The sequence below is a fragment of the Carcharhinus amblyrhynchos genome, chromosome 25, assembly GCF_965287045.1.
Source record: "Carcharhinus amblyrhynchos chromosome 25, sCarAmb.v2.hapA, whole genome shotgun sequence".
NCBI lineage: Eukaryota > Metazoa > Chordata > Chondrichthyes > Carcharhiniformes > Carcharhinidae > Carcharhinus > Carcharhinus amblyrhynchos.
In genome coordinates, this window is record NC_137348.1 from 23,305,513 (window position 1) to 23,446,860 (window position 141,348).

Here is a 141,348-nt window from a genome sequence, read left to right on the forward strand (position 1 = left end):
CTTCTCATGTTTAAAGGAAGTCAGTTTTTTTTCACAGTTTGGAACCATCTTTGATTTTGTGAGATAGAATAAGTTCTTCAATCAGCTTTTCCAAATATACAGTTCTAAATTTTTAATGTTAGTTGAATGTGTTTTGTTATATTTAGCAGACCACTTTCAAAAATTGATTTTATACGTATTTTGTATTAACTTTCTGTAATTGCTGTAACCTTTAAGTTTTGCAAAACTGTTCTGTACTTTTAGTTAAATTGTACTAAGTAATCAAGGCAGCATAGTGGCAGAGGTTAGCACTGCTGCCTCTCAGCTCCAGGGATTGGAGTTCAATCCTGGCCTCAGACAAATGTGTGGAATTTGCACATTTTCCCCATGTTTGTGTGGGTTTTCTCTGGGTGCTCGAATTTCCTCCCACACTCCAAAGGGTTAGGTGGATAGACCACGTCAATTTTTCCCTTGGTGTCAGAGGATTAGCAGAATAAATACGTGAGGTTATGGGAATAATGCCTGGGTGGGATTGTTGTTGGTGCAGTCTCGATGGTCACATGGCCTCCTTGTAGGGACTCTATACCAAGCACTGAGTGATACAGCAAATACATACTATAGCAATGCAGTTCTCTCAGCAAAAACAGATTGAAAAAAAAGTGTCCTGTTTAATAAAGTTCTACAGGACATAGGAATACCGATAGATCAATTAGACATCCGGACCAACGCTAGACATCACTTCAAATAAAAGCAGGCATCAAAATCATTCTCACTAGTCTCTATTAGTGCTTTGTAAATTTATTTTTAATGTTATAAACAACTTTTCCACTCTACTCTTTGTTTTAGAAGTAAAATATCTAAATTTGAAGTAACCAAAAGGGAGAAGTATCCTCAACCTTCAAACAACCTGTACAAAACATCAATAAAAAGCAAAATATCGCAGACGAAAATACATTTCGAACAAGGGTCATCCAGACTCGAAATGTTGGCTCTATTCTTTATTCATTGATGCTGTCATAGCTGCTGAGATTTTCCAGCATTTTGTTTTTGTACAAAATAAAGTCGCTGATCGGGGTCCAATTTAATAGCAACTGAATGAAGTCTGAGAGCAGGAGTTCAAGATATTAATCATGGTGGGGGATGGGGGTGGGGTGATGGCATATTTTCCCCATTCTGAACAAATGGGCAAGGGAGATGTCATGAAACAATTTTACTTCAAAAAGTAGCATCGAATAAACTTTGAGATGGATGGTCCCATAGGTAATTGACACCTTATTGGGCTATTCAGGAAACAATGGAAAAAAAAAAGTCAAATGATAATCAGCCTCAAGGAACAAATTAGAAACTGATCCTGTCCATTGTCTGCATAGGTTTCCTCCCACAGTCCAAAGATGTGCAGGTTAGGTGGATTGGCCATGCTAAATTGTCCTAGCATCCCAAATTATGTAGGTTAGATGGATTTGAGATTATGGGGATCGGGTAGGGGTACGTGGGCCTTGAGATGTTGAGTAAGGGACTGAATGGTCTCCTTTTGCACTGTAGAAATTCTACGAGCTTCTGGTCATTCCTGTCTCATTCTGACCGAAGATTCTACAACAAATTCATCAAGGCCGCTTGGGCATTACAAAATGTAGAGCAAGAGGCAGTGTGGTGGCTGGAAATATCAAGAGCAATTGAAGAGATTATTTAAAACTGCCAAATGTACTTGCTGTTCAAATTAGTCTAATGGGAGCCCCTCATCCCCACACAGTTACCTACCAGGCCATGAGAAAGTTTGAAAATGGATCTATTATATGCAACAGCAAGTCCTTCCTCATCATTGTTGATTATTTCTCCCAGTGGATCAAAGTGAAGAATTTATACACAACAAATTTGCTCATTGGATTGTTGAGAGAAATCTTTGTGATCCACAACATTGAGCCAGGTGGTGTCTGACTATGGGCTGCAATTTGCTGACACTTCATTAACTGTGTCACGAATTATGAATTTCAACTTTCTAGGTGACAGTGAACAGTGATAGTGGAGATGGCTTCTCAAGTGCATAAGAACCACCGTAAAGGCTGCGAGGATGCTGTTAACCAGATCAACCAAGAGCTCCATTGCTCTTATGTTTACCTTTCCACGTCCTCTTACTTTGACTGGGATGATGTTGCTCTGTGTCACTTTGGTGAGTTCTTCAAGGAGCAATCACATGAGAAATTGGAGCACAGAGAAATTTCCAGAATAATTGTGGAAGCCGAATCATCCCAGAGGACAAGAAAGATACTTCTATTGACAGTCTAATAGTGAGCTGAAAAAGGCTGTCTGCACTATTAAAACTCTGAAAGAAAATTATACCTTTCCAACAGCACTTTCAAGTTATAGATTGGTCCTATCAGAACTTCACACTTAAAATTCCCATGCTGCCAAAGAAATTAATCCCATGGTTGGCAGTTGGAGACTATTAGAAGATTCAGGACCAAGAACAGTTCTGCAGACAAGCAATGAGCTTCTACTTACAAATTAGGAGATATCGTACAAGTAACTTGCCATGCTAAACAGAGGTGACAAAGTTTGGACAGGGATCTTGACAGAGGTGTCACTGATCATCATTCCTCAGGACAATAACAGTCTTCCTTACTACCTATCCAGAGGGCACAAATCAGATGGAAGAGCAGTCTTCTCCTCATTCTTTGTGGCAAACCTTCTTTCACACATTTGAGAAACCCAAATAATTACAACACCAAGTGTGACAACTTCAGACCAACAAAGTCAGCCCAAAGTGATTGAGACTACCATTCCTCCAAACACAAAGGGAGATCTGGAAGATTGCCAGACCGTTTGAATCTGTAAAGTCAGAGACTTGGGGACGGGGGGGATAGCATGTAAATATTATTGCAAATACATTTGGGTAAAGACTCAGGGGAGGTGTAGTGTTAGAATGTCTGGGACTGTAAGGATTAATGTGATTCTGCGGAAAAAGTACCACCCATATTATGACGCAGAGTCATGTGGAAGTAATAGACTGTAGTAGTGGGTCTGGTAGAGATTGACACAACAATAGCACCTAGTCAGAATGTATCCTATATATAACTGTGTTACTAATGAACAACTTCTATTCAACCGTATCAGTCTCTAGAGGAGACAACCACACAACAGTAGGTATAAAGTTTGCAAATACTGTGTACAAGACCTGCAACTCAATGTTAGCAATGTGCAATATTTTAAAACTTCAGTAACATTGTCTTACAAATATAAATCAGTGTTGCATCAAGCAAATAGCCAAAATAATTTGATTTGTCACATATGTTAACAGTGAAAAGTATTATTTCTTGCGTGCTATACGGACAAAACATACCATTCATAGAGAAGAAAACCAGAGTGTGCAGAATGTAATGTTAGTCATAGCTAGAACGTAGACAAAGATCAACTCAATGCAAAGTAAGTCCATTCAAAAGTTTGACAGCAGCAGGGAAGAAGCTGTTCTCAAATCAGTTGCTACACCTCAGATTTTTGTATCTTTTTCCTGAAGGGAGAAGGTGGAACAGAGAATGTCCAGGGTATGTGGGGTCTTTAATTACGCTGGCTGCTTTGCCAAGGTAGTGGAAGTGTAGACAGAGTCATGGATGGGAGGTTGGTTTGCATGACAAATTGGGCTACATTCATGACCTTTTGTAGTTCCTTGCAGTCTTGGGCAGAGCAGGAGCCACACCAAGCTGTGGTACCAGCAGAAAGAACGCTTTCTATAACGCATCTGTAAAAGTTGGAGAGAGTTGTAGCTGACATGCCAAATTTTCTTAGTCTTCTGAGAAAGGGGAGGCGTTGGTGGGCTTTCTTAACTATGGTACTGGCATGAGGGGACCAGGACAGGTTGTTGGTAATCTGGACACCTAAAAACTTGACGCTCTCAACCCTTTCTACTTTGTCACCATTGATGTAGAGAGGGGCATACTCTCCTTTATGCTTCCTGATGACAATTTCCTTTGTTTTGTTGATATTGAGGGAGAGATTATTGTTGCCGCATCAGTTCATCAGAATCTCTATCTCACTCTGTACTCTGTCTCGTCATTGTTTGAAATCTGACCACTACAATGGTGTTGTCAGCAAATCTGAAAATTGAATTGGAGGGGAGTTTGGCCACACAGTCATAGGTATATAAGGACTATAGTAGGGGGCTGAGAACACAGCATTGTGGAGCACTGGTGTTGGGGATGATCGTAGAGGTGGTGTGTTGCCTATCCTTACTGATTGTGGTCTGTAGGTTAGGAAGTCTAGGATCCAGTTGCAGAGGGAGAAGCCAAGCCCCAGGTCAGAGTTTGGAGATGAGTTTAGTAGGAATAATAAGTGTTGAAGGCTGAGACGTAGTCAATCAATAAATAGGAGTCTGCCATAGGCGTCCTTGTTATCTAGATGTTCCAGGGTCGAGTGCATGACCAGGGAAATGGTGTCTGTCTATGGCCACAAACAGGTCCACAGCAAACTGTGTTGGATCCAGGTAGTTGGGGAGGCTGGAATTGATTTGAGCCACGAGTAGCCTTTCAAAATGCTTCATAATGATGGATGTCAGAGCCACTGGCCGACAGTCATTAAGGCAAACTGCTTGATTTTTCTTAGGAACTCAGTGGTAAAGAGTGTGAATAACCCCGGCAGCTGATCCACACAAGGTCAGATCTAATGACCCAGAACAAAGAAATCCTTGTTTCACAGATACTGTCAGATCTGCTGAGTTTCTCCAACATTTTCTGTTTTTGTTTTGGATTCCAGCATTGGCAGTATTTTGCATTTAAGGAATGCTGATAGTATTTTAGAACAATAGAAAAGTTGATTACAGATAAATGGTAAAATTTTTGATAAGGAAACAGGATAATTTCTAGTGTACAGCAGAATATTTATGTCCAGCAGCAACACTACAGAAGATCTATCAACTTTAGATATACAGACTTCTCTGTAAATCTCCATCTGTACAAGATTCAAACAGAACTAAGATTCTTGAAGTTATCAACAGCAATGTATAATTTCAGTACGGCAACTAGAGTTCAAATAGATAAAAGGTAGCTAGATTATAATAGTAATTTCAAACTGACTGCAGCTGTTCGATCTATGCTTTTCTTGTAGGGAATACAATCACTAAAATTTCTAATATTGAAAAATAAAAAGGTCTATCTGTAGAGGAGCATTTAGCTTCAAAGTAAATAAAATGCAGGGAAGCACGGCTGAACCCAGGATCAATGAAAAATAACTGCTTGCATAATTGACCATTACCTATTTACATAACTAATGAGAACATAAATGTCATATTTACACATCGCCAGCTTCTTGCCTTGAAGCCAGGCAGATATGCTTGGAATCAAAAAGTGTGACCATGTAAGAATGTTGTTATTGGTTTTAGGTGTATTCTTATGGTAAACTATGTTCGTGACCAATTAAAATCCTATTTTATTCATTTTCTTACAGTAATGCACAGTATTTAGTGGAGTACAGCAGTTAAAGGGAAACAAAAAGCAACAGAAAAACTGACAGGCAATCTGGTTGCATTGTAATACTGCATTGTATTTTTAAAAGGTTCACTTTAGAAATCCTCAATGTTCCTTCAATTTTAAACTTGACATGAAGTAATATGAATAGAGGTGGAAAAAGTAATTTACCCAATCTGGCATACAAATACCAGATATAACATCATACCGTAGACAGCTTACTGAAGTTGATATGTATAGAAAACAGAATCATCTTAAATATGTGCAAGATGAACTGGACAGTGTTAAAGTTATTAATAAATAAAAAGTGGCTGGAATTTGAGTGGTAGGGTAGATGTTTTTAGGTTCACGTACCACAAAAATAGGATTTGGGAAAAATTAAAATACATTTAGAGAAGCTTAATACATGGACAATCTAGGAGTGAGTGAGTGAGTGAATGTCTTACCAACAAATGCATTCTTTGGTCTGAAATATGAATGACAAACTCAAATCATACTTTGACTAATGGACCGAAACGAAAACACCATGATCTAAAGCTAAGAAAGGTTACCCAAAGCTTGTCCCTTCGATCCAGTATCCAGCTGAATTATTAATATCTCTTATGTTGGATATTTGATAATTGTTTCCAACCAATAAATGGTATGTTATGTGAATATCAAAAGTGTTCCCAATTCAAATTTCTTCATGAAAACGTTTAGATACCAATAATATTGGAACATCCATCCTATTCCATTTTCTCAACACCCATTGCCCATCAATAAAATGAGTCATAAGGTTGCAAAGTTATTATATAAAATGTCCAGGCTGCACCAGAAAACTCAAGGTTTTAAAGCTTAAAAAAAAGTGAGCAGCAAGAGCTTTACATTGTTCTTCCCATTGTGGTTAAGCTTCTCCTTTGAAGATCACACCAATAAACAGTTCATTGAAGAGCAAATGATAACTTTCAACATGACTAGTCACCAAGTATCTTAGCAACGTTAATAACATTCTGCTAACATCAAAATCATTGTCAATAGCATGCAGTATTGCCACTTATTTCAAGTGCACTTTCTTTCCCAACTGCTATTTTCCTCACTGTTTTCTTATTAATTTCTTCCACCTCGTTCAGATCCTGATCTCCTGCCTGAGTTGTCAAGTTACATGGAAGTATGGTACCAATCTAATGATTAAAATCATGCCCATTTATCATGAGTCAGCATTTAACTGGAGTAGTAGGTATATTTCCTTATTTGAGCAATTTAAATTGCGAAAAAAACCTTCATAATTATATCCATGTATTTATCCACATACTATGCAACCTTCATAAAACATACACAAAAATGTGGCACTTACTGAGATCCAAATAACTTATATGGCAAAAATATTCAAGAGACTCAAACTACAACCAAATTATGGACTGAACAGCCTTCAGCACACCAACATTTTTTTTATAACTGAAACAGAGGACATATGTCATTGCAAGCTGGCACTATGGCTTGTGAAAGCAACGTCCTTTGTGGAATTGGAAACTTTTTACCCAGCACCCAGAGTGGCTAAGAAACTGCTTTCTCTCTGGGATCATTCCTCTGCCACTCGGGATGGTAGGTAAAGAATGCTATATCCCGTTTTTATTTTCTTCATATTGTACATATGACCATTTTGAAACTAAGGGCAGCAGTAAAAGACAGCCTGATGACTGACTCCAAGGTATCCATAATTTAAATGTTTCCCATTTAACATTCAACATTGTAACATTGAAATGCATTACAAAATTGTGTGGGGCTCCTTAATGGCTTAGAGTTATCATTTACAAATAAAAATATACAAATTAGAAAAGAAAAAGCAACAAGATGATTCAAGCAACATGCATAAACAACTTGAATTGTTGTGGCTTTTGAATTGTTATTCTACGTGGCTATTATATATGGTTAGGATATCCAGTCACCAATTGTTAGACGGTCATCTATAAATGGCTGCTCATTTTAAAAAGGAGCCTTCAACATAAAATGAAGAACTACATATACTTGTATTTAGAAAAGGTTTATTTTAAATGAATTGGACTCTGGAGTTGCATTGACCATTGTTCAAAACGTTAGACAATGTTTCAATATCCCAAACACATTAACATATATACCATTTCCCAACCAAACTAAATTGCCAAAGCCCTTTTCACAAAATGCTTGCGTTCCTGCAGGAAGGATTAGCAGAGGATAAAACTTTTAATTGACAAATAACTTTATTGTTATGCATGCAAATACATTTCAAGTACTGCAAACTGTCCCAATCATCTTTTCAAACACCAAAATTCATGATACTCTATTCTAGTGTACAGCCCAAGCTATTAGCTCAATTCAGTGCTACAGCAAATGAGGTTTTGTACACAGAGAATTCAATCTTTGCTATTCAGTATCACAAAACTAATCCATTACAGACCTAAATTGGCCTAGCATTCATATTTCATCCTACTCCTAAAACAAAAAGGTAACAGATTACCAACAATTTGGAAGTCAAATTGAAATTAACAAATGGAATAGAATTTATTCCCTATTTAATTAACAGAGCACTTTTTAAAAAAAAATTATACATTTTAAATATAAGCCAAGTAGGTATAGTAAAAATGACCATTAAATCCATCTTATTGATGGTGCCTCCTTTATACATGACGGATGTGTACCATCTTTAATTTCATTTACATTTCAATCGAACAATAGATTTGCAAAGAAAATGTCTAATACAGACGTAAAATATTCACACTTGAGCTCCACAATCTGTTGTACAATTGACAAAACAGGCCTCTTTTCCCAACTTTTCCAACTAAGCAATTTTCATAAAGATTTTAAATTTTGCAGCAAGAAAACACTTTTTTTCATAACTTTCAGGGAAAAGAATACGCAAAACGGCATAAATGCAGACAGCAAATGCTGCAAGCTAACCACAATGCTTCAAGTGGCTGTACAGTGGGCATGTAGTACAAATAAGAACCACATTTGTGTTGTATCACAACTACAGTATAATGTACTTTTCTTTTGCCCAGCTAAGGAACTGCATGCATTTCCATGCCTTTGATTAACCGAGGCCTTTGTTGGATGGGTTTATGGGCTATGTGCAGGTGATTAAATTCTGAAATGATGCATCTTGGGCCCATGCAGAGTTAACTGCACAGAAGTAGATTCCATTTAAATAGCTTTAAAAAAAAATGAAGGTTGTTTTCAAAATATGATACGTTATCATAGTTAACGTGCATCAGTTGTAAAAAAAAAGCAACCAGTTTCCCCAATTCCCCTCCAGCAGAGCACAACCAAGTTTTTATTTTAAAGAATGCAATTTTAAAAATAAAAAGATACATACACAAGATTAATTTATGTAATATATATCCACCCTCAGAAAGCACTGAAGATGTTATCTGTAGTTTTGTAGCACAGAGGGCAGTCATTTCCCCGAGGGCTGCAATCTATTTTCGGAGGGTTATTCAGATACGCCTGGGCTCCCAAAATATCTTGGTCATATTCAAGTAGCATACAAAAAGTCCTCAAGATTAATATACTTAAAAGTTAAATGTTTACTTTCCTGGATTCAAGCATCAATAAATAGATCTCTAAGTATATAGTAGGCATTTTCTTTTTTTAAAAAGGGGTGGGGGTTGGGGGAGTTACTTCTGAAACACAGTTGGAAAGTTGATGGAGCCTCTTGGGGTTTGTAAATTGATTCAGCAGAACCATTTTCTACCACTAGAGGGAGAAAGCAAGTATATACAATTCACTGAGACCCCAGAGTGGCAAATAATAAGTACTGCAAGAAGGACCAATATGCCAATTTTGAAATATTCTATATTCCAGTTTGATGTCTGATCCAAAGCTTGGTCATTTTTGCACTGTAGGATGTAAACCAATACGTCTCACGCAAGGATAACAAAATTTCAACAACCCCTATTCCTGTACTTAAGTCTGTCAGTGATTATGAGCTTGACTCTTACATTTGCTTCTTCTGTTGCCAGCAAAAGCACTGGACACTTGAGTTAAAAGTTATGATTCATGAAAAATAGACTGATGAGCTCAATTCGGCATTCACCTATTATGGCAACAGAGCAACTGCCATTTATAATTAACATATTCATAAGCAATAATCAGTACTGCGTGAAACTCTTGTGATTACTAAATATTTGAATTATGGAGACTTTTGAGGTCTTCCAGTTTATTAATAATGCAACTGGACAGCAGAACTAAAACTGTAAATTTTAGATGGAAGCGACAGCACATTTCACTTGAAAACATTATGTACTTTTACATAAAATTTACATTAAATATTGTTCCTATGCTACTTATTTTAATGACTAACACCACCTGCCTAAAGCTTTGGTGCATGTTTTGGTTTTTGAATCTATATTGTTAAGAGCAGCTTTGGTTGAAAATTAAGTTACTGCAATAGACGAGTTTGTAAAATGGTCTTCAGTCAGTTTAGCTTTAGATTGCTTACTATTGGCCGTCATGCCAGTATCCAGATTTAAAAAAAAATTAATGTGTACAAGTTCAAAGATATGGACTAAAGACCGTGTAAACACACAAAGACTGATAACTTCAGACTACAATAGGTGCATAGATCCCAGTAACTATAAGCTTCGGTATATGATACTGAGTAGGAGACCCACAAGAATTTAAATGTACAATATCACTCCTTCATTACAAAAACCTATATAAATCCTATTATAAATAGGAAGAGATTTCATGATACTGCCTAATGCAATTATAAACATCAAGCAGCAAACTGTCTCATCACTCTGTGCAAATATCCTCCAGGAAAAAAATGTTCAACCCTCAGGGAAGTGCACAAAACTGTTTTAAAAATTCTGACACTTTGTTGTGGTAATGTGTATCACTTTAACAACTCAGACGACCAATTACATGATCTTGCAGAAGTTGTTTACAAGCAGAACACCTCCTTTGCAGCTACCTGGTGAAAGTCGTGCTTGGTTTAAAATATCCCAGTACGATTTTCAGAACAATCAACTTCACAGAAGTCATCAAAACATAAAAACACAAAATGCAAATTAATAGGACAGTAAAAGATAGAGACTGCAGGGCGCTGTTAAATTGAGGCTAATAGCAAATGGCATATCTACATAACTGAAATTATGTTCATGTAGCAGCAGCTTTTTTCAAACAAAAAGGGAATTACTAATACACAGCTCTATTATTTAATTTTCAATGGTTTGATCCAAAACACACATTATAAAATTAACAAGGTAAATACAGTCTAGGAATCAACAGAATTGTATAAAACAATGAAGGCTGAGACAATTAAACTTTTAATCAGATCTTTTATAAACAGATGCTGTTACTGCTCCTTTGACTGCCGGTCTGACCTATGTAAACAAAGCCATTTATTTAACTCTCCAAGGGGTCAGAAATTTACTTTACAACAAGCTCATTTGGAGAGCGAAGAGAAGCCAGAAAGCTTCCTGCCTCTATCTCAGGTGTGGAAAATTGTAAAAAAGTTAGTTAAAACAAACATAATAATAATAACTTCTTAAGTATCACAACTGCAGATTTTTGTAAACAAATTTAAATACTTTTACTGTCAATGCCCAGCTATAATATAATAAATCTATCAGTCTCCCAGAACCCACCGAATTTATGTGCAATGGCAAACTTCAATTATGCCTTGGATTAACTAGAACACATTACCATGATTATTAGCAATAGTATTTTGTTCAAATAAAACTACTGATATTCTTGGCATAAGTTACTCTAAGTTTGATCAAATTGAAAATGGTTGTTTTAAACTGAACTGTGAAACATGACTTTGGATTGCTCATAAATTTATTACAGAACCTCTGGGCTTTTACTGCAATATATAATGTTCATCCATTATGAAGCAAATACAGAGAGGCCATTAGAAATTCTTAGACTAGAGAAAGTAAAGAAGAAACCAGTGGAACTGGCTTATCATTCAGTGCAAACACCACACAATGCATGAGTTCCAAAATACAGTTTTCGCTGTACTTTTTTTGCTGCCATTACATTTGCCATATATAAATAGGCTTTTTCATTCTAAAAAGATGAGAAAAATCTTGAAATATCCAACTATTTCAAACACAACTATGATCAACATCAAAAACTTGGCAGCACTATGTAAACCAATTGGATTAGCAATTAATATAAATTAGCATTATTGTAAATTCCAATGAAAATCTTTACAAGAACACAAAAAAAGCCAAGGATGAGACAAGTTTTTTTTTACATTGTGTTTAAAATGGAGCTATTTGAAATTTTTGTCTTTGGTGTATCTTTTGGGGTAGAAGGCAGTAAGTCCCTTTCTTACTATTCTGTTTATGGTCACTAATCTCATTACCATCTGTTTAAGTACAGCAATGTAGGTAGTGAAGCTGGGTTCCCTGATGCTATACATCCCACCAAGAGCAGAATGTAGCAAATTACATTTCTATTGTAACAGCACCAAAACTGACCAAAATGCTTCTAAATGAAACAGATTAACTGATTTAACGCAGCTGCTGCTTTACCTGTGATTACTGGAACAAAAGAAGTGAAAGCATATTGCCACATTAACCAAAGGCAAAATATGCGAATGCTGGAGATCTGAAATTGAAAATGCTGGAAACAGCAATAGGTCAGGCAGCATCTGTGCAGAGAAAAACAAGAGTGGATATTTCAAGTAGTGACCATTCAGATCATCTGTTTCTTTCTCTAAAAGGTGTTGCCTGACCTGCTGATTATTTCCAGAATTTTCCATTTATATGTCACATTAACCACTGGTTAATCTTGCAGGATACTTTCATCTTTGTTCTGAGGCACACCTGGGCAGATAATGTTTCAGCAATTCCATCTTGTTTGTATATTTGTTTAAAAAGGCTGAACCAGGGATATTTCTCAATTGTTCAATTTATAACTGGAAGCTGTTGGAAACTGTATTTTGAAACTCAAATTATGCATTTAAATAAAAAAAGTGAAAAGTATGCTCCTTCCACCATTTAACAAAACACGTTTCCTGTAAAAGTGCAACAATGCCATAAACTAAAATCTTACCATAACAGCTCGAAAATACCGTTTTCCAAGCCATTATCTTCTTACAATTTTGTGTGAATTGTACACAAAAATATATAAAAGAAACAGAAGAGGAGGTAAAGTCATAGTTAGCTTTCACCAGGTGTGTTGCTGCAAGGCTCTGCTGGTCAACAACTGAGTTGTTTACGTTCTACATTAGCCATTGTGAATAAAAATGGCTAAGTTACTGCACTGGCTCACAACAGACTCATAAAAGGCTGCTTTAAAGCATTAAGTAGAATGATGTCCAAATTCCAAGGTTCACTGGAATTTGAATTAGTTATCCAACTAAAGTTAATTTTATTTGTCAAAATGGTTAATGCAGGAGGGCTTTTGTAGTATCAAAAAAGTCCACAGGAATTTGATGCCCCCATATTGTTCTTTAAAAAAAATACATAATATAACATACACACACATAAACACAAATTCATGTGTTACATATATTATATTATATAATATAGAAAGCAAACTTAATTGCTTTTGGATGTTGGTATAAACACAAAACACTTCAGCTCCCATTAGCTAGAGCCTCGCCATTAGTTGCAGGTTTCATGTCGTTCTTATCTTCTGATAGCTTGACTGCAGATGTTTTCGGGGCCAAATTATTGATACAGAAGGAAGCGGTCACTGATGGGCAAGTGACAAAGCCATCTGAGGTGGTGGTGGGCTGGTTAAAGCCAGAAGTTACAGGTATCATCTTCTGTTCCTCTCTGACAGAAAAAGGGAATACATGAAATAGCTAGTTAAGACAGTAAAACTGATTGTCCGTGTACTTCATTAAAGGTATTTGACCCAGTATATTTTTTCCAATCCCCCGGTTTGAGGCATCTCAGTACAGGGGCCTCCATTTGACACCTGACAAACAAATGACTTAAACTGGGCCTTTGCTAATGCTGACCTGCAAAACTGGGGACTAGGAAATGGATTCAAGCTGCTCAATCTGCAAGTTTCATCTTCCTTGATAGAATGCGGTCTCTATACCTTCCACAAAAAAAAAGACTGGGAGTACTCTTGAGGGCACCAGAGGAAACCATTCATGGCAGTGTTTCAATCAAACTCTTTTAATGGTATCATAAGTACATAATTCATGTAGCAGTAAAACAGACATCTGCATTATTGTCAAAATAATGCTCAAATAGGGCGGCACAGTGGCAAGTGCTGCTGCCTCACAGCTCCAGGGACCTGGGTTCGATTCCCGACTTGGGTCAGTGTGGAGTTTGCACATTCTCCCCATGTCTGCATGGGTTTCCTCTGGGTGCTCTGGTTTCCTCCCACAGTCCAAAGATGTGTGGTGCTTTGGCCATGCTGAATTGCCCCTCAGGTATCCCAGGATGTGTAGGTTACAGGGGTTTAGTGGAGTAAATATGTGGGTTACGGGGATAGAACCTAGGTGGGATTGGTGTTGGTGCAGACCTGATGGGCCAAATGGCCTCCTTCTGCACCAACTGCAGAGTTTGTGATCCTGTGATAGTTTTCCATATATTCTTAACATTTCCTATTGAATCAGCTGATCTAAATGTATTAGTCCCATTGTCATGTGAGCAGTACAGATAAATGCCAATTTAAATTAAAAAGGTAGTAGTAGTAAATACTAAATGCGAAGTGATTTTCTGCAGACAGCCAGATAAATCATTAGAAATTTGTTCAGTTCAGCATTTGGTGTCTGCCTTAGCTCAGTGATAAAACTAACATGCACACGTTGAATAGTCCTAATCTTTTCAGAACCATTCCTTGTTCTTATATTGTCCTTAAAGCTGTTCCATATCCTCAACTGATTTACTGACATTCTCAGTTGCAGCAACATTTGTAAAAATGGACACAAAACAGTTACTATTTTGCCATGTTTAATTATACTCTCTCCTTCATCCCAAAACAGTTCGGTGCTCATTAATTATTTTTTGCTATTCACATGCTAAGGCAACCTTACTATTTCCCTCCACGTTAGCTACCAACTTTTCTTATTCCTTTCGAATTTTTCTATTTCCCTTTAATACCGCTAATATAATTTTCTATTCACAATTTTTGGTACAGCAAGCCACAACTTTATTATGCCTCCATTTTAAGTTTGTTTCAAATATATTTGCCTATTGAACTCTGATATCTCTCCCTTTTGACATACCCTGTCATTTTAAGAATTTACATTGTTGATCAGTTTGTTAACATTTCCACCCAGGTAACATAGGCCAAATCTTTTTACTGTACTAAATTTTGCTCTTTTCTTGTCCAACATCCTTAGCTTTAACCGTTCATCATCCTTTTCAATATTGACATTAAAAATAGTTACCTTGTGAGTTACTATTTCACAGTTGTCTTCTGCCTGTTACATCAGTTATTAATTCTGCTAAATTAAGTTAAAGTTAGACAAATGTTTCTTTCCTTTCTAGTCTACGATATAGGAGTTCTGAGGGCATTCCAAAGTAGTACACTACTTTGACTACATGCATTACCTTTATTTTAGTTGAGTTTGAGATAATGAAAATAATTAAATTGCGCAACCCTGTTGTTCTTACAGATTTCCTTCCAATTTCACCTCCCAAACAAGTTTTACAAATTCAAATGTCAAAATACATTTAGGCAAAATCAATATCAAGATATAACTATATAACTTTGTGATTCTTACGTGATAGCAATTTGTTCAGCAATCCTGCGGCCCTGCTCCTCTCGTTCTTGACCTTGGTGCTTATGGTGATGTCCATTTTCAGACAATATGTCACTGGGCAGGTCACTTTGGGAGCCAATTCCCAAATGCCGATCCAGGACATCCTGTGCAAATAAACAAATATTGTTTTGAGCCTGGTCCCATATCCAATATAATTTAAGAAGCTTCATAAATAATATGATCTAATATATAAATATTATAACATATTCCAACTAATTCAGCTGTTTGCTCCAATCTCCTTCACTTAGCCATGCTACCTTGCAGAATATGATTTTCTGAAATCTGAAGGTCTTGATAGTTTCTACCAATCAGTCCCTCATGAATTATTGCTTCAACCTCATCTCACTTACATGGTGGGTTCTTAACTTGCCTGACACAAGGTGACCAGAAGATAAATGAAAGTTCCAAACAACTTCCACATGAGCCAAGATGGCTAAGCTTACTCCTGTAAAGTATCTTGCACCAGGCACTACTGGATTTCAGGTCAACTCAATGATGAAACTGAGCAGTTTATTTCTATTCTCTCACCGCACCCCCCCCCCCCCCCCCCACCCCCGCCAATTCCTTGTTTATTTTCCACCACTAGATCTCAAACTGTATACAGCTCATGAATCCTTGTTTGTCAAAAGACTTCCAGAACTGCTGTTTCATCATCCATGATGTGATAGGAGGAATGTGTAAGTCAAGTGCTTCAAATCTAAATTTAAATCACTGGTGAACCTTGTGCAAGGTTCAAGGCTACATGATTTCCTCGTTTCTCGCAAATGAATTAGTTAATAATAGATTGAAACAATCAGAATTTGAAATACCAAGGATAATGGATGATTTAATTCAAAACATGAAATTTCATGGGTTACCATAATGAAGATGTGTGTAAATAGAGCATTAAGATTGTTCTTTATGTACAAGGCTGGTCTTCTTCAGTCTTCAAATTACAACTATTCAACATATCAGAATCCCATTTCATTTGCACAGCATAGTATTGGGTATTAAGCTCCCACAGTGCATATACACATATGTACAGTATTGCATTCCTCATTTAATTTTGAATGAAAATTATCATTGTTTCATATAGTACACTGAAACTGATTAGATTTAATGCCTATATTCCAGTGCAAGACATTGAAAAATAAGTTGAGCCATAACATACATTGCAAAAACTATATCAGTATTGTTGAATAGATCTTGTTGAGGGGTCATAGGTATGTCTATGCAACACTTACAACATGTGCAATTGTATACGCAAGCAGATCTAAATGCAGCTTTTGCATTCAGAACTTCTGAGCTGTATTTTTGAGTTCAGACTGATTGCTGCAAGTACTGACTCATACAAAAAATGCTCTCCAGCCAACAACCCTTTGAATGCTGCTTGCTCTTTAAATGACATGCTCTATCAGAACTGTTACCAGTGGCTGGACTTGCATTTTCCTGCTGTTCTGGAGTGGCTGTTCCAACTGGTTGAGCTGACCGTGATAACATGGGTACTGGATTTTGCAGGATGCTGTGATCCCCATCAATTCCTGCATCAATTTAATGCTGAGAGCAATGCTAATTACTTTAAGTTGAAACTTATTCCCCTATCCTAGGGGGAAGCCTTCCTGAAGAGATCCCAGCCAAATTGGATGGTCCATATTTCTGTAGTCCCAGCTGCACCAGGCAGGAGTGGTGACCATTGCCAAGACTACTATCCCAAGTCCCAGGATATCACCTGAGCCTGGCTGATAACCCCTGAGTGAGGGTTTGGTTTGGGAGGCCAGGAAGGGAATGCCTCCAAATGAATCCCGAGGACCTGCAGAGAGGAATTGCACCTGCACCATGCCCACCCCCGCCTAAGTCTAAGAATAATGTCGGATTGCTGAACTGTGGTCAGACACACCAAGCTCCAATGGAAATGCAGATATGATCTATAATCCACCCAGATGTTTGTCACACTGTGAGATAACTGATTTCAATGGAACATTGCCATTCTTGATGTTTATTTAGGGAATGACGATCACCAATAAGAGACACTCTAACCATCATCACCTCTTGACATTCAACAGTATTACCATCACTAAATCCCCCACCGTCAACACTTCTGAAGTCACCATTGACCAGAAACTTAACTGGACTTGCCACAAATACAGTGGCTTTAGAGAGCAGGTCAGAGGCTAGGAATACCGTGGCAAGTAACTCACCAAAGCCTGTCCACCAACTACAAAAGTACAAGTCAGGAACGTGATGAAATACCTTCCACTTGCCTGGGTGCAGCTCCAACAACACTCAACAGGCTTGACACCATCCAGGAAAAAACAGCTCACTTGATTGGCATCACATTCGTAAACATCCACACTCTCCACCACCAACGCTCAAGACGCACTGCAGCAATTCACCAAAGATCCTTAGACAGTGCCTTCCATCTAGAAGGACAAGGGCAGCAAATACATAGGAACACCACCAACGCAAATTCTTCTCAAAAGCAATTCACCATCCTGGACGTGGAAATATATCGCTGGGTCAAAATCCTGAAATTCCTTCCCTAACAGCATTGTGCGTCAACCCACAGCCACGTGGGCTGCAGAATTTCAAGAAGGCAGCTCACCATCACTTTTTCAAGGGCAATTAGGGATGGACAATAAATGCTGGCCAACCAGCAACACCCATGTCCAATAAACGAATACAAAAAAAAAATCAGGGAATTATTATGTAGTGTGACGCCCTTTAAGGGGATGAATACTGTGACTTCACCAGGGCTCCCACAACCTGTTGGCAGTTGTGGATTGGAAACTTTACAATGCATACCTAAAATAAACCTCTGACTGTTTCTATTAAATTTTGTGTAGGTCTCCCTGAATGAAACTGATCTCTACAACATTTCACATCAAGGTTTCCAATCTCCAGATTTGAAAAACTTGTCTTGGAATTCTCTCCAAACATTGTTCACGCTCAGATGGCTTCAACAAGAATATACCTCCAGGGTTTCAATCTTGCCATCCAAGATAGTACCCCCCCCAGGATCTCAGAATATACTTAAACTTCACTTTCCAAGCTTTGGTCTAGCCAAAAGAACACCAGTGCTTCAAAAAGGCCTGTTGTAATGAGTCAGCAAAGCTCTGCTGCCTCAAGTCTTCAGGACTTCTCTCAAGCCTGCTTTGCTTCGTGGCACAGTGGCATAGTGGTTAGCACTGCTGCCTCAACTCCAGGGACCTAGGTTCAAATCTGGCCTTGGGTGACTGTGTGGAGTTTGGATGTTCTTCCAGTTTTTGCATAGGTTTCCTCCAGGTTCCTCCCACTGTCCAAAGGTGTATAGGTCAGGTGGATTAGTCACAGTAAATGCACAAGGTTACAGATGGAGGGGAGGGCCTTGGTAGGACGCTCTTTTGGAGAATCAGTGCAGCCTGGATGGTCCAGATGGCCTCTTTCTGCACTCCCCGCAGCTTTCTTTACCTTGGAGCCTTTTTTTCTGCTCACATCTTTTATCTTGACTCAGCAGATCTCTGGTACATTTCTCTTCTACCAACCCCCCCAAAACCCACCTCCCTCCCTGTGTCCTGCTCGTGGGACCCTTTCCTCAGTAATGGCAGTCCAGTTTCTGGCACATGACCTTCTTTTCATGCCACTTCACTATTTCTTCAGCGCAGGGCCAGTTCCCAGAATGTAAAAATATGCATGTGTGCCTCTTTCCTGGCCAGCACATGTGAAAGGCATGAACTGGAGATTCTGGCCTCCAAGCACCCGGTCTCAGATTTTGATTTAAAATGAAATATCCGGTTTCCAACATAATCACGTACATGCATGGAAATTAAACTGCTATTCCAGTTGATAAAAAGTCATCAAATTTGGTCAAGATAAAATATATCTGGTCATAAAAGGTACAATATTTCAAACTTGTGGGAACAAGGGAAAACTACTTTAACATCCAAAATGGAGGTCAGATGAGGCAAACAAAATATCTTCTGTTCCAAGACAATAAAAATATTTATTAAAGGAATCAGGGTTTCCCAACGTGGCTGTGTTGAAGATTAACCCAATTAATGCAGAGTATTCACATCTTTCAAGTTTTTTAATTAACCTGCTAGCAAGGAGAACAGACACAGTGAACTTCACTATGGTATTCTGTCGATCCATACAGATACTTAGAGTTAATTACAGCAAATGAGAAACTTTCTAATCCTCAATTTGCATACAAAGTCCACCAATCATAGCATAGCTTTTTGCCCTTTCTTATCCAATAGCAAGCTGTCAACATATCTTGTTATTTGGTAATTGTCATGGTAACTTGTTCTTTGTTTTCATCCTAGCCTGGAATGCAGCGTTTATGAAACTGACACAAGATTAGATTAGTCTCTTATCTTGAGCAAGTGTTGGCCTCACTGAAGGCCGAGTAGGCTAATAATCATTTTCCATTACTCAAAGTTGTTTTTCATACTTAATTTCCACAGCTGTTTCATAAAAGAAGCTAAGTCTCAGTAGGAATAGAGCAAATGGCCATGGTTTTGTAGAAAGTCCATTAAATTCCAGTTGGTGCTTTCCACTCACCAACTACAAAGTCAAAACAGCCCCATGAGAAATGGATGAGCATTTAAAATAATATGTGTATTACCATACCTCTAATCCCTCATCTAGATCAGCATCAGTATCCAAGGCAGAAAGCTCCAGTTCTATATCACGATCAGGCCTTGCATCTGCAGAAACCTCTGAAAATTGCCTCTATTGGGGAACAAATAATCAAGTTTTTGGTTTTGAATTAATTAAAATGCCTGCATGGAAGCAACAGGATAACTAAGAACAAAGTGTAAAAATAAACCAATACACAAAACATACTGTGTTTAAAGAATAAACCTTCATTGTGTACTGGCATGCAGTTGGAATATTAGCACAATGAAAGAAACCATTATATTATGGAACTCTTGGAGGTATCTTACACAACAGCATCGCTCAATGTGTCAATCATTAGTCACATGGAGTTCATTCAATAAGTGAGACACAATACAGTACAAAACTAAAAGAGGCTTACACAAGTACAAAAGGAGGTTGGGAGAGCTATCAAACGCAATAGGTTATTAAGGAAATAGGAAGATCTGTAAAGGGAATAAGGAAAAAAATCTGCAAGTGGCATCTAAAAAGTATGAACATATTAGGAAAGAAACTGTGGCAATATGGAGCTGCAGTTTTTCCACACTGCCCATGAGTCAGATGAATGAATAATTTTATATCCAATTAGTGTAGATGGGGGTACGATGAAGGGATACAGAAAGACTACGTGAGCAGTTAACAGGAGTTCAATGCTTTGAAGAATGAGGTCATCCACTTCGGATCCAAGAAAGATCAGAGCATCCAGCCTCAATAGAGAGAAAGTAGGAATGGTGGGGCTTATGCACAAAAATCATCAAAAAGATAGCAGACAGACAAAAGCAAACCAAAAGAGTTAACAAAATGTTGGCTTTTATCTCAAGGGCGCTAGAGTATGAAAGGTAAAGAAGTTACACTGTAGAACCACGGTTAGATCCTATCTTCAGTACTATTTTCAGTTCTGGGCGCCACACTTCAGAAGAAGACACTGTTCTTGAAAAGGGTACAATGCAGACTTACAAAGAATGATACTTGGCCCAAAGGATGAAACTATGAGGATGAGTTTGCAAATCCTTGTGTAGAGTTGAATTAGAGGTGAACTAATTGAATTGATTAAAGTGACAAGCATTTCAGAGAGGGTAGGTAGGTTCTTTTCCTCAAGTGGTGAAGAATAAACATACAAATTGGGAGCAGGAGATGGTCATTTGGCTTTTTGAGCCTGTCCTGCCATTCAATAAGGTCATGTTTGATTTGACTGTGGCCTCAGTGCAACTCTCCTGCCTTAAACACTTTGATTCCCTTGTTAGTAAAGTATCTATCTACCACTGCCTTAATAATATTCAATTAATCAGCCTTTACTACTTTCACAGGAAATGTGTCTCACATGCTCAACCCTCAAGAGAAAAGAATTCTCTTCATCTCTTCCTTAAAAGGGAGATCCCCATTTTTAAATAGTGTCTCCTAGTTCTGTGCTGTGTCATGAAGAGAAACCTCCTTTCAGCATCCACTTGGTCAAGTCCTCTCAGGATCTTGTACTTCAGTATCACCTTTCATTCTTCTAAACTCCAATGGATAAAGGTCCACCTGTTCACCCTTTCCTCATCAAGAGGACTTCCTCATTCCAGGAATCAGTTGAGTGAATCGTTTCTGAACGACTAAGCAATTATGTCCTTTTGTAAGCAAGGAGACCAAAATTGTACATAGTGGGACCACATCTGGCTCGCTAACAATCTGTACAACTAGAGCAAAACCAAAAACCCACTTTTATATTCCATGTTTCCTGCAATAAACAACAACATTCCATTTACCTTCCTAAACGCTTAATGTGCCTGCATACTGTCTTTGATGATTCATGTACTAGGACACCCAGATGCCTCTTTACCTGAAGAGTTCTGCAATCTCTCTCCATTTAAATAATATGCTGTTTTTTTATTGTTCCTGCCCAAGTACTTAAGTTCCCATTTTCCCTCATTATTGTCCATCTGCTAAACTTTTCCCTTTGCAGTTGCTTTGTGTCCTTTTTACAATTTATTTCTCAACCTAACTTTGTGTCATCAGCAAATTTAGCAATTATACATTCAATCCCTTCACTCAAATTATTGGTATGAATTGGTAGAGGTCATGGGTTTGCAAGGTGCTCGCAAAAGGAGCCTTGATGAGTTGCTGCAGTGCACCCTGTAGATAATACACACTGCTACCAGTGTGTCGGTGCTGGTGGGATGAATGTTGAAGGTGGTGGATGGGTGCCATTCAAGTGGGCTACTTTATCCTGCATGGTGTTGAGCTTCTCATTTTGCTGGGGTTGCATTCATATGGGCAAGTGGAAAATACTCCATCACATGCCTGGTTTGTGCCTTGCAGATTGACAAGGTTTTGGGCAATCAGGCGGTGAATTACTCTCTGCAGAATTTTCAGTCCCAGTCCTGCTCTCATAGCCACAGTATTTATGTTCTGGCCCAGTACAGTTTCTGTAAATTTCAGGATCTCAATCACCAAGTCCTCACCTGTTGCAGTTCAATTTGCAACTGATCTCCACCATTAGAATGTTTCCTATGACCAGACAGATCAATCACTCGCAATCTGTCCCTGAAAGAACAAATTAGCAATTATTAATATAATCCTTGATAATACTAATTAGCTGCTGAATGCACCATATATTGGTGAAGCAATGGGTTATGAACATGAAATGTCAAAGCATGACATTCTGGACCAACACTAAATAAAAAGTGATTTTCCATTGCAGAATCACAATAAGGCTTTCAAAATTCTTGTTGACTAAAATGTCAAAAGAGGTCTGATAATGGGTAGTTGGCCCAGCTTCAAAAGAAAATGTGAAAAATATATAAAAAAAACTTTAAAACATAAAATCGAGTTTGAGTCTGCATTGTAGATTAGAATGGATAGTGATTGTCATGTCCTACCACACGAGGTGTACGAATGAATGTTTTCAATAAAGTGTAAAGAATATTTGAAACACAACATTTAAAAAATTCATATATTTAAATATCCTATGATTCTTCAAAAATTGGATACAGAGGTGGATAAATTCACATGTTCAACTGTCATTTACACATTACTCAGCATCTTCATTTGTGAAAGATAACATTGCAGAGGGATCAACACATTATTTTTTGGAAGAGCAAAAAAGTTATATAGACATTTGGTAGTAGAGAGTATTACTGGAAAGAAAACATTTGCTGTTGATGCTTTTTGTCTTGCACTCATCAGGACATCTGCAAGAACACCAATTTTCAAAGGGAACAACAAAGGGTGTTGAATGGTTGGCAAGTGGACTCTGCTAGTGGTGTTGCATGGGGAATGCACTAGAGAACAGTTGTCCCTGACACTTCTGTTTGATTGAAAAAAGTGCAATGTTTGGACATATTGAGGGAATTCCACCCCTCCAAAACATTCAGAGTGTAATAATGGCAAGAAAATGGAGTTTTTCACACTGGTCCTTTTGGCAAGCTCCACACTGCAGCGCCAGTTGTGGATCGGAATTTTGGTTTCTCACGCTACCTTCCCAGTTCGCCATGCTGATCAATGAGCGTGGTGAGCTATTAAGATTGCACCCATTATTTCTGCAGTGGACAGGGCCCTGCGCAAATGAGCTACAATACAAGTTCACTGACTATCCACACTTGGGATTATTTGGCAAGTACTGTCCAATCACAAAATCCATTCCATTTGGTGCGTTTTGAAAGTATTGGCTAGATGAGTACAGTTAGTCCCCTCCCAACTGCAATCAGCAAAGGAAGTCCATTGATATGATCCACCTGACATTAGGAGATAAAACCTACATTCCTAGCATCACACTAACCCTGAAATTCAAATACCAATTACTCATTTGTGTGGTAGGAAGAATGTCTATTTTGGCTTGATGGCAACATTCTGTTAGTGGAGAATATATTGCTGCTACTGTGCAGTCATATGATTATGGCTAATTTCACCTATTGGCATAATTTGAGACATTTTACCCTTTCAGGATAATCTGATGTAAAATTGAGCACTTTTCAGGGCCAAAAGTGGCAGCCTTAAGCTCATTCAGGAATTTGCATGATATACAACAATAAATAGTTTGATTGGAGTAGACATTATCCTACAGGATAGTTTTGATGCCCTATCTCAGCTCACTGTCTCTTGTACGCTAAATCTCTATTAAGGGGCCAGAAAGATTTAAATTTTAATTAAGATTTAGTTTATTTTTAAATGAATTTTGCTGTTGCAGTTTTGCAAAACTATGCAAGATTTATATATAGATATTTTCTGCTAAATGGGAAAGTGCTTAACAGATCCTTTTAAACAAAAAGGTGCTCAGTGTCATGGACATGCAAAACAGGAAAAATTACTTCAAATGGAAATTTATGGATTATGCTGGAGACTCTAGTTTCATACTAGAAAAGTTTTGAAACCAGACATCCAGAATTCGTACCTTTCCTTAAAAAGTAATATGTTATAATATTGTCACCGAATGTTTTATTTTGTCCTTGAGAAAGATTTTTTAAAAAATCTATTTCAATATATTTTTCCATTTGAGGCCATCACATCTTAAAATAGTTTGATTTGTTCATAGGTCAAGATTCAACAGAGACAGAGATATAGGCCAGGAACCACAATATGATTAGAGATTGTTAATACCAATGACATTTTGTTATTACCTGTTTGGGTACTGGCCAGTGGAAGAATTTGATCCATACGAAAGGGCATGGGAACTCCAACTACTGGAATCTGCGTGGCTTACATGTGGACTATAGTCTGTGGAAAACATTCATTTTCACTAATTTGAACTGTTACAGAATTCTTCATCAGAGGGCAAATAATTTGAACAATGAACTAGTACACTGTCACCAGATTTTGTGCATTCATATCCAATGCAGAATTTCCAGAACACGTTTATCTCTTTTAACCTCACTCCATCTTAAGGAGGAAGTTTCCAAAAAGATAGTGACATGTGATGCAAATATACAAGTAACAATGCATTATTTGTATTTAAATCTTACATTATATGGTTTGGCATCCAAGAATATCATAACTGTGTGTGGGGTAGATGAGTTTATTCATCCAGACACTATTTGACTTTAAAAACTAAACTGCATATAAATTACTATCACCTCCAAAAACAAAGATGCGAGTGTTAAAAAAGATGAACATTTTAAATTAGGTTAGATAAAACCCAGAGAAGGGATAATCAAAAATATTTTTAGAAATCTTTAGTAATTATTTGTGCTGCATGGGGTTGATATTCCAGTAACAAAAGAACTGACATTCAACTAGAGTGTAACAATATTACTACTTTAGCACAGAATAGGAGTTGAAAATTTAAGAAACTAGCCAACACAGGGATAATCAGAATCCCAGAGTCTGCTCTTAGTCCTAACTAAAAGTTAGGTTTATAAAACACTGTTGTCCTCAAACAACTGATCAAAGGCAAATGGAGACATATACAACAGTTCAGAGACAAGTACGAGCAATACAAAGAATGTTGCCATTTTTACTTTGGTGTCATATTTCCCCTTTCATTTAGGCAGTGGTATAGTGATGTCACTGGACTAATAATAGAGGTCCAGGCTAAAGCTCTGGGGACACGGTTTCAAATACCATCATGACAGCTGATGGAATTTAAATTCAATTAATAAAGCTAGTCTCAGTAATGATCGCCATGACAATCACCACTTTAAAAAAATCATTTAAATTTACTAATGCCTTTTATAGGAGGAAATCTGCCATCCTTACTTGGCCTAGCTTACATACGACTCCAATCCGCAGCAATGTGGTTGACTATTAACTACCTACCCTCTGCAATGACCAATCAGTTCAAGTGCTATAAGGGTGGGCAATAAATACTGGCCCAGCCAAGGATTCTACTTAAAAAGAAATCTACCCTAATTAGAAATTTTTAATAGTTTTTATTTGAAAACCTAATGAATATACCCAATTGTACAAAACAATGACTGCCCTTACTCATAGGGAATACAGAAATTGGAACAAACCTGTTACACTAATTGGCTTTGTAGCACTTCCTTGGGAAGCTGTAGCCTGGACTGGGTCTGTGTTGTGATAACCTGTGCGGGCAGACCGAGAAATTGCACCCCACTTAGAGATGATCGGTCCGTCACCGAATGGAATAATGGGATCTTCATCTTTTCCTCTTCTTTGAGAGTCAAACAGATTTAGCCTTCGTTTCACATTAAGGTCCTGGGAACAAACAAGAATGTTGTGAAAATTAAACATTTAAATAGTCAACTTTAACGTTTCAACCACACAGGTTTTTGAAAAAAATCTTTCAATTTTAAACTTTTGATACATAATCAATATTTTAAATCCTCTCACTGTGGATAAAACTTGGAAACATTTAATTTTTATCCCCCTTCTTCAGTAAGATTTATATCAAAAGATTCCTGAGGGAATTAACCACCATTAAAAACAGAATTTGGATATTAAGGCAAAACAAATGCTAGAAATAAATTCATGTGTATGTGTATTGACTGGACACCCAAATGTTAGGTGCTGTTTCCCAGCCTCTCAGCTCAAGCCTAAGACACATTAGAAAGAATACAATCCACATAAAAATGTCAGCTATGAAAGTGGGTAGCTAACACTGTTAATCATGAGTGAGAAAGTTATGGGTTCAAATCTCACTCCAGAGACGGGGCACAGTCGTATAGATTGACACTCCAGTGCATCACTGAGAAATCACTGAACTATCAGAGGTGCCATTTTTCAGATGAAGCATTAAACCATGGACACACTTGCTGTCAAGTGGATGGTACTCTCTGAAGAGGAGTGTCATCCTCAGTATGTTGGCCAACATCTATCCGTCAAGCAACACCACACAAAAAAAAAAACAATGACTGACTCTGCTCTTTCAGATTACAGCAATGTGGTAAATCTGTGCACAGCAAGCTTCCTCAATGACTCCATTACAAAAGTACAACGGAATGTGCCAAGATTCTGAAAGGTGCCGTAGAAATACAAGTCTTTTCTTCTCCTAAATTTTAAGATTGCTGTTTTGGGTAGATGTACCATTTGATGTGATACTGCAGAATGCATTCAACATGATCCCAATTATTTGATTTTAGTCACAGAGATCATGAGAATAATGCATTTAGTTTAATGGTGCTCGAATGACCAAGGGCAAGAGAGAAGAACGTTAACTGCTCCCTCCGCCCCTTCCCCCAACCTCAATCAACTGTTTTTGAGCAGGTCAGTGCTGAGCCATCTTCTTTAACTGTTGGAATCCATTTTGTGTGGATATGCTTATAGTATATGGAGTATTTGACCCAGCAAAAGTGTTCCAAATCAGGATGGTGTATGGATTAGAGGAACTTGTAGATGATGTTTCCATACATCTGCTGTCCTTGTCCTTCCAGGAGGGTTGTGGAGGCAGGTTTAAAAGATGTTGTTAAAGGAGCCTTGATGAGTTGCTTCAGTGCGTCTTGTAGATAGTATAACATTGCTGTCACTGTGCGCAGTTGGTGAGGGAGTAAAAAAAAAGTTTTAAAGGTTGAGGATGGTAGCCGATTAAGTAAGCTCCTTTACCCAGGATGGACCTGTTGAACTTTTAAAATATAGTTAAGGCTACATTTGTCCTGTCAAATGCAGCATTTTCCATCACACTCCTAATTTGGAGAAGGTCATCCTGACTCGAAATTTTGACACAATTCTCTCTCCACAGATGCTGTCAGCCTGCTGAGATTTTCCAGCATTTTTGGTTTTTGTTTCAGATTCCAGCATCCAGTATTTTGCTTTTAGCCCATTGACTTCAGTTTTGTTAGGACTTCTTGGTATCACACTAATCAGTATTTACAAGTAGACAAGGAGTGTAAATTAATTCATGGGTTAGGTTATTCAAAATTTATAAAGCCATTTGCCCTGATTTTTCTCAAAAAAATTTGGATGACATTTTTTGAAATGACAGCCATTTACAATCTATATTAATGACTTGTATACAGGGAGGGACAGCTCTGTAACCAAATTTGCAGATGACAAAAATAGGGACAGTAATGAGGAATGCAATGAGGAAATAAGAATCTACAAATGGATACAGATTGGTTAGGAGAGTGGGCCAAAATGTGACAGATGGAGTTTAAAAGTGGATAAGTGTGAACTCATGCATTTTGGTCGTGCAACAGGAAAGCAACTTATTATCTAAATGGAGAGAGACTTTGGGGTGCTGCGGTGCAGAGGGATCTAGGTATCCTTGTTCATCAGTCATAGAAAACTAGCATGCAGGTACAGCAGATAATAAAGAAAGCAAATAGAATATTGGCATTTATAGCTAAAGGAATAGAATATAAAAAAGGTAAGGAAGTACTATTGCAACTATACAAGTTATTGGTGAAACTGCACTTAGAATACTGTGCAGTTTTGGTCCCCTTATTTGAGGAAAGATATAGTGGCATTGGGGGTTCACAGATTGATTTTAGTGATGAGGAGTTTGACATATGAAGATCAATTGAACAGTTTAGGCCTATAGTCTCTGGAATTGAGGGGAGAATGAGGGGAGATTAAATTGAGGTATACAAGATGACAAAAAAGGTAGGGATAAAGTAGACGTGGAGCTTTCTCTTGTGGGGCATTCTAGGACAAGAGGTCATGGTCTTAGGATAAGGAGTAGCAAATTTAAGGAACTACTTCTTCCAAAAGGGTTCTATGGCAAATCTGTGAAATTCGCAACACCAAAGTGCGGTGGATGTTGGAATAATGAGTAGATTTGAGGAGTTAGACAAATTTTTAATTGGTAATGGGAAGAAGGCAAGAAAATGGGGATAAAGGAGATTACAGCTATGATCAAATGGTGGAGCAGACACAATGGGCTGAATGGCCTAATTCTGCTCCTATATCTTATGAACTAAGGGATTATAACCAAGTTTGGAGGGCAAAATTGCACGAGATCAATAATTCCAAAAATGAATCACCTGAAAGAGGATAGATGCTGGCATATCATTTGGTGCACTGAGTTCTGCTGCTCTGAGGGCCAAGAGAAAGAAGAAAAATCCACTTTATGCCATCAAATTACTTGTGCCAGATCTTAGTGCCATGATATTGTATTTCCTCAAACTCCTAAACTATAAAATCAATCTTTATGAAAATATCCAGTCATTACCATTTTCTCATGCCCTTTCTCTGCAGTACTGAATTGATAAGCCTACTGTACTCACACTTCTTGTGGTGACTCATGCTCAGTTATTTGGTCACTTATGCTACTTTATTTTCCTAAGAAGCAAAATTTCATTCATCTTCCTATAACTGGAAACCTAACAAATTCTCAGGTTGCTTCAAAATCTCACCCTAAAGTATTTACTGTTTTTGTGACAATTACACTTAATTTTTTAAAATGACTTGAAACTAAAGAGAAATTCTTGAGCTGTTGCAGGTACAATGGGTCAGTTGGCCTTCTATATGTTAATTTCTATGGTTCTATGAAACTGTCCATGTCTGCGATGTTTCATAAAGTGAATTAATGAATCACCCATAAATAGATCATCGAGTGAAAGATTAACCCAGTCAAAAAGCAAAATGGACTAGTTCCCAGGCAACATACTTGCTTCTCAGCTGCAGATTGTAGAATTAATAAAAACTCTCAAATTCATAGAACATGCTCAGATTGGTAGCCTTGTACTGGATGAAAACGCATCAAGTGCGCAGATTCCAAAAATAAGTTCACCAGCATTCAAATACTCTTTCTGTGGTGGCAGGTCAAGCAAAAAAAATTCAGCTTTCAAATGCATCACACACTATTTTCAGGACCTGGCAATAATGTAAATGAAATCTTAACTAGTCATCAGTTTCAATAGTGAATGCTGAAATCGGCCTAATGTTGACAATATATTTTCTTAGAAGTGACAGAAGGCATGATTTAAGAAAAGGGGAAGCACACATGTTGAAAAACAGGCTCAAGTATTTTCAGTACAAAACAGAGCACATCTTGATTCACCTCCAGCTGAAAACCAGCAGGAGCATTTTTACCGACCTGAAAAATAGTGTCAACACCAACAGATGCTATGACATGCTTATCCCACCCTGCACCAATCTCATTTTCCAAACCAATTTCTCTGAAAGTCCCAGAGCTAACGTACATCACCTCTGGTGTAAACAAAATTTTCAAAAGATCATTTAATGACCAATGAAAGCCTCAACCATTTTAAAAGGTAATTTGCAGTACAATTCTTTTTCGGAGTCAATCACTTTAACACACTGTCATAAATCACAATATTTGTTTTAATAATTAAAATGTTATTTCCTACTGTTACGCCGTTACCTAATGTTACGCCGTTGTTTAAGAAGGGTGCCAGGCAAAAGGCGGGGAATTATAGGCCAGTTAGTTTAACGTCTGTGGTAGGTAAAATGTTAGGATCCGTCATTAAGGAGGAAATTGCGAGGCATCTTGAAGGGAATTGCTTGATAGGGCGGACGCAACACGGTTTCATTAAAGGGAAGTCGTGTCTGACAGATTTACTGGAGTTCTACGAGGATGTGTCTAGGGCAGTGGATAGAGGAGAGCCGGTGGATGTGGTCTTTCTGGATTTTCAGAAGGCGTTTGACAAGGTACCTCACAAGAGGTTATTGCAGAAGGTCAGGGGACATGGAGTTGGGGGTAGGGTGTTAGCGTGGATAGAGGATTGGTTGTCAAATAGGAGGCAGAGAGTGGGGGTCAATGGGTGCTATTCGGATTGGCGGTTGGTGACTAGTGGGGTGCCCCAGGGGTCGGTGCTGGGGCCTCAGCTATTTACCATTTATATAGATGATCTGGAGGAGGGAACCGAGTGCAGGGTGTCGAAATTTGCTGATGACACCAAGATTGGGGGAAAGGCAAATTGTGTGGAGGGTGTGGAGAGTCTGCAGAAGGATCTAGATAAGCTGGGCGAATGGGCCAGGAAATGGCAAATGGAATTTAATGTTGGCAAGTGTGAGGTGGTCCACTTTGGTAGGAAGAATGGTAGGAAGGACTATTACTTACGTGGCGAAAAACTGCAGCAGGCGACGGTGCAGAGGGACCTCAGGGTCCTTGTGCATGAGTCGCAAAAACCCAGCTTGCAGGTGCAGCAGGTGGTCAGGAAGGCGAATGGGATGCTGGCCTTCATAGCGAGGGGGATTGAATATAAAAGTAGGGAGGTCTTGCTGCAGCTGTATAGGGCATTGGTGAGGCCGCAGCTGGAGTACTGTGTGCAGTTTTGGGCGCCGCACCTGCGCAAGGATATTTTGGCCCTGGAGGGAGTGCAGAGGAGGTTTACTAGGCTGATACCGGAGTTGAGGGGATTGAGCTATGAGGAGAGGCTGAATAAACTAGGCTTGTACTCGTTAGAGTTTAGAAGAATGAGGGGAGATCTCATTGAGACGTATAAGATGATGAATGGGATGGATAGGATAGAGGTGGAGAGACTCTTCCTGCTCAAAAAAGACAGTAGGACTAGGGGGCACAGCCTCAAGATAAAGGGGAGGCGGTTTAGAACGGAGTTGAGGAGGAACTTCTTCACTCAAAGGGTGGTGAATCTCTGGAATTCTCTGCCCGTTGAAGTGGTGGAGGCTGCCTCGCTAAATATTTTTAAGAAGCGGGTTGATGGGTTCTTGATAAGAGAGGGGATTAAGGGTTATGGGGAGAGGGCGGGAAAGTGGAACTGAGTCACAACAGATCAGCCATGATCTTATTGAATGGCGGGGCAGGCTCGAAGGGCTAGATGGCCTACTCCTGCTCCTATTTCTTATGTTCTTACTAAGGTAAAAATGGGCATTTATATTATTAAATTGTACATCGTTATTTGTTGTTGTAAGTACATTGTGATTTTAAATCCAATAATAACATGTGCATAACTATCTTTTACCAGCATAACACTTTGATTTTTCTCCTCCAAAGCATTATTGCAGAAGCCAACTATGCTATCCCAGAATCTAATCTGGTAGAGAGGTGACATTAGGATATTCCAGCATGTGTCCATGCACCAATGCCAATCTTGGCAATGTGTTTACCTGTTACCCATCATGAAGTTATTTGCATTGCTTTTAAATGGAGATTGTTTGGTGACTCTGTACAGTTTTGAAAAGACGAATATTTTACCAGTAAAATCATATGCACCTTTATTGAAGTATACAAACCTTTCAGTGACAAATTCTTTCCAAAGATCAAAAGACAATGGATCTCAAATTATGATTCTTGGTCAGACCCCAGGATTTCAGAGTTTTTAAACAAACAAAAATAAACTTTACAAATTCAGAAACAGAAAATAAAAATTTACAACTATCTCATGCCCTATAATTCAGGGCAAGTACGGCGAATATATGAATTAACAGGTAAACTGTGAGCGCTATGTGAAATTGTATGAATGAAGTAATGGCATGATGGGAAAATTGATCAATTATTTGGCACAAAATAAGGAAAGCTGATCAAGCTATTCCAAAATGCCAGACCCCTGTAAGACCTGATAAAGCTGACTCCGCATAGCCTAGGGTTGTACGAGTAAGACAAACTGAGGTCAGAGATGACGAAGTCATCGACCTACTTTTGTTCTATTAAAAAGGGACAAGATAAAGGCATAAAACGATGAGGCAAAGAGTTCTAGGAGGTCAGAAAGTTGTACCATTATTTATGGCATTGCTTATGATGCTACTATTGATCAAATTCCTGAATAAGCTCTGGTCACGCAAACTGATAATGATTATGTAGAAATACTGAACTGATTCTTTATGTTAGCGCGGACTTAAGGAATTAGCAAGTCGTAACGACTGCTCTCCAAACTCAAGTTACTGCCAGTACTGCATACAGTCTTTCGTAAATAAAGACTAGTTATTTTGTCAGAATTAAATTTTGTTGAGTCCGTCACAGTCAAGAAACAGGAAAATTTCCACTTCAACAGGTACACTACACAATAGATGACAGATACAGTCAAAACAGATTCCATGGATTGCTCAACAATCCATCTAGACATCTGCCATATTGTGAGCCAACCAATATCATTGAAACTTTGGCTTTGTCATGAGGGTTTCCAATTTCCACATTTAAAGATCTCGCCTTGGAATTCTCTTCAAAAGTCACTCCAAGTCAGATGTCTTCAATCAGAATTTCAATCTTGCGTTCCAAGATCATTTTCTTTGGATTTTACTTTGTATTCAACCTTGTATTCAAGCCTCATTTTCTACACACAATCTCAGATCTTTGACCATGCCAAGTAGGACACCACTGCTCCAAAAAAAAAAGTGTACCCTTTGCCCCAGTGGCCTGTAGAGCTAAGTCAACAGCCTTTGGTTGTCTTCTCAGATCTTCAGGATCCTCTCATGCCCACTTTGCTTAGTTTGCTCCCTGCAGCACCTTCTTGAATTTGCAGTCTATTATTTTCAAGTTCACTTAGAGAAACTATTTCTGTCACTTGGCTTTTCTCCATTGTCTGGGGCCACCTTTGGGACCTGTCCTGTCCCTCCTCTCTGGATTAGGACCTTCTTCCTGCCTTTGAGACACCCACAAGGCAGTGGCACTCTCTGTCAGGTCATCTGACCTGCACAGTGCTTTTTTCCTTTTGTGCAGGTACTCTGGTCCAGTCCCAAGCCTGAAGAATGTAAGAACACCCAATAGCACGTGTAGTCATTTCCTGGTCTAGTGCGTCAGAAACTAGACCCGACCGACAAACTAAAAAACAATTTGAGTGTCTTAAAGTGAAAAGCACGGCTGCAAACAATTCTCAGAAACTTCAAATATCTTTGCTTGTAGGTATAAGCATACAAATTCTACTCTGTTACATGTGAAATAAGATTTAGGGAGAAATACATTTGGACAATTGCATACATCAGTAAAAGTCATGTTATACAATTTTATTTGTATTGGATTTAAAACTGCAGTATAATACCAAAAAACAAAAATAACAGCCTGTTATCCTTTTAAACGTGGTTTAAATGAAATAAAAACACTTTTTAAACATGCCAGCTTTTGTGTTTATTTTGAAAACCAAGCCAGACAGGAAAAATAGATAATAGAATTTAAAGGGTGAAAATAAAGAACATTTTACTAGCTCCAAAATTTATCTTTAATTCTCATACTACAGAATATTTGCACTGAAGTGATTAGTTTGAAATTAAGTGCATTATTGCTTTTGCATACCACACTAACAATGCTAAGTGAATGCTTTAACTTGCAGCTATACAATGTACAATATGATGCACAGTTATGAGAAGTGCATACTTTGACAAAGAGGTCAATGTGTCTTACCATTATCTCCACACTGGTGGTTGCCATGATGTCTTTTGGATCAGACTCCATTGCGCTAATGCAAGAGCTGATGGTTCCACAGGACCATGGAGAATAGTGGGATATGCTGTCATCCTCAAATTTAGTGCCTATGTACAAATCACTAGTATTCTCAGAGAACTGCTGAAAGATAAACAAATGGATTTTGTTATCAAGTTGTAACTTCATTGAAATTCATTCAGTAAACACGTGTTCCAAGGGGCCACATGCATTCCAAACAGATAAAATATTAGCAAGTAGTGTTAGGAGAGGGGAGATATGAGAAAGATTTCTTTCTGTACTTTGAAATTATAAACAGATTGGCACATAGAACACAAGAAATTTTAATGGTACCTTTCCAGAATCAGTCATTAAAATGAGAAGCATAGCAATGTCATATTTCACATAGTGGCAACTAAAACAAAATGGGGAAACAAATCCACTGTGATCAGAGTACATCTCAAGTAGTGCTACTGTTAACATGTCATAAACAAACATACAATATGACAATTGAAGGAAACCTGATCTTGGAATACATGATGTTCATCTTATTTCTGGTTATAACATCAAACACATAGCAACACATATGTAGCAAGCAGGCCATAATGTTGAATAGATTCACAACAGATGAAGCAAATACTAAATATATACTTAGAGAAAGCAAAGGGAAGCCTGATATAATATCTTAAAATAACTTTCTTCTTGAACTTCCATACTACTTATAAATATGCATACACCTGGAAAGTGAAAATTTTATAACATCAGGTTTTTCAAGACTCCCAACTCAGATTACTTTCAAAAAGCTTGCAACAAACCCATTGAAATCAGGTTGGAATTTTGTAAAAACAATACTAACTTACTAAAAATTACTAACAACAAATAAAAGTTTGAGTAAGATAAGCTTGAAGGGCTTCTACGTGAAATGCTTGGTGAAACCCATCTCTGATGAAATGCTATTTAACAAGGGCTTCTAATGGATGCACAGGATATAAAAGAAACCACGTTGGTACATAGCATGCTAATTTTTACTGTACTCTGAAAGAGGTAGTTAACAAAAGCATATTTCACTGATAAATACTTGAGTATTCAGTAGGCATGGAGTCCACAGACATTGTCCCAAAATATTACCAATTGTCTTACCATGTATCCACCAGTTCAGAATATTACAACAAACCTGAACATTTGCTCATCCAACATCCATACTTGCATACTTCTATGGAGATAAAGACCAGGAACCCTGCATCTCAATTTTTTCCATCCTCCATAATGCAGTTATATTTCAGGCAATTACAACACTTGCATCACTCCCCTTGATAAGAATGGCACATATTCCAAAGATATAGCCACAAAATCTGTCTTTATGGCATAGTGGACAGAGCAACTTCGTACTGAATCATTAGAATCAGGGACCCTTTTAAATTATGGAAAAAAATATGGATCTATAAACTCATTAATTTCCTAAAGGCTTTATAGGCTATATAATGCTGATGTTACAAGTGGAAAGATAATTACTGTATTCTGTACTTTTATACTCGCGCTTGAACTCTATTTGATTGCATACCTCTGAGCTGAAGTCTACATTGAACAAAGGGGAAGGAGGAGCAGAGGGCTGGGTGGCTGTGGACAGAGCAGAAGAGACTAATGGCGGTTTCTGAGAGGAATAGTGCGTCCATTGATCTGGTTTCCGTCTCAACAGGTCGTCAAAGCCTGGTTGCTGTATTCGGCTGTATGCATCCTATGAATTAGACAGGAATGACAACTGAACAATCAAATTCTTAATTTCAAAATTCTAAACATTAGCTGGTATTGAATCATTGATCAGAAGCTGCAGTTTATAAAACCAAATAAAAATATAAAGTATGTAATTCCCCCTCCTGGGGGATGGTGGTGGTGGTGGTGGTGGGGAGGTCCTCCCATCTTGCTGCTCTAATTTTTTAGTGCAGCGGGCCAGGAGATCCTTGCGATGGCGATTTGCAGGGTTTGCGAATATTTGGGGGAAGGAGGGAGGTCAGTGATTGGGGTGGGTGGGGAAAGAGAGGGATTGGGAAAGGGGTGCAGAGGCCCAGCAATGCAGGGATACTGCGCATGTGCCGATCTTGGCGCTGACAGATCGGCACACATGCAGTGGCCCACTTAGTGCTATGAGTCGGCCTCTTCAGTGGAAATAGGCCCCATCCACTGGCTTTTAAATATGACATTCACACTGGTGCACTCTGCAGCGCACAGCGTGTAGGAGATTCTTCTCTGAACTCCCATTGGAAGTAAAACAGCATGAGTTACTCCAGTTTTCATGTAAAATCAACACTTAAGAATATTTTTGGGAGCATTTTGGCTCTGGTCTTTATCCCTCATTTGGTATTTACACATTCACACATACTTTTGAGTAATTGATTGGAGGCTGCAGTTTTTTTACTCAAAAGAAATGCAAAATATTTCAATCCCCCTTCAAAATGGATAAATGCAGTGCAACATATTGAGCCACAAGGTCTGAAAAAGGTTCCAGGTTCAATCTACTAGATTCCTTGCAAAAGTGATTGTTTTAATCACTATAAATGACTGTTAAAGAAATCTATACTTCGCTTATGTAGATTGTTAGTTTATCTTACTGCATAGTTGTAACTTCAGGTCTGACGCACTACATAATCACACATGACTCAATATGATTTAACTGTGTTGTGATATACAAATTGCAAAATGGCAAGCTTTCTTTCTGTGGAGATAAAGTTCATTAACTATTTATTTATAAGCTACAAGTCCACTTCACTTTTTAAAAATCAAAACAGTGTGGTTAATCACGGCCACAATTAGTACTTAACTCAAGAACTAAAGGCAGTTGTGCCAGATTTAAAGATGGAAATAATTGGACTAAATTTCTATCTGGAACATCCAAGGTAGGCCATATTGCTGTGGAAATAGTTTATACAGAGAAGTCCCCTTTAGTTTGGGTTTATCTATGCATTTTCTCACAGTAACTATGAAACAGGTTGGAAGATTGAAAGAAGGAAGTTGTATTTTTGTTGGCAGCCAGAACAAGGAGCGACATTGAGGTTGTTAGGTTGTTTCTGATCTGGGGACATCAAAACAGGAATTACGAGTGGGCCCCATGTTAGGGATGAAAAGTTCAATTTCATGAGGAATTAAAATTGTCAAATCTGCCTGGTAAAGCTAGTGGAAGAGTTTATGTGGAAACTTTTATAGCTCGCACTCTCTCACTCTTGAAGTGGCACACTGGGAAACTGAGGCGAGTCAAGATGAACTCCTAAGACCTGTGGACATACCTTGTTTTGGTTGTAGGAGAAGAAGGCACTCAAGATCCTGTAACTTATAGGGGAACACTTTGGTGGAATTAAAAGAGAATGCCAAATAGCCCATTGTGTTTATGAAATGTGTAGGCTGGAATTTGCTGGCCACTTGCGTCCCACTGCAATTGAGAACAGAGAATTTGGCCCTCAGCCAAATCTCTGTTCACTGCAGTGGGACCACAGAATCCCACTGGTGTGAATGGTAGGAAAATTATGATCATAATACTAAGTGAATACTTGCTTTATTAAACTTCCTACTGTACAAGAGTTATTGTTTATAACGCGAAATCCTGTGGTGCACTTCTCAGCATCAAAAACTGGGGTGTTAATGGTCTCCCTTGAGATCATAAAACACAGTGGGACAGAGTAAAGAATAAATTAATTGCTTTACATAGCACTAGTCGTGTCCTCAAAGAAAGAAAGAACTTTACAGTGATGCAATTACTTTTTGAAGTATAATTGCTATTGTTTTTGGATAAATACAATTAAGTTTGATTTGATTTATTGTCACATGTATTAACATTCAGTGAAAAGTATTGTTTATTGCATGCTATGCAGACAAAACATACCAGTCACAGAGAAGGAAATGAGAGAGTGCAGAATGTAGTGTCACAGTCATAAGCTAGGGTGTAGAGAAAGATCCACTTAATGCAAGTCCATTCAAAAGTCTGACACAGCAGGGAAGAAGCTGTTTTTGAGTCGGTTGGTACATGACCTCAGACTTGTATCTTTTTCCTGAAGGAAGGAGGTGGAAGAGAGAATGTCCACGGTGTGTGGGGTCCTTAATTATGCTGGCTGCTTCGCCGAGGCAGCAGGAAATGGTGGACAAAGTCAATGGATGGGAGGCTGGTTTGCATGATGGATTGGGCTACATTCACAACCTTTTGTAGTCCTTTGCCATCTTGGGCAGAGCAAGAGCCATACTAAGCTGATAGCAAAGTGAAGCAATGAAATTGTTGACCAGTTAATCAATTTTACTGATACTGGTGTGGTATAAACGTTGATTTGGACAATTTGGGAAATCTCTGGTGGTAAACAGAAGGGGGGAAAAAAGTGAGAAAAATAAGCTAAAAAGGGAATTAAATCAAGTGCTTCAAAAGATCAGAGATGAACATCAACCTTGACACTATCAAAATCCTAAAGAAATTCTACATTGTTAATAGCAAGATTACATTATAAAGAATATATATCATTGATTGGCAGGAAGTGAAAAATGTAATCAAGCAACAGAAAAGCAATGCTCTAATGTTCGACTTTACCCTCTGCATGGTGACATTTCTTTGTTCATTTGCTGGTTGTCCAGCCATAGAATAATACCCATCAAGTGAGCTGTATCTTTCCCGTGGTGGCGGATGGTAGGCAGCTGAAGGTACCATATCCATTGGAGGTAAAGAATTACTCCGCACAACATCATCTCGTGGATACATCTGTGGCCTCCACATGCGCCTGCTATCATAGACTGGTGCATACATTCCAGAATGCACTGTTGGGACTGAACCATACTGTTGGGGAGGTGCTGATGAGTAAGGAGAAGATGCTAGACGATCCCGAGGTGGATATGCATTGTAGTGGTCAGTGTATGGCACAGTAGGTGGAAGTGGTGACTCTGGCATACTGTTGGGCCGTACATAGCGAGGAAGGCAAGGAGACACACCAGAAGGTAGACCAGGATGTGGGGGATAATACCCTCCTGCATAAAATTCAAAAGAATATAGAAAATAAATTTATTTAATAACCTGAAACGTAAATAAACCTCATGTTAGAAATTAAAGTCTTGCAGAAAGCTCCCAGCTTACCCATTCTCACAAACTGCTTGAGTACATTCTGATTAAGTTGAAAGTTCAATACAGTATTATGCTACATGTTTACAACTTACATAATGCCTTTAGTAAATGTCCTAAGGCACATCACAGGAGCACTGCGGAACACTGAACCATATAAGTAGATGTTATGTTAGATGACTGAAGTTTAGACAAAGAGGAAGGTTTTAAAAAGTGTCCCAAGGAGGACAATGAAGTTACGAGGCAAAGATATTTAGGGAAGCTGAGGGTTTATGCAAATGAAAGCGCAGTCACAAATAGTGGAACAATTAAAATGGGGATGGTCAAGAAACTAGACCCGGAGCACAGATACAAGAGGGTTGGAAGAGATTACAGAGATAGAAGTGAAGAAAGATATTAAGTGCACTTTCTTTGTGAACAGGGCACTGAAGACTATTAAGGAAAGCATGGTTAAATACTTGAAGCAAAGGAAAATTAAGAACTAGAAGGAGGGAGAAAGGCTGCAGGATTTGTTTTGGCATGCTCTGGCAAAGAGTCACCTCAGCTTAGATGCATTGAATGGCTTATGCTTGCACAGTAAAAATTATTTCTCATTTTAATTGCAACTTACCTGGCTGATGATAAGCAGTCAGTTCATATGTAACTGGTGTCCTGGGGTCCTGATAATATACGTCAGGCTGCTGGGGTGGGTACACTGACACTCTTGACACAGATTTTGAAGAGGGTAATGAACTTGCATCTGGTCCAATGTGTGATGACATTACAGCTGGAGTAGAGAGCACTTGGTTCAGAATCGTCTTGGGAGGTGAACCAATTTTACTGGGGGAAAAAATGTAGACCTTTGATAGCAAAATGCAATTTCATTTAGTTAGTCTTGAAAAAAAAAGTGTAACATACCCTTTGCAAAACTTTATTTACTCAATTAAATTTTTTAAAAAAGGTTTTTCTCCCCCCTCATCATGTTCCAAGTGATTCCACGAAATTACTTTGAAAGATAACAGGGAAGTATTCTAGTCAAAGATAGAAATAGTATAATGAAGATATCTCATCGACCTGGCTGCTAAGATCTTGTACATACATGCCAACGTAGAAACTCTCCTGTTCCCAGAATATTTTTAACTTTGTAGGTATGCAATTCAGCCTTTCAAACGAGAAATTTTTTGTTCTGGAAGGCTTCAAATATTTTTAGTTGCATGGATTTCATGGATCCAGTTCCTTTGTTAGGAACCCAATCCAATTGCAACATGTGAATTAATGAAATCTCTTGTAATGCTTGCATTGAACAATCCAAACTGGCATTGCATTTTACATTCACAAAAAACACGAGTGGCTCCATGTCACTTTTGTTCCTTCCTTGGGCCGTATAGCAGCTAGAACGGCTAACCATAAATTATTTTTAATTTTCATGATCTCAGGAGGGATAAAACAAAATCTCAGAACTTGGTTAAACTAAAGGTATGTGCTGAAACATTAAGTAACCTTTTTCCCTTCTGAATGCTGATTATACTGCTCCACAATTAAACCACAAAATTGTTGCCCATAGCAACAAGCAGCCATTGAATATATTAACATATCTTGGTCTGCAACCCTGAGTCGTAATCCATTTAAAACACATGAGCACACAGTTCTGACAGTCTGCTAGCCAACTTTTCAATTGATCTGATACAAAAAAAGGATGAAATTGATACACATGAAACACCAACATCTGATTTAAACAGATGATGAGGATGAATGCTAGTTTGAAACAAATCTGAGCTACCAAAGTATAGCCAAAAGTGATCAGAAGAGAGTCTAGCATAACAAAATTGCAGGCAACTGAAGTTTTACAAAAGGAAAAGATATATCTTACTTTTCTGGTGGTGAACCAGATAGTGATCCAGGTGTGCTCAGACAGTTTTGTCCAATTTTCTTAGCGTTTTCTAAAGCAGCTGAGGTATCTGCACAGCGTGGTATTAGTTGTGGGGTACTACTTTCTGGACTAATGATCCCATTTGGCGTCTGCACCATTTTCACAGTGGTTTCAGTGGATCCTGTCACAGAGACATTTCCTGCAGAAGTTGTGACTATATTAGTGATTCCAACTTTGTTCTGAAGAGCTTGGGGCAGAGGGAAGGGCCTGACAGTAGCATTAATCTTCTTATTCCGCATCCGATACCTGTTATCAAAGATACAAATAACTTTTTTATTGCATTGTGCGACCAATACAGTAGAACATTTTAAACACCAGCTGTGTCCAAGTGATCAACTGTCAAAAAATTTGACTAGGTAAGAATCTCAAGTTGAACATGTACACCACATCCATTGTGCTGTGACCTTGGAAATAATTCACAAAAATAGCAAAGTTAATAGAAGGAGAAAATGCTGAAAATGTCCAGCAGTCTGGCAACTTCTGCTCTGAGCGAACCAGAGTTTATGGGGGGAATTCTCCTATGTCCAGACTGGCCGGTTCAATGGCAGAGAGGGGAGGAAGAATTCAGAGGGAGGCCCAAAAACAATGGCATGAATTTCCCATGGGATCTTCCAGTGGTGCCCACCCTGGCAGATCTGGAGGCTGGCATGAAACTTATTTGCATCCCACTAATAGGATGCCTCGGGGTCCTTGTGCATGAGTCGCAAAAACCCAGCCTGCAGGTGCAGCAGGTGGTCAGGAAGGCTAATGGGATGCTGGCCTTCATAGCGAGGGGGATTGAATATAAAGTAGGGAGGTCTTGCTGCGGCTGTATAGGGCATTGGTGAGGCCGCAGCTGGAGTACTGTGTGCAGTTTTGGGCGCCGTACTTACACAAAGATATTTTGGCCTTGGAGGGAGTGCAGAGGACGTTTACTAGGCTGATGCCAGAGTTGAAGGGGTTGAGCTATGAGGAGAGGCTGAATAAACTAGGCTTGTACTCGTTAGAGTTTAGAAGAATGAGGGGAGATCTCATTGAGACATATAAGATGATGAATGGGATGGATAGGATAGGATAGAGGTGGAGAGACTCTTCCTGCTCAGAAAGGACAGTAGGACTAGGGGGCACAGCCTCAAGATAAAGTGGGGGGCGGTTTAGAACAGAGTTGAGGAAGAACTTCTTCACTCAAAGGGTGGTGAATCTCTGGAATTCTCTGCCTGTTGAAGTGGTGGAGGCTACCTCGCTAAATATTTTTAAGATGCGGGTTGATGGGTTTTTGATAAGAGAGGGGATTAAGGGTTATGGGGAGAGGGCAGGAATGTGGAACTGAGCCACGACAGATCAGCCATGATCTTATTGAATGGCAGGGCAGGCTCGAAGGGCTAGATGGCCTACTCCTGCTCCGATTTCTTATGTTCTTAATTCTCCACAGCAACAGCAGGATAACACTGGTGTGAAACACTTCAAAAGAGTGTCGTGCAAATGTTAGATTCACTGAGCAATGTTAGGGGCTACCTATGGAGTTCATGATGAAGACAGTGATGTTGTGTGCCTTTTCAGTATGACACCTGGTAGGACAGCAGACTATGCACCATCAGGCCTGCCCCGCCATGGAAGATGGTGCAAAACCCCAGTTGCATAATTAAGTTGGGGGGCGGAAGATTTGACTTTTTTTCCCCACCTGCCTCTGTGGCAGGAAACACGCCACATTCTCATCACCACCACCAGATTTAGTCCCAGGATGGGAGGATTCCACCCAATGTTTCGGGTCCATTACCTTTCACAGTTCCAAAGGCACTACACAAGTGCAAAACTATCATTATATTATTCTGAAATGTTGACAGTCATAAGAGATGTCTTAATTGACAAAACTATTTTTAAGGTATACAACTTGTGCAAAACTGATGATTTAAAATTTATAATAGCATTTTTACTACAATTCAAAATGTGAACAATGACTCAAAGAACTCTTAAAATGCATCTTACTTTTTATTAGTAAGTTAGAAAAGTTTTAAAGATTTTCCAAAACCTAGTGACACATGGGACTTCATTACACAGTTCCAAATTAGTCCAGAATCTCATTTATGTCAGCAATAAAATTCCCAATTTCCTTCAGCATGGACAAAAAAAAAAGTGGCTGGCGCAGGAAGTGTCCTTATGTAGAACCCACAGCATTTTTCCACATTTGGGAATTGCATCTTGGAGCTACAGTAAATCCATTCAGCTATTCTAGGTTTAACCTGAAAATATGTGATACAATTAAACCCAAAATGGATCAAAAGTAGAAAATTGCTGCATTTCACAGCACCAACATTTTTCACCCATATGGGATAATTGTATTACCGATGTGAAAAAATAGACTTATTTTCCACAATGGTAATTCAAAGACCTAATTTGAAAGACACAAGTAATTAGAAGTACATACTTCTCCAACTCTTCTTGGGAGTGAGCAAAGGTACAATTAGCTCCACGAGGGCAACCTCCTTGTTGTCGAAGATCTCGGCACATGCTGGTTTTATATTTGCTGTTTGGCTGTGGCTGAAAGTAACAATGAATGAAGTACTTATGATGTTGCTAGTCTAGTTTTTGCTTTATTTTTATGAATTACAATGAACCATTATTAGTGGCAACTAATCATTCTAGTTCAACACTGACCAACTGATTATGCATTCAAAAATATTTGTGAAATAATGGAAAGTACAATATACAGTGTACTCATTAAAATAGCAAGTTACAGCAATTTATAAGAAAGCCAAGAGCAGAAGATCAACTGTTCATTGAAATTTATTTTCAACAGAACTGAGGACAGAGTGAATGGAAAATACTTTGAGCATATTTTCTTCAAACCAGTTCAAAAGCAAAGTGTAATAATTCTGCACATGCCTTGAAACTTGTTTTGAACAAGTAATTTTACAATCTGTTAGATCTGGTTATATTTACTTTATTTTGACTCATCAACTGCAGAAGCAAGAAACTCTACTTAAAAAACACATAGAAGTAGGTCTTACTTGTGGTGCTTCGTGACCTTTTTTACTGAAGTTCTGGATGAAATCCACAAGGCCGTGAACTACAGTCCTTACAGCTACCATTGCATTCTCTAGTTGTTCCCATGTTGGAGGTGCTGCATCTTAAAAGAAAAGGCACAAATAATACTTTTTCTCTCTGCAACTTAAAAAAAATTCATACAACCTATTAAAGATTTATAAGTTCTGAAATTGCACTGTTGCTTTAGATCTCTTGGACTGTTTACGAATTGCAAAATGTATTTTTCTCTTCCAAATTTCATTCCATTTTCTCCCCTAATCTCTTCTGAATGTACAACTCACATGTAGATGGTTCCATCTGTGAGAAACAACTTTCCGTGGTACCTCATCCAAATGGTGATAACTTTTTGATTACTCTAGTGTGGAATCATCGTAGTCAAATCTATTTCTATCCTAACGCACAAATTTCCAGCAGGAATTTTTGAATAATGATCATGAATCTTAACCCATCCCAGATGTAGATCAATTTTAGAATCTCGATTGCTGCTTTAGCAGAAGACAATAGAAAAGACTCAAGAGTCATTTATAGCATGTCACTGAGCTAACTGGCTCAAGGACATATCACATGGTGCTCTTTCCAATGAAGCCACTGAGATCCTGTTAAAACAAATATGTTCTAAAAGGATAATATTAATATAGATAAACTACAACATACCATCCCATGAAAATTGCAAAGTGTCATTTAAGAATTTGGAACCAAACAAACAATCTAAAACATTAAAATGTATGGCTTAAACAACACAGTAATGAGTACAATGTCCTACTAACAGTTACTTGGAAGAACTAAATTTACTCAATAAAATATCCCAATCACATTCAAGGGAGAAATGCATACACAACATATTCCCATTTAGATGTGACTGACTTCTAGTTTAGGAATAGGAAGTCAAATATACCTGGGTTAGGATCTATATTAGCCAGAAGTTCAAGATGGGTTCGGAGTCGGTTTAGATTAGCTGGATCTGTTGTCCGTTGTAGGACAATAGTCAATTCCTGTACACTCTTTGCAAAAGATTCTGGGGATTGGAGCTAAATACAGAAACAGAGGTAAAGAACATCTTAAAATAAACAATTGAAACAGGATTTCTGTAACCTAAAGTGATCTGTTGCACAGTTAATTTTGTGGCAAAGATTTTGCTGAGACTGTATGAAAATTTAACATTACTACCAAATGTGATAAAGGAAAGTCTGACATGAAATTTCAAATCTGTCGATAGGAAAAACAACCGAAGTTCAAAGTGAGTCTTTAGCCCCAAATTGAATGTACTTTGTCACTGTATGAATTCTTTCTAAATTGAAAGCAAAATATTGTAAATGCTAGATCACAGAAATCATAAAAACCCTACAATAAGTGCAGAAGGAAGCCATTTGGCCCATCGAGTCTGCACCAACAATCCTACCTAGGCCCTGTCCCTGTAACCCCACATATTAACCCCGTTAATCTACACATTCTGGGACACTAAGGGGCAATTTAGCATGGTGAATGCTAACCTAACCTGCACATCTTTGGACCGTGGGAGAAAACTGAGCACCCGGAGGAAACCCATGCAGACACAGGGGAGAATGTGCAAACTCCATACAGACAGTGACCCAAGCCAGGAATCAAACCCAGGTTCCTGGAGCTGCGAAGCAGCAATGTTAACCACTATGCCATTGTGCTGCTCCTATCTGAAGTAAAAAGAGAAAATGCTGGAAAATCTCAGCACATCTGACAGCATCTGTGGAGAGAAAAAAAAAGTTAATGCTTCAGATGGAATTTTTTTTGTCCTGCCCGCCTTGGGAGTTGTAGCAGGTGGACCATGTAAAAGGTCACTTGACCTTGGTGGGATTTTTTGGTCTTGGGGCAGCTGGAAAATCCTGCTCTTGGAGTCTGTATAACTAAAGTCTGCTGAGTTCTTCCAGAATTTTCTGTTTTTATTTCATTCTGAATTGGTTAGTTCAAAATCAGTTTGGTCATAAATTCAACATGCACCATGTAGTGAATACACGTAACGCGAGGGAAAATGTGCTTCTGCAGACTGTGAGAATATTTAACAAAACTATTTTTTTGTGGGGGAGGGGGAGTTTGTTTTTCCTCCATTTAAAAGGCATGCAAATGATGCTTATGTTAGAAATGCATAATCTTCAACCAACTTCTGCTTTGATATGGAATAAAGTACAAACACATTTTCTAAAAACATTCTCCATCTTTGGCCACTATTGCAATCATACATCAAGATCCTTGATAATTTGCATGGAAACAAACAGAAAATAGTAGGAGTAGGCAATTGAGCCTTTCAGCCTGCTCCCATATTCATTTTGATCAAAATCAATATCCTGATCCCCCCATATCCCTTGATCTCCTTAGCTCCAAGAGCTATATTTAATTTCTTCTTGAAATCACTATTAAGACCCCAAAAATCTTCTGCAGAATGTAAAGTCAAACTATGCATCTGATAACTACTAACTGATGCAGAGATCACTCGACTCTTTGGCTACAATATAACAGAACTGGGGGGCATTTATTTACTGCTGTACCACATGTGGAGCAGCTACACTCCAAAAGATAATTGGGTTTGAAAGTGAAGCTTTCAACCATTTAAGATGCAGAACTACTAATAATCATGACCAAGTTATCTAAGAAATCTGACACGCAATAATTTAAACAGTTAGAAATAACACCATAATATACTTCTTTAATTCAATAATAATACAAGATTTAAGATAGGAATGAAATAAATCTGGCTTCTAATGAACATTTTATTCACAAACAAAACTTTTCACATCTTAGAATGGCTAGTAAAACGTGTGTTTTGTGGTTCTGTTCTGAAGAAAATACATATTGGAGTTCTAAATTCCACTGGTAAAATATAGTATCCTTCATGTCTTCTACAACACACCTTATCAATGATGGACTGCATATGTGATTTATGTGCCAAGTCGCCATACAGAAGAGAAGACCACTGCTCAGGGGAAATTCGAAGTCCAGCCTCCATGGCAATATGAACAATCTGTGCATCATGCTCCCTGCGCAAAGCTTCATAAGTACGAAACTCTTCTTTCAGTTGCATCAGAGAAGAGTCTTCATCCCTTTTAGTAACCTATAGAAAAGCAGCCACACAGTAGGACATAGAAAGATTTATGGCACCGAAGGAAGTCAGTCATTCTCCCTTGCCATTTTCATATACATAGCCTCTATGAGGCTTAAATGTGGGAAGATAGGGCAGCTGAAGCTTAATGTGGGTAAGTAAGCAGTCAACTGCTTTGGTCTCCAGACAAAGAGTATTTTCTAAATGGCAGGTAGTTAGGGGCTAAGGGCCTATCAATAAGTGGAGAGATTTAGAAGTCCAGGTATGGAAATTAAAAGCTAGTGGGCAAGTTCAATAAAGAAAATTAAAAGGTTTAGTGGGACATAGGTCTTTATATCAAGAGGTTGAACTACAGTGGACATAGTTGTTGTCCTTTCACTACTCAGCACTATTAACAAGCTCCGAGTGTCTATTTAGATTACTGCATTTCCAGAAAGAGATATTGACCATTGAGCAGATTCAACAGTACAGTATTGGGGCTAGAACAGTTAAGTTAGGAGGAGGACAAATTGCATAAACTAAGCTTGAATTTCCTTGAATACAGAGGGAAGGGGTAATCTAAATGAAGTATTCAAGATGATGAAAGGATTGGATGAGGTATAGTGAGAGAAATTATTTCCTCTGCTGAGCGAGTCCTAACAAAGAAGCATAACCTTATAATTACAGCGAGAAAGACCCATCGGTAGCTCATGCAGAAAGTTAAAAGATGACATTAGATTAAAAGAAGGGGCTTACAATATTGTAAAGCAAGTTAACAAGTTGTGCATTGGGGAGGGTTTTGGAACCAAAGGACCACCAAAAAGTTGGAAAAAAAAGAGGAAAGTAGAATGAGAGTGGCTTGCCAGAAATATAAAAACAGATTGCAAGGGCTTTTAAGTATTTAAAAGGAAGGAGCATGGCTAGAGTAAGTATTGATCTCTTGGAAGCAGAAACAGAAGAATTAAAATGGCGAATGAGGAAATGGTAGAGGCATTGAACAAATGTGTGTCTGTCTACACAATAGCTGACAAGTAGAGGGTTACCTAGGGGCTAAAAAAAGTGAGGAAATTGAGGTAATTAATATTAGCAAGAAAAACCTATCACAAAAACTGAGGGACTAAATGATAGTTGCAGAGATGGTGGATGCGATAGCTAGGATTTCCCAGAATTCTATATATTTGGAAATAGTCCCCTCAATTGGAAGTTCGCAAATATAACATCACTTTTCAAGAAAGGAGGGAGAGAGAAAATGGTGAACTATTGGCCGGTTAACCTAACATCAATCACTGGAAAAATGCTGGAATTTCTTAAGGAATGCCAATGATACACTCAAAAGTACAATGATTAGAACAAATCAACATGGTTTTACAAAAAGGAAATCCTGTTTGACAAATTTATTAGAGATTCTAGGATATAATTAGGGTAGTTAGGGGAACCCGTAGATTTAGCATATCACAACTTCCAAAAGGAATTTGATAAGGTGCCACACGAAGAGGTTAAATGGGCAAGACAAAGTTCATGGATGTGGGGGTAAGATATTAGCATAGGTAGAGAATTGGTTAATGGGTGGGAAACAGTAGGCACGAACGGGTCAGTTCTTGGGCTTTAATTAGTCACAATCTACATTAATAACTTAAGTGATATGAGGGAGTAACATATCTACTGTTGCTGATAATACAAAGCTAGGTGGAAAGATAAGCTGTGGGAAGGACAGTGGCTGCAAAGAGATACAGGCAGGTTAAGGTAATGGGCAACAAGGTGACAGATGTGAAATTTTAAATTTGGTCACAAGGACAGAAAAGAATATTTTTAAAAAGGCATGAAACTTGTAAACGTTGATATAGAGAGACTTATTTGTATAAGAAGCACACAATATTGGCACATAGGTATAGCCAGCAATTAAGGCATGTTGGCCTTTACTCCGGGGGACTGGAATACAGGAACATAGATGGCTTGCTACAATTGTGCAGGGTTTTGGTGACACTGTATCTAGGATAGCATGTGCAGTTTTGGTCTCCAATTTTAAGGAAGGATATATTTGCATTTGGAAGGTTCCGTAAATTGGCCCCTTTGATGAGCAAATTGTCCTATGATCAGAGGCTGAGTAAAGTGGGCCTATATTTTCTACCATTTAAATGGATGATAAGCAACTTCATTGAAGCATACAAGATTCTGGAGGGACACGATTACAGCAGATGCTGACAGATTGGGCATACAACATATTAGTATACATTTCAGGCTGAGATTGTTAGATTTTTGATCTCTTAAGGAATCAAGGGATATGGGAAGCTGACAGAAACTTGACGTTGAAACCCAAAGATCAACCATGACTATGTTAAATGGTGGTGCAGTTGCAGTAAGCCAAGTGGTCTACTCCTGCTCCTACTTATAACATACTTGTGTAGAGCTATGTCCAGTTAGGGGCAGAGTTAGAAAACTTTTCACACAGTAGTGGAAATTTGCAATTCTCACCTTCAAGGCAAGTCAATTGAAAATTTTAAAATCAAGATTATTTTTGGTTAGACATTAAAGTATATTTATTAGTCACAAGTAGGCTTACATTAACACTGCAATGAAGTTACTGTGAAAAGGACACAGATCAGAACGGTGAATTGCAAGTGCTTGGAGGGGCTAAGTCGCCTATTTCTGTTCCTCATGTTTCCTCCCAAAAATGTATTAACAATGTAACTACCTACAGAATGTTTTTAAGAATAGCAAATTGGCTATTGTAACACTGTAATTCTATTTAAATAACGACCTGTCATTGTAGGATAAAATCTCTGCCGGTTGAACTGAATACCAATTTGAGACCACACAATACGATACTACACATTTTTGCAACAAATTAGTCAGTTTTCAAATGGTCGATTTTATTGCTAGTGACAGTGGTGGCACTTGATTTAATACCAAACAGGAAAAACAAGCTTCAAAATGGTTTAAAAACTGTGGAAAAAAATTCATACAAAAATAAGAAAATCACAATCCAAAGGTTAGGTTGATTGGCCATGCTAAATTGACCAGAGTGTTGGAGCTGGAGTACTGTGTGCAGTTTTGGGCGCCGCACCTGCGCAAGGATATTTTGGCCCTGGAGAGAGTGCAGAGGAGGTTTACTAGGCTGATACCGGAGTTGAGGGGGTTGAGCTATGAGGAGAGGCTGAATAAACTAGGCTTGTACTCGTTAGAGTTTAGAAGAATGAGGGGAGATCTCATTGAGACGTATAAGATGATGAATGGGATGGATAGGATAGAGGTGGAAAGACTCTTCCCGCTCAAAAAAGACAGTAGGACTAGGGGGCACAGCCTCAAGATAAAGGGGGGGCGGTTCAGAACGGAGTTGAGGAGGAACTTCTTCACTCAAAGGGTGGTGAATCTCTGGAATTCTCTGCCCGTTGAAGTGGTGGAGGCTGCCTCGCTAAATATTTTTAAGAAGCGGGTTGATGGGTTTTTGATAAGAGAGGGGATTAAGGGTTATGGGGAGAGGGCGGGAAAGTGGAACTGAGCCACGACAGATCAGCCATGATCTTATTGAATGGCGGGGCAGGCTCGAAGGGCCAGATGGCCTACTCCTGCTCCTATTTCTTATGTTCTTATGTTCTTATGAGATAAGCAGGGTAAATATGTGGGGTTGTGGGAATAGGGCCTGAGTGGGATGTGGTCAGCACAGACTTGATGGGCCGAACAGCCCTTTCTGTAGTGTTCTATGAAAATAACAATAAATGCAGAAATTTATTTTTCTTCAATTTCATGTTTCTTCACATGTATCACTTTTAATGCTAATACAATAAACCGTGTTCAAATAATTACTGTGTGTCCTGAAGTTTATACAGAACTTTTAATAATAACGGATGATTGGAGTTCCATAATACTAAGAACGTTATTCTCAGCTCTCATTTCTCAAACAGTAAATTCACAAGCTAAAGTGCCATTAGTTGAGGTAGAAGGAAGATACTGTTTCACCAGCAGGGGGTTTAAAAAAAATCAGACAGATCATCATTACAGGATGTTCCTCAGCGACTTCTAGTGGCCAATTCAAATGCAACATTAGCAAAGGTGCACAGTAGGTTGCCTATGATCCTTATCCTGCAATGTCACTGTATAAAGTGAAGATTGAAACAGATTTTAAGAAAGGACAAAGGTTAGAGAATGATAGTGCTTAGCAAAAAACAGTAAAAATTAAAATTTTTAAACTTGGCACATTAGAAAGTCAGGAGAAAGAACTATCCAGATTGCTAATGTAATTCAAGTTAAACACAATCTCACTTGAAATAATGATTTTTTTTTTCCCCTCAAAAGTAAATTACTTTGGCTTACTGGAGAAAACCTGAAACATGGAAAATATAAAATGTTGTACCTTAAAACATGAAGCACGGTACAAGAGTTGTACCACATGACCAATACTAGTTTTAGATGCCTGAGGAAACCGTGGTTCAAGCCTCTGAACAACAAAGAGAACCAGTACTTTCCTAGAGAGTGCTGACCCATCTTCCAATGCAAGTAAGACCAGTTTAAGAGCTTCTTCCTGCATAGCTGACAAAGAAGAATGGAAAACACAAGCAGTATAATTCAAATGTGTAAAAATTCTAAAAAGTATTTGTTGCGTAGATGTCCAAGGGACACACAGCAAAGGTGGGAAAATTGAGTTAAAGTACAGATCCACCTTGATCTAACTGAATGGCAGCACAGTGTCAAATAGCTGACTCCTGTTCCTATATATTTATTTAGATTATGCAATTAATATGGTCAAGTATGTTTGGTGAGGTAATTTATAATGCCCATCCTGCAAATGAAGTGGCCTGTAATTTGCTATCAAAACAACATGAGGCTAATGGCACTCACTGTTAACATATGAAAATGCTACAGCAATGTTAGGCAATGGAAGGTATGTCATTAAAAATGGGGAAATGCAAAAACTGCTTCCCAAGCTGTTAACGTACTGCCATTAGCTTTGCAAAAACAGCATTGAAATGTACTGAAAAGCATGAAGTCACTGCATTGGATGGTAGATATGAACTACACTCACCATGGAAAGTTAGAGCTACTATGAAGTAACACAATGAATCAGTTTTGGAGCATATTTAGTTAAAAACTGAACCATCAGAAGTGCTTTAATCATTAATTATAGCCAATCAGCATCTCTATTACATGCATACTCTCATTCTCTTAGGTTTTAAATTGTTAAATATTTAAAAATTTTGCACTTCTGAAGTATTAGGTTATTTTTTTGCGCTCAAGTCTGAGAGATTTGAACTCAAAGACTTCTAACACAGGGCAAAGGTTGCTATCAACTGAGCCACAGCTGACACCAACACCTACATATAGCTTCAGTTACAACACAAACTAAAAGGTTACAATATATTAGTTGAGGAATTGCTTTTCATTATAAACGGCAGCGGTGATAAGATATTCAATAAACAATATCCACTTTGATAAGAAAGTTATTTATTTCTCACCACTTACCTGGTCCCAAAAACTGACAGCCTCGGGCCCTGACTGCTGCCCATAAGTTGGCTGACAGCTGCTGGGGATTCTGATGCTGCAGAATGAGCTCTGTAACCGTCCTTTCTCCTAGTGATCTTGCTGCCCGCATTGCCCGAACACGACCTTCCTCCTCTACCAACTGACAGTTAACCAAAGTAACCAGTTTCCTCTGCATTGGCCGACTCAGTGCACTTTGATTTAAACTTGCAACACCTGAGCAAAAAGTTAAATTACCAAATCACTTAGAAAATTGATGCAACTCATACATGATCTTTGGATACCGAACTTTATTTGAAACTTCAATATACAATAATTTACTGATTTAAAAAAAGTATGCCAGACACTAATACTTAAGTAATTACACTGCAGCGCTGCATGTCTCTGAAACCGAGTGATAGACTGAAACTTCAGGATTTCCACACTAATGTGTATTATGAAATCACAGGTCAATTTCTGAGGGGCAAAGATGATGAACACTGACAGTTCACCGTCAACCACCACCACACCCTCTAAAAGTCAGCCTTTGACTTTCACTGAAATTTGCATTAAAATCCACAACAAGTACATTTGTTTAATTTTAATAAAAAATATAATGTAAGCTGGTATCTGTTTTGCTAAAAGCACACAAATAGTACATCAAGAAACATTTGAAGTTAACCACATGATTACGTTCACAAAACAATATATGAATAATATCAAACCTGGGAATCTCAGTTAGAAAGATCTTGATATTATGCATATTACAAGGAGGATACTGAAGGGTCTTGATAGAATGGATGCTGAAAGGATGTTTTTCCTTTTGGGAAGGGCCAGGCCTAGGAGACAAGTTTCAAAATAATGTGTCTCCCACTTAAGATTAAAAAAATTTTTTTAGAGGGTCAGGGGTCAGTGGAATTCCTCCCCAGAGAGTGGTAGAGGCCGAGTCATTAAATATTCTTAAGGCAGAGGTAGATTGATTCCTTTGCAGTCAAGAATTTAAGGATATCAGGGAGTAGGCAGGATAGTGGCACCGAGGCCACAATCAGATAAGGTTCTAATGGCAGAACTGACTTAAGGTGCTAAAATGACCCACAGCTGCTCCTAATTCCTTTATTTTAAAGATGTCTGTAGAACGGTTATCATATATGGCAACAACTGGTGTATAGAGCGTAATAGCTCCAGAAGTTTCCTAAATGAAAATAAAAGGTGCTGGGGAAAAGCCCTCAATTTTTGATTCTTATTCCTTTCAGTTAGCTAAGAGTAGATCAATTATAAAAATGAGTGACTGTTAAATTGTGGAGATGTTGCGCCTGGGTCATTACTACAAACACTAGCTCTTCACTGAACACCAATCTTTCCTGCAAAAACCATGCTAACAGGAATATGTAAATTAAAAAAAAATGAATGGATGAAACTACAACAGAACACACATCTCAGCCACCCCTATCGTGAGAACAAGTATCTCCTTACCCATCCCACCCAATTCCAAGTAAAATCAGATCGCCTCTCTCTGCCAAATTTTCAATGCACTTTGCAACAGGAAGTTATGAAGCACTCATCAATTTTGATATTAACTTCATTTGCTTCTTCCTTCCACAGCTTGCTGTTCTACGGCTCAATCCTCATATTCCCATTGATCTCAATGATCTCATCCTTCTACACTTTTACCTCTTTTGTTCCTGCTTTCATGCTCCTCCATATATCCTTCCCCACCTCGAGTTTGCTTCTTCTTTCTTACTACCCCTCTACACTCTACTACATTGGTTCCAAAAAAATGACCTTTTATCATTGCAAGACTTGATAATTTTTAAATTGCCCTTTCCTTGACAAGTTAATATATCAAAATTAATGAGTGCTTCATAATTTCCTGTTCCAAAGTGCATTGAAAATTTGGGGTCAAGTTCAGTGTATGGCCTGCAACTGTCAATATGGTAGAGAGCTGCAGTAAAATATTTTGCTTTGGAGCTAATGTTATGTGCCAGGCTGATATTATGCAGAGAAAATCCAATCAGATACCTGTCTATTTGAGGAGAAAAGGGAATCAAAAAGGTCAAAAAAAAACTAAGTAATGTATAACAAGAAGTAAGAGTCTTTAAAATATTAACTCTATTTATATAAATTAGTTTACAGTAATATAAAAAAGTTCAAATCAGATGAGAAAAAGAATTTTATTATTCCTTTACAATGTTTAAAAATCAGAACCAAAAAAAGGTATTGCTCAATTGATGAAAACTGTGATTGCATTGCATGTACACCTCATGACCCAAAACTTTGGTTCCAAGATCCCATTGTCTATCCATGATGAACACAGGTTCTTGAATTGTGGCAAATTGCAGCACAATACACCATATGGTCAAACATATTTAAAGTTCATTGTAATGAGTTAAGAGGCTTGTTATTTTCCAGCAGATTGTTTTTCCTCTTGTCTCAGCCTCTCCACCCCACCTCCCTCTCCAACTGAGAATCTCTCAGACACGAAAGAATTTTCTAAGCCCAATAAAAGACATATTTTGCCAACTAGCCCTCATTACTTTTTACTGTTCCCTCCCCACTTTTACTCCATTTGTATTTCTCCCCTCCCAATCTCTATTGCTTTCCCATCCCACTCTAATTATTCTCTTTACTCTTTAACATTACTCAGGATCAATACTGCTTTTGTTGTGACATAAAATCAATAAATAAGCGGAAATAAAGTGGTAATTGGAAAATGATTGGATTATGAGTCTGCCCAGGCTGGGGGTTAAAACCAAGTTAACCAAAATATCCTGAAGTAATTTTAATTGCTTTGTATGATTGCAGAGAATTAAACATTCACAGAAGTTTTTTTTAAATTCTTTAAACTTGGTTGTTGATTAATCTGGGAATCTGCATTGTGATCATACAATGGATGAATGGATTCTGAGTTTATGTAGATTAATCCAACAAGTACATTTACAGTCATGTAAAGTTACAAAATGCATGCTGAGAAAGGAAATACTAGTTTTTACATTTGTTGTTGTAAATGCTATACTGTGATACATACCCTTTCCTCCACTAAGAGGTTTCAAGTAGAGTGCCAGCTCCTCTACACACTTCTTTGCAACCTCATAATGTTTATTTTCAGTCAAGTTACTCAGGTTCACAGTCTGCTGGTCTGGGACCTAAATACAGTCAAAATATTTACATGTTGGAAAATTCAATAGAACAGAACATTTCAATGTCAAAGATACAAAAATGGTATTTTTTAGCAAGCATATCAAACGGAATATTGGAAATTACCCTACATGCTGAAGATCAATAAGAACAACAAAATGGTGTGAATGCAGATACAACAGCAACTAAATAATGTTTGGATGGCAGAATAATGTTCATGCAAATTACTGCAAGAGCATAACGAGTTTGACATATTGCAATAGGATTGAGATGGACATCATTAGAAAGTGAGAATTGATATCAGCTGGAAAAGATCCACATGGATGACTACAGCTGGACAAGTTATTTGAAGAGTGGAATAAGGATAACAACTCAGACGAGCAGAACAGAGTGAAGAGTGAGTTCTTGCATTTAAGAACATAAGAACATAAGAAATTTAAGGCTCAACTGTTTATGGTGATTGATTTGACAGGTGATATTAAAACAATACCATTGGCATTATGGAAGAACAAAAAAACTTGCAGATGAACCAGTTTTACCAAGTACATATTTGTTAAAATAATGTCATATTTAGTAGCTAATGATTATGACTTGCTTTAATTCTTGTTGATTTATTTAGATTTTGCTGGACAAGAACATTAGTGAACATCTGATCAGGACAATCAGGATTTTTGCCTACCAACAAGTGAAAAAAAACCTGGTGGTCAAACTCAACTTTTTCCTCAACAATATTGAGAAATTGGGATGTTAGTCCAATTTATGAATAATAGTGATGAAAGAAGTAATAGTTGGTCACAAGAGAAGCTGCAGATACAGTAGGTTATAATTTTATTTAGCTGCCCTTTGAGCCATCTTTGATGCAAATAAGGATTCTCACCTGTGAAGCAATTTTTTTTCTAGTTACACAAATTAGCAATTCTGCTCCAGATGCTGCTAATCCGCATCAACATTAGAAATCAAAATTAGCTTTGAACAAAGCGGTTATATCATATCGATACTGTCATTTCACATTTCTCTTGCAATAATCAGCCAGGGAAATCCTATCATTAAACTTTCAACATGAGCATGAATTTTCAAACTGGTGTCATTACTTTGACCTTTATGCTTGTAAGGATGATTCAATATCACAGAACATTTACACTTATGAACATTTATATCCATCCATGATGCAATCTACAGGAATGCTATTCCTGTTCACTAAGTCTGAGGTGAATTAATAATTAGATCACAGCAAAGATTTACTTGTACATTTGTTGAAGGTTGAGTTAATCAGATCAGCAATTCATATTTAGGTAGTAAGCTGGTACTTTAAAAAGATATGATTTTGGAATTTAAGCACAGTTAGTTAAGCATCTACTGATATAAACATCTGTTCTAAAGATGTAATTATAGCATAATAAAACTTGCCTTTTATACAGCTTAAGTGAAACTTACCTGTGCACCGACTAACTGCAGAAGTGCAAAATTCACAGGAAGAACGTCGATGTCTGTGTTGATGGCAGTCTGGTCAAAGGGACACGCCTTGCGGTGTAGTTTGTTCAGGCAGGTTTTACAGACAGTATGCCCACAGCCCAAACTGATGGGTTTGTGCACGTTCTCATCAAATTCATTGTAGCAGATGGGACAGGAGAGGAATTCTGTCCACTGCGATGCTTGCACAGGCATTCTGAATGTTGGTCTGGGTTCTGTTTCAATGCTAATGGTTGACTAGCATAACGCTATTGTACTGTCAGAGATTTAGACAGCTGGAAATAAAAAAAATTACAAGTATTTATTTAACCATTACAAAACTATGAATACTCTCCACTCTTTTCCTCCCCTACCCACCCCAACAATTGCAAAGATTTGCATAATACAAGGATTAAGAAGGCTTCCCCCTTTAACCTCAAACTACCAGAATGCACACAACTTCTTGTATAATAATATGATCCTAGTGGTAATATTGGGTCATTAAGACTTCTGTAGGGAACACAAAGATCCATTAATGTTTGGCCCACTTTATTTCCCATTGTGAATCAATGATATGTTCAGGATAGACACCATCACCCATTCCACAAGTTTCTGATAAAGCATAAATTAACTGATCATTAGTATGAGAAAATCCTTCCGCAATTTGAACTCAGCATTAATGAAAACCTCAGCATTTTTTGTTTTCAACATGGCTCTTTTTCTTCAAAAAGGCACAAAAAAAACAACTTAAAAATATTTTTTAAGCAATTCTGTATGACGGTATGCAAATTTTATGAGAAAATTGCTTTAAAAGCAGAAGCTGAAATGCTTCTGCAATCCATTAAATGTCATCACAAATTTGGAATTTTAGTAGGAGTAGGCACATTAATGTAAAGGTCAACTCAGTAACAATTCCTTTTCTCCATTTACATGTGAATAGTTGTAAATTGAAGTGTGTCAGTGTTACATCTCAAATCCTGTGCATCAGAAAGGAAGCCTTTTGCAATTTCCTTCACCAAACAACCCTGGGACTTTCTTCAGTATGATTGCCACTACAACATCAAATCTCAGTAGTTTTATGCTGATAACTAGAAACAGGAATAAAAAAAAAGTAGTGCCGGAAAAAGTGGGCAGGTCTAGCAGCATACATGTAGAGAAAAACAGAGTTAAGTCCAATGTGGCTCATGTTCAGAACTTTATCAGAAAGAATTGGGAATGGCAAGCTCTTTTTGCATGGCTCTTTACAACCAGAGAGTGGACATAGTAAGTAGTCTCTCAACACGAAGTTAAAAGTCCAAAAGGATTTTGGTAGCACGAGCTTTTGGAGTGCTGCCCCTTCATCAGGTGAAAATACTTCAATGGCCAAACATGTTTAAAAAAAAAATCAAACATCTGCTTCTTGAATTTCTGGGCTCAAGGCCTAATGTTAACAGCCATGAAGATTCATTTATCACATGATGGTAGTCATGATGAGTTTTTGGCTCATTTTAAAATCAAAGGCTCTAAACAGAAAGGAAAAAAAGTAGATTTGCAACTACTAACTATGATTTGAAGGGTAGAAGGAGAAGAAGAAAAAAGCTGTACACTTCAGCTGGACCAGAGGAATTGGAGGACAAATGTTTTTATTAAAAAGTACTCTGAATTGTCGTCAGGCTGGGGGTGGGGATATATTAAAAATCCATTGAAGCATACAGATCGGTGTACTGTGCATGGATAAAATCATAGCACACGTACCTACCACTTTCTACAGGTTCTACTGCTTGATCAATACGGAAGGCAATTGAGCCTCTTACATCATTATTCATGCAGGCAGAACTGTATGCACGTAAATAACAATCTTCAATATTATAAGGAAATTAGTATTAATAGATTATGGCATCAGCACTCTTGCATGGTTTTGCAAAACTTTGATGCTTAGCATTTTGTTTTACATCAAAAATTCAATTGATGGCTGAAATTTTTAGTCAACAATCCCAAAGCTGCTCCTCAATCTTTAAAACTTTAAACAAACTACTTCTGCCATAAAGATATTCTCCCCCACCCCCGCTCTGGTTTCCTCCCACAGTCTGAAAGATGTGCTGGTTGGGTGCATTGGCATGCTAAATTCTGTCACTGAACCCAAACAGCACCAGAGTGTAATGAATAGGGGATGTTCACAGTAACTTCAATGCTATATTAATGTCAGCCTATTTGTGACACGAATAAATAAACTTTAAAACTTAATCCATTTGCTTTATCCTTCAACTTATTTTCTGTTTTGCATCAGAACCAGCAGAAATTGAGCTAAGGTTATTAAATTCAGCATGCAGAAAATTCACTAAAGCTACTAATCTGGATTAAGCACTGTACAAAATCAAACGTACAGAATTTTTAGTAGAAGAAGCTAATCAATACACTGATACCCCCAGAAGAGTTATTAGATCCATTGTATTGCCCCTTCCCTATGCTGCTAAGTTACTTTTCCAAATATTTATCCACTTCCATTTTAAAAACCATTACTAATTCTGCTTGCATCCATTTGATAAACATTCATTGAAAAACACAAAAAAAATCTTCAGCATTCTATTCTTAAATTTGTCATCCAGTTTCCAACTCAACTAGTGAAAATACCCATGCCTTTGTATAAAGACTTTCATAATTTCAAACATCTCTTATTGGATTTCCTAAGGAGTAATCCTTTGGGTTAATGGAAAGCACATTCCTCCTTAGGGAAGGGGGCTAAACCTGTACACAACACCGCAGGTGAAGTCTCACCAAGAGTCAGTACAACTGCAGCAAGATACCTTTACTCCGGTACTCAAATCCCCTTGTGACTAAGGCCAGCCATTTGCCTTCCTCACAGTTGCTGTACCTGCATGGTAACTTGTAGCGACTCACGAACAAGGTCACCCAGGTCCCTATGTAGGCCTATACTCCCCAACCTCTCACCATTTAAGAAATATTCTACTTTTCAGTGTTTTTCCCCTACCAATGTGACATTGGTAGCAAAAGAACAAAGGCAGAATAATAAAATGAATAGCTTTACACTTATTAACATTATATTCCATCAATAATGTTTTTGCCCTTTCTCTTTGCCTGTCCAAGTCTTCTTGAACCTTCCTTGCATCTTCCTCACAAATAACATTGCCACTCAACCTGGAGTTGGAAATATTACAAATCGGTTCTCACATCAAAATCATTTATTTAGATGGAGAACTGTGGACCGAGCATTGATTCTTGCAGTACCTCTTTAGTAAAAGCCTGCCATCCTGAAAATGATCTGCTTATTCCTACCCTCTTATTTCCTCCTGTTAGCCAATTCTCAATCCATACTGGTAGCTTTCCCTCAATCCTATGTGCTTATGTAATTATATTTATAAACATGCTCTGTGGGGCCTTATCAAAATACACCACATCTACTGGTTCTCCTTTATGGATACTACAAGTAATATCCTCAAAATACTCCCAACAAGATCTAAGCATACAAGTCCACAGATCCCGGAAAGTGGCAACATAGGTGGATAAGGTGGTCAAGAAGCCATATAGTATGCTAGCCTTCATTGGTCAGTGCATCAAGTGTAAAAGTTGGCAAGTTCTGCTGCAGCTGTATAAAACTGTAGTCAGGCTTTATTTGGAATATTGCATGCAGCTCTAGTCGCCACACTACCAGAAGCATTTGGATGCTTTGGAGAGGATGCAAAGAAGGTTTACCAGGATGGTGCCCAGTCTGGAGTTTTAGACGAGGAGAGGTTGGATAAACTTGGATTGTTTTCACTGGAAAGACAGAGGCTGAGAGGTGACTTGATAGAAGTCCATAAAATTATGAGGGGAATAGATAGGTTGGATAGTCAGAGGCTTTCTCCAAGGGTAGAAAGTTCTACTACAAGAGGGCACTGTTTCAAGATGAGAGGGGAAAAAAAATTAGGAGAGAGTGTGTGGAAAATTTTTCCGAGGGTGGCTGGTGCCTGGAATGCACTGCCTGTGGAGGTGGAGGGAGTAGGCATGTTAGCAACATTTGTGTATCTTGACAGACACATGATGGGAAGCAAACAGAGGGATAGAAACCAATAATATTTGGTGGGTCTAAATAAGGAACAGGAATTGACATGGGCTTGGTGGGCAGAAGGGCCTGTGCCGTATAGTTCTCTCTTTATAAATCCTTGTTAATTCTGCCAAATTTTACCATTCTTTTTAATAAATATTTTGAGAGATTTTCTCTACTACTGATGTCAAACAATCTGTAGTTCGCCAATCTCCCATTTCCTCCTTTCTAAAAAAGGGGAATTACATTTGCTACTTTACAGTCCACAGGAACCTTTCCAGGTCTATAGAATCTTGAAAAATAACCATCAATGCATCCACCATCTCTCGAGCTACCTCCTTTAACACTCTGGGATGAAGTTCATCTGCTACAGGGGATTTGTCAACCTTCAATCCAGTAACATTAAGTATTTCCTCCTTACTAATACCAATTTCTTTTAGTTTTTCAGTTTCATGAATCCCTTGGGAGGTTTTCTGTATCTTATGTGAAGAGAGACAAGTAACTTCAGTTTTTCTGTCAGTTTCCTGTCCTTCACTATAAAGTTTCTTATCCTCAACTAATGGGTCCACATTTGTCTTAGTTAATCTTTTCCTTTGCATGTACCCATAGAGACTTTTAGTCTGCATTTTTGTTCATCATTAGTTTGCACTCATACTCTCTGTTCCCATAATCAGTTTCTTGATCCTCCTTCGCTGGATTCTAAATTGTTGCCAATACTCAGGCTTACCACTTTTCCTGACATCCTTATCAGCAATTTCCTTTGATCTAATGTAAGGTTTAACTTCTTTTCATTAACCACAGTTGAATTACCTTTCCCTTTGGACATTTGTGTCTTAGAGGAATGGGTTTCTGTTCTAGACCACATAATACTTCTTTAAATACTAGCCATTGTCTGTCTGCCATCAAATATTTTTCTAATTCATCACTGTCACTCCTACCTTCATGAGATCTTGAAATATATGTACGCAAATCTTTTGAAGGTGGCAGGACATATTCAGAAGGCCATTAAAAAATGCATATGGGATCCTTGCTTTATTAACAGGTATAGGAGTACAAAAACAAGGAAGCTGGACTAAAAATGATTGGTTGGGCCTCAACTGGAGCATTATGCCTAATTCTGGGAACCAAGCTTTAGGAAGGAAAACAATATCTGAAGTGAAACACATGCAGTGCTTTGGGGAAGAAGGAACCAATTGGATAGCTTTTTCCAAAAGGAGCCAATGATATAGGTTAAGGCCAAATGCCCTTTCCCCCTTGCTGCGTTGTTCTGTGATTGCAACATAATGCCACTTTAATTCATTTTTCAAAATCTTCTAAGCTGCAAGAATGGCTTTGGATTTAATACTTTAGACTCCATATGTAGGAAGATGCGGCATCCACATCAAACTATCGCTTTGGAAAGTCTACTTTTTGAAAGAACTATTTCTTCCCAAACTGCAAATAAGACTGGGTAAGAAATAGTTTCTGAAGATATTTTAGCTCCTTGTTGACTGATTCAATCTATTTTCTGCATGTTTCTGTTTCAGTTATAATACACGTAAATAAATTAAATACTGGTTTATCACCAGTAAATAGGAGAATCTGTTGGGCATCAGATTTTGATTTAAGCTTCATAACGGATTATGAAGTAATCTGAAGTGACACTTCAGCACAGTACTGAGGAGGTGAAAGGTCTAAGACCTCACACAGCATATTTTTATAAAATACACATATATCCTTATGGCTATTTCTGAAAAACTTAAAACTGGCTGAACTGATGTCTGTCTCTGACCTCTGAACAAAAAGGAGCTGTCTAGCAGTATTGAATAAATTTACATCATTATATCTGAAGTGACACTAACAACCTCCTATAAACTGCATGCAAATGCAAAGAAAGCTACAGAAGGTCATCTGCACTTCATAACCCAGACTGGCCAACTGGAGTCTAATCTCCTAGGAAAAGGGGCATGACAATCTTCCCTTCAATTCTTAATGGCTGTGACATTTAACCATCTCGGCAACCCAGACAGGGGATACACAATCTTTGCGCGCTGCGAAAGGTCAGAGTCATGTGACATGGATCTGTAATATTGCCTTGCTATACTGCAAAATTTCAGTCTGCCATTTTACCATCCAACTAGAAGCAACACAAGAAAATGTTCCAGATCAAGTACCTGGTCCCTATTTGCTCAATTCCTAGAAGAAATTCTGTACCATCACCTACAAGACTGATTCATCTCTCTATGCCCATCTCATCAGGCGAAGTCAGTGCCACCAGAAAACTGAATTAACCAGCACTGGCTTTCAGTTCACAAATCTCTGCATTAGGAATACCTTATTGGACCTTGGTTTGGGACTCTGAAATTTCAGTGAAACAATAATTTGTTTTTTATGGTCTTTGCCCTTGAAATCTTTCGTTTCTCTGTACACAAGTAAATTAACCCTTTTGGGTTCATCCTCTTTCATGTTTGCTGTGGAGTATTAATAGAAAATTTGATCACACTAAAACTGAGTGGTTGGGAAATATTCCCACTGCTTGTAAAGGGGGAGCAAATAAAAACCCCATTTGCAGATGTTTTCTACATGAGAAATTAGTGTTGTTTAAATTAGCCTTTTTTTTTACAAAATAGGGACTATTCTCCTCAACAAATTAACTTATGATCCTGAAGTTTATCTGGAATTCTCTACTCCAGAGAGCTGTGGTAGCTCAGTCAGTCAGTACATTCAAAACAGAGATCAACAGATTTCTAGATATTTCAGATAAAAGGAAACCAAAACTGGGAACTAAACATTCAGGGGTGTGTGGCATTTTGTAAAGACAGGCAGGATGGAAAGGGTGGTGGGGTATCTTTTGTTAAGATGGAGTAAGTACAATTGCAAAAAACAATGTTGGATTGGAAGATACAGAATCCATTGGAGTAAAGGTAATAAATAACAAGGAAAAGACGACGCTGGTGGAAGTAGGCTTTAGGCCCCCTAGCAAATGGCTTTACTTCAAGTGATAACAAGTACATGTAAAAAAAAAGGCAGTATATTAATGAGTGACTTTAACCTTCATGTGGATTCCAATTTGCCAAGCTTGCCATGAGGAAGAATTCATACAATATTCAGGACCGCCTCCTACAACAATATGTTGCGGATCCAATCAGGGATCAAGTCACCTTGGACTTGGTAGTGTGTAATGAGGCAATCTGACTGTTTCCTAGGAGGTCTTTAACAAAGAACATAACGGTAGAATTTAGCATTCAGTTTGAGAAACCTGGGTCAGAAGCAACTGTGCTAAACTTGAATAAGGGCAATTACAAAGGAATGAGGGCAAAGTTGCCTGGAGCAGACTGGGAAAAAGGAGTTTAGCAGAAAAGATAGTTGATTAGCAATGGCAGAAAATAGTTCATGATTCCCAACAAGGAAGAAGGATTCAGAAAAGGGGATAAATCAACCACTGTTAACCAAGTTAAGGATTGTCATAGAGGTTTACAGAATGGAAACAGGCCCTTTGGCCCAACTTGTCCATGCCACTTTTTTTTTAAAACTCCTAACCTAATCCCAATTACTTGCATTTGGCCCATATCTCTCTATACCCATCTTATCCATGTAACTATCTAAATGCTTCTTAAAAAATAAAGTTGTAACCGCCTCTACTACTACCTCTGGCAGCTTGGTTCAGACATCACAGGGATCAGTGCTGGGGCCTCAACTGTTTACCATTTATATAGATGATCTGGAGGAGGGGGCTGAGCGTAGGGTGACGAAATTTGTTGATGACATGAAGGTGAGTGGAAAAGCAAATTGCGTGCAGGACGTGGAAAGTCTGCAGAGAGATCTGGATAGGCTGAGCGAGTGGGCGAGGACCTGGCAGACGGAGTATAATGTTAGCGAGTGTGAGGTTATCCACTTTGGCAGAAATAACAGGAGGGATTATTATTCAAAAGGCGAAAAGCTGCAGCATGCTACAGTACAGAGAGACCTGCGGGCCCTTGTGCACGAGTTGCAAAAACCCAGTCTGCAGGTGATCAAGGCGGCGAATGGAATGTTGGCCTTTACAGCGAGGGGGGACAGAATATAAAAGTAGGGAGGTCTTGCTGCAACTACACAGGGTACTGGTGAGGCCGCAGCTGGAGTACTGTGTGCAGTTTTGGTCGCCGCACTTGCGCAAGGATATTGGCCTTGGAGGGAGTGCAGAGGAGGTTCACCAGGCTGATACTGGAGATGAGGGGGTTGGACTATGAAGAGAGACTAAATAGACTGGGTCTGTACTCAGGGGAGTTTAGAAGGACGGGGCGGGGGGGGGGAAATCTTACAGACGTATAAAGATAATGAAGGGGATGGATAGGGTAGAGGTAGAGGGAGAGTCTTCCCGCTTAGAAAGGATAGCAGGACTAGAAGACACAGCCTCAAGATAAAAGTTTTTGGGGGGGGGGGGGGCGGGTGCAGTTTAGTTCGGAGTTGAGGAGGTTCTTCACTCAAAACGGTGGTGAATCTCTGGAATTCTCTGCCCGTTGAAGTGGTGGAGGCTACCCCGCTAAATATATTTAAGTCACAAGTAGATAGGTTTCCCGATTAGGGGAATTAAGGGTTATGGGGACAAAGTGGGAAAGTGGAACTGATCCACTTCAGATCAGCCATGATCTTATTGAATGGCAGGGCAGGCTTGAAGGGCTAAATGGCCTACTCCTATTTCTTATGTTCACCATCCTCTGTGTGAAGAATTGCCCTTCTGGACACTTTTGTATCTCTCCCCTCTCAGCTTAAACCTATGCCCTCTAGTTTTAGACTCCCCTATCTTTGGGAAAAGATATTGACTACCTAGCTGATCTGTGTCCCTCTAGAAACCTCTGATCTTAGAGGTTTATAGACCTCTAAGATCATCCCTCAGCCTCCTACGTTCCAGAGAAAAAAGTTCCAGTCTATCCAGCCTCTCCTTATAACTCAAACCATCACGTCCCAGTAGCATCCTAGTAAATGTTTTCCTGCACTCTTTCTATAATAGGGTGACCAGAACCGCACACAGTATTCCAAGTGTGGCCTTACCAATGTCTTGTAAACTTCAAGATGTCTGAACTCTTGTATTAAACAAAGAAAAAAAAATATGGGCAATTATTGGCCAGCCAGAAGAGTTTTAAAATCCAACAAAAGAAAACGAAAAGGGAGATCGTAAACTAGAGGGTAAACTAGCAAGTAATAAAAACAGACAGTAGAAGCTTTTTTTTTAAAATACAAGAGATAATGGATGGACTGGTAGAAATCTTACAGGAATTCTTAAATTCTGAAAAAATGCCAATGTAACACCCATATTCAAAAAATAAGGAAGACAAAATAAAAAGACAGGTAATTATAGGCCAGTTGGCTTAACATCTGTCACTGGGAAAACGCTCATTATAAAGCATTTAGAAACACATAATATAATCAAACAGAGAGTCAACACGGCTTCATGAAGTAGAAATCATGCCTGATCAATTTATTAGGATTCTCTGAGGAGGGAACAAGCAGCATAGATAAAAAAAATGGGAACCAACAGATGTAATATACTTCGATAAGATACTACACAAAAGGCTACTTCATAAGACAGGGCTCACTGTGATGGAGGTAGTACATTAGTATCAACAGAGGATAGACAAACAGAGTTGGGATAAGAAGGGCATTTTCAGCATGGCAACCTGTAACTAGTGGAGTGCCACAAGGATCCATGCTGGGGCCACAATTATACAATATATAAAAATAACTTGGCAAGCATATACTATTGCCAAGCTTACAGATGACACAAAAAAAGGTGGGAACACAAGTGTGAGGATGACACAAAGGGAAATAGAGGGGTTAACTGAGTGGGCAAAGATTTGGCAGACAGAATATAATGTAGGAAAATATAAAGTTAGGCACTTTGATAGGAAGAATAAAAATGGAGAAAAACTGCAAAAAGCTGCAGCACACTGATATTTGCCCCTCGCCTCCCCCTCCAAGTGCATAAATCACAAAAACCTCACATGCAAATTTAGCAGATAACAGGGAAGACAAATGGAATGTGATCTTTAATTCAAAGAGAATGGAGTGTAAAAATAGGAAAGCCTTGCTAAAAGTATACAAGACATTAGTTAGACCACACTGCAATACCGTGAACAGTTTTGGTCTGCTCATCTAAGTTATAATGGCATTGCAGGCAGTCTGGAGAAGGCTTACTAAATGGATTTTGGGTACAGAGGGATTTTGTTTTTAAATGAGGAAAGATTGGGCCTGTACTCCTTGGAGTTTACAAGAATGAGGGCTGACGTTATTGAGACATTTTGGAGGCCCCTGAAACTCAAATGGTAGATGTTGAGATTGTTTCCCTTTGTGGGAGAATATTGGACCAGAGGGCATCATCTCAGAGCAAGCAGTCACCCATTTAAGGCAGAGATGCGGAAAAGCTTATTCTCGACGATTGTGAATCTGTGAAATTCTTTACCACAGAGAGCTGTAATGGATGGGTTGATAAGTATATTCTAGGCAGATGTAGATAGATTTCTAATCTGTAAGGGAAGCAAGGGTGACAGCATTTGTGGAGAGAGAATAGGGCTAACGTTCTGGTTCTGGATGACTCTTTGTCAGAGCTCTGCTGAAGGTGCATCCAGACTCGAAACGTTAGCTCTGTTCTCTCTCTCTCTACAAATGCGGTCAGACCTGAGATTTTGCACATTTTCTGTTTTTCAGATTCCAGCACGTGCAGTAATTTGCTTTTAGGAAAGCAAGGGTTATGGCAATAAGGTGGAAAGTGGAGTGAGGATTATTAGAGTCAGAGATATACAGCACAGAAAAAGGCCCTCAGCCCATTTGTCTTTGACTGGTGCAGACACAACCACCCAACTATTCTAATCCTATTTTCCATTTGGCCCAAAGCCTTGTATGCCTTGGCATCGCAGATGCACATCTAAATACTTAATGTTACGAGGATCTCTGCCTCCATTATCCTTCCAATGAGTTCCAGACTCCCACCACCCTTCGGGTAAAAAGGTTTTCCTCACATCCCCTCCAATCCTCCTGTGTCTTACCTTAAATTTATGTCCCTAGCCATTGATCCCTTCACCAAAGGGGAAACATTTCTTCCCGTTTACCCCCATGCTCATACCATATGCTTCTGAACCAGTCTACCCACCTGTCCTGCTGCTTTAAGGGACCAGCGTACATACACACCAAGATCCTGCAGATCCTCAGTGTTTCCCTAGGTCCTGCCATTCATCATGCATTCTCTTGTACTGTTTATCCTGCTCAAGTGCATCACCTCACACATATCTGGATTGAATCCCATTTGTCACTGATCAGCCCATCCGATCAGCCTATCTATATCTCCCTGTAATCTAAGGCTATCCTCCACACTCTTTACCACCCTACCAATTTTCATATCGTACGTGAACTTACTGATCAACCCTCACACATTCACTTACATAAACCACAAGCAGCAAGGGCCCCAAAACTGATCCCTGCAGAACACCACTGGGCAGTCTTCTAGTTTAAAAAACACTGCTTGACCATTATCCTCTGCTTCTTGCCACTTAGCCATCTCTGGATCCAATTTGTCAAATTTCCCTGGATTCCATGAGCTGTTACCTTCACTATCAGTCTCCCTTATGGGACCTTGTTAAAAGCCTTAAGTCCAGGAAGGCTACATCAAATGCATTGCTTCCATCTACACACCTGGTTACCACTTCAAAAAATTCAATTAAGTTGGTCAGATATGGCCTCCCCTTCATATGATGGTATGTGATGAAATAGAGAGGAGGTCAGCATACAAAACTATATTCACTGTCCTTGGTTAATCCTTGCTTTTCCAAATGTAGATTAATTCTGTTTCCAATAGTTTCCCCACCAATGAGGTGAGACTGACTAGCCTGTAGTTTCCTGGTTTTTCCCTTCTTGAATAGTTGTATCACTGTCTGTCCTCCAGTCCTTCGGCATCTCTCCTGTGGCCCAAGGGGAACTGAAAATTGCCAGCATCCCTGCTATTTCCCCCTTTGCCTCATTCAACAGCCTGGAACACATTTCATCTGGCCTTTGTGATTTCTCCACCTTTAAGCCTGCTAGGCCCCTCAGAACCTGTGTTAATTTAATTAATTTCTTAAGTTGTATCATAGTCCTTCTTCCCGATTTATACAAGCATACTGATACAAAGTATTCATTTAGAACCCTACCTATGTCCTCTGGCTCCACATACAAATCACCACTGTGGTATCTAATTGGCCCTATTCTTCCTCTAGCACCAGCTGAATCAAACTGTTCACAGCCTATTTGATTTCCATGGCACAAAATATTAAAAAATGGGTCTAGACGCAAAATGTTACATTTGCGCCGTTCAAAAGCACACAGAGTTCTCCAGATTACTTGGCCAACATCAACCAAAATGCCACTCTCAACTATCATCTCCAAAAATAGATTATCTGAGTATTAGTTGGCTGCTTATGGGATCTCGCTGAGTACCGACTGTCATATTTATCTAGGAAATTATCTAGGAAAATCTAATGCAGTGAAGGCACCAAACTTCCTCCTTATTTCTTCACGTTCTCATGATATTTTGTGTCTTCAGATAGCGAGAAAAATGGAATGTGAAAAATAAGTGGCTGTAATTTAGGTTTTATTATTAATTTGAGTAGGTGCAAAATAATGATGCAATGCTCCAGTGTACATTTCTGTCCATCACAGATACTTGGCAAAGAAAGGATAACTTCTTTAAAAAGCTTTTCAAAATAACCCTTTGTACATTACACTAATTACAGAGGTCAATGCTACAATACATTTGTCAGCAATTTTGCTACTGACTTACAATATTAGCAAATTGGTATCAAGAAAGATCATACTACCACAACCTATCGTGAAAAGCTCATATGACATGTGCAAAGTTTAATCGCAAGATTAAATTACATTAAGTCAGTGACTCTAAGAAATATGCATGTTATTATTGGTCAGAATTAAAATGTATAACTGAATGTCATGTAACTCCTTGTACACCTGGCTTTAAATACATACATAACAAGACTAGAAAAGTGATATTTAGCTTAAGTAAGAAACATTGGAGGCATCAAACTATTGAAAATCAGGGGATAACTCCATTAAAGCAAGAAGCAGATATTGCCATTTGTCCTTAGCAAAATAATACCAAATCTATGTCACCAACCTCAGTTGGAATTAACATAAGAAACTGAGACCTTACATTTCAAGATATAGACAGGGTAAGATATGAAGGAACTTTTCCCTTATTATGGGATTCAATAAGCAGGGGGCACAAATTTAAGGCAAGAGAAAATTTACAGGGGATTTGAGGAAAAAACATTTTTCATCTAGGTGATCAGAACCTGGAACTCAGACCAAAAAAGGGTGGTAGAGGTGGGACGACGACCCCCCCCCCCCAGCCCCCGCCCCCCCATACTTGAAAATGCCATAGCATACATGGCTACGGACCAAATGCTGAAAAATGGGATTCGAACAGGTAGGTACTTGATGGCTGCTGCAGACATAAGCCAAAGAGCCTCTTTTGTGCTGTAAAAAACTCTTTGCCAGTAAGATTCAAGGCCTCCATATATGTGTCCCATTGCCAGCTTTTGAATGCAGCTCAGCCTGGTTACACCTTCCAATTTCTCTATTGGCTGCTCCATATCACTCAATCTCTAATCATGGGTGCAAAACATTTCACACCTGAAGATATGCTAACCATATAGTTTAAATCAACACTTTTACATTCCCTCACATGCATTAATGTGAAACTGTGACAGTGACTATAACAAATTTAAGTCTGTGCTTTAATTCAGGAAGTTGTTCAGTCTCTGAAAATAAGTATGTTAAAGAGATACAAAACAGACACTTCCTTAACTGGTTTAATATTAGTGACACTTATGTTTTAGCAATATATCTGCCAGTACATAAAATTTACAATTATAGATTATGCCTTCAACAATTGAAAAATATTACATACTTTACAAAGATGTTGAGATGAGACATGAACAAATGCTTCAGTGATAGGTGAGATTTAAGTAATTTAAATGAGAAAAGTGGGTTTAAGCAGGGTGTTCTAAAAACATGGTCAAAATAAATGAAGATTTTGGTACCAAAAGTAGCAAGGGGTGAGGGAAAAATCTGAGAAGCCAGCCAACTACAGGTGTAGGCTGAATGAGGTTATGCAATGAAGTGATGGTTTAACTTTGTACACTGGGGCACAAGGCGCCATTGTAGATCAACAATGGTGGTAAAGGGCAAACCTGATTTAATATCAAGCAGAATGTACATAATAAAAACAGAAAAAGCTGCAAATGCTCAGCAGGTCTGACAGCATCTGAGGTGATGTAAACAGAATTAACGTTTCAAGTCTGTGATCTTATTTCATAGACCCAAAACATTAACCCTGTTTCTCTCTCCACAAATGCTGCTGGATCTGCTGAATAATTACAATATATTTCCAATCTTCAGCATCTACAGTATTTTAAGTATGTGGAGCATGGAAAGTCATCATGAAGAATTTGAGAAATCAAGTACAGTTAAAGCATGGGTAAGGGTTTGCAGAGACATTAAACAATCTTTGGCAATGGATAGCAAGTATAATTTAAAACTCACTTCTGCACCAATGTTTCTCACAATTCAAGAACAAATTTTAAAAACAAATATATTAAGTTGACCCCTGCAAGAAACTAATTTTCCTGTAACATTCATCTTTCAGATTTGTCTTCCTACATGGGACCAAATATTGGGCAATTAAAGTATGTCTCCTGAATACATGGGAATTGGAATCTGTTCAAGGGAGAATTGCTGTAGCAAAACATTTATAAAGCTCTGGTTAGGCCAAAATTAAGAACACTGCATCCAATTCTGGTTACCACACTTTTAGGAAGGATGTGACAGTCCTTAAAAGGAGGTACAAAGAAGATTTACCAGAATTCTCCAGCTTGGGGGATTTCCACAAAGCTACAAATATGAGGTTGGAGGAGCTGGGGTTGCTCTTCTTAGATCAAAGGAGTTAAGAAAGATCTCAGTTTCAAGGTTAAGACAGGTTGTGATAAAAGGTAGGCAAAGAATTTGTTCCCATAATTGATGGTAGGCAGAAGGGCCAAGGAACACAAATTTAACATTTTGGACAAGAGTTAGCAGACAGGAGTGGGTGGGGAAGAACATGGTGGAGATCTGAAGAGGAGTGTTTTTATGCAGCAAGTAACAATGACCTGGATCTGACTGCTGGGCGGAGGTGGTGGTGACAGTAGAAGCAGAGCAAGTGACATGGGGCGTGGAGATGGGAAAATGCTCCTCTTAGAATTTTTTGTTTTGACAAACAAGATTTTTGGCAGTAATTTTTTCCATACAATTATGCCATCAGGCGATGTTGAATATATACATTGGGGTGGAGCAAAAGAAAAAAAAAGGTCCTTGGACATCACCTGGGGCTGGTTACAAAGTGGCACTGACCAAGGTTTGGACCAGGTCTCCTTCCCATCTCCCTTCATCTGGGTCACAGGGTGCAAAATCTAAGAGGAGGAAAAAAACACATTTAAAGGAGAAAAAAAAAATCAGTCCATGACTTCAGCGATCCCCTGGTGTACAACACATCTGCAATATTCAGGCATTTTGCCAAAAATTATGTTTCTTCCCGCCTTCAATAAAGATTGTTATTTAAAAGACATCACTTCATCCCATCTGCATGTAAATTGCATAATTATTTTAATTAATCAGTGTCGGTGGGTTAGGATTGCTAGGCTAGTGACACAAGAGATCTATTTTAAGAAAACCACATAGCAGAAACCACTATCATCAGGTACCAAGACGACATTTCCAACAACACCACCACCCAAGAAGCAGAACTGGGTCAGCTTCATGCTGGCTTGTAGAATATTCATTTTGAAGTGTTTATGAAGATCAGGAAGCATCTTTGATGTTGTTTGAATTTTTTCTTTAAAAGGGTGTACTGTGTAATTTGTATACAACTAAACTAGGTAATTAGACTGATCATCACTTTTTGGAGCTCAGAACATGGAGTTTTAGGTTTAGTCAATAATCACTTACTGAAAACACAAAAACAGAACAAATACATTCAATTAAAAGATTGGACAAAACATCCTGGTTCGAAGACCAGAGATTCCTGGCAAGATGATTCTGGCTCAAAAACAAAAGCCTTTCAGTTAAGATATTCTTCAAAAATATATACTGGCTGCAAATCTGACATTGGAAAATCATCCTTCTCTAAAAGATGTTGAAAACGCCCCCCCACATTAGCCCCTGCTTTAGCCACTAACAAGGCTAGCCTTGCTCATCCCTAGTTGTCTCGAGAAGGCAGAGGTGTACTTTATTTTCAAATCATTTGAAGTCCATGCATGGTGTTCTTTTGATACAATGGAGGGAGGGGCTTGTGCAGTCACGTTAACTGGCCTACAGTCAAGCATTTGGTGCATCACTGAAGTCACATATAGACCAGACTAGTCAAGCAGAGTAGGTTTCTTTCCTTAAAAAGGATATTAGTAAACCAGTTGGATTTTTATGATAATCTGGCAGCTTCATGATCACTGTTACTGCTTCCAGGTTAATTCAAGACTCTTAAAATTGAATTCAAATTCTCAAACTGCCATTGCTGTATTTGAACTGACAGTTACGATTAATGTTCCAGGCTAGGAATTCTAGTCCAATAACACAACAATGCACCCTTTTTGTAAATTCAGAGCTTCTGTTGTTTAGAATGTCTAAAATGTACCCATTCTCAAAAAAAATCAAAATATATGCCTAAAAAAATAAGTTTATTTTATTTGTTGAAGTAAAAATTGTTTAACCAACCTTGGGATAGAAATGTACTGAAGATCATTTAAATTGGATTCAAGAACAAGAGTTCATATCAAACTAATCTGGTGGAGATTTGCAAATACATTACTAAATTGGTGTTTAGGTTCATGTTACGAATAGGGATTATTAAAGCTTTTGACGAGTTTCCAAATAAACAATTGATGACAAGAGGAGGAGGCATGGCCCATCTGTTGAAAGATGTTGGGATAAAAAAAAAATAAAAGCAATGGAATGAAGTTAGTAGGAAAGCTCACCAAAGCAAATAGTAAAAGTTCAAAATATAAATGGGCAGGATTTTCCACGACTGTTGTGTGTTTTGTGGTGGCAGAGGCAGCTTGCCATTGGTCAGCAGCAGATACTGTCAACAGGGTTTTCCTTTCTATGCACACCACCACCCCTGCCTTTACTCTTGCCTCCCAGGGAGCCCTCGGTTTAGGCCTGTTGTTGGCAGGGCCGGAGGAAGATTCTGCTGGGTGAGAATGGCTGGAAAGTTCTGGCCACATAGTCAGGTGAGAGGGGGTTTGGGGACAAGGCAGGTAATTAAATAAATACATTTATATTCAAATGGTTCTTAATTTCCCAGAGAATAGTAGACACATGCAAATAGCTGTAAAAACTGTAGAATGGGATCGATTCACTACAAAACTTCAAGACAAATGAAATGGTTCTTGGCTCAAGTGGACCATTAATTATACAACAGGCAGGCACCAGTGCTGGACTTGCATTTTGGGGGACCAAGCGCATCTTTTCTGCCACTCTGTGACTATGCCCACCCCCAGTGACTACTTGGCCCAATGGTGTTACGCTAGCCCCCAATCACGTCATAATGCTCCAGACCCCACCACTCACCCCAATAGAGTACAGAGATGCAAGCCACAAAAAAGTGCATAAATCGATCATTAACTGCTTTAGCACTCAAATTAATAAAAACACGTTCTTAATTGCCGAATTGGAATCCAAGCCAACCTGTTCTCACAATGATTAAAAATGGTTAATATTATGATTGGAGTGTGTCTTGTGGCGAGCAAACATTGAATTGGCTGATGAACAACAAGATGGAAAAAAAGTCAGATGATGGCACGGCTGCAGCACAGGTCAGTGTAGGATGAAACGAGAACATAAGAAATAGGAGCAGGAGTAGGCCATCTAGCCCTTCAAGCCTGCCCCGCCATTCAATAAGATCATGGCTGATCTGAAGTGGCTCAGTTCCACTTTCCCGCCTTCTCCCCACAACCCTCAATCCCCTTGCCTACCAAAAACCTATCTACCCATGTCTTAAATATATTTAGCGAGGCAGCCTCCACCACTTCAACGGGCAGAGAATTCCAGAGATTCACCACCCTTTGAGTGAAGAAGTTCCTCCTCAACTCCGTTCTAAACTGCACCACCACCCCCCCCCCCCCCACCCCACCACCCCGCTTATCTTGAGGCTGTGCCCTCTAGTCCTGCTGTCCTTTGAGTGGGAAGAGCCTCTCCACCTCTACCCTATCCATCCCTTTCATGAGCCAGAAAAAGTCCAGTGCAGGAGCAAATATTAGAGTCAAATCCAGTAAATCCCAAGTCCAATATCAGTGGTGTGCCTTCATCTGGCAGGATTCTGTTCTTTGTCCTAGAAGACAGACTTTCTGAAGGCCAATCATGAGTGTGATGGTGGTTGGAACTATTTGCATGTGATCAATCATTATATCAGACCAGCAACAAGAGAATATGGAAGAGGGTCCTAAGATTTTGTTGCTTCATCCCTTGTTGGCATGGCAATTAATTACATCATTGCAGGCAAGATTGTGTAAATTGTCAATATTGCTGAACTTGTCATGTGTTCTTTACTCCTTGTACTTCGCAAATTTTTCACTTTTCAATACAGAGAAAGAAAGTTCAAAAGTACTTGTGACAGGTGTTGTTAAACATATTTTCGAAACGATTTTCACATTTGGAAAGATTGCCTGTAAACCATCACGTACAAGTCTGTACAAATCAAATCAGTTGGTGATCCCAAAGCATAGAGCTCATCTTTATCAACAAAATGATGAATTGTTTCAAGACTTCTGCTTGTGGCCTTTGGTTGAGTTCACTTAATTTCTTACTGCAGTGATTTTTAGCATTCTCATCCAAACGTCTGCCAAAAGCATGCAAAATAAATCAAGTTTTCTTTAGATTCACTTCTACTCTGCAATTGCACCACTGTGTCAAAGGTAACATTGACAGCATCGACAATCTTCTCTTTCCCTTTTAAAGTGACTTCACTGTCTCAATTTCCTGTGTCTTGTGCACTTCTCACCACGTTAGTGCCTCTGTTTCCACCAAACTATAATCATTGAGCTCCATGACAAAACTTTTAACTGAGGCTAACAATTGTGCAGTACTCAATAAAGTTGTATCAACATTTTGCAGCAATTTGCTGATGGCATTAATTCATGTAAATGTTCCAAACAGTAAAACAGCAATATTGTACTTTTAAAATTTCTCTGCTTAGGATTTTGCTTCAGCTTTCACATAGTTTCTGAATTTGATGCGCTATGTCTGATAAGGTTTCCTTTATATCAAAGTTCAGTTTCAAAGCCAAAACAGCATCTGCATGAGCAGACCACCTGCTGGCTCAATTCTTTTGCCCAAACATCTTCCATGTGCCTAGTCCAAGCAGAATTGCAACATATTCCATTGATACGAGGAAACCAAAAATCAGCATATAGATTTTGAAGTTAAAAAAAGAGCACGTTTGTCTCACAGGATTCAGCTACAGCATTGCAGATCAAATTAGTGACAGGAACATGGGATGAATAATGCACAGGGACTTGCAATGTTCAGTCTTGCTTGTAGATCTGAATACTTTCATGCCATATATGTGGCATTATCTGTCCACAACAATTCTTGATGTGCACACAAATTTGCAATGAATTCCAAAATCATTGTCTCTAAACATTCAGAAGTTTCCTCCAATCGCAGTGGGATCTTGATGAATTGGGCTGGTGGGCTGACGAATGGCAGATGGAGTTTAATATAGACAAATACAAGATAATGCATTTTGGTAGATTAACCAAGTCCTGCCCTGGTTCAATGGTAGAGCATTGGGGAAAGTTACAGAACAAAGAGATCTAGGGGTACATGTTTATTGATCCATGAAAGTGGAGTCACAGGTGGACAGTGGTGAAGGAGGCATTCGGCATGTGTGGTTTCATTGGTCAGAACACTGAATACAGGAGTTGGGACATCTTGTTAAAGTTCTTAAAGACATCGGTAAGGCCACACTTGGAATACTGTGTGCAATTCTGATCATCCTATTATAGGAAAGATATTATTAAACTAGAAAGAATGCAGAAAAGATTTACTAAGATGCTACTGGAACTTGATGGATTGAGTTATAAGGAGAGGCTGGATAGATTGGGTCTTTTTTCCTCTGGAGCATTGGAGGGTGAGGGGTGACCTTATAGAGGTCTATAAAATAATGAGGGGCATAGACAAGGTAGACAGTCAATATTTTTTCCCAAAGTTAGGGGAGTCTGAAACTAGAGGGCATAGGTTTAAGGTGAGAGGGGAGAGATACAAAAGTGTCCAGAGGGGCAATTTTTTCAGAGGGTGGTGAGTGTCTGGAACAAGCTGCCAGAGGTAGTAGTTAGAGGCGGGTACAATTTTATCTTTTAAAAAGCATTTAGATAGCTACATAGTTCATATAGCAGGATGTGGGCCAAATGCAGGCAATTGGGATTAGTTTAGGGGTTTTTAAAAAGAAAGGTGGCATTGACAAGTTGGGCTGAAGGGCCTGTTTCCATGCGTAAACCTCTATGACTCTAAATGTAGGATTGTAGCTTGACAAAACAGAAAAAAGTCACTATAGCTTTACCACCGCTAGTCACGTATCTTGATCTAATTTAAATTAATTTTAAAAGTCTCACACCAGGTGTTGAATGAACTATTATAGTATTTAGCATCTTTTACATTATTGAATTGATATGGAACTGCTCTTCTATTGTAGCGAAGTCATCAATATCGATAACTTTTTAAATGATCTTTGAGAAGCTCATCTAATTCGCTTGAGAGATTCAAGCCAGGCTAAAAACACATGAGTTGACAATGTTAGCTCATCACGTCTTAAAAAGGTAACCCTAAAGAAGACAGCAGTGTGACTGTGGCAAACATCTCAGCACTTCATCGAAAAAGAACATTCTTTTTCACGTCAACAGCTCAGCATCAATTCTTCCAGATAATATTTGAAGAAATGCACACAGCTTTAATGAGCGCTTTGGAAATTTCATGATCAGCAAGAGCTCCTCCAACCTTACTCCAGTTTACCTGTGCGTTTGACTGCCAGATTGATAGTGTTGCTTCATATTGACAACAGTTCTTGATTTTAACAAATTAATTATCTGCAAGAGGTTTTTTTTTTGCCCTCCTTAGCCTTGCTCACCTGGATGACCTTGCCTTGCTGTTGGCTTAGGCTGCCTGGCTATATTATGGCCTCGTCCTTGATTGCCTAGTTGGTGGCCTGAAGGTCAAGTGGCCCTTGCTGCTGCTTGCCTCGGCTCACCTTGCTGATGGCTCAGGCTGCCTGCCTGACCAGTCTGGCATCCACTTTTCTTGGGGGTGGGGGGTGGGATCACATTGCTGCACGCCTCAATGACCATTGACACTTCCTTGGTCCTTGCACCTTATCTTGAGCTCTGTTCAACGGTGACCTTGTAGTTGTGCTGCTCACTGACTGTCTGCCCTCCTCACTTTCAGCTTGCTGCCCAGCCCTCTTTAGCCCTGCTGGCATGGCCATTCTCCTCAACAACTACCGGCACTTCCTCAGTCGTCACACCTCACCTTGGGAGTTGTGCTGGGACTGTCCAGCTATCTGGTCTCCTCAGCCCCCTGGCCCTGGGTCAGAAATTGCTGCTTTCTTTAAAAAGGTTGCCGACCCACCCTCCTCTCCTCTAGCCTGGGGATTGAGTCACCCTGCTGCACCGCTCAAATGGTATGCTGGCCAGCCTGCCTTCTTGCTTGGATCTTGCAGCCTTGCAACCCCCAGGCAGGTTCAATGACCTCATTGTTGGCTCAGGTTGCCAGCCTGGCTATCTGGCCTCCTCAGCCCTGGGTCAGAAACACTGCTGCTGCTGCTTTTAAAAATATATTTCCCAAGAACCTCATTATTGTTCTCTCTCTCTCTCTGTTACCATCACCTCTCAAATGATCTTGGACAGTTATTTTTTTCCACTCTGAAGGGGACTCAACCCCTTTCTGGCGACAGTAATGCCACCTTATGTCAAAGGGAAATGGTTGGATTTTCTCTTGGAGGTTGTCTGGCACTTGTGTGGTCTGAATGTTACTTGCCACTTATCACTCCAAGCCCAAATATTGTCCAGGTAGGAAAGTTGTTAAGAGGACACGAGTCTATAGAGAGATTTAGAGGGTTAAAGTGAATGGGCAGAATTTGGCAGATGGAGTATATAATGTGGCAAAATATGAACTTGATGGGCAGAGACTGCTTCAGTATCTTAGGAGTTGTAAATTGTACAGAACATTGTGTAGTCATCATCAGCAAACATTCCTACTTCTGACCTTAAAATAGCAGGAAGATCATTGATGAAGCAGCTGAAGATGGCTGGGACTAGGACATTATCCTGAGAAATTCCTGCAGTGATGCCCTGGGCCTGAGATGACTGACCTCCCACAACCACCACCACCTTCCTTTGCAAAAGGGATGACTCCAACCAATCATTCTGAGATTTATGTATCAGGGCACAGAGGTCCTGCTGCATCACCAAATTTTGCAATCTCTCCAATGAAGTAGCATACTGCTTTGCTATTCTTCCCACCAAAGTCATCAAGTTCATATTTTGCCACATTATATATCCCATCTGCCAAATTCTACCCATTCACTGTAACCCTCTAAATCTCTCTATAGACTCATGTCCTCTTAACAACTTTCCTACCTAGCTTTGCAACATCAGCAAATTTAGCCATCAGACATTTGATCCCTTTATCCAAGCCACTGATATAGATTGTAAATAGTTAAGGCATTACAACATAATGGTACTGGTCTTAGACCTGTACTTCTCATCCTCATACGGAATGTAAAATAATATGTTATGGTCACTTATCTAGAATCTACTTTACAATGGTGTTATTAAATTAATCCTGTCTCATTTCACATTACCATTCCCAAAATAACCTGCTCTCTGTTTGGCACAAAACCAGTTCTAAGAAATTGTCCCAAATACACACAATGATTTCATCTGCCAGGCTACCTTTGCTAATCTGATCCATCTAATCTATATAAAGATAGGAATGGGACAGGCCATTTTTTAAAACTCCAGATCACTGTCTAAAACAAGCATTAGGCCACTTACGTACATAAATCGCAGCCTACCACCAATTTTTGATGACCACTAGAAAACTGGATGAAGATGAACAGATAAAATGATAGACTTGATTAGGCCAAATGGTTACTGCAGTCAGCCCGTCTTAACCAGCTGCCCTGGAAAAATAACAGTCCAACACAATAGGACCACTGGAGGCAGGCCTACAAAAAATTGCACCAAATGTATTCCCCTTGGCTGCTTCATGCAGGAGGCTGGCAAATCTGAAAAACCAGTCAGACGCAGCCGAAATGGTTAGGAATTTCAGGATGGATACATTTTAAGCAGCTAGGTATAATGAAGCACATAATCCATAATATGGTTTTTAAAGTATCTTATCTTGCAGAGTTCAGTTTACAAGAATAAAGGTTTAGTGGTCATAAATAGGACTTAAAGCGTTACATACATATTTCATATTATGACAGAACAAAGAAATTACAGCACAGGAACAGGCCCTTCAGCCCTCCAAGTCTGCACCAACCATGCTACCCATTTGAACCAAAACCCCCAACCCTTCCAGGGACCAGATCCCTCCATTCCCATCCTATTCATGTATTTGTCAAGATGCCCCTTAAAAGTGACTACCGTATCGGCTTCCAGTACCTCCAATGGCAGTGAGTTCTAGGCACTCACCACCCTTTGTAAAAAACTTGCCTAATACATGTCCTTTAAACCTTGCCCCTCACACCTTAAACCTTTTTCTCCCAGTAACTGACTCTTCCACTTTGGGAAAAAGCTTCTGACTATCCACTCTGTCCATGTCCCTCAATCTTGTAGACATAATCTTTTTAAGAAGCAACAGAAGTGTGAAGTTATCCTGGTACTGTCTGGATATTGTCAACTGCTGCTTCAATTTTGTACAGATTGTAGGTTCACAATTTTTTCGTTGCAGATTCACATGCCACACAAACAATCCTTTCTTAAAGAAAAGGTAAAATTAGCCTTCAATGATATCATGAAACATGGACTACAGAATCAACAGCTTTCTTTACGTCCCATATAATTTTGTCTTCAATTAAATAAATTAAAAAGACTGCCAATCCACCATGTGTGCATTTCACAATACTGGCAAACACTAAAATGTTGCCCAGGAGGAATGTTTAATTAGAACACATGCAGTACTCCCATCTGATTTTGAAACACTGGAATATTTAGGCAGCACTTCAGATTAGCATCTTATCTGAATAGCGAATCTCTGCAATACTCCATCCATTATGCACTTAGATTGCAAGTTCAAATCCTTGGACTGGGATATGTACAAATAGATCAGATCTCAGAACATATCCAAAAGTTAAAAAGATCCACAACCAGTATGCATAGAAAAGAATAAATTAAACCAATGACTTCAAGCTATCGTGTTAATCTAAGACTGTCATAAAATTACAGCAAATACAGATTTAGCTCATTATTCAAAAAGAGAATTATGCTCAATTTGGTGTGGTGTAATAGGATATGTATCTGGTGTTAACAATCAAGTATGTGCTGGACCTAAAAAGAAACTAAATCAATGCCAAGGCAGTAAGCTGGTACTTCCATTATCTGTCCCCAATCCCTGGGGTACATAATGGATATTGGTTATGAAAATTATGGTACAGGCAACACAAAAGAATTAAATAATTTCAGCATTGACATCTAAAAGATTGCAAATAAAAGTTCCATTGTGTACAAGTAAAACATTTCTCCATTCTGAAGAGATGTTTACAAGAATGCAAGATCACAATCTCAATTTTAAAAAAATGGTAGTTTAAGCAGACTACAAATACACGTTTTCACCCACCTCAAATTTCTCAAAGTATTTATAGTTACAATGCAACAAAGAGACTCTCTCATACCAATTCATCAGGCTTGGAGGAAGTAAAAGTTAGTGTACAAATAAATAAACTTCCCACCCCATCCCATGAGCAACCCTGCTGGAAACATCTACACAGGCACATATTTTGTTAGGGTGGTGAACAGCAAATTGAAACACCACCAGATTATTTCACTTCCTGGTCTGGGATTTGGAGACCAATTGTAGCATAATTGAAATTTGCAGATTTGCAGGATTAAGGATGTTTAAAAAAACTGAAAAATTGTTGCATATGTTCAGGTGTTTTTCAAGTGTAAAATAGAATCACAAATCCCCGATCTTCAGGATTTTCCTCAATTTCAATAGTTAATTAATAGGCACACATAGAAATTAAAGCAAGTTATATTAAACACTGTGTTTCTTAGTGTCACTGGCATTTAAGGACGCAATTTGATCCATGCTGGCTCGCTGTACAGCAATCCAATCAATCCTATTCCACCTCTCTCTCTGCAGCTTTGCAAGTTTTTTCCCTCAAGTATCTTTCTGAAATCATCGCTCACCTCTAATTCTACCATTCTCATAGGTAGTGTTTTCCAGGTCATTACCACTCTTTGCATTAAAATGAAGTTCTTCCTCACATCCTCCTTATGTCTCTTGCCCAAAATCTTAGATTATGTTCCCTAGTTCTTATATCATTAGTTAATGGGAACAGCTTTTCCTTGCCTATTTCATCTAAATCTGTCATAGCCTTACAAGCCTTTAAAATCTTCTCAGTCCCCTTGGCACAACCCTAAATTCTTTAACCCAATTATGGAGCAATAAGTGGTAAACTGCTCTGTACCATCCCACTGTCCTCACATTCTTACTAACCTGTGATGACCAGATCTGGACATGAATATCAACTGGGAAAAATTTATTGTTTTTGCACATCTTTGCAGATCACTCCTTAATCTCTCATTTGGAGACCTTTGGAATACCTGTTTCTCAACTTAAATCCAAATGGATGTCCTTGCCCCTGAGGATATCCCCAATTTCCAACACTAATGGTATCCCTAATCGGTGGTGCTGCCCACCTCCCTTTTTCCCTTTTCTATCTTTTCTGAAAGCATTGTAAATTGCAATAGAAGTGTCCAGTCTTCTCTTTCTTTGAGATGTTTCTTTTATTGCTACATCAATCCTGCACTGCCATTTGTGCCTTTAACTCACCAACCTTATTCACTTTACAACGATCCACTCTGACACCTTACTCATCTTGCACCATTAAAAATAAAACTAAGAATTTCTACATCTGACCTATGGTTTGAGAATTGAGAGTACAAGAATTGTACATGCAAGTACTACATAGGTTTGGTATACTCCTGTACTAATGTCACTTCCATTGGAAGAACATGTAAATTGCTGCAAACATTACTGCAGTGTTATCTTCTTTCTAGGAATTAAATGCAAAATACAAAGAGGTCATCTTGGCATAAAGTTTTACATTCATGTAAATGAATTAAGAACAAAGAAACCCTTCCCTTTACAGAGCAAACAATAACCCTGGTTATTAGTTGTATGGGTAGCATAAATACATGCAGTGGCTGTTTGGCTTTGGCAAAGCACCAACAAAACATCAGAATATCCTAACCAACAGCATACTGTGTTGTAAAGGCTTCATTTTCCATCCCTTTGATGACACCCAGATACAAATATGTTCATGATTAAAAATATTACCAAAGTTAGTAGTAAAAGCAGATGGTACATACTAATAGGGTGTGCCAGGATTAAAGAACAGTATTGTGGCACTTGTCATTGTTTGTCCAGCTTCACTGCAGCAAATAAATCACCAGGGCTAAGTTCTAAAAACATTTGTTGGGGGTGGGTCCAAGAGAAGGGAAAATATCTCCTGTGCTTATTGATCTAATTTGAGATTTGCAACTTACATATCAAAGACTTCCAATAAAGGTCATGAGCATGCAAGTTAGGATGAAGGAGAAAAGAATGTCAACAATCCTCGCATGGCAACAACAATTACAAAACATCAAGTATTTGCAATACTAACATGGAGATATGAAATCTAACACAGTTATTAAGAAAACAGAAATTCTAACATAGCAAACACACAAAAATGCTGGACCGACTGCTTGGATCTAAACTTTAAAACAAAAAAGGAGCTGAACTACACCAAATATCACTAATTCAAATGTTCCTAGGCCAATGATGATATTTTCAAAACACCAGTTCATACCTGCAATTTCACAATGCTTCCAAGTAGGGATTTGAAACTCTACTATTGTTTAATTCATATTAACTTTAGGACTACTGGATTCAAGACCTGGAACAGATCAGCCATGATCTGACTGAATGGCAGAGAAGGCTCGAAGGGCTGAACTGCCTACTTTTGCTCCTAATTCCTATATTTTGGAAATCAATTTTGTAGAGGAAGTTGGGAAGAGTGAATATAGGTTTTCCTTATTGTATGGCTAAGTAAGGATCAACCAAATACTCTTCAATTTGATCTACTTTATCTTAAAGTCCATGTGGCTTAAAGTTTGGACTCCATAACCTATTTTACGCTTGAACTAATTTTACACCACTTGCACTTTACTGAAGATAGTAAATAATTATTGCACGTACAAATATTATTAAGAGGGTTGCACAGCATGTTTAGGCACACCAAGTATTGTTAAAGGGCATTTTCAAGAATAACAGCAGTCCATTTTTAGAGCCAAATTATCCAAGCACAAATTCAAATAAAGTGACAATTTTAATATAACCCTCTACAGTACAAGACAAGACAGGCAAAATGAAAATACTGAATGCTATGCCAAATAGCCAGGCCAATGATTCAGAAATGGATCTAATTATTTTAAAGATATTTAGTTTTTGAATTCCAGTTTGTGTAAAGTGACTAATCTCAATTAGTGCGACAATGGAATAAACTAAAATTGGCCCTAGTATCCTTTAATCAGGAAGGGGAAACTTTAAGGCTGATAACAAGCCAACAACTCCTGGAAATGCACATGTACTGACGTCAGGCAACAATACAGTCAAAGTTAAATATTATCTACTCCATGACACACCCTCATTCCATCACCCACCTTGGCCCATAACTATCATCAGTATTCACAGCAACATATCATCACTTTAGCAGCACAGGAGGTTAAAAAGTAGCAAAAGCAAAGCAAAAAAGATAATTGAATTTTCTTAGAAATATACTTTTTTGTTAAAATCCTTTCAGAAGATGGGCATTGCTGGCTAAACCAGCATAGATTGCCCATCTCCAACTGTCCTCAGGAAGGTGGTGGCAAGCTACCTCTTTGAACCACTACAGTATCCCCAGTGCTGTTGGAAAGGGAGAAAGGGAGTTCCAGGATTTTGGCCCATATTGATGTAGTTCCAAGTAATATTGATGTAGTTCCAAGTCAGAATGGTATGAGACTTGCAGATAGTGGTGACCCCATGCATCTGTTGCCCTGGTCTTGCTAAAATGGTAGAAGTCAGGAGTTTGATTGGTGCTGTTGAAGGAGAACTGCAACAACTCACTAAGGCATCTTGCAGATGGTACACAGCTGCCACTGCACTTTGATGATGGAAGGAGTGACTGTTTTAAGGTGCAATCATATAGGCTGCTTTGATCTGGATGGTACTGAGCTTCTGGACTGTTGTTGGAGCTGTGCTTATCCAGGCAAGAAGATTATTCCATCAGACATATGCATGGGTGGACAGACTTTGAGTCATGAGGCAAGTTACTTGCTGCAGAATTCCCAGCCTCTGGCTTGATCTTATAGGCACAGTATTTATATAGTTGGTCTTGTTCAATTTCTGGTCAGTGGTTAAACATCATGCACACACTCCACCCCTCCGGCGTAGTCAGAAAATCATATGCTTCTCTTCCCATTGCACCATTACCTTTGATGCCCCCCCAGGATCTATCCTTTGTCAGCTCATTTCTAGTTTATATGTTGTTTCTTGGCAACATCATCTGAAAAAGATTTTGACATATTTATTGATGACAACCAGCTCTTGACTCTTCCACTGTGCCTAAATTCAAGCTGCTTATCCAAAATTCAATATTGGATGAGCAGACTTACTCCCACTAAGATTAAATTTTGTTCCAAGCTACTGATTTTATAACTCAATCCTGCAATCGCCCGAGATTGAACCGAACTGTTTGCAACGTTGGTATCAAATTTGACCTTGACATGAGTCTCAGACCATATATCCATATCAACAATAGGATTATTTTCAACTCCATAACTTCAGCAGACCTTGTAGGTACTTCAACTCACCTATTGCTGAAATCCTCAACTATGTTTGTCACTATTAGCCACAACTTTTTCAATGTACTGATGACTGGCCTCTCACATTCTACCCTCCTAAACCTAGCACCCCTGCGCTCATTGCATGACCAGGAATCAGTACAGGTCAATGTCTTGATTTTAAAGTCAAGATCCTTGTTTCAAACCCAACCACCATAGCCTCATCCAACCCCAACTTTGTAATCTCCTTCAACCCCAAAACCCATCAGCAGCATCTGTGTTTGATCTAATGTTGGCCTCTTAAGCAGTTCTAATTTTCATTGCTCCATCATTAGCAGTCATGTCTACAGCTGCCAATGCCCAAAGTTATGAAATTTCCTAAACTCCATTGTCATCTACCCTAATGTCCCCTTAGAAAATAAAAATTTGGCATAAAGCTACATATGTCCCCACTGAAGCAATTAGGGATGTTAAAAAGACCAATACATAAAGAGGATAATTCCTTTGGTTATCAACAGAGGGATCCTCCTAATATTCTGCGTTAAGAGGAAGATCCTGGAATATCATCAGGTTGGGGGCAGGAGGAAGAAATGATTAGCAAAGCCGTTTGCTTGGTTTCCTGCTGTTTGTTTCTTCCCTATGGTAGCTGTTAAGGGACGGGAATCTCTTAATGCTTTGCCTTATTCGTTACATACTATTTTCTTATTTCAGCAGCCACTTTATACCTCCCACAATGTACTTATTCCCAGCTTTCCAAACTCCAGTCTGACTCGGATCCAGATTTTGCACCTTCCCTGCTTAAGACCACATATCAATATTAATGAAAAAGCACACAACCAAAACATCAGCCCACTATAAAGCAGTAGCAGCAATACAGTAACAGCAACAGCCCGAGGCCTAACTTCCCACTCCCTGCCAAAAGCTGCTTCACAAAATACAACAGGGCCCTCACCACACAAATGGAAAAAGAGTTTTTTCGTTTGAGTTTGGTTATGTGTGTAGCAGCAAAGAAAAGAGATCAAAAAAAGTGAACAAAAATGATAGGAAGTGGGAAAGAAATTAGAATAAAATGAAATACCACAAATAGAACAAAATTCCTTGATAAATATCTAAAAATCTGATATTAGGCAATCAAGACAGACTTGATTAAAAAAAACCAGAAAAATAACTGGAAAAGATAATTTGCTTCTTTTAATAATTAAATGCCTTCATTTGAAAGTTTTCAAAAGGTACGAAGTATAACTTCGTATGTTGGAACCTTCATTTCTATTCCACTTTATAAGTGTACTAATGATCCTCATTATCAATACTTGCAAGCTGGTTGTCCTTCACTGTATGAAGGATTGAAACTGGAAAAAGGCTTATGATATAAATCCTGCCACAATTACAACAGAAGCAATTATGTAACATTCAGTTCATTATTGTAGGGTTCCACATTTAAAGATTTACATAATTAAATAGCTTTAATGCCTAAAAAGGCATTCCTTTTTGACTATTAAGAATAGATTTTAAGTCTCAAGCCACTGTTTAAATTGAATGAATATACTGGCTACCTTAAAAAAAATGGCCCAACCATTCCAATATGCTCAGATAGTAATCATTGTGGTAACAAATGCTTACAAAATATCCATGCTCCTTCACTTTGAAAAGGACATGCTTTACTTCTACCAAGCATGGAGCAGCCTTTCAGAACTTCATAGTGCCACAACTGTGAAGTCCAGAGATTGCAGTGGATACTGAGTGATTCATCAAGCAACATAGGAGCAGAAAAATATATTCAGCTGGAAAGGCATTTATCTAATATACCTTTGCTTCTGTTTACAAATACTGAAATTTGTGCTTAATGCAATTATTGTGTAACGCACATCTACTGTCTGCCAAAAACTCAAATTCCTGCAGTTGCCAGGAATATAGAAGAATCAAAATCTTTAGACATTATGAACGTCAAATGTTGTATTTATACCATCGCTAAAACCATCTATTCTCACTTCCATAGCATCGCTTGACCTCACCCTGTCTCAGCTCAGTGTGGCCAAAGCCCTCATGCATGTTTTCACCACTAGTACAACATTCTCCCTGCTTTGCTCCCACATTCTACCTTTCGTAAACTTGGAATCATCCAAAACTCCGGTAGCCACGTTTTAACTCACACCATGTCTTGTTCTCCCATCACCCTGTACTCATTTGACCCACATTCAGTCCCAGCCTGGCAACATCTTGATTTTATAATTCTCATCCTTATTTTCAAATTCCTTTATGGCCTTGCCTACCTTTAATCTCCTCCAACTGCACAACCCTTTCAAATACTGGAATTTCTGTAATTTGAACCTATTGTGCATGCCCAATTTTAGATTGCTGCACCATTGGAGGTCACGTTGCCTGGGTCCTCAACTTTGGAATATCTTCTATCCCCTATCTTTCCTCCAATAAGCCACTCCTTAAAACCACCTTTTTAATCAAGCCTTTGATTATCTGATCCAAAATCTCCTAATTAGATCTCCTTGGAGTTAATATTTTATAATGCTTCTGTGAAGTACTTTGGAACGCTACATTTATAAAACACCCTAAACAAAATTTGTCAACCATTCTAATGATATTCCATTCTGATTTTTGCTTCTAGATGTATGGGATAGATCAGTTATGATTATATAGCCAGGTTTTTGAAAAATTTAAAAAAAAATTGCTGGTTTCCCATAGGACTTGTCCTAGCTCGTAAACCCTGCTCAGGTTGCTTAGGCAGTAGTTTAAACATGTACATAGGCCTTCTTTTTCTCCCCACTTGCCATCCATTTAGCAGAGATATCTAAAATGCACCCAGTATCTTCTACAAGAGCAAGTTCTAAATTTAGAACTGAGATCAGTATTTGCAAATCCAACATCCACATTTATGTCCTTGATATACAGTGCAACAGCAGAATTTAAAAAACCTACTTGATGTTTTCCTCAACCGAAGGATGCTAGTAGCTCTAGTGCCTTAAATATAACAGTGCTAATCAAGACAGAGAAAACTGGGAACTAGTTAACCAGTTGCTGGGAAAATGCTGGTATCCATTATTAAGGAAGTAGTAACAAGGCACTTGGAGAAAAATATGATTAAGCAGGGTCAACACGATTTTATGAAAAGGGAAATTGTCTGATAACTTATTAGAATTTGAAGTTGATAAATTAGACCAGCTAATATAGGATATATTTGAATTCCCATAAGGTGCCACATGAAGGGTTGTTGCACAAGATATGGACTTATGAAATGGGGTTTAACCTATTAGTAGGAATGGAGGATTGGTTAAAGGACAGGAAATAGAGAGTAGGAATAAGAAGATTATCTTCAGGTTGGTAGGCTGTTCATATGAGGTCGAGATGATAGATTCTAGGCCAAGGAATTAAGGGATGTAGAGATCAGGTGATAAAAGTGGAATTGTCAAGACTGGCCATGATCTTACTAAATGATGGAACAGGCTAAAGGGGCTGTATGGCTTATTCCTGCTTCTTAAATTCTTAGTTTTAAGAACTATTCCTTATGAGATTTGTGAACTGAGAATTTTGCTGAGATATTCAACAAATTGGGCACTGGAACCCAGCCTTGCCCATACTCTACCCAAACATTTGAAGTAGAGTTCACAAGATCACAACCAGAGCAGGAACCCTGAACCATTTTCTTCTGTAGCATTTGCTCAGGAAGCTGAAACCAAGTCACAGCAGCCCCCTGCACCCTAATTAAAATCATCCAATGTCAACAAAGTAACCAAACTGAAAATCATCCAAGAACCACCCAGCAGACAATTTAACCACCCATATTCTTAAAGGAAGAATTACACATCAGCATTAAAATTCATGTTCTTAAGCTAAAATAACACAATATTCAAAATTTAAAAGATACAAATAAATTAGGACAGTATGGTGGCACAATGGTTAGCACTGCTGCCTCACAGCACCAGATTCAATTGCCGGCTTGGGTCACAGTCTGTGTGGAGTCTGCACATTTTCCCTATGTCTACATGGGTTTTCTCCCACATCCAAAAGACGTGCTGGTTAGATGCATTGACCATGCTAAATTCTCCCTCAGTGAGCCTTAACAGGTGCCGGAATGTGGCAACTATGGGATTTTCAAAGTAACTTCATTGCAGTGTTACTGTAATCCTATTTGTGATGCTAAATAAACCTGAATGCCAGCTTGGATCAATTCATAGCACTCATCTTGGATGCAGGAAATTGTGGCCTATAGGTGGAATTCTCTGGCCATTCACATCAGCAGGATTCTCCCGTCCCACTGCAGTAAACGGCAATTTGGTTGAGTGCAAAATTCTCCTCCCTGTGACAGCAGCGGTGGGGCATGCCAGAGAAATACAGCCCATGTCTCAGTAAACTGACACTTCAGTGCAATATTAGGGAATTGCTAATCTGCCTTTTGGAGTAGATTCAAAGATTCCACTACCTCCATGTGAAAAGTACTCTATGGCCTCAGTTCTCTCAAGCTTTTTAATCTCCTTCTGCCTCACAACCCCCAAGGTATCTGCTCTCATACAATTCTGACCAAGTATTCCTGATTTTAATTGCTCCAGAACTGGTGGCTGTGTCGTCAGCTGCCAATTACCTGCAATCCCATGTGCTTTAACTTTACATAATCTGTTTTGTTAGACTTTATCAAAAGCCTTCTGAAAGTCTAAATAAACGACATCCACTGGCTCGCCATGGTCAACTCTACTAGTTACATTCTCAAAGAATTCCAATGGATTTGTCAAACAGGATTTCCCCTTTCTACTGACTTTGTCTGATTATACCACTGCTTTACACACACACACCATTGAAATGCCTTGCAATGTTATTACATTAAAAGACAAAGACATATAAACGTTTTTAAAATCAACAATTTCTAGTGTCCTAGTCAGCATTCTTCCTCAGCCATCACCTGAAGAGTAACCAGTCACTCATTTCTAGTCTTGCTTTAGAGGTTTTTATGTCTTTTTTTGTTACTGCACTTCAGAGTTATTGTTGGATACTTCTGAACGGTCACTACACAAAGACATGTCTTTTCTTAAGCCGAAGTTACTTAAGTTTGAAAGGAGCAGAAGAACAAGGAAAAGGGCTTAAATATAGTTATAAATTAAACTTAAAGTAAATACCATCCCTTTCCCATCTGGAAAGGTCATGTGACACATTTGTCACTTGATTTACAGAAGCTCTGAAAAACCTAATGTCCCCTGAGTTAATCAGTCAACAAACTGAATCCCAACATCAGCAATCACCATTTAGACATTACCTTTGTATGTTGCAAATGTAATATTTCACTTCTAGTACTATAGTACTATACTTTAGTGTTAAACCATAATTGTTTATAAAATATTTCATACGCCTAAAGATTTTATATTCTTAAACTTTTTCATTGAATGAATTCAGTTGATCCAGCCTGTTCTTGTACAAATGCCTATAACATCTAAAGACCAATAACAGGGTAGCAACATGCTCCAGCCACGCATGACATTAGGACAGACAAAGGATCTTAAAGAAGGAAAAAGACAGAGGGAATTTGAAAGCAAAGGGCCTTGAAAGCTGAAATCACAGCCACCAATGGTTGGACAATTAACCTCGGCGATGGCCTAATGGTATTAATCACCAGACTATTAATCCAGAAACTTAGCTAATGTTCTGGGAATCTGGGTTCAAATCCCACCACGGCAGATGGTGAAATCTGAATTCAATTTTTTTAAAAATCTGGAAATAAGAGTCTACTGATGACCATGAAACCATTGTTGGAAAAACCCATCTGGTTCACTAATGTCCTTCAGGAAAGGAAATCTGCCGTCCTTACCTGATCTGGCCTACATGTGACTCCAGAGTCACAACAATGAGGTTGACTCCTATCTGCCCTCCAAGGGCAACTAAGGATGGGCAATAAATGCTGGCCAGCCAGCAACACCCAAATCCCATTAAAAAGAGAGAGTCTAGCAGTGGAAGAATGCATATATCTCAAGACAGTTGTAGGTTTGAAGGAGGTTAGACAGAGAGAGACAAGGCAACACAAAGGGATTTGAAAAAGGATGAAATTTTTTTTTTTAAAAAAATCAAGATTTTACTTAACTGAAGACCAGTGCAGGTCAGCAAGCACAAAGACCGAGATGTCACATCACAAAGCATTATAATTCTTTAACATTCCTACTTAGTTTTTTCTTTAAAACTCTGATGTGGACAGGTAGTCTGTTGCAAGTTTTCATTTGCCACACCCCATTGCCCTCAAAAACGTGCTAGTTATTGATGCCATGGATGGCATCCAGGAAGTCTCCACCTGAATGCTTAACATTTGCAGTCAGTGTCATATCTGGTTATTCCCATCCTTAAAGGAATATGAGACCAACTTTGGGAACGTAGACACAAATTGCAGTGACCCTGAGAAAACAAATATTGTATTTTCCTAGACAAATTGTTCAACACTGCATCATACATAATGAGGTTTACACCTGGTGTGCTATGAGAAGCATGCAAATGTGTCGCAATGGCCGAAATGCATACACCCTTGCATCAAGCCACCCAACATGCCCCACTGCAGGACCCCTTCAATCCAGGATGCAGTCATGCCGAATATTTCACCCCATTCAGGAAGATTTCACAGAGACTTCTCTCCATTTATTTATTTAAATGAACATCTGAAAATCAAAAGGGAGTCACTGGTTGCAGTTTGTGTTATGAGGCTGCGGGGTTTTGTTCAGGCAGTAGTTTTGGCCCTACCTGGGGGTGAGTTCCTGGCAGTCAGCATGGTGGTGAACAGGACTAGCCAAGGTTGTTGCCATTGGGCAGCCAAGTCCTCCTTGGAGAAAATACTCATTGAAAAGCTGCAGCTGCTGCTTTGCTTTCTCAGGAGAACAAAAAATTACAGCACAGGAATAGGCCCTTCGGCCCTCCAAGGCTGCACCGACCATGCTGACTGACTTAACTAAAACCCCCTATGCTTCTGGAAAAAACAAAACAGAGTTTTCATCTGTTATTTTTACTATAGGATTTTACCTGAAATAATGTAAGTATTCAGAACCCAAGACAGAAAGAGAGGACTTTCCTGAATGAAATGGCAGTGCAGACTGTTCCTGGATTGTCAGCATTGAGGGGGATTTGCAGCAATAACAGAACTGACCAACCCCTGAAGCTGGCTTTATCTACCTCACCCCCCCTCCAATCACCAGAAGACGACAACGACTTGATTTGATTAGGACTATATAAATTAAATGAAATAATAGACAGTGATTATAAGATAATGCATACTACTGACTTATGACAGCTTTAGTTACTCTAATTCTAGAGTTACTGAGAAGTGAGCCCTTTATAACCATGCATTGAAAACCAGTTTAAACATAAAAGATTGTTTCATACCCTTTGCTTCTTCTCCATTAACCTCTATTCATGCTAATACGTTTCCCCCCCACCCCCATCCGCAACTCCATACAACTTTGTGTGGCACCCTAGTTGAATGCCTTTTGAAAATTGAAAATTGGAATTTGGGCAGCATGGTGGCATAGTGGTTAGCACTGCTGCCTCACAGGGACCTGGGTTCAATTCCTGGTTGTGTGGAATTTGCACGTTTTCCCTGTGTCTGTACGGGTTTCCTCACACAGTCCAAAGATGTGTGGGTTAGGTGGAACAGCCAAACTAAATTGACCATAGTGTCAGGGGGATTAGCAGGGTAAAAATGAGAGGTTTCAGGAATAGGATTGTGGTCAGTACAGACTCAATGGGCCGAATGGCCTCCTTCTGTACTGTAGGGACTGTATGGAAAATCCATTAATACTATTACTACATCTATGGTTCCTTCTCAGCTACTCTACTAGTTACATCCTCAAACAATAAATTCATCAAACTTAATCTCCCTTTCCTAAATTCATGCCTGATCATATCTCAAAGACTGGAGTCAAGCTAACTGGCTTGTAATTCTGTTTTCTCTCTCCACTCTTTCTTGATTAATGGTATTACATTTTGTACATTGCAAATCTCTCTAGCAAGACTGTAACCATAGTAAATGCAATGTTTATAAGTAATCGTTCAGCTGAAAAAAGTGGGTGTATTGTGGAATTGTTTGTCTCACTGAAGTGTGTCATGTTACTGAAAAGATTGAGAACTACTGCAGTACACGTATCATTGAGTAATCAAAATAGCTAACTGTGTACAATTAAAAAATAAAAATCAGGAATAAGTTGGAGGAATGGCACTTCAGGATGAATGCTAAAATTTCTAGATGCAAGTTGTATTTTTGTAGTTTTCTTGTTTACATTCCCTAATTTATAAATAAAATGGAAAATAAATACCCTTTTTGTTTAATGCCACATTTATCTTTTTTACATGCCCTTTATCTGCCTGAACTATTTATAATTTCCATCTCACCCTCAGCAGGAAAAAAGGTTCCTCAAGTGGGAGGGGAATAGGTAAAAACAAAAAACATCCACATAAACACTGCAAAGTTATAAATATTGTAACAAAGAGCAAGAGCAGCTTTACAAGTGCTGTGAATACGTTTCCAACCTCTATATAAAGGAATAAAAAGGTGATAATTTTTCCTGAATCAAAGCAAAAATAACAGGATTAATTTTAAACCAATCAAATCATCAATTTCCTTTTCTTTATACACAGACACACATATCTGAAAACCTCATTAGTATTTCTCTACTTAAGTTATGACAGTCTTATTATTGAATGGCTATCCCTTGCAAGGATGACTGTCTTCCACAAATCCAAAGGTGACTGATCAGGCAGATTTGGGATCATATACTTAATTGCATGTAGGATGTAGGATGTCTGGTTATATGCCATCAGTTCAGGTTCTAGTGTGTCCTTTCCTCCACTCTCTCTTTTCCTCTATATTTTGTCACTGGTGGCTATCAAAATACTGGGATCCTTCCCACAGACACTGCTGCTATCCTGTTTGATCCAAGATTATCTCCTAGTTGTTGATATCAATATTGCATTTCTTCATGTTGGCTTTCAGCACATCCTTGAACCATTTCTCAGACAGAGATCCTCTTCTAGCACATCTGCCTTGCCTAGGCTGGGAGAAGATGACCTGCTTTGGGAACCTGTTATTGACTTCCAAACTACATAACCAACTCAGTGAAGCTAATGGCAGATTATCATAGCCTTGAAGTTTGTGGTGCCTGCTTAAGCAAGGTCACTGATGTTGGCGTGTCTATCCTCTCATTTCCAGCTTCAACAAGTGTTGGAAAGATAACCCACGATATTCAAGGTCTACTACATTCAAATTTTCTTAACAAATTGGTACCATAAAGTTTACATCAGTATAATTAAATATACTGATAGTTTAGCTAAAGAAACAAGAAGCACTGCCATGTAATGAAAGGAAAGTTAGCATGACCAAAGAGATAAGCTTATGAGGAAGAGAAATGTAACAAGGTGAAGAGATTCAGGGAGGCAATTAAAGAGAGACAGCAAAAACAAAGTTACCAGAAGTTGTGACCCTGGTGGTAGAATGAAAGGGAGAGTTGCAGAGGGCCAAATTTAGAAGGTTGTGAAATATAAGCGAAGACAGATTGACTGAAGCTTTAGGGATAAAGTGGAGTGAGACTACAGATGATTAGTAAATAATAGATTTTTCTATTCACAGCACTGAGAAAAATGGAAATTGGTAATGGGCAACTTCATTCAGGACACCAAGCTGAGTTTGAGTTGTGAAACAATTAGGTGCACCAATGAGAAGGAAAATTGAGAAGTCAACTCTGGAGATAACAGATGTTGATAAGGGCTTTAGCTGTCAGAGGTTGAGAAGAGCTGAAATGGCAGTAAAGGCAGAGATGGTGTTACAAAGATAGAAGTGAATAATCACGAACAAAACAAAGCTTTATAACTCAGTTTAGTAAGACATCTTGTAAAGGAATAGGAAGTAAACAAATCTCTCATGGTGTTGGTAATCCAACCATAGAATAGAAAGTTTAGAACTGTAGTAATCAACATCACTGCTGCACTGGTGTCAAGAACCCTCTACGTCACAGGCCATAATAAATACTTTGAAAATGAACAGTTTATTATTTAGAACTCTTTGCAGGTTGATTACCGTGTACACTTGTCTACTCAGCAATGCAACTGCTGTATTGAAATCATAACATGACGCCCAAAACGTCAGTGATGCTGTCAATGTTTGAATGACTGTAATAATTTGTTCCTATAAAAAACTTGTTTCCATTACACAGATCTGTTTTATATTATCTTTTAAATCAGTGCTTAACCTATAAAAAGGTCAGCTGGTCAGAAATTCATTGATATCTCAAAGATACAAAACTATGTGCATTCTGCACAACACATGTAGAAGAATGACATCACAAAAACAATGATGACGACTGGCAATCTCTATTGCTGCTGTGTTTTGAAAGAAATTTTAAGAAAGGGGAAGTGTATGGAGGGTAGGAATGGAAATAAGTTAGTCAATGTACCTGATATTATCCAATAAACACCACAGGATGAATTTCACTTTTATATTGGACTCATGCATAAATTCTCAGCATAAACAGGATCCTAGTTTTAGTGCACTTCTCAATTCACCAAATGATATTATTCCACTTTATGGAATGTCATTATGCCAGCAATGAAACGAGCACTATTTTCTTCCCAAACGTCAACTGAGCTCTTAGGAACAGGTCTTGAAATGTGTAATAAGCCCATAAAGACACCGTACTGTAGTATGAAAATCAATAATCAGAGCAACTTGAAGCATATGCAGATATAACAATAAATAGTATAAAAGCTAACTTTTAGTTAAGCAGATTATCAGAGATCAACCAATATTGTGACTAGATTGTCACAACATTTAAGTATTTAGATGAGCACTTGAAATGCGATAGCATACAAGGTCATGGGCCAAGTGCTGGGAAAGGGGATTCCCATAGAATCCCAACCTTGCAGAAGCAGGCCATTTGGCCCATCGACTCTGCATCTACCACAATCCCACTCAGGCCCTTTTTCTGTAACCCCACATATTTACACTGCTAATCTCCCTGACACTAGGGTCAATTTAGCATGGCCAGCCTAACCTGCACATCTTTGTACTGTGGACGATACCAGAGCATCTGGAGGAAACCCACACAGACACAGGGAGAACGTGCAAACTCTGCATCATTAGTGGCCCGAGACCAGAATTGAACCTGGTCCCTGATACTGAGAGGAAGCTGTACTAGCCACTGTGCCACCGGGCTCCCAGATTAGAATAGATAGGTGCTTGATGGCCGGCATGGACGCGATGGGCTGAAGTGCCTCTTCCTGTGCTGTAAAACCATGACTCTACAACACCAAAATATCGAATAAGTTACTAGAAATTTTGCTTACGGCACCATAGAATATCTAAACAAAATTTACTCAAGTCCATTGCTTGACATGGACAAATGCTCCATTTGCAATTCAGTTATTGCTAAAATATGAGACAGATTTCCAATACTTCACAATCCAAACTAAAACGAGTTGGTAACTGTTAACAGGAACAAAGATTTATTAACATTTTTTAATCTATGACATCTAAAATATCAATGTTTTGGATTGCCTCCAGCTACAGTTAGGAACTAATGTTGCTCTACTGCATTTGACGGTTTATCAAAACATGGTTGCTACATCAACTGAATATAATACATGCATTACAGTAAAACAAATTAATTCACATCATTAAGCTGGGTATGATAGCATAGCTATTATGTTACTGAGCCAGGATTCCAAGGGCATGGACTAAAACCAGAAAATGGGCATTTGACTTCAGTTTTTAAAATTTGGAAGTAAGGACTGACCATAAAGAGATTGGACTGTTGTGAAAACTTAATTGGCTCACTTTATTTAAAAAAGGAAGGAATTCTTCCATTCTTGTCCAGTCTGCCCTCAAAACATACAGCCCTAGGAAGTGGCCACCAGCTAGGTGTATCAAAGTACTAGAAAAACTCAGCAGCTCAAGAAGACACCACATCACCACCTTTTTAGGGCAAGAAAAAAAAGGGCAATATCGGCCATGCAAGCAATACCCACATCCTGAGGGCGAACCAAAAAAAAATCAATGCTTCCAAATATAGTATCTATTAACAGTAACAGGAAGATGCCAAATTGCAACTCTGAATACTTAAATAATGTATCAATGCAAAAATGGGTCCCATTTACCAGTCACAAAGCACAACCATAATCTGAAGAGGGTACAAAAATTAAACACACACCAATGGAGAGATCTCACTGGCCATGTGCATTTACCATAACGTAAAGGTCTTTCTGTATCAAGTCCTGATGTGTATATTTGCCATGGAAAATATATGGTACATAAAACTATTCAAGTATACTGGACTTAGACTTTTCCAAAGTCGGCCTAACTGGCTTTTCAAGTTTAGAAATCTAGATGTTCCACTACATTGAACAGGAATTGGCAACATGGTGAACATAGTTACATCAATGCATCTAAACAAATTCAAATAGACGATAAGCTGCTCGAAACTAAACAGCAGGTTTTTTAGAGCCTCGATGCTTTCTATATTTGAACACGGGAAGGGTGTGACTTTACATGACGGAAGCTTCGAGTCAGGTCAACTGTACTTATCCCAATAATCAACAGTGATTATTGGGAATTCACTGGCGTTAAATAAACAAAAACGCCAGTGGTATAAAACGTGTCATCGAGCCCGATTTAAGAGAATACAGAAAAGCAGAAACGAGGCATGTGCAGCCACTATGTGCAAAGTACAGCTTGGACACTCCAGATTGCAGGTTTGTGCGCGCTTATTGCGCAACTGTACGCACTCAATGGAAACAAATAGCGACTACAAGAGGACGGTGTTTTAGTGGTAAATTGAGATAAAACCCACGACGTTATTTTTTTATGGGGGGGGGGAAGAGGGAGAGTCAAAACGTACTGAGGGGGAGGGAGGAGCCCTTCGGTTCCCTTTTGGAACCGAAAGAGAGGGTGACAGGAGTTCCGACACCGAGAAGATAGTGTTTAAATTGAACAAGGCAGGACGGCCACTCCCGAAGAATCTGGCGGGGGCTTTTCTGCACCAGACTCTTGTCAAAGCAGCACAAACACACACACCCATGGCCACAGCTCTGACACTTGGGGAAAACATGGCGAATACACTTGTCATCCTGTCGAATGGAGGGTGGTGAGGGAGGAAGGGAGGGTGTGAGGGCGGACAGCTCCCAATGCGGGTCGAACGCAATCTTTTTCCAGCTGAACCAGCCGTACATTTATCCGGGGCAATCCGGTGCGGAGATATTTAGTGTCAGCCAGGTTAAAGCGCACGGCTGCAAACCTCAACCTAACCTGACAGCCCAGAGAGCATTACGACTCCACCCTGAAGAGTGATTGACGTACGGCCAGACCAATGGCGAGTGGACTTCGGTTTGACTGATGGATAAATCCCCGATCAGCAGCGCCGAAGGGGGCTGGAACCATTTGCCTAGCAGGTTGGGTTGTCTTTGACAGCTGCTTTCTCTCTGCGTCCCCCCCACCCCCCCGGGTCAGGGAGGGTGATGAAGAGACAGAAAAAAAACTTACCTTTTCTGTAGGCACTAAGAAGAAGAAGAAGTAACATCCATCTTTCCATCGAAGAAAGAAAAACTTTAATAAGTTAACTTCACAGAAGCAATTAATAAATACATGTAAACAAGCGGCTTGACCGCGGGTCATAAAAGCCGATGGAAGGTCGAGTCGTTGGCGGCACAGCACTGCTCCGACTCCGACATTTTGCTCCGGATCGCGGCGACTCCCCCCGTGAGGGAGAGAGACCTTAACAGGAAGGGAGCATCCCCGCCGTGTATCCCTCCGCGCAACGGTCTCTCCTCAAAACAAACATCCATCTGCTCAGGTATGGAAGCTTCCCGATCATTCACCCCGGCCACGGAGGCAGCGGTTATTTCCACCTCCCCACTCCTCATTCTGAGCCACCTACCCTCCTTGTTTGCTTTAATCTTCCCCCCCCCCCCTCTGTCTCCTCCCCCTCCCCCCGCCGTTCTATATTTTTTGTTGTTTGCCTGCACTACTTTCCATGTAGCGGAAGGATGCGGCGGAGTGGAGCGGTCGAGCCGGAACGAGCCGCTTTTTTTTGAGGCGGAGGCGACAGTTTGCGTGAGTGGCTGAGGGAGAGTGAGAGCTGGGTGGCTGTGGTGCTGGAATAGGGTAATACAAGGCAGGCGGTGTTAATATTATCAGGGAGATTATAGCAGAATATAGAGGTGTAAACTCGAGTGAGAGATATCTTGGTGCTGGAATAGGGAATATAAGGCAGGTGGTAATAATGTTATCAGGGAGATTATAGTGCAGGATGTAGAAGTGTAAGCTTGAGAGAGAGCTTGGTGGTGGAATAGGGAATAAGTGTAAGCTTGAGAGAGAGCTTGGTGGTGGAATAGGGAATAAATTGGGGGAGGGGGTAATAAAAGGCCGGCGGTGTAAATGTTAATCAGAGATATCGTATGCAAACATTTATTTATTCTATTTACACCGCCTGCTTTTTTTCAAATTCACTCTATTTATTCCCATTTCCATTATCACCACTACCGCCAGGCTCCTCTTCCCTCTCACGCAAACTTATTTATTCTGTGAGAGGGAAGAAGAGCTTGGTGGCAGTGGTGATGATGGAAATAGGAATAAATAGAGTGAATTTGAAAAAAGCAGGCGGTGTAAATGTTATAATGTAGGATATAGAGATATAAATTTGAGTAAGTGAGAGCTTAGTGGTGGTAAAACAGGGACGAAATGGGGAGGGGGAATAAAGGTAGGTGGTGTTAATGTTGTCAGGGAGATTATAATGCAGAATATAGACGTGTAAGCTTGAGTGAGGTGAGAGAGAGCTTGGTGGTGGAATAGGGAATAAATTTGGGGGGGATAATAAAAGGCTGGCGGTATAAATATCTGGGTGATATAACATACAACATAGAGATAAATATGTTTGAGTGAGAGAGAAGTGGATGGCAGTGGTGGAATTGGGATGAATAGTGAGGGGGATAAAAGGCAGTAGTGTATATGTTAGCAAAGAATATAATGTAATATAGAGAATGTATACGATAGAGATATAAGTTTGAGTGAAAGAGGGATCGAGCGGGGAGATGCCGGGGAGTAAAAAGCAGGCGGTGTAAATATAATCGGGGAAATATAACGAGATTGCCGTATTGTCTTACCCAAGACCATAATTGACAACAAATGCCCCAGGCACCTCCTTGTTGCCCCCCCCTTCCCCTGAGATGACTACCTTAAGTGAATTGTGTTGACATGACATGAAGAAAGGTCAAAATTGACCACTGAAATTATGTAAACAGACTTTTTTTTAAAAAAGCCAAGAGGCAGCTGGCAGAAAATAATTTGCTTTCACATCTCCCAAGTGACATGGGATGTTAGGATAATGTAGCTAGAAGTTGCCCTACCTAACAGGGGAAGCATCTAAATCATCAGAACAAAATGTTCTCCAAAGGCTGCTTGGTGGTGATGTTCATTGTCGTTCGGCATCCATAAAAACTACCCCTTTTATAACTTGTTAATTTATGGTAATTTTTAAAAAGCATACTATGAGGTAGTATGCTTAAAAAGAAAAGAATGTCACCACCTTTGGGGCTATTGAATGTGTAAATTTTGGCAGCTGAATCTCAAAGTGAAAAGTCGTAATATCGAATGAGCTCAGAACTTAGTGATCAACTGGTTTATTTCTGAATAATTGTATCATAAATAATTCTTGTGTGTTGATGTCAATCTGCAGGGATGTAATTTGGTGCACTGAGCTGTTGTTGTAAACTAGCACCTGCTACCAGCACAAAAACATAATAAAATACAGTAATGAACAAATAAATTCAAACAACATATTTTAAGAGCAATACCACAGAGGCAGTAGTCTAATTTTAGGAAAAAAAGTCCAAAACTTTTGGACTTTTGGTTCTGGTGTTATGATTTATTGATATCCTCATCAGATTCCTCAAATACCAATCACTAGTTTACTTTAAATAAGAACAGGAAGACAAGAATAGATTATCTCCTGTGCTCTTCTCATGGGCATTAATGTAAGGCTGCATATACTATAATCCATAAAGTTGTCTTGCGTAGATCTTAATACACTTAATTCAATCTGCTTCCAATTCTGTGTTCTCCCTGTATGACAGATGATGTTAAATGAATGGTGGGGAAGCAATGCATATAATATGCTCAAAGACCTCAGCTGCATCATAACAAGGGCAGCCTGGAAAGCTCCCTCACAAATTGTTCCTCCTTTAATAGGCATTGCCAGAATTCCATTCATCGCTGTCCCCATGGAAGGGAGGGGGAGGGGGAGGGGGGGGGGGGAAGGGGAGGGGGGGAGGGGGAGGGGGGGGGGAAGGGGAGGGGGGGGGGAGGGGGGGGGGAGGGGAGGGGGGAGGGGGGAGGTGGGGGGGGGGAGGGGGGGAAGGGGAAGGTGGGGGGGGGGAGGGGGGGGGAAGGGGAAGGGAGGGGTGGGGGGAAGAGGGAAGGGAGGGGTGGGGGGAAGAGGGGAGGGGGGGGAGGAGAGTGGGGCGTGGGGGAGGTGGGAGGGGCATGGGGGGGTGGGAGGGGGTTGGGGGAGGGGAGGGGGGTGAGGGGAGGGTGGGTGGGGGTGAGGGGAGGGTGGGTGAGGGGAGGGTGGGGTGGGGGTTGGTGGGAGGAGGAGGGGGGTGAGGGAAGGGAGGGGTGGGGGAAGGGAGGGGAGGGGTGGGGGAGGAGGGGTGAGGGAAGGGAGAGGTGGGGGAGGAGGGGTGAGGTGGGGGAGGAGGGGTGAGGTGGGGGAGGAGGGGTGAAGGGAGGGGAGGAGGGGTGAAGGGAGGGGAGGAGGGGTGAAGGGAGGGGGTTGTGTGTTGGGGGATGGGAGGTGAAATTAGTTTGGGTAGTCTATAGAATCCCTACAGTGCTGAAGGAGGCCATTCGGTCTATCAAGTCTGCACCCACCACAATCCTATGCAGGCCCTATTCCCATACGCCACACAATTACCCTGCTCATTCCCTGACACTAGGGGCAATTGAGCATGGCCCATCAACCTAACCTGTACATCTTTGGACTGTGGGAGAATGTGCAAACTCCACACAGACAGTGACCCAAGGCTGGAATTGAACCCCAGTCCCTGGCACTGTGAGGCAGCAGTGCTAACCGCTGTGCTGCCCATAATTCAGTTTTCAGTGGACATGGGGCTAGAATACAAAATTCTCCCAGTGCGGCCACAGGATTATTGGCGTGGGAAATGGAAAGTATGTTGCACTGGTGCTGAATTTACTGCTTTTCTGAGATTGGGGGTGAGGCACATTTTATGGCAAAATACAGGGACGTTTGTTCTACACCTATCTGTTTGCTCCAAAAATGCTGTGCTGGGTAACTGAAATGGAAAGAGTTTCATTTATGTTGATGTGTATAAAAACATAAAACAAAAAGTTGACATTTTGACCAAAACTAAAATTCAAATAGCTATCACTTTTTAAATATGTTTTTTTTTATATGATGTTGGCTAGGCCAGCACTTACTGCCCATTCCTAACTTTCCTTGGTAAGATGCAGTGAGCTACTTTCCTAAACCACTGGAGTCCATGTGTTGTAGGAACATCCGCAGTGCTGTAAGGAAGTGAGTTCCAGGATTTTGACCCAACAACAGTGAGTCAATGGGTGGGAAACAGATAGCTTCCAAATCAGGTCTGGAGTCAGACAGGGCTGCCCTCTCTCCTCCGTCCTTTTTGTGTGTTGCATTGAACCCTTTGCCGAGGCCCTCAGAAGCGACCCAGGCATCAAAGGGGTGACAATCCCAGGCAGCGGAGGCACGCAGGTCAAAGCCTCCCTGTACATGGATGACGTGGCTGTCTTCTGCTCGGACCCCTCGTCTGTTCGCAGGCTCCTCCAGGTCTGCGAGCAGTTCGAGCTGGCCTCGGGAGCCAAAGTCAACCAGGGTAAGAGCGAGGCCATGTTCTTTGGGAACTGGGCCGACAAATCCTTTGTCCCCTTCACCGTCAGGGCAGAGTACCTGAAGGTGCTGGGGATATGGTTTGGAGCGGCGGGGATATGGTTTGGAGCGGCAGGGGCATGCGCCAAAAACTGGGATGAGCGCATCGCCAAAGCCAGGCAAAAACTGGGCTTGTGGGAGCAACGCTCGCTCTCCATGACAGGGAAAAACCTGGTGATCTGGTGCGAGGTACTGTCCGTGTTGTTGTACGTGGCGCAGGTGTGGCCTATCCCCAAATCCTGCGCTGCAGCAGTGACGTGGGCCATCTTCAAGTTTATCTGGAGATCAAAGATGGATCACGTCCGGAGGGAAGCGATGCACAAATCTCCAGAGAACGGAGGGAAAAACGTTCCCGACGCCGCCCTCATCCTGATGGCTACCTTTGTGTGCGGCTGCATCAAGCTGTGCGTAGATCCTTGGTACACTAACAGCAAGTGCCACTACTTTTTGAGGTTCTACCTGCCCCGAGTGTTGCGAAGGATGGGTCTGGCCACACTGCCGCAGAACACTCCGAGTAGTTGGACCGTACCGCAGCACCTGTCCTTCGTGGAGAAATTTTTCCGCAAACACACCTTTGACCACACGGCGATTAAGCAGTGGTCAGCGCGTAACGTCCTTGGGGCCGTGAGAGAAAAGGAGATGGCAGATCCTGTCAGATGGTTCCCTGAGCAGGCTGTCAGTGTCATCTGGCAGAACGCCTCATCACCAGAACTGACAAACAAGCACCAAGATCTGGCTTGGCTGGTGGTGAGAAGGGCACTCCCCGTCAGATCCTTTATGCACGCTCGAGGTCTCAACAGCACCGCACGCTGCCCTCGAAGCGGCTGTGGGGCTGACGAGACGGTCGCACACCTCCTTGTGGAATGTGCCTTTGCAAAGAAGGTCTGGAGCGAGATGCAGTGGTATTTGTCGAGGTTCGTCCCGAGCAGCTCTGATGCAGGATTCTGTGCTCTACGGGCTGTTTCCGGGGACGCACACCGAGACAAATATCAACTGCTGCTGGAAGGTCATCAACTTGGTGAAGGACGCACTTTGGTCCGCCCGAAACTTGCTGATCTTCCAGCTGAAAGAACTGTCCTCGACTGAGTGTTGCAGACTGGCACATTCCAAGGTCCAGGACTATGTGCTGAGGGACGGGCTGAAGCTTGGGGCAGCCGCCGCAAAGGCACAATGGGGAAAGGCCACACTGTAAGGCCTTTTAATGGAGGCAGACCGAGGCCCCAGGAACTGCAGAACACCCTCGACCTGCGTAGCTGTGTGCCAATCTGAGCACTAACAGCACACGGTAATTTATTGAGGCATGTATATAGTTTTAAGTATTGAAATGTAATCATTGTAATTAGCACAGATCTGTAAATATTGAGACATGGATGTGGTTTTTGAGTGTTGAGGTGTGGTCACTGTGATTTGGACAGATCTGTGGGGATGTTTTGATTCCACATTGTTTGCTGTTCAAGGCCTTGTGCATTTGCAATAGATTACTTGACATTTTTATGAATAAAGTATATTTTTGGAAAAAAAAGAATAAATGGTGATGTAGTTCCAAATCAGGGTGGACTGTGAGTTGAATGAGAACTTGCTGGTGGTGGTATTTCCATACATCCGCTGCCCTTCGCCTTCTAGGTGGTGCTTGCTGTGGTTTTGGAAGATGGTATCAAGGAACATTGAGTTGCTGCAGTGCATCTTATAGATGGGACTCAGTGCTGCCAGTGTCCATTGGTAGTGGAGGAAGTGAATGTTTAATATGGTAGTGGGGTTTCCAGTCAAGCTGGCTGCTTGTTATTTGTTACTTATCAGCCTATGCATGATTATTGGCTAGATCTTGCTGCAAATGAACATGAATTGCTTCAATATCGGAGGACTTGTGAATGGTACTGAATATTATGCAATCATCCATGAACATGGCACTTCTCACTTGGTTTCAGAATGGTGGTATCACATTTCACCTATTAGTTTTCATGGATTGTGTACTTACTGAAAACATCTATTTTGTAACTTGTGTTGTCCATAAAAAGCTGTGTAAATTTCTAATGATGTGGAGATGCCAGCGTTGGACTGGGGTAAACACTGTAAGAAGTCTGTCAACACCAGGTTAAAGTCCAACAGGTTTATTTGATAGTAAACGCCACAAGCTTTCGGAATGCTGTTCCTTTGTCAGGTGAGTGGAGATTTCTGATCAGAAACAGGGCATATAAAGGCACACACAGTTTACAGAATACTAATTAGAATGCGAGTCTTTACAGCTAATCTGCTATTCAAGTCTAAAAGGTGCAGACAATGTGAGTGGAGATAGCATTAAGCATATGTTAAAGAGATGTGTATTGTCTGCAGACAGGACAGTAAGAGAGATGTTTGTTGTAAGTTCAGACATGAGTGGTGTATTAATTTTTTTTCTTGTTTAATCAATGTTTTACTCTTTTATTAAAAGTTAAGCGGCAGTCTTGTGACTATTCATTCACATCTCTTAGTAAAAAAATTAAAATTACAATCTATTGAGCCAGGGTTCAGCTCAGGTATCTGACTGTCCAGTAGTAACATCAGCTTCATTCACAGCACCCAGCATTCTCACTTTGCCAACTTATCATGGTTTCTTCGTTGCATCAAACTTCAGACATGACTTTTCATTCAGTATTGTCCTGCCTGATTCCAATTACTGTTAGCATCTGAACAATAAGCAAAGCTTGCAACTGTGTCCTTTCCTTTTGTAAAAGACACTTACTCACTCTCTCGGTACTTTCTGCAGAATAAAATAGAGAACATAAATGAAAGGAGTAAGACTGAGAGAAGATCAGCCAACATTTTGAATTTAATCAGGCTGTTGTAGCAAGTGCCAGAAATAAATAATTGACCTCACGTGAGCTTTCAGAACAGGACACTTCAAGGCTGGGGCTACTCTGAACAGGATCTCTGATTTTACTGTATCCCTCATGAACCTAAAATATGACACTTATTTTATATTTAATCTCTTATTTAGCCAGGTAAGTCAATTGAGAACCAATTCTCATTTACAAGAATGACCTGGACAAGAGCAAATGCTGCAGCAACAGAACTTGCATATAATTCATCTGAACACCTAAATAATAAGATATAAATTAGCAGGGAAATAGAATTGACAGTTTAGCAAGTACAATTATCAGTCAGAGCTTTAACCCTTTGGCAAAAAGCATCCACAGTAATAAAATTACTTCAGCTTCAGTTGTACCTCATTCCAGTCATTGGCAGCTGTAAACTGAATTGAATTATAACTGAAGACTGTGCTCACTGTTGAAGGACCAATTTGATCATGTTGCACAACATAGAACATAGAACATTACAGCGCAGAACAGGCCCTTCGGCCCACGATGTTGCGCCGACCAGTTAAAAAACAATGACCCACTAACCTAAACCAATCCCTTTTCGTCCATAAACCTATCCACAGATCTCTTAAACGCCCCCAAACTAGGCGCATTTACAACCTCAGCAGGCAGGGCATTCCAATCCCTCACCACCCTCTGGGTAAAGAACCTACCCCTGACATCCGTCCTGTAACTACCCCCCCTTAATTTAAAGCCATGCCCCCTCGTGCTAGCTTTCTCCACCCGAGGAAAAAGCCTATCACTGTCCACCCTATCTAAACCTCTAATCATCTTATATGTTTCAATAAGATCCCCTCTTAGCCGCCTTCTTTCCAGCGAAAACAACCCCAAATCCCTCAGTCTCTCCTCATAGGACCTCCCCTCCATACCAGGCAACATCCTGGTAAACCTCCTCTGCACCCTCTCTAAAGCCTCCACATCCTTCCTGTAATGTGGGGACCAGAACTGCACACAGTACTCCCAAGTGCGGCCGCACCAGAGTTGTGTACAGTTGCAACCTCTGATAAGGAACAGAAAAATGTATCAAACATTTAAAATAGGCAGAAATTTTCCCTAACAAGGTACGAGAAATTCACAGAAACCAGTGGAGTTGTCATCTTGTGTGCAATGAGGGACAGTTAATCAGGGAGTACATGTCACAGTGATGGGTGTGAACATTATTTTGTAAATTGAGTTTGTGTCTTTATATGCCCTGTTTGTGAATAGAACTCCCACTCATCTGACAAAGGGGCAGTGCTCCGAAAGCCAGTGGCTTTTGCTACCAAATAAACCTGTTGGACTTTAACCTGGTGTTGTGAGACTTCTGTGTTTACCCCAGTCTAACGCCGGCATTTCCACATTATGAATAAGGGCACCAGTCACAAATCTAATTTCAGAGTTAAAGGTAGTGTTTAACTTACCAAGAAAGGTTTATAAATAACAAGGTCACAGTAATCAGAAACAGGTAGGATAGACATCTGAACAATGGTTTATCTGGTAAGCAGGACTTATTGTGATACAGAGTCTAGACTTGACCTTAGATTGTAAAATGTCAATGTGGAAGTTAAAAGTTATAGAATGGTCTAATCAGATTCCAAGATATTTGTTAAATGGAAACTTGCTCAAGTTCAGAGTTATCAAAAGTTAAAATGTGATCACGGGTAGAGTAAGACTTTTTCCTATTAGAAGGCATGAACTTGCTTTTAGTTGAGTTCAGCAGAGGATGAAAAAAATGCCTGTTGTGTATTAGCAAAACTCAGTTGCAAATTGTGCAAAACAGAAGGAATGGATGGACCTACAGAATATAAGATAGTGTTATCTGCATACTGATGGATAAGAGAGCTCTCTTGCTTGAAACACATTGTTTATATAAATAGAAAAAAGTACAGGGCCCAAAATAGAACCACGTAGGACACTTTTTAACTGTAAGAGGACCAGAAACAAGCCTACCTGTTTAATACACTGAATACAATTAGAAAGGTAGTTCATGAACTACCCAGCATAATCCTTATCAAGTTGCATGCAATGCTTGCCATCTGCTACTGTGCCTTTTCAGTGCCTTGCTAACTTCTCATTTTTCTGTTTCTTTTAGGTGCTTCTCCACAGTTGTAGCTTGCAGGTGAAGATGCTTCAGAAGAGGCACTATCACACTCTGTCTCACTGTCAATCACAAGTATGGACATTGGCACTTTGGGTTAGAGAGTGAGTTACCAGCACTAGTGGTAGGGACAGTCCAGGAGACAGCTGTTCAGAAGGTGAGGTCCTTTCGCAGCTCTCCAGAAAAGGACTGTGTGAATTTCAGGGATTTCAGTGAAATGAAAACTATTTGCTTCATACATGCAGTTATATCAGGTATTGGCAGGCCATGGCTTAAATGTGGAAGAATCCATTTCCAATTATAATCATGACATTAGTACTCTGTAACCTATCTTGAAGAATATGGCCATCTCTAGTGATGCTGCATCTGGACCTTTCTGCAGAATCCAATAACTTATAAGTACTGTGCATAATTTGGAATAAGTGTTTTGAAAACCCAGATAGGCAATTCCAATCAGGCTGCTTGCATCCAGCAACAAAGTAATCATCTCAGACAATTCATCCAAGTCACTAAGATTTGATGAATTCTAAACCCCCTAATGATGCCTTCCATCAAATTGTCAATAATCTAAGTTAAACTAATGAAATTGTAATTTCCTGGTTCTGACCAGTCATTTCTCTTAATTGTCTTCCAAGTACATGTTTCAGATTCGCAACCATATGCACCATACAATATGCACCATTTCATTGTAGAATGTCAGTCCATTAGCATGGTTTGTTAATTACACTGGAGAATTCTATCATTGAGATTGTGACATGTTCTTAGTTGACGAACAACGTAGAAACAGGGATAGCAATAAAGAGACAAAGGAGGCGTGAATTAATATTTTTGATAAGTATTTCATTTTCCCCCTCCTTGCCATTTGTAATGCTTTCTCTCCCATTACTGCTACATCAATGATGAAGGTAGTTGGTTCTCAAATTTTCCAAGCTTCCCTGGAAGAATTCAATTAGGCCTCTACAATACCTGCTTTCACAGTAGTAAGATTGATAGTGCAGCTGAACATGTAGGGAAGTTGTGGACACGTACCTATATCCAACTGCTGTGTAACCTTGTGGCCTTCAAAGCCATCTTAAGCACATTCTCATCTTGGGGAGGAGGGGTAGTAATAAATAGTTTCAGAATGCTTCTGTTGTAAAATATTATCAAACTTAGCACAAACAACACCATGTGAGATCTGCTACGGCAAAGTGAATGTTTAGACTAGTATAAACAAAAAGAATAGAGAAAAGGGAAAACAAAGAGATTTAGTATTATGTTACTATCCTAATAAAACTATCCCTGAGAGCTGTGTAACATCAGTATTCTTTTCCAATTTTGTGACTTTTTCTCAGGAGTTGATCTTGAATACACATCCACAAGATTCAGCAGACTTGTAGTAGCTCAGTTAGCCATGGGTCTGGGGAACACTCTTGTCCTGCGAGTTCAAGAGCTGGATTTTCAATTTCAGGTAGAGGCATTAACACATTGATACAATTGTGTTTCTGGGGGTGGCACTGGATCCCACCACCTCTGGGACAATTCGCAATAGGAACATAAAAACAAAGAAGAGAGGAGTAGGAGGAGGCCATTTGATCCTTTGAGCCTACTCCACTCTTCATTACAATCATGGCTGATCATCCAACTCAATGGCCTAATCCTGCTGTCTCCCCATAACCTTTGATCCCAGCCGCCCCTTGAATACATCCAATGTTTTGGCATCAACTACTTCCTGTGGTAATGAATTCCATGGGCTCGCCACTCTTTGGCTGAAAAAATGCCTCCTCACCGCTGACCTAAATGGTCTACTGTGACCCCAGGTTCTGGACTGTCCTACCATCGGGAATATACTCCCTGCATCCACCCTGTCTAGTCTTGTTAGAATTCTCCTCTCCCTCTCTCTTTTCCTCCTCCTCACCGCTATCACCACCCCCCTCCCCCACACACACACACACATTCGTCTGAAAACAATCCTAACCTAGTCAATTTCTCTTCATGCATCAGTCCTGCATCGCTGGAATCCACCTGGTAAACTTTCACTGCAAAAAGTCTGACAACACCAGGTTTTAGTCCAACCGATTTATTTGATAATACAAGCTTTCGAGGGGACTGCCTCTTCGTCAGGTGAATGGAGAGTTCTGGCCTCAGACAGAGCATATAAAACACAGACAGACCCTCCCCTCGAAAGCTTGTGAGTATTATCAAATAAATCGGTTGGACTAAAACCTGGTGTTGTCAGACTTTTTACTGTGTTTACGCCAGTCCAACGCCGGCATTCCCACATCAAAACTTTCACTGCACATCCTTCCTGCAAAAAGGAACACAGTACTCTAGGTGCGGCCTCACCAAGGCCTTGTATAATTGCAACAACACATCCCTGCTGCTATTCTAATCTGTCACAATGAAGGCCAATATTCAAAGATCTTAAGGGAAGGGAACAATGAAATCTGCTCACTGCTAATTAATGGCTCCTCAAGGAGATCGTTAGGGGGGCTATCCAGAGTAGAATAGGGATTTTGAATATTTTTTTGTCTGGACCAGGCCACACTGATGCATGTTGGTGTGCAGCTGTCTGCATTACTGGGAGAGAAAAAAAAATGGATTTCATCTGTACTTTTTTTGTGAAATTTGGGACGTCACTAAAACCGGATTGGCTTCCGTGGCCACTTTGCACCAACTTTCTCCTTTACCCACCTGGTCCTTTTATGAGCAACCTGCTCACCTAAGCAAGGCGACAATAGGCTCAACATGTCTGTCGTCTGCTGTTGGTGCCAATAATTGGGCAACAAGCTTGCTTCATGATTATTTGGGCCACTTGAGTTTAAAACCAGCATCAGGACAGCGATGCTGCTGAGGTGTGGGGCTGCGACTCAGAATTCATCCATAGCAGGAAATTAAAAAGAGACCCTGCCTACGTACCCTAACATGGGAGGGAAGATGAAAACAAACAAAACCTATATTTATGGCAATTTGTTAATAGTTTAATTGAGAACCATAGGTATTTTTTTTTACAAATGACAAACACATGACAAGCTAAACCAAATCTCCTGGCATTAACTGGTTGCTAGATTATATTAATGTTACAGCATTTCCTCTTGCCATGTCTGTCTTTTACTAATTAATTGACAGGAACAAACTCCTGGCCGATCTGTATTTCTCAATTAACATCACTAAAAGCGTGATTATTATCACAGTGCTGTTTGTCAGATCTTGTTCTGCACTAATTGGCTGTTAAACTTCCTGCATTACAACAGTGACTATACTTCAAATAGACTTGCAGGGAGAATAGAACCAACATTTCAAGTCTGGATGACCCTTTGTCAGAACTGAGTTCTATTCTCTTTCTGCAGATGCTGTCAGACCTGCTGAGTTTCTCCAACATTCTCTGTTTTCATTTCAGATTCCAGCATATGCAGTATTTTGCCTTTATCTTCAAAAAGACTTCACTGGCTGTGAGGCACTGTGGGAACTCCTGAAAGGATTTTTTAACAACTCATCCAAGGTTCCAGTTTTCATCTGCAGGCGACAAAAAAGACCTGCATTTATATGACACCATTCCCAACCTTAGGACAACCCAAAGCATTTTACAGCCAATGAAGTGTTTCTTAAGTGCAGTCACAGTTATAAAGTAACCCTATATCAGATCATAATTCTTGGTGCAGTCATGGATTTTGCGTTTCACTGTGAAATAGTTGAAATTAAGAGTGAGTAGGTAGGGCTAAGGCAATTGCCAGAAACTGGAGTCTGTCTAAGGGGCAAGTCATTGACTTTATATATTAATTGTCATCTTACATTAGAAAAATACAAATTAGTAGCAGGAGTATCCATTTTACCCTTCAGAACTGTTCTGCCATTTGATAAGATCTTGGCTGATCTGGCCGTGGCCTCAAATCCATTTTCCTGTCTTTCCACATAACATTTGACTATTTAAAAAGTCCATTTTACTCAGCTTTGAATAAATTCAGTTACACATCCTCCACTGCTTTCTGGGGAAGAGAATTCCACAGACTGATGACCCTCAGAAAAAAACATCTCCATCTTGAAAGGAGACTTTTTTTTGCAAAAGTAGACTTTATTCGTAAAATATCTAAAAGAAAATAACAAAACATTTAATCACAGAAGTGGAATGGTATTGATTCATTCATATAAATTTCAAAATGGTCATTACAGAAAGTGCAGTAATACCCAAGTGGCTGCATAGATTATGTTGCATTCTGAGGTGCTTTAATACAATTGTGATACGTGTAATAAGAGCGGCTAAAAATAGTGGGCAATTAGAAGATTGGGAAAGATTTAAAAAAAAAACAAAGAATAACTAAGAAAGTGATAAAGAAAGGAAAGATAGAGTATGAAGCTAAACTAGCTCTAAATATAAAAAATGACAGTAAAAGTTTTTACAAATATATAAAGAAGAGACTGGCTAGAGTGAATGTCGGATCCTTGGAGGACGAGGGGGGGATTTAACGGTGGGTAACGAGGAAATGGCTGAGGCTTTAAATAAGTTTTTTGTATCGGTCTTCATGGAGGAGGACACAAATAGCTTGCCGAATATTAAAGATAGAAGGATGGTAGGAGATGAGGTCCTTAATGCAATTACTGTCACTAGAGAGGTAGTGCTTGATAGACTAATGGGACTGAAGGTAGACAAGTCCCTGGGACTGGATGGAATGCATCCCAGGGTTCTGAAAGGAGGCAGAGAGTGGGGGTCAATGGGTGCTATTCGGATTGGCGGTTGGTGACTAGTGGGGTGCCCCAGGGGTCGGTGCTGGGGCCTCAGCTATTTACCATTTATATAGATGATCTGGAGGAGGGAACCGAGTGCAGGGTGTCGAAATTTGCTGATGACACCAAGATTGGGGGAAAGGCAAATTGTGCGGAGGGTGTGGAGAGTCTGCAGAAGGATCTAGATAGGCTGGGCGAATGGGCCAGGAAATGGCAAATGGAATTTAATGTTGGCAAGTGTGAGGTGGTCCACTTTGGTAGGAAGAATGGTAGGAAGGACTATTACTTACGTGGCGAAAAACTGCAGCAGGCGACGGTGCAGAGGGACCTCAGGGTCCTTGTGCATGAGTCGCAAAAACCCAGCTTGCAGGTGCAGCAGGTGGTCAGGAAGGCGAATGGGATGCTGGCCTTCATAGCGAAGGGGATTGAATATAAAAGTAGGGAGGTCTTGCTGCAGCTGTATAGGGCATTGGTGAGGCCGCAGCTGGAGTACTGTGTGCAGTTTTGGGCGCCGCACCTGCGCAAGGATATTTTGGCCCTGGAGGGAGTGCAGAGCAGGTTTACTAGGCTGATACCGGAGTTGAGGGGATTGAGCTATGAGGAGAGGCTGAATAAACTAGGCTTGTACTCGTTAGAGTTTAGAAGAATGAGGGGAGATCTCATTGAGACGTATAAGATGATGAATGGGATGGATAGGATAGAGGTGGAGAGACTCTTCCCGCTCAAAAAAGACAGTAGGACTAGGGGGCACAGCCTCAAGATAAAGGGGAGGCGGTTTAGAACGGAGTTGAGGAGGAACTTCTTCACTCAAAGGGTGGTGAATCTCTGGAATTCTCTGCCCGTTGAAGTGGTGGAGGCTGCCTCGCTAAATATTTTTAAGAAGCGGGTTGATGGGTTCTTGATAAGAGAGGGGATTAAGGGTTATGGGGAAGGGCGGGAAAGTGGAACTGAGCCACAACAGATCAGCCATGATCTTATTGAATGGCGGGGCAGGCTCGAAGGGCTAGATGGCCTACTCCTGCTCCTATTTCTTATGCTCTTATGTTCTTAAATGGCAGAGGTGATAGCGGATGCCTTAATAACTATTTATCAAAATTTGCTGGACTCTGAGAAAGTGCCGGAAGATTGGAAAACGGCTAATGTTACGCTGCTGTTTAAGAAAAGGTAGCAGACAAAAGGCAGGGAATTATAGGCCGGTTAGCTTAACGTCCGTAGTTGGAAAAATGCTAGAATCTGTCATCAAAGAAGAAATAGCAAGACACCTAGAAAAGAACGGTTTGATCAAGCAGACGCAGCACGGATTCATGAAGGGGAAGTCGTGTTTAACAAATTTATTGGATTTCTATGAGAATGTGACTAGTGCGGTAGACAGAAGGGAACCCTTGGATGTGTTTTTAGATTTCCAGAAGGCATTTGATAAGCTGCCTCACAAAAGGTTGCTGCAAAAAGTTAGGATGCACGGAGTTGGGTTTAAGGTGTTAGCGTGCATTGAGGATTGGTTGTCTAACAAGAAGTCTGCAGGTGCAGCAGGTGATCAAGAAGGCGAATGGAATGTTGGCCTTTATAGCGAGGGGGATAGAATATAAAAGCAGGGATGTCTTGCTGCAATTGTATAGGGCACTGGTGAGGCCGCAACTGGGATACTGTGTGCTGTTTTGGTCACCGCATTTGCGAAAGGATATATTGGCCTTGGAGGGAGTACAGAGAAGGTTCACTAGGCTGATACTGGAGATGAGGGGGTTAGCCTATGAAGAGAGATTGAATAGACTGGGTCTGTACTCGTTAGAGTTTAGAAGGCTGAGGGGAGATCTTATAGAGATATATAAGATAATGAAGGGGCTAGATAGGGTAGAGGTAGAGAGATTCTTCCCACTTAGGAAGGATAGCAGAACTAGAGGGCACAGCCTCAAAATAAGGGGGGGGGGGGCAGTTTAGATCAGAGTTGAGGAGGAACTTCTTCACTCAAAGGGTGGTGAGTCTGTGGAATTCTCTGCCCATTGAAGTGGTGGAGGCTACCTCGTTGAACATATTTAAGTCACGGGTAGATAGGTTTGTGATAGACAAGGGAATTAAGGGTTATGGGGAGACAGTGGGAAAGTGGAACTGATCCACTTCAGATCAGCCATGATCTTGTTGAATGGCAGGGCAGGCTCGAAGGGCTAGATGGCCTACTCCTGCTCCTATTTCTTATGTTCTTATGTGTAATATTCACTACATATTTAATGTGAGTTACACAGCCCAAGGAGATCTAGATAATTCCCAGTCCTTGGTGCATTATAGCTGAAAGACAGAGGCCTTTCTCCATTGCGCCTCTCTACAGTGGCTGCCCAAAGCTTTCGTACATCCCTCAGCATGTGGTCATGGACGTTGGTATGCACCAGTCTGCAGCACTTGACTTGGGACAACTCTGCTCTGGAAGACCAACAAGTTTCAGGCAGACCGAAAAGCAATACCGAGTTGATGATCCTCCAGCAGATGATGTTTGTCTTGGTGCGTGTCCTTGGAAACAGTCCATAGAGCACAGATTATTGACTCGCAAAGCTACTTGAGATGCACCTCCATAAAAACCACCACATCTTCAAATATTCTTAGTAAACACACATCTCACAATGAGGTGGACAACAGTCTCTTTCTTACCATGTGTAAATGGGATGTGACCTTAGGAGTGTAGGAAGGATCTGACTGGAAGCATCTTTCTCACCATTAGTCAGATTGCATCTTGATGCTTGTTTGAAAGTTCCGGTGAAGAGGCATCCTGCCAAATGACTTTGACAATTTGCTCAGAGAACCATCTGCAAGGCCTCCAAGACATTACATGCAGATCACTGCATGGTGGACTCTACAGAGTATTGCACAACTACATGTTGGATGTATGCTCCAAAATGGGGTTTGGGAAGGGAGTCCATAATTGGATCCAAATGCTGTACATATATATTAGTAGAATGGTTTCAATCAACAGGTGGAAATCAGAAAGCTTCCTGTTAAATCTGGAGTTGAGCAGGGCTGCCCTTTCCCTGCTTTTCTGTTTGTGTCTTACACAGAACCATTTGCAGAGTCCATCAGGAAAAGTTTGGGCGTAAAATGACCCCAGGCAGTGAAGGCACTCAGGTCAAAGTCTCCTTGTAGATAGATGATATCAACCTTTTCTGCACAGGTCCACTGTTGGTGCCCAAACTGAAGAACATATGCAACTAGTCCGAACTGGCCTCAGGTGCCAAGGTAAATTGTGACAAGAGTGAGGCCATATTTTTGGGAACTGGGCTCACCAATCCTTTATCCCCTTCACGATCAGATCAGACTGCTTGAAAATGTTGGGAATATGGTTTGGAGGGACCAGAGCATATGTTAGTGAGTAAGAGATAGGATCAGGCAGGCTAGGAAGGTGTTTGTCTGGAGTAAGGGGAAATATGAAGACATCAGGCAGATAATTGGACAAATAAACTGGAAGGAGGCATTCTTGGGGAAAAGTACAGAAGGAAGGTGGCGGATATTCAAGGAATGTTTGACTGGAGCCCTGCACGATAACATTCCGATGAGACAAGGAGGTTTTGGTAGGGCACGGGAACCGTGGTGCACGAAGGTTGTGGTGAACCTAGTCAGGAAGAAAGGAAAGGTGTGTAAGAGGTTCAGAGAGCTAGGAGATGGTAAGGATCTAGAGGAGTATAAGGCTTGTAGAAAGGAGCTTAAAAAGGAAATTAGGAGAGCCAGAAGGGGTCATGAGAAGGCCTTGGCAAGTAAGATTAAGGAGAATCCCAAGGCCTTCTACAAATATATAAAAAGTAAAAGGATGAGAAGAGAAGGGATAGGACCTATTAAAGGTGAAGGGGGAAAAGTCTGTGTAGAACCGGAAGAAATGGCAGAGATGCTTAATCAGTACTTTGCCTCAGTATTCAAGGTGGAAAGTGATCTGGGAGGTTGTACTACAGATTTGCAGCAGTCTGAAAAGATTGAGTATGTGGATGTTAAGGAAGAGGATGTGTTAGAACTTTTAAACTCTATCAAGATAGACAAGTCGCTGGGACCGGATGGGATGTACCCCAGATTACTGTAGGAGGTGAGGGAAGTGATTGCAGAGCCCCTGGCGATGATCTTTGCGTCGTTGATGGAGACGGGAGAGGTTCCGGAGGATTGCAGATGTGGTTCCTATTTTCAAGAAAGGGAACAGGGATAACCTGGGAAATTACTGACCGGTGAGTCTGACGTCAGTGGTTGGTAAGTTGATGGAGAGGCTTCTGAGGGACAAAGATTTATGAGCATTTGGAGAAGATTAGAATGATCAGAAATAGTCAACATGGTTTTGTCAAGGGCAGATCGTGCCTTACGAGCCAAGTTGAGTTCTTTGAGAATGTGACTGAGCACATTGACGAAGGAAGAGCGGTAGACGTGGTTTACATGGACTTCAGCAAGGTGTTTGATAAGGTCCCCCATGCAAGACTTCTTGAGAAGGTGAGAGGGCATGGGTTCCAGGGGGCTTTGGCTTTGTGGATCCAGAACTGGCTTGCCTGCAGAAGGCAGAGAGTGGATGTGGATGGGTCTTTTTCTGCATGGAGGTCGGTCACCAGTGGAGTGCCCCAGGGATCTGTTCTAGGACCCTTGCTGTTTGTCATTTTCATAAATGACCTGGATGAGGAAGTGGAGAGATGGGTTAGCAAGTTCGCAGACGATATGAAGGTTGGTGGTGTTGTGGATGGTCTGGGGGGATGTCAGAAGTTGCAGCGGGACATAGATAGGATGCAAGACTGGGCAGAGAAGTGGCAGATGGACTTCAACGCAGATAAATGTGTAGTGGTCCATTTTGGCAGGACCAATGGGATGAAGGAATATAATATCAAGGGTAGGAGTCTTAGCTGTGTTGAAGAGCAAAGGGACCTTGGGGTCTGGGTCCATAGGACTTTTAAATCGGCCTCGCAGGTGCAGGACGTGGTTAAGAAGGCATATGGTGTACTGGCCTTCATTAATCGAGGGATTGAGTTTAGGAGTCGGGAGGTAATGCTGCAACTTTATAGGACCCTTGTCAGACACCACTTGGAGTACTGTGTGCAGTTCTGGTCGCCTCACTATAGGAAGGACGTGGAAGCTATTGAGAGGGTGCGGAGGAGATTTACAAGGATGTTGCCTGGATTGGGAGGCATGCCTTATGAAGATAGGTTGAGGGAGCTGGGACTCTTCTCCCTGGAGAGACGAAGGTTGAGAGGTGACCCGATAGAGGTTTATAAGATGTTGAGAGGAATAGATAGGGTGGATTCTCAGAGGCTATTTCCCAGGGCTGAAATGGTCACTACGAGAGGACACAGATATAAGTTGCAGGGAAGCAAGTACAGAGGAGATGTTAGGGGTAAGTTTTTCAGTCAGAGGGTAGTGAGTGAATGGAATCGGCTCCCGTCGGTGGTGGTGGTGGAGGCAAACTCGCTGGGGTCTTTTAAAAGACTTCTAGATGAGTATATGGGATCTAATGGGATGGGGGTTATAGATAGGTCTATGGCTTAGTAGGTATAGAAGTGATCGGCGCAACTAGTGGGCTGAAGGGCCTGTTTGTGCTGTAGTGTTCTATGTTCTATGTAATCATTGTTGAAAAAAAAAACTGGGCACGTAGCAACAACGCTCCCTCTCCAATGCTGGTCATCAGACATGAGGCACTCTCTGCTGGACGTGGCACAGATCTGGCCCTTTCCTCACTTCTACGCTGTGGCGATTACCCAAACCATTTTAGCCTTTATCTAGAGGTTGAAATTGATCCATGTTTACAGGGCCTTGATATATAAACCTCTAGATAACCAAAGAGGGAAAATATACCCAAATTCACCCTCATCCTCATGGCCACCTTTGTGATTTTTTTATTCAAGGGATGTGGGCTTTGCTGGGTAAGCCAACATTTATTGTCCATCCTTATCTGCCCTTGAGAAAGTGGTGATGGGCCACCTTCTTGAACTGTTGGTCCAGGTGATGTAGGTATGCCTACAGTGCTATTAGGAAGTAAGATCCAGGGTTTTGATCCAATGACAGTGAAGAAATGGCAAGGTGATACAGCTCAAAGTCAAGATGGTGCGTGGCTTGGGGTGGGGGAAATTTACAGGTGGGGTCCCCATTTATCTGCTGCCTTTGGCCGTGTAGGTGGTGGTGGGTTGCGGGTTTGGAAGGTGCTGTCGAAAGCCATAAAACCCCTTCACTAGAGTAATTGATATAAGTTGTAAAAAAGAGGCTCCAGCATTTGCTGTGGCACAGCACTAGTTAAGCTTGCCAACCCTAAAAAAGATCCATTTATCCCTACTCTTGGCTTCATGTTAGTTAACGAATCCTTTATACCTGATATTACATTACCGCCTAGATCACATGAATGAACATACACATGAATTAGCAGCAGGAGGAGGTAGTTTGGTCCGTCAAGACTTTCCCAGTATTCAATAATATCATAGCTGATCATAGAAACCCTACAGTGCAGAAGGAAGCTATTTGGCCCATTGAGTCTGCACAAAGAACAATTCCACCCCAGGCCCTATCCCACAACGCCACACATTTAACCCACTAATCCCTCTAACCTATGGATCCTAGGAACACTATGGCCATGCTAAATTGCCCAATCAACCTAACCCACACATCTTTGGACTGGGAGGAAACCAGAGCACATGGAGGAAATGCAGGAGAATGTGCAAACTCCACACACATAGTGACCCAAGTCGGGAATTGAACCCGGGTCCCTGGAGCTGTGAGGCAGCAGTGCTAACTATTGTGCCACCATGTTGCCCAACTATCTCAACTTCACAGTTTCACTGATCTCCAACAATCTTTTGATCTCTTGCTAGTCAGGAATTTATCTATCTCACTCTAGTTTTTCCCACAAGTGGAAATATTCTTTCAGCATCCACCCTGTCAATTCCTCTCAGGATCTCATATGTTTCAATAGGATTACATTCTTCTGAATACCAATGGACACAGACCCAGCCAGTTCCAACCTTGCCTCATAAGATAACTCTCCATCCCAATTCCAGGTATCAGTCAAGTGAATCATCTTTGAACTACTTCTAATGCACTTATATTTTTTCTTAAATAAGGAGACCAAAACTGTACAAAGTACTCCAGACGTGGTCTCAGCAAGACCCTGTAAAACAGTAGCAAAACATTCCTACTTTTATATTCCATTTCCTTTGCAATAAATTACAACATTCCATTTGACTTCCTGATCACTTGCTGTACCCGCATACTAACATTTTGTGATTCGTGTACCAGGACACTCAGATCTCTCTGTACAATTTGTGACATAACATTTGATGTGGCACCTTATCAAATCCCTTTTGGAAATCCAAGGATACCACATAAACAGGTTCACCTTTATCCAACTTGCTTGTTACTTACTCAAAAAATTGAAATGAAAAACTGAAACTGGGTTTGGTGTTTCTAAAAACAACATAGAAGATAGGAGCAAGAAGAGGCCATTTGGCCTGCGCCACCATTCATTACGATCATGGCTGATCATCCAACTCAATAGCCTAATTCTGCTTTTTTCCCATAACCTTTGATCCCATTTGCCCCAAGTGCTAGATCCAGCTGCCTCTTGAATACATCATTTACATCATTTTTAATCCTTTAAATTTTTAAAAAAGTACTATATTTTTAAAATTTCATATTACACTTTTTTAATTGTAACATTTCTAAAGCTTGATTTGTAAACCCATGCACTTATGTTTATGGTCTTAACAATGCCAAAAAACATTATTCATGCAAAACCAATGATCCCTAGAAAATAAATGTTACCATTTATAGATCACTTAATCCCAAATTTTACGAATATTGTACGTTTGCCTGCTTCACATGCTCTGGTTTTACCAATGTAAAATTGCTTTTGCTTTGCATTCTCCTCAGTTGTCCTAGATCTGTTTAGTTTATCACTGAGATTTTAAAATCCCCTGTGATTACATTATGACTCCCTGCAGCTCTCTTACTCGCCTAAATAACTTGTTATGTACTTGTTCGCCTTCAGCTGGCAGTTACCAATTATGACTCAGTTGTCCTTATTATTAATTTCAAGACAAATTGTTGCTGTCATCTCCCCTTCTATTGTTAGTTGCTTTTGAGAATGCTAATGCCATTTTTAACCTATATTAATACTCCCCTACATGTTTAATATGTCTATTTTTACAGAATATTTGATACCCTTTTTGCTGTATCCTGCAGCTATTGTCTGGTTACAAACCCATTTATGAGAGCAAGTAACATAATTACTATTGCTGTCTTTTCTTCAAATAGCTAATCTCCAAGCCTTTGACATTGATATAATGTTGTTTTATCTGATCCTTCAAACTCTCCTGGTCCATATACATTTGCATTTCTTTCGTTACCCAACTACCTTTCCTCCAACAGAGGGGTCAAGGAAGGGATACAAGCTTAATTTCTTTGGAATCAGTTTGTCCTCAAGGTGTCATATCTTATGAGCTGAGATTGAAACTATTGTCTATGATAGGCTTAGCAATCCGATGCACAAGCCAGACCAGTAGTATTCCATTGTGCTGTTGACTGTTAAGCTTCATGCAAGAAACCTAGAAAGGTTCTCTGGAACTTTTCCCAGTTGCAAATCTTGCCAACATGGAGTCAAAAATGGAGTCATCCTAACTGAACATGCAACAGAAAACGTGCCTATGCTCTGTACTGTTGGACAGAACCTTTTAGCTAGTTACTCACACTTGGAGGTCCCTAAACCTTGGCTGTTACCTCTGCCAAATATTTTGGGGTTAGATCATGTGTATCCTTCTGGCAAAAATATGTACACTCAATAGCAGGCAAATAGAAAGAGAGACTGCCTAATATCCCTCTGTGCCTCTACCATAGGAGGAAAGATGAAAGCAAACAAAACCTATACCCCTGGTGATTTCTCAGTAATTTACTTTGTAACCAGATATCATGATGGTTTTTTAGGTGTGACAGACACATGAATGGGTGGTAAAAGTGGCATAGTGGTTAGCACTGCTGTCTCACAGTGCCAGGGACCCAGGTTCAATTTTGGCCTTGGCTGACTGTGTGAAGTTTGCACGGTCTCCCTGTGTCTGCATGGGTTTTATCTGGGTGCTCTGGTTTCCCCTTATGTTCCAAAGACACGTGGGTTAGGTTGGCCATGCTAAATTGCCCCTTCATGTCCAAAGATGTGTAGGGGGTATTAGCTTGGTAAATACATGGAGTTACGGAATGGGGCTTGGGTAAGTTGCTATCGGAGAGTTGATGCAGGTTTGATGGGCTGAATGGCCTTCTTCTGCACTGTGGGAATTTTATGACAAGCCTAAGCAGAATCTCACAGCACTAACTAGTTGCTAACAAATGTTGACTAATATTACAGAATTTCCCTTTGCCATGTCTGTCTTTTAACAAAGTAATTGGATGTCATAAGAACATAAGAAATAGGAGCAGGAGTAGGCCATCTAGCCCTTCGAGCCTGCCCCGCCATTCAATAAGATCATGGCTGCAGCCACTAATAAAATCAATAAAGAATTCAACTTCTTTATTGAGAATGTGAAACTCTGTACCACAAAGCAATTGATGAGAATAGCATAGACATTTCTAAGGGAAGTATAGCTTAGCACATGAAGGAGAAAGGAATAGATGGTTTAGATGAAATAGGTTGGGGCATAAACACTGGCATAAACCAATTGGACCATATGGCCTGTCTCTCTACTGTAATCTCTGTGTAATTAATCTCAATTACTTTCTCATGTTCAAAGCTAATAGCTTAACCTCCTCCAGTATAGTTATGTGCAGATTATCCATCTGAATAAACATCCTAGCGACAAATGCCTTCCTATGCTCAACATTTTGGTAGTACCTCATTGAGACAATTTATCTGTTGTTTTGTTTGGCCTCGAATGACTTAATTAGTTTGCCAGCAGCTTCAAGGAAACTCCTTTTTGTCTGGGCCAATTCAGTTCAAAGACTGTGCTAGCTCCTTTATTTTAGCTCTGCTTCTCACCATAGAGGTGTTCCTAGCTTCAGTTGTATGAATCCCAAGAGTTTCAATCCTTTTAAACTTAATAAGGTACAGATGCCTGCAGTATACTGAACCTTTGATATTGCAATTATGGTGTTTTATTGCAATGAATCATAGAACCATAGAATCCCTACAGTGCAGAAGGAGGCCATTTGGCCCATCGAGTTTGCACCAACAACAATTTCATCTCGGTCCTATACCTGTAACCCCATTCATTTACCCCACTAATCCCTCTATCCTGTGCATCACAGGACAAAAAGAGGCAATTTAGCATGGTCAATGCACCTAACCTGCACATCTTTGGACTATGGAAGGAAATTGGAGAACCTGGAGGAAACCCATGTGGACACGGGGAGAACATGCAACCTCCATACAGACAGTGACCCACGCCGGAAATTGAACCCAGGTCCCTGGAGCTGTGAGGCAACAGTGCTAACCGCTGTGGTGTGCTCTGAGATAGTGTTGTTTTGCATGAAAGCAAAAGAGCAAGTGTACATCTTATACTAATGACATCAGTATTTTGCACTGCACAGCAACTGCAACTTTTTCAAGGCAATCTTTTAAAATTTTTAGACTAAGTAGTCTGATTAGATTATCAAAATTTCCAATATTGTAAGTAAACTGATGGATTGTTTTGCTTTATTTTAAGAAAGTTCACTTACAGAGGATCATATGTAATGTGGCCATGTTAGCTGGTGATACAAAGCCAGGTGGGAAGCTGTAAGGTGGCTGAAAAGAGATATGGACAGGTAAAGTGAACATGCATGAAGCTAAATGTTGGTATGTAGATTGGTTGGGATGTCCTTGTACATGAATCACAGAAAGTTAAAATATGGCAAGCAATCAGAAAATAAGTGGATTAGAATATGAAAGTGAAGAAATTCTTTTGCAACTGTATTGGACCTTGGAAGGATAAACCCTTGCTTTGGAGGAAGTGTTAGACTGATTCCTGGTATAATGAGATTGCCCTAGGAGGACAGATAGTGTAGGCTGGACCTACATTGCTGAGAATTTAGAAGGGTGAGTAACCATTGAAATGTAGAAGATTATTGAGGGGCTTGATGAGACAGATACTGAGAAGTTGTTTCTCCTGTTTGGTAAATCTAGAATGAGGTCATAGTCTCAGAATAAGTTCTGAAAATAAAAATGGCCACAAATGCCAGGCTGCCATTGTGAAGGGTAAACACTCCCACAGGCTAACTATCATTCTTCATTGGGATGGGGTTGCTTCAAATTATTCAGAGCATGGTGGGCCCCTAGTTCTGCTGCCAGATGGTGTCCTTTCATTGGTTGTGTTCTGGTCACTGCAGGGCATCACGTAGCAGCAGGAAAATTCTAGTTGGTCCTGGAAAGGACCATTAATCAGTGCCTTATCTACTTTAATTTTGGCGTACCACTTCATACACAGCCATTAAGGACTGAAAATAGAAAAATACCCTCATTCAAAGGGTCACAGAATTTTTATCTCAGAGGACTGTAGATGCTCAGTTGTTGAGTATATTCAAGGCACAGATAAATAGCTTTTAGGATACTAAGGGTTTTGAGAGATATAGGGGAGGTGTGGGCAAGTGGAGTTGACACAGAAGATTGGCTGTAATGAATGTTGGAGCAAGTTTTAAGTACCAGTCAGCCTATTCCTTCTATTTTAAGTTCATATGTAGCTTATAGCAGATCAGGAGATAGTGGAGGTTGCTGAAAAGTAACAATGAGTGGACTTATGTAAGTGGCAGAACAATGGCACATTAAATTTAATACAGATAATACAAATGTGATAAATGCTCTATGTGCAAGTGATACTCACATTGTGGAGATGCATAAAAAGGAATACTACAGCAAAAGACAAAATGGATGACATACATACCAAAATATCTAAGGATGATTTTGTGAGCCATCTTTAGAGTCTTAGGAAACTCGATATTGAATATGTCCAAACATTGCAAAACAGCAATCATCAAAGCAGAGAGAATTCTCAACTAAAAAGCCAAGAGAGTGCTGGTCAGAGGAAGCCCACCACAGCCATTAAGGATTGAAATTAGGAGAAGTACCTTCACTCAAAGGATCACAGAATTTTGATCTCAGAGGATTGTAGCGTAGTATCGTTCTTTTTTCAGACAAGATGTTCACGATTATGTCCAGTTCATATCAACAAAACAGACTGGAGGCATTCAAGCTGTGAAGACAGTTCAAAAATGAACCATACCGTTGATCCCCAATATCAGCGATTTGGGTCCTATTTTTGCACGGTAATGGATCAGAACAGATGGCAGCCAAGCAGAAAAGTCACTGTGGAAGAGAGCTGGTTACCGCTTCCCACTTTAGAGCTATTTTTGAGGAGGGCGTGTAGGAGGTGATACAGCTACCTTCTCCCATCAATTAAAGCAATTAAGGGATTGATTAAAGGCCTGATCCTACATCAACTAGAATTTTCCTGTTGCTAGATGGTGACCCACAGTGGCCCAAACACAGCCAATGAGAGGAGGATTCCTGGTGGCAGCACTAGGGGCCCTTACTCAAAATAATGTAAAACATCCCCATCCCAGGAACAGAAAGATGGCCGTAGATGGGGCTGCGGGTCATCCTGTAAAAGTGTTCCCCGCCACAATGGTAGCCTGGAACATAAGAACATAAGAAATAGGAGCAGGAGTAGGCCATCTAGCCCTTCGAGCCTGCCCCGCCATTCAATAAGATCATGGCTGATCTGTCGTGGCTCAGTTCCACATTCCTGCCCTTTCCCCATAACCTTTAATCCCCTCTCTTATCAAAAACCCATCAACCCGTGTCTTAAAAATATTTAGCGAGGCAGCCTCCACCACTTCAACAGGCAGAGAATTCCAGAGATTCGCCACCCTTTGAGTGAAGAAGTTCTTCCTCAACTCCATTCTAAACCGCCCCCCCCTTTATCTTGAGGCTGTGCCCCCTAGTCCTACTGTCCTTTCTGAGCGGGAAGAGTCTCTCCACCTCTATCCTATCCATCCCATTCATCATCTTATACATCTCAATGAGATCTCCCCTCGTTCTTCTAAACTCTAACGAGTACAAGCCTAGTTTATTCAGCCTCTCCTCATAGCTCAACCCCCTCAACTCTGGCATCAGCCTAGTAAACCTCCTCTGCACTCCCTCTAAGGCCAAAATATCCTTGCGTAAGTACGGCACCCAAAACTGCACACAGTACTCCAGCTGCGGCCTCACCAATGACCTATACAGCCGCAGCAAGACCTCCCTACTTTTGTATTCAATCCCCCTCGCTATGAAGGCCAGCATCCCATTTGCCTTCCTGACCACCTGCTGCACCTGGAAGCTGGGTTTTTGCGACTCATGCACAAGGACCCCGAGGTCCCTCTGCACCATCACCTGCTGCAGTTTTTCGCCACGTAAGTAATAATCCTTCCTAGCAAAGTGGACCACCTTGCACTTGCCAACATTAAATTCCATTTGCCAGTTCCTGGCCCATTCACCCAGCCTATCTAGATCCTTCTGCAGACTCTCCACACCCTCCGCACAATTTGCCGTTCCACCAATCTTGGTGTCATCAGCAAATTTCGACACCATACACTCGGTTCCCTCCTCCAGATCATCTATATAAATGGTAAATAGCTGAGGCCCCAGCACCGACCCCTGGGGCACTCCACTAGTCACCAACCGCCAATCCAAATAGCACCCATTGACCCCCACTCTCTGCCTCATATTTGACAACCAATCCTCTATCCACGCTAACACCCTACCCCCAACTCCATGTCCCCTGACCTTCTGCAGTAACCTCTTGTGAGGTACCTTGTCAAACGCCTTCTGAAAATCAAGAAAGACCACATCCACCGGCTCTCCTTTATCCACCGCCCTAGACACATCCTCATAGAACTCCAGTAAATTTGTCAGACACGACTTCCCCTTAACGAAACCATGCTGTGTCTGCTCTATCAAGCAATTCCTCTCAAGATGCCTCGCTATTTCCTCCTTGATGACAGATTCTAACATTTTACCTACAACAGACATTAAACTAACCAACCTATAATTCCCTGCCTTTTGCCTGGCACCCTTCTTAAACAACGGCGTAACATTAGCTGTTTTCCAATCTTCCGGCACTTCCCCGGAATCCAGCGACGTCTGGAAAATAACCACCAAGGCATCCACTATCACCTCCGCCATTTCTTTCAGAACCCTCGGATGCATTCCATCCGGTCCTGGGGACTTGTCCACAATCAGCCCCTCCAGTCTGTCGAGCACCGCCTCTCTAGTAACAGTAATGTCATTGAGAGGATGTGGCCATTTTAATTTTCAAAACTTCCAAAAGTACTGTAAGTGTTATAAGAAACAGATAAATTAATTGAGGGCAGTCCTGCATCTTCTGCACGGCCTGTGGGAGTGTAAGGTGGCAGCAGCATGTCAGCTGCCTGGAAGCAGCCTCCCTGCAGTAGATTACTGGACCAGTGTTCCAGGGAGACTTTGAGGCTGATCTCCTCAGCTCATCTGCCTGCCTACGGTTGCGACTGCAGGCTTCCCTTTCGAGGAACTCCATCTCCACAATAATATTGTGGATACTTTTTGTTTCACACTTTTCAAAATTGCAGAGATGGCACTTCATAATGGCGACACCTCCCTTACCTGCAAGGGCAGGGTGCAGCTACTTCCTGGACCAAAGGGCTTCCTATTGGCCACCATCCTTAACTAAATGTCAAGCATACCCTTTGGTCACTAACTGGCCAGCCTAGGCAAAATCCATCGGACGGCTGCCCCTGACAAGGGAGGACCTGCATTTGATCCCAACACTGAGGTGCAAAGCCAACAGACAAAATCCTTCCCCTTGGTCCAAACAAGGATGAAACCAGCCAAATTCCAGGTGTGAGTTAAGAGTAACTGCCCTAGACAGCAAGGCTGTATTTGACCGAATGATGGTTGCGGTTATAGAAGACCAATCATTGTAGACCACAAAATAGCTGGAGGAGTTTTTCAATCTTTAGCTATTTCATCAATGACCTCTTTTCCATCATAAGATCACGAATCGGAACATTTGCCAATGATAGCACAAAGTTCAGTTCCACTTAAACCCCTCAAATGGTGAAGCAGTCCAAAAATGTACACAGCAAGAGCTCAACAATATTCAGGCCTGGACTGATAAATGACAAGTAACATGCACACCACACAGGTATCTATCTCCAAGAAGAGAGAACCTAACAATTTCTTCTGACAGTCAATGACATTATCATCACTGAATCTCCCATTATCAACATCCTGGGTTTACCACTGACCTTAAACTAAATTCCACTAGCCCTGAGGTCCCCTCATCTAAGTCATGGATATAGATTGCAAATAGCTGATACCCAAACACTGACCCTTGAGGTCAGCATTGTCACCAAGCTGAAAATGGCCTGTTTATTCGTACTATCTGTTTCTTGTCTATTAACATAAAGAGGCAGCAGTGTAGTGGTATTATCACTGAACTAATAATTCAGATACCCAAGGCAAGATCTGGGGATCCAGGTTCAAATCTGAGCATGCCAGTTTGTGAAATTTTATCCCAAAATCTGGTATTAAAAGTACATGGATGACCATGAAATTATTGTCGTAAAAATCCACCTGGTGCACTAATGTCCTTTAGGGAAGGAAATTTGCCACCCCCTTACCTGGACTCCAGATCCACAGCAATGTGGTTGACTCTTAAATGCCCCCTCAAGGGCAATTAGGGATGGGCATAGCCCATTAACGGATTAAAAAAAAGTGTCCAACCCATATTAATTTACTTATATACGAATTAAGAGTAGGCCACTCAGCCCCTCGAACCTGCTCCACCATTCAATTAAGTCATGGCTAATCTTAAACGTAATCCCAACTTTATATTCTTGCCTACCTCTAATAGCATTTCATCCCCTTGTTACTGAAAAATCTATCTAGTTCTTTCTTAAAAATATTCAAAGACACTATTTCTACTACCTTTGAGGAAGAGTTCCAATATATTATCCCAAATCCCATGCCTTAACTTTGTGCAGTAACTACTTATGCAGCACTTTATTAAATAATTTTTCAAAATCCAAATATACTGCCAGCCATAGTTCCTCTTTATACATCCTAGAATTTACGTCTTCAGAGGCTCAAATAGATGTGTTAATCATTTTCATCATTTTCTGATTTTCCAAGACCACTGTTAGAATGTCCCTAATAATTTGAGCATTCTCCCAATGACAGGGCAAATGGTTCTGTTTTCTGTCTGTCTTTTTTATTTAATAGAGGGGTTACATTTGCTACCTTCCAGTCCATAGAACCAAAGAAATGCAGAACCTACAATGCAGAAGGAGGCCATTCAGCCTATCGAGTCTACACCGACTCTCCAAAGAGTATCTTACCCATTAATTCTGGAAATATTAAACTGATCAATTAACAGTGGAGCAGCACAGTGGCAGGGTGGTTAGCACTGCTGCCTCACAGCACCAGGGACCCAGGTTCAATTCTAGGCTTGGGTGGCTGTGTGGAGTTTGCATATTCTTCCTGTTTCTGCATGGGTCTCCTCTGGGTGCTCTGGTTTCCTCCCACAGTCCAAAGATATGCAGGTTGAAGGGAATTGGTCATGATAAATGCACAGGATTATGGAAATAGGATGGGGTGGGAGTTGTGGGTGAGATACACTTTCAGAGTGTTGGTGCAGACTTATTGGCTGAAATGGTCTCTTTTTGTACTATAGGGGTTTAATGGATCATAATTTCTTCTATATCTGTCCCTAAGGAACTCCCTAATCTCTGGATTTTTACACAACTATGGAATAAAATGAAATACAGATTTGACCAATTTGAATGGAGGTTGTCTATCATAAATTAGTAATGATAAAGATCTCAACATTGAATCTTGGACCATTCCACTCAGTACCTTTCCCACCCAGACCCAACTACTCTGCCAAGGACCCGATATATAAAAAAAAGAGCCATCTTCATTCAGCTATCCAGGGAGATCCTACTGGACCCCTTGCCTTCTCACTCCACAATTGCAGCAATTGTTTCCTAAATTATTCATGGGTTTTTCCCTAAATCCCTACTGTTTATTAAATACACTTTGAAATATATGTAACACATCTCTATTTGCATCATGTCATTGGGACTTTCCATTGCTTACATGGTCATTTCCTCAGCAAAATGGTGCTAGGTGCTGGTCAGCTGAGATCTTACTTCTCAGATTCACATTGACTGCTGGCATATATTATTATTAATGTACAGTCAACCCTCAGATTAACTCAATTAATAAGTTCCACTCCTTTAAAGAGTATTAAAGCAAAACATACTATTGAAGTGGGTGTGTTTGGAGTGACTGTTTTGTTAACGTTTTTGACAATGGGAACCACATTAATATGTTTCCAATCTACTTAACCTCTCCAGTGCTCACTGTTTTCTTCATAATGCTGTGAATGTTTTTTGAATTTCCTTCATGGTCTCTCTCAATACTCTGAGATAAGTGCCCTCCTTCCAAGGTGGATTATTTATTTTCAGCACTTTTAGCTAGTGTATAATTTCTACCTGTTATGCCAATTTTATGTTGTCGCTTAAGGGGGATACGTTGCTCATATTTCCCCTGATGAATACTGAGGGCAAATCATTCAGAATGTGAACTCGCTTCTGCTCATCTTCTGTTTTAACCTTGTCTGCATTTATGGGGATGATCACCACTTCTAATTTACATCAACAACTTGCTTTCAGAAAATTAATGCAGATTCGTCAAATCTGTATTTTCTATATGTACAAAGAAAGAGATTAGCAAAAGTAAATGCGAGTCCCTCAAATAGATTTTGCGAGTGGCCTTATAGTTGAATTACTGAGAAAAAAAATAACTGGTGGCTAAATTTTGTAATGCCCTTTTATATACATCACTTTGCTCTGCCAACCACACTTTCACTACATTTCCAAATTAATTTTAATGATCCTTGAGCTTTCAAGGGTTTGGATTTTGTCCTTTCCTCTTTATTTTCATTTGTTTTTAACGCCTACTTTTGATGACCTTGGTTGTCAATTTAGTCTGTACAGACTATTGAGAGCACAACGTTTCCTTTACATTGCATTGTTGATGTACAAGGCCATATTTGGCATAATGTCACCTAATAATTATATCATTGCCTTTCAAAGTATAGAGACAAGTAAAAAATATAGTTTCTGGAACTGAGGAATATGATGATGGCACAGGGGATACAAAAAGGTGACTTTCTTGAATTTATTACTTTTTCCAGTTCCTAAAATTTCATAAATACCAAAGTTCATTCTTCCAATGATATTCAAAGGCTTAAACAAAAAAGAAAAACCTGAGATACTTTGCAAATATTGTAAGTTTATCTACCATAAATGAAAATATAGGGCAGTGTATTTGTAGTGACTTTAATCAGTTTAAGCAATCAGCAGCTGATAATTTTTTTTCAACATTTAATAAATTGTGTACAGAGAGCTGAGATCAAAACACAAGTACAATATTGGCAGGAAACTTCATAATCGGCTTTGAAAAGGGAGGTGAGTGGGGGAGAGGAAGAAGTGGGAATTCTTGGCAGGGAACTAAAGCTCCTGTTTGACAGGAAGCCAGCTGTGTTTGTATTGCGTTGTTCCACTATTAGACATTTACAAAGAGTTACCTTGACCATTAGGGATACTGTAAGAAATTTCCTGACCTCAGATTCCAGTAACATATTTCTATAAAATAGATCAGATTACTTGTCTTAGAGCAGCAGATTGTTGTGTTAGTGACATATATATATTTATGTGCGTATTAAACAAAATGACTGCCACAAACAATTAAAGCAAGTTGTCCCATAGTTATTTTAAATTTTTGTTATAACAAGTGCTACATGTACTTATTAAACAAGAATACCTCTAGATTGATTATCTGCACTCTTCTAATTTTTGCCTCTAAAACATCACGGATGTTAATTACTTCTCCATTTGTGACCCTGCCATCAGCTGCCAAGGCTGTAAGTTCTGGAATTCCTTCCCCAGATCTCTTGGCCTTGCGTCCATCCTTTAACATGTTCCTTAATGCCCATTCCTTTGGTCAAGTTTTCGGTCACTTGCACGAATATCTCCCTGCATGGATCAGTGTCACATTTGTTTTATCATGCTCCTGTGAAATGCCTTGGTGTATTATATAAATACATGCTGTTGTTAACGTACACATTTGGAGCATGAGTAGGCCATTCGGCCTCTTGAGCCTGCTCCATCACTTAATAAAATCATGACTGAGGCCTCATCTGAACTTTACGCTTACCACCAATAACCTTTGACTCCCTTGTCAGTCAAGAATTACATCTGCCTCTGCCTTAAGAATACTCAATGGCCCTTCCTCCTCTGCTCTTTGGGGAAGAGGGTTTCAAAGACTCATAACTCGCAAGAGAAAAAAAAATCTCCTCACATCTGCCTTAAATTGGAGACTGCTGATTTTTGAACTGTATTTCCTAATTCTACTCTTTCCCAAGGGGAAACATCCTTTCAGCATTCACCCTGACAAGTCCCCTCAGGATGATATATGTTTCCATAAGATCACCTCTCTATCTTCTAAATCCCACTGAGGCTCAGGGCCAATTGTCCAACTTTTCCTCATAGGATGACACCATGCCATTCCAGGCATCAATTGAATGAACCTTCTCCGAACTACTTGTATCACATTTATATCCTTTTCTAAATAATGAGACCAAAATTGTACATAGTGCTCCCATAGTCATACAGGTTGTTAGCTCACCAACAACCTGTATGACTATGGTAAAACATCCCTATTTTTATACTCCATCCTCCTTGTAATAAATTACAAAATTCCATTTGATTCCAAATCACTGTACCTGCATACTAACTTTGTGAGATTCATGTACTAGAACACCCAGATCCATCTGCACCTCAGAGCTGCAATCTTTTACCATTTAAGTAATATGCTGCTCTTTTATTCTTCCTGCCAAAGTGGACAAGTTCACATATTCCCACAATTTACTCCATATGTCAATTTCGTGCCCATTCATTTAATCTATGTCCCTCTGCAGACTTATGTTATCTTGCCAACTTATTTTCTGGCTCATTTTTGTGTCATTAACAAATTAAGCAAACATAGATTCAATCCCTTTATCCAAGTCAAGCTAAGTCAATCATTGAGTAATTTTTTGCAAACACACTTTGTAAAATTAAAGTTGTGTATATTCATTGGCAGTCCATTCAACAGTATGAGGTAACTTAAAAATGCATGTCCTTATTCAGCGTTTCCTTAAACTGTGTGTAAGAATGCTGTGCAAATACTTCACAGTGCAGTGGCTTTGATTGAAATGATTACAGAAAACATTTGAAAAGAAAATCCAGATTTAAGCTGTGCAAATATCATTTATGTGTAATAAGTTCTGAATTTAAGGTAATGGGAATTTGAGAGTGAATCGCTTTTAGAATGTAGTACTGAAAAGCTAATGTTTATGTTTTAATGTAAGTTTTCCAAAGTATTTTAATATTCCAGGAACTCATTATTTTTAATTGTATGATCCCCTGCTAATTATATAAAATATTAAAAAGGTCACAGATGAATCACAGAAGCAAAGTGTGGTCTAGAATTGGATTTGGATCAGTTTGCATTTCTGTCATGGATGGTCGAGAGCTATAGAGTGGACAAATGTATCAGAGATGCAAATCTAAAAACATACAGCTGGCAGATTGTTCTCCCGTAGATATGATATACTGTACAATAAAATCTAATTTATCTTGTAATATTTGATATTTAAGTTTAACTTTAAAGCTGCATGAAAGTTGAATCAGAAACTGTAGGCTTAAAAGAAAAAGTGGCTAGATTATGAAACTGCCAGTTCATAGCAAACCAAAACATTTGTTACTGATTTGAATACACAAAAACTTGAATATAGAAACAAATAGGTATCACACACAAAACGATATCCTCCGGAAGCCATTAGTTGGCTACCTATGGTTCGAAATACCTAAATAACTACATTCAGGAAGTTCTCCAGGAAGCCCATGTTTACTGAATCATGGTAGAAGGACATTCTATTCCAAAATGAAAGTTTTTTTTTGAAAAAACAAAACTGCTCTTGAACTGAAGTGAACAATTTTCCACAACACTTAGTTTATTACAAATTATTGAATGGAGCTCTCACTGCATTTCCTTTCCCAGCACGTTGTTTTCATTGTTGACTTTTAAAAATTAAAATGATTTACTAAACCCTAATGTCCACAAATAATATTTACTCCACTTATTACAATAAAAATATTTAAATATATTCACAATCCTTACAGCAACAGGTATTTATTTCCTCTCACTTTTCTGCTGGTTCTGTAGCACAGACACTGATGGTAGAGTATGTTGTGCATTACTATATTTCGCAACAGGAATCATCATTTGGAAGAGTTGAGGAGATCAGGGATTACATTAGTAAGCAGCCAGAAGATTGTGGCTTTTTTTAATATAAAAATTTTACCACCAACAGATGCTGAATGTTGGGATGGGACGGCTCTCTTGTTCAGGTTTTGCATCCACAGTAGCTTTATATGACACATGGAACTGGATTATGAAACTGCCAGTTCATAGCTACCTAGACATTTCAAGGGATAGTGATAACTGGAGCACACTGTATCTGAGACACAAAAGCTGGGCAAATTTAATGAAATGCATTAAAGGGTGCCAAGATCAGACTATCATTCATTAATGGGACACTTCTATTTGCACCTTGTGCACAGTTCAGGTGGATCTTATAAATTTAAGGCTCATATAAATGCTAGCTAAATCAATAGTTTATTCAAGTCTGGTTAAAGTTGAGGTGAAACTATGATGGGCAAAAAATAACAGTGACAACTAACCAATTCCAATCAGTTGTTTATCTTGGCAAACAATCACCAGTGATGCAAGAGAGCTCTGAGAAATCTTGACAGTCCTCTTCACCCTGAGACGCAACCATATTCTAAATACAAGACAGTGGCTGGAGTTAAAATCCTTAAAAGGTTAAGCCTTGAAAATATCTCTACCTCTGAAAATCAATGAAATACTCTTCCGGAGTGCAGTCAGTCCATTTTTTCAGTTACATGGAAATTTGGCAGGAAAGAAGAAATGTTGAGTGGCATGCTGCAGATTGGGACTACTATAATTCTCAGGGATGGGACAAGAGGAACAAACGCAAAGTTTTATAAGATTGTTATGTTTTGGGACTGTCTTTAATTTAGGGTAAAAGGGGGTCATCTGACATGTTCTGATATTTGTCTGACAACACTCCTGGATGACATGGCTATTCAAGATTTAAGGAAGGCCTGGTTTGTTTTGCTGGATAGTAAGGTATTCACACAATAACAGAAGTATCTGTGGTTAGACAGCTCATCTCCAGAGTGTCAGGCAGCTTCTGAGATCTGAAAGAAGGCTGGAAGATTCACCAAGATTGTGTTAGAGGGAGAATCAGCAGGAAAAGCATTCATTCTGAAAGACAGTTCTGAGGTTAAAAGACACATGGTTGTGAAAGGAAAGCAACGGAAGTAAATCCTCAAGAGCTAAGAATCATTTTAGACTGTGTCCAAGACAATTAAATGACTAAGGGACAGTGTAAAATATATCTATGATGTGGGTTTTTCAGTTGTGTTAAAAGGAAACCTTTTGTTCTGTAATTTAGTATATTAGTTGCCTGCAAAAAAGTGTTTAGTGAATAGTTTTTTTTTAAATCAGTGTGATACAGTAAAATTCTTAAACCATTAAATATTGTTTCGTCATCCTTTCAACCATTAACGAGAAGCTCAGGGTTCTTGTAAAACTGGTCAACTCTGCAGATAACACCAAACTGAGAAGGATGGTTGAATCTGAGGTCATGGGACCTGCAGTGCGGGAACTACAAAAAGAGCAAGATGGACAATAGATGAAATTTTAACATTAATAATGTGAATATTTCATCTAAGAAGAAAAAATAAAATTGGTGTAATTCTTCATTGATGACATTAACATAGTTAATGGTGAAATTGAAAAAGACATAGGCATTTTAAATAAATCCACACACAATTTGTGAAGTGCTAAGACTGGTCTGACAAAATCTTGAGTATAATGCTCAGGATTAGAGAGGGAAGCTGCCTAGAATCAATGAATAAAACTGGTGGTGGTGATTGTACAGGTGGGGGGAGGGGGGACTCAATACAAGGAGGTTGGTGGTTGAAATAAAAGCCAAAGGATCTTTCTGAATGGATGCATATAGGAAGGAGCAAATACCCACCTGTTTCACAAATATTGCCGTAAAACTAAATGGTTGCCTATTGCAGAGAAGCCCTGTAACATTGAATCAATTTTAACCCAAGTAACATTAGATGAAGATATTGAGGCAGTATGGAAATACTGTATTTCTATTCAGCTATGCCTTTATTGAAGTCATATATTCTTGCTATACACTAGCAGCTATTACCATCTTTCAAATTTAATTACTTCTAACGGCATCATCTAAATTTTCAACAACGTGATCCACATTCTGAATTTAATGTGCAGTAGATATGAATAGAGTTAAACTCCTGAAAGTGGCACAGGATTTCCCCCGGTTTCTCAAACTGCGTTTCAAGTTTGCGTGAATTGTCAGAGTGTTCAGCATTGAAAGTTGAAATCTATTTTGCCAAGTTTTTTTTAAGCTTTGTTCTGAAGAAGTTGTATAGGACTCAAAATGAACTCTATTTCTCTTTGCTCAGATGCTGCCAGATGTGCTGAGATTTCCCAGCACTGTTTTTCAGATTTCCAGTGTGCCCAGTACTTTGCATTTTTTTTAGGGCACTTGATGTAGGGTTAAAAAGAAACGAACAATTGATCATTTTTCCCTCTGGGGCTGCAGTTTGCATAATTTGTTTTCACTGGGAATATACTCATCTCTAGTGGAGAGTGAGGGGAGAAGGTAATTGCTAATGTTTTACCAAAGCCTGCAATTCAAAAGACTGCGTGGGCTGTAGATGAAATTATATAGTTTCTAAGGAATGCTGAGAAAATGAAACATTTGAATAATTCAAATATTTGACTTGCTTACTCATTCAAGGATTTCTTATGTCAAATGACTTGTATTTGCTGGAGAAAAGAGTAAATGATTGGATTCAAACAGAAGGGTGTGAAGATTCTTGATAAGTTGGAGGTGAAGAGGTTATCTCTTCTTGTGGGAGAATCTAGAGCTAGGGGTCACTGTTTAAAATAATAAAGATAGAGATTAGAAGAATTTTTTTCTCTGAAGGTTGTGAATCTTCGGAACTTGCTCCCAAAAAGCAGTGTTAGCAGGTGAATATTTTTAAGCCCGATGGATTCTTGATCTATAAGGGGGTGAAAGGTTATAGGGAGTAGGTGGAAATGTGGAGTTGAGGACACAATCAAATCAGCCATGATCTCATTGAATGGTGGAGTAGGCTCAGGTGGCCTATTCCAGCTCCCAATTCGTATGTTTATCTCATTTGTAACTTGACTATGAAAGTAAGAATTGGTGCATTGCCAATAGGCAACAATAGGCAAAATTCAATGTCAGAAAAGAGATGCTCGAATCTGGCTGTGTGCCACACTAATGCTCACAACAATTGTTCAACCTGGCTTTTGATCAGTAAAAGTACTTTTTTGCACAGTTTGCAGGGATGTTTACAAATTTTAATTAAGCATCATCTCCTGAAGGTATCTGAGTAAAATGACTCACCTGCCCAGATGTTAGGTAACAAAGAGTGATTAATCCCAATAGCATTAAAACTACTTGCACAAATTCATGGTTTTCTAAAGAAATGACAACACAAATCTTTAATTGTTAAATATTTAACAATGTAACTGGTAGCAGTTCATGAAATTAAAATCAACTGATTATTTTACAAAATACTCAACTCAAATTATGAGCATTCAATTTGACACTTAATGTTTAATGCACATTTAATGACAAAATACATTGTTATTTGATGGTTCAGTGAATTTGTCAATCTTTTTTATAACTACTCCATTAGAATTAAAACGTAAACCGATTAAAGCATAAACATATTGGCAGAGCCACGCAGACCAGAAGGGTGTCAGATTTTATTTCAACACTGCTGAATTAGCTGATCTCAAGCACAATGGCAGTTAGAGTTCTGTAATTAGTTGCAAAACTCCTGTATAAAGATATGTGTGGGGATAGTGGGAGAACACAGGGCAGTGTAGGCTCCAACACATTTCACAAATAGCCTGTGCTATTTTTGTCTAGACTCATACAAAGGGCATATTCACTTAGGCAATGTAGTCAGGTTATGATAATAAATAAAGAAAGCCATTTGACCCATCTTAGCTCAATCTACACTGACACTTAAGTGCAATAGTGAACTGTTGAATTCCAAGAGGATAGTTTTATGAGGCAGTTGAGGGGTTCAGATACCATCATGTATTTTTATGGCTCATCAATGTACCTGCATCAAATTCATTCAAATCACCTGCCATTGTTCACAGCATATCAGAGGAAATATTGCTTTATAAAGATATGAGCATTATATCATGTTATGTGCAATTTACTGTTTAGCTTTTACAGGGATTTGTTCCCTTATGGCACTGATCTATAATCATAGACACCCTACAGTACAGAAAGAGGCCATTTGGCCCCTCGAGTCTGCACTGATCACAATCCCACCCAGACCCTATCCCCATATCCCTACACATTTACCTGCTAATCTCTCTAACCTACACATCTCAGGACACTATGGGGCAATTTTAGCAAGGCCAATCAACTTAACCCACACGTCTTTGGACTGTGGGAGGAAACCGGAGCACACGGAGGAAACCCACGCAGACACGAAGAGAATGTGCAAATGCCACACAGACAGTGGTCCAAGCCAGGAAACGAACCCAGGTCTGTGGAGCTGTGAAGCAGCAGTGTTAACCACTGTGCTACCATGCCCCATCTCACTGATGTAACAAGACATCTTGGGAAACGAACTGAAGGCTAGCTATTATTAGGTACATCTCGAGGTCAAATTAATAGGCATCTTCTGTTGCTGTGGAACTGTCTCTGAACCCTGCAGGAAATTCATATTTTTGAAAAAGTGGGAATTTCTGTGGTAAGATGCATCTCAAAATTTTTATGTTCTAGCATATCTTCAGTAACTTAGCTCATAGCAAGTTAGATGCCATTTTTAACAATAGGGCTGTTCATCAGGGATTCTGGATACAATGATGGCATATGTCAAATTCTATTCTCAGTCTCCTGGGACTTTTATCAATATTTTCTGAGTTAATTTCTGCATCTGCTCATGATTTTGTGTAAACTGTAAGGGCTATAAAGGCTCCTCCTTACATCAAAGATGAGGATGCACAGCAAGATGGTACATAGCACGTAACATTTCAATATAGATCAGGCCGGAATTTTACTGGCATGTCCGCCCCGATTCTGGGAGCGAGAGGCTTGGAGAACACAATTTTCCATTGGCCTCAGATGGGATCATACAAACATTGGGCGGAAGTGCTGGTAAAATTCTACCCAATGTGAGATGCAGATTTCTATAAGAATTCTTTCTGGATTTCCTCTGCTTCTTTTTTACTATTTCATGGCATGTTGGTATCGCTGGCTATGCCAGCATTTATTGCTCATCCCCAATTGTCTTAAACTGCTGCATTTCATATGGTGTAAGCACACCCAGTGTTGTTAGGGAGCTCCAGGATTCTAACTTGGTTATATAGTTCCGTCAGGATGATGTGTAGTGTGAAAGGGAACTTGCAGATGATGGGGTTCCCGTGCATTTGTTACCCTTGTCCTTCAGGGTATAGAGATCATGGCTTTGCAAGGTGTTACTGCAGGAAGGTTAGTGAGTTACTTCCATAAGCAGTACTACCTCAAGAAGAAACCCTGCAAAACTTTGCAGACTATAACATCAGCCACTCCCTTGAAGCTATCTGTTTCACTGTTGGATACCTAAAGTTTAATTTTTCCATTAAAATCAACAATTATTTTAATCAGTTTAATGTATGCTGCACGATCACAAATGAGACATTAGAAGGGACGCTTCAGCTCTGATTGATGAATTATAAACTGCAAGCTGTAGGATACTTATAATGGGCAAGTAATGACCTGTATCTTGTGTATGAAGCATAGTGTACCTTGATGTTTATTTAATTGTGGAAAGGATTACTTTTTAAAGTGATAAATAATGGGCAAGTTTATGAATCATGAAATTCATGCACAAAAGTGATGTCTAGGATAGGGACTGTGGCATATATTGGGTGTAACATTATTTTAGGCCAATATGCACATCCCCTCCCCCCACCACCACTGCACACTTTTGTTATGGAACCTGCAGTGACATCATTACAAATGTGATATTTTTGTGTAGTAATACTCTCCAGCATGTTTGCTTTGGCTAGATTAGTTCATATGCCTGCTGCATGTACGTGGGATGCTTTGTTGTACACAGTAAATGCAAAGATCAATAACTTAATTTACAAAGCAGTTTATTTTTTTTAAGTGAACTTGTTTTCCAGTGAATAAATCTGAATACTGCTATTGTAAAAAAAAATCCTGTCATTCGCAGTAATATTACACCAACAGGAATGTGTAAATCAGGTATTACAGAAAAGAGGACTTTTATTTTCATCAGTGCATCTGTTAAGAGTTAACTGCTAGGATAAAACAAATAGAAAACGTTATAATTGATTTATTCACATAACATATGCAAAAAATAAAAAAATAAAATCTTTTAACATTTGTGTATACACTGTACCATAAGGAAACTACATTTTCACTTTTAAGTACTAAATGTGCCTCTTAAACACAATTTCAT

General features: G+C 39.7%; 1 protein-coding gene across 5 annotated transcripts; it reads right to left on the reverse strand.

Moving 5' to 3' along the window:
- Positions 1-7,629: 7,629 nt before the first annotated feature.
- On the reverse strand, positions 7,630-99,837 carry rc3h2 (ring finger and CCCH-type domains 2). Of its 5 annotated transcripts, none has more exons than XM_080212115.1 (21): positions 99,630-99,836; positions 72,405-72,463; positions 56,978-57,288; positions 55,434-55,551; positions 52,412-52,645; positions 51,306-51,481; positions 46,787-46,987; positions 44,804-44,936; positions 43,872-43,990; positions 43,289-43,401; positions 40,825-41,130; positions 39,586-39,794; positions 38,454-38,884; positions 35,454-35,627; positions 33,875-34,036; positions 25,671-25,875; positions 24,339-24,435; positions 22,185-22,266; positions 19,717-19,818; positions 15,091-15,233; positions 7,630-13,180 (listed from the first exon to the last, which is right to left on the reverse strand). In XM_080212115.1, the coding sequence occupies exons 3-21, from the start codon at positions 57,206-57,208 to the stop codon at positions 12,979-12,981; spliced, it is 3,438 nt and encodes a 1,145-aa protein (XP_080068241.1). In that variant the 5' UTR covers positions 57,209-57,288; positions 72,405-72,463; positions 99,630-99,836; the 3' UTR covers positions 7,630-12,978. The 5 variants fall into 5 exon arrangements, with proteins under 5 accessions (XP_080068241.1, XP_080068243.1, XP_080068240.1 ...); XM_080212117.1 differs by having other exon boundaries at positions 33,875-34,033; positions 72,377-72,463; XM_080212114.1 differs by having other exon boundaries at positions 72,377-72,463.
- Positions 99,838-141,348: the final 41,511 nt, after the last annotated feature.

Bases quoted from the DNA above. Each gene is read 5' to 3' on its own strand.
- rc3h2 (XM_080212116.1), bottom strand. From the start codon at position 57,208: ATGCCTGTGCAAGCATCGCAGTGGACAGAATTCCTCTCCTGTCCCATC. The intron at 51,482-52,411 runs GTAAGTGGTGAG...CTTCTTTGTCAG, and splicing joins CTGTCAGTTTTTGGGACCAG to CTATGCAGGAAGAAGCTCTT. The intron at 39,795-40,824 runs GTAAGATATATC...TTTTTCCCCCAG, and splicing joins TCTGGTTCACCACCAGAAAA to TAAAATTGGTTCACCTCCCA.